Source organism: Micromys minutus (assembly GCF_963924665.1).
Source record: "Micromys minutus genome assembly, chromosome: 13".
Taxonomy (NCBI): Eukaryota; Metazoa; Chordata; class Mammalia; order Rodentia; family Muridae; genus Micromys; species Micromys minutus.
In genome coordinates, this window is record NC_137982.1 from 4872151 (window position 1) to 5003678 (window position 131528).

General features: G+C 47.9%; 4 protein-coding genes across 6 annotated transcripts; 3 read left to right on the plus strand and 1 right to left on the minus strand.

Moving 5' to 3' along the window:
• The first annotated feature begins 5790 nt into the window (after positions 1 to 5790).
• Positions 5791 to 52101, plus strand: TSC1 (TSC complex subunit 1). 3 transcript variants are annotated; one of them, XM_080928138.1, is made up of 23 exons: positions 5791 to 5864; positions 14500 to 14562; positions 20769 to 20954; positions 22566 to 22669; positions 23435 to 23587; positions 24482 to 24626; positions 25859 to 26013; positions 26401 to 26474; positions 33049 to 33224; positions 33980 to 34095; positions 34425 to 34536; positions 34821 to 34939; positions 37106 to 37175; positions 37613 to 37717; positions 37954 to 38512; positions 39885 to 39928; positions 40663 to 40829; positions 41740 to 41922; positions 42907 to 43017; positions 43578 to 43700; positions 46688 to 46875; positions 46950 to 47111; positions 47549 to 52101. In XM_080928138.1, the coding sequence occupies exons 3-23, from the start codon at positions 20849 to 20851 to the stop codon at positions 48060 to 48062; spliced, it is 3486 nt and encodes a 1161-aa protein (XP_080784264.1). In that variant the 5' UTR covers positions 5791 to 5864; positions 14500 to 14562; positions 20769 to 20848; the 3' UTR covers positions 48063 to 52101. The 3 variants fall into 3 exon arrangements, with proteins under 3 accessions (XP_080784264.1, XP_080784266.1, XP_080784265.1); XM_080928140.1 differs by having other exon boundaries at positions 40678 to 40829; XM_080928139.1 differs by having other exon boundaries at positions 5804 to 5835.
• Positions 52102 to 53514: 1413 nt separating this feature from the next.
• On the minus strand, positions 53515 to 56852 carry SPACA9 (sperm acrosome associated 9; the record flags this gene model as incomplete). Its single annotated transcript, XM_080927870.1, has 3 exons — positions 53515 to 53851; positions 54409 to 54611; positions 56709 to 56852. The coding sequence occupies 3 exons, from the start codon at positions 56850 to 56852 to the stop codon at positions 53515 to 53517; spliced, it is 684 nt and encodes a 227-aa protein (XP_080783996.1).
• A 5064-nt stretch (positions 56853 to 61916) lies between these two features.
• AK8 (adenylate kinase 8) lies at positions 61917 to 119543 on the plus strand (the record flags this gene model as incomplete). The annotated part of the gene is made up of 11 exons (XM_080928260.1): positions 61917 to 62000; positions 64392 to 64476; positions 70802 to 70851; positions 73578 to 73691; positions 76657 to 76725; positions 93548 to 93629; positions 93963 to 94034; positions 95112 to 95312; positions 99100 to 99231; positions 102028 to 102117; positions 119398 to 119543. 11 exons carry the CDS (start codon positions 61917 to 61919, stop codon positions 119541 to 119543), a joined length of 1125 nt encoding a protein of 374 aa, XP_080784386.1.
• Positions 119544 to 127748: 8205 nt separating this feature from the next.
• LOC308428804 (serine/arginine-rich splicing factor 10-like) lies at positions 127749 to 130252 on the plus strand (the record flags this gene model as incomplete). Its single annotated transcript, XM_080927377.1, has 2 exons — positions 127749 to 127781; positions 129423 to 130252. The coding sequence occupies 2 exons, from the start codon at positions 127749 to 127751 to the stop codon at positions 130221 to 130223; spliced, it is 834 nt and encodes a 277-aa protein (XP_080783503.1). The 3' UTR covers positions 130224 to 130252.
• Between the last annotated feature and the right edge of the window lie 1276 nt (positions 130253 to 131528).

A 131528-nucleotide genomic window follows, 5' to 3' on the forward strand; every position in this document is an offset into this window, starting at 1 on the left:
TATAATTGATCATGAGATACCATGTGGCTGCTGGGAATTGAACTCAGGACCTCTGGAAGAGCAGCTAGTGCTCTTAACTGCTGAGCCATCTCTCCAGCCCCAGGGTTCTTTTCATCACACAATTGGGCCCCATGTCCCTGGATCTTATTTGTTTGTTTGTTTATCAAGACAAGTTTTTCCCTGTGCAACTCTGGCTGTCCTGGAACTCACTCTGTAGACCTAACTGGCCTTGAACTCAGACATCTGCCTGCCTTCACCTCGCAAGTGCTGGGACTAAAGGCACTACTAGTTTATTTTGTTTTGATTTAAATCAACTTGACAGAAGCTAGAAACGCCTGAGAGGAGGGGAACTTCAGTTGAGAAGTTGCATCCACAAATTGGGGTGTAGGCAAGCCTATGTGGGACTTCCTTGATTGATGATTGATGTGGGAGAGCCTAGCCCACTGTGGGTGGTGCCAACCCTTATGCAGGTATATAAGAAAGAAAGCTGAACGAGTCATGGAGAGCAAGCCAATAAGCAGTATTCTTCCAGGTTGCTGCCCTGAATTCTATTTAGTGATGGAGTGTGACCTAGAGATGTAAGATAAAATCAACTCATCCTCCCCAAGACCTTTTTGGTTATAGTGTTTCCTCACAGTGCACACTTGTGAGTGAAAGTGCTCAAGGATGGCAGAAGAGGGTGTTGGATCCCCTGGAGTTACAGACTGACTAGGGGCAATAGAAGAGTTAAATTTGGTGGGAGATGATTCTCATGAGTACAAAGCTGGGCTGAAGAAACAGAGGTGGCCATGGTCATGGAGCAGGCTTAGGGCATTGTGCTACCATGGAGGTCCTCATAGCCATCAACTTAGAGTTGAGTACTGGAGGTGGGATTCAGGATAAGACAAAGTTCATGGTCACAGTAGGCCCATGCTGCTTGTCCAAAGCCAGTGTTGGTAAAAAGTGATGTATTGAAAAACACAGTAGGGTTGGAGAGATGGCTCAGTGGTTAGAGCACTGACTTCTCTTCCAGAGGTTCTGAGTTCAATTCCCAGCAACTACATGGTGGTTCACAACCATCTGTAATGAGATCTGATGCCCTCTTCTGGTGTGTCTGAAGACAGCGACAGTGTACTCACATGCATAAAATAAATAAATAATTCTTTAAAAACCAAAAAGAAAAAAGAAAAACACAGTAATATTTTCCACCCTGAGGCAGGAGGCACAGTCATGTCACTGTAATAGACTATGTCTTACAAGATGTCCTTTGTCTTTAGGGCTTTGGGTTTCTTGTCATTAAATCTGCATTCCTCTGGGTCGGGGCTCTTGTCTTCTCCAGCAAGATGCTTAAGGACTTCTTCTCTGCTGCCAGGTATTGTGGTCAGCTCCCTCTCCGCAGGGACCAGGACTGTGGGGCTTTTCTACTCAACCCTCTTCTGACCCCCAAGGGATGAGAACAAAGGTGTGCCATCATGCCTGGCTTTGTTATGTGGGTTCTTGAGGTCAAATATAACCTGTTATGCCAACATGACAAAAGTGTAAGCCCTTATCTTTAACCTAAACCCAATATCTAGGCCCTTCAGGACTCTTTTTTTTCCCCCAAAATTTTTGTATAGCTTGCTGCATGGTACACAGAAAGGGAGAGGCCACACCTCCCTCTCCTGCTTAGTAAGCCCAGAAAAAAGGGGGAAACACCTTTTCCATGCTTATATTTAAATACCCAGGGAAGTACTTTTGTTGGTTAAGCACCTTTACAAATATTTTCTGCTTAGGGTGGGAGTAGGAGACAAAGCAATGCCTCTTTCTAGGGCCTCAACAACAAAAGTTAGGCTCCACCAAAGGTCACTTTGTGAGCCAGTGAGTTTATAAGGCTTTCTAGACCATGGCTTAGGAGTTATGGAAGAAGTGTGGGTAACCTTCGAACAGTCATGATGGAAAATGGAAGGTGGCTCCTCCCTGCCTGTGTAGATAAACCCTCTTCCCAGCTTATATTTTCTAGCCCGTCTCTGAGATCCCAAACGATGTGCAATTAGAGTAAGTTGCATATAACTGGCTGGAGGGAGTGGCTAGATGCTCAGGTGAGGACCCAGTGACCGTCTCTGCCCACTCCTATGAAGGAATGCCAGCCAGGTCAACAAGCCCATATGGGATGGTCTTTTATAAAGGGAAGAAGGCAGTTGTGCTGGTAGGATAGTTCCATACAGAAGTTCCAGTCACATGTTCAAACAGGGGCCTATCGGTATAGCTAGAACGTCGGAATCTTGCCTTGGTGAGGCCTGATCTATGTTTGGTGGTCTGTAACATGATGACCAGGGTCACTACCACTAGTAGAAAGGGGGAAGGGCATCCACCTCCTCTAAAGAGAGAAGATGTCGCATGGACTAAAGTGATAGATGCCCACAGTCTGCATTGAATCAACACCATCTGCCCACACTGGCCACGGTTAGGGAGCCCCTGCCACAGGGAGGCTCTAGGGTGCTGTGTGGAAGGAGATGGTCTGATGAACAACTTTTCAGAAATAAACATCAACCTGTAAAACAGCTACCGGCTAGCTAGGCTGTCAATCAGCCTGTATCCTTGGCCTTCCCTCCTGGGTCCCTGGTGGTCCATATCCTGGCAACAATTACCATTCTTCTTCCAGGTGCTGTATAAACAGTAACAATGTGGCTATGGCCTCTTTCCAGCATCCTTGAGTTCAGCACCTCACTGCTCCCATCTGCCTGTGAGAACATTCCATCCCCATGAGGTCAGCAAGCTGAGGGAAGCAGGGCAGGGAGGGGAACCCCCATTCCTAAAGCCCTCTGAGTCTTCCAGCCACTGGTGGTCTCAAATCTCTGTGCATACTTGAACCTACACTGGTGCGAATGTAAAGACAAGAATCTACTCTTGTGAAGTGGCTTATGGACTACTGAAGTTGAGAGGATAGCAAGCCCTCCCCCTTCCTTTCCCTGAACTTCCCCACCCAGGGAGGGGGAGCATGTGCTTGGGCAAAGTGTGGACCAGTTCTGGGGACTAATGGATGCTCCGTCCACAGTGAGCCTAACCAAATGAGGCTGTGCATTGTCTACATTTGAAGGGCATACTGGACTTGTCCCTACTCCTTAGCAACACTCCTTGTGTGGGGGGGAGACTAAGGCTTGCCCAGTTAGTGTGATGGGAAACCTGCATCCAACGTTTGTCTGGGATCTACAATGTCTCCCATCTGCTTCTATGACAATAGCAGACCCTGCATCTTTGCTACCTTTCTAGGAAGACCTCATGTTAAAAAAAATAGGCCATTTACTGCTCCGAGGACCCCCATGAGAGATGGAAATAAAGGAAAAAGCCAAGATATATGCTGGACTCTGTCCAGTGGGCCTAGAGAGAATGCGTTTTTCTAATTCTCTCAGGGACCCCTACCAGGAGTCGAACAGTAGCCTTAGCAAAACCCATTTAGGGCTTCAACATCCAGATAGCCCTAATCACTATATGGTTCCTCAGACACCTGCTGTCTTCTCCCAGGCCATATTGAATGATAAATAAAGTCTCCAAACTTATTTCCACAACTCGCCAAGAATTGCTGCAAGTGTCTTCTGGTTCCTTGTGTTAGCAGTTCCTCTAGGCTCCGCCCAACAGTTACCTAGCAACAGCTTGTGTCTCCACCTGCCAGGTACCAGCCGGGAGCCAGACGGATAAGAAGACTCTCATTACTTCTCCCTCTACTTCTCTCTCCATCCTCCCCTCCTCCCCATGTGTCCCTGGCCAGCCTCTTCCCCTCTTTCTCTCCTCTCTCTCCTTCTCTGTCCTCCTTTTTTTCTGTCACTATCCCCTTCTCATCCCACCAATAACCCTTTTTAATAGTAGGTCTGTCACATGGCTGGCTCTTCAGGAGAAACACCTTGGCAGGGCCTGCAGAGGCACTCCCTCCTGCCACACTATACCACTGTGCTTTATAAAACTCAGCACCCTGTGTCCGGAATGTTCTTCTCTTTGCAGCCTCCTTTCTTACTCTATTTCACAAAAATCAGCTTTTATGTAAAATACAGCCCGAGAGCAGGCAGTTGTTCCTGCTAGGTTGTTTATTTCTTCAGTTCAACAGAAACTGGGATCAGCTGAGAAAATGCGTAAATCACATCAACCTGTAACTGATGTTAGAGGGCTCCACCCACTCTGGGCAGTTTCTGGCTTGGGAAGGTGGTCCTGCGTTGTATTAAAGAGCAAGCAGAGGGCGCTATGAGGTCAAGCCAGTAAGCATTGTTCCTCCACAGTCCGGTCTGCAGTTCCTGCCAGGACTTCTCTTCATGATCGACTAGAAGCTGTGAGAAGAAATCAACGCTTCCCTCCCTAAGTTGTTTTTGGTCATGGTGTTCACCACACAGCCACAGAAAGCAAACTAGGACAGTAGTGCACTTCTGTAATCCGAGCTGTGGGAAAGGGCTGAATCAAGAGAATCTCTAGTTCAGAACCAGCTTGGGCTGCAGAGCCTCAGACCCTATCTCAGAAGTAGAGTTTCCACAGTGCTACCGAGTCTTGTGGTACTTTAAAGTCCTTTGAGCTTTATTTTTGTTTTTATTAAGAGGTCTCCTCACCCTCCTCGGCCTCCTTTCAATTAGCTTCTGTACATAAATATACGTATATATTCAGGCAAGCGGTCCTAGTTTCCAAGAAAGCCAGAAGAGGGCGTTAGATCTCCTTGAACTGGAGTTACAGTTGTTTGGGAGCTGCTGCAAGGTTCTGGAAACCTAATCCCGGTCTTCGCCAAGAGCAGCAAATACTCTTAACAGCAGAGCCATTTCTCCAGTACCTGATTATCATCTCTCACTAGGTCTTTTTATATAAGTTTAAATATAACAAAACCCAAAGACCAAACTCAACCCAAAAACCAACAAAATACAACAACAAACCAAAAAAAAAAAAAAAATCAGCAAACAGCAGCAAATAAAGATGAAATACATTCTGATATCCCTCTAAAAAGCTTTGCACTACAACTGGTAGTGCAAAGCTCTACTCTCCCGTCTCTTGTTTATCCTATCCTGCCAATAGGATATCCTCACGAGGCATGGGACCCAGTATCTTTACAAGCTGTAGCTCTTTGCTTCGTTAATACGTCATTTCAGAGGATGAAACCGAGGCTCGAAAAGACTTGACACCTTGTCACGGCATGCACGGAAATCAAGGTATTCTGACTTTACAACAGAAAATGCATCCTGTGACTAAGATTGGCCTCAACAAGTCACTCCACAGACTCACTTCTGCAAGGGAAAAAGTGGGAGGAAAAACATAAAAGCCCCATCCTTTTTGCTGTGATTGACAGGCCGTCCACCCAAGCGGACCCCAGAGGCTCCTTGGGAAATAGGAACGCCCACAGGGAGACCCCAAAGGTGGCAGGTGTGCCAAAGGCAGAGGCACCAGGCTCGGATGGGCCAGCGCTCCCCACTGCGCCTAGCCCTGCCAGCTTGTTTTTGATTCCGCCTGCTCCGAGCGCGCCTCCTGTCACCGTCACGTGGCCGCCCCTCCCCACCCCACCCCTCGGCCGCTCTTGTGGCTCCGCCCTCTGCGCCGGCACTTTTTTCGGCCTCCTTCAGAGTCACAAGATCTCTCAGCGGACCCCCACCTTCGCGATCCTTCCGCCATCGCCACATTAAAATCTCGGTTTTCTTTTTCTCGGCCAGCTTGTATCGTCGTAGGCGGTATATCCTGTCCCATCTGGAGAGGCTGAGACTCTTGCCATCTTGCATTAAGCTCGGGGCGCAGGAGAGAGCCAGGTAGGGACTCTTTTTCCGAGCGGAGGCCTCCGCCGTTCGGGGACGCTTCACGCCAGGGGGAGGTGCTGCGCGTCCAAGATGGCGGCGCCCTGTAGGCTGGAGGGACTGTGAGGTAAACAGCTGAGGGGGAGGAGACGGTGGGTGAGTACGGGGGTGTTTCCCCTTCTTTTCCTTGTGGGCTTTTCGGGGCAGCCCTGGCAGCGTGACCTCACGCTGCAGGGCGCTGCGGAGCGCGTTGGCCGAGTCGGGGGTCCGGGGAAAGGGGTTCAGGGAGCTTCTTCGCCCTCATCGCGCTGGCTCCGGCGGGGCTCCGCTAGTGCTGGCGGGGCCCCGGGGAACTGAGGCGGGCCTGGTCAGTCCGAAGGCATGGATGGCTGCAGCTCCGGGCCCGAGGTGCTCCCACTAACCCGCCCCCCTCGCTTGCTGCGGTGACAGGCTCCCGTGGGGGTGTGCGGCGCAGGTCAGAGCCCCCGGTCCGAGCACAGGCACCCGGGGGTGGGGTCGCGGCCCGAGACTCGACAGCAGCCGCTCGGGTTGGGGGTGGAGAATGAATGAAGGCCCACTGTGGGCACCCGAGGCTGCCCAGCTCCCGCTGTCTCGGTGAGAGTGTGCACGGCCGAATGCTTGGCTCCGGGTGTACTTGTGGGTGTTTAATTGATGCTGAAAGACAGTTACCTCCAAGTCAGCAGAGGTGCTCGTTAGAGACAGCTACCTACCCTGCCACTGCTGAACGCTCATTCATTCATTTGAGGAACTGGAGGACCCGCTGTCTCCCTTCCCAGACACCTTTTAAGAATCCGAGCACTTTCTTTGTGTTGTGGGTTAAAAGCGTTTTGAATTTGGGAAGGCAGCAACGTGAGGATGGCGGGGAATGTGGTACGCCAGTAACCGCAACTATCAGGGATTTTGTGTGTGTGGGGGGAGTAGGGGTTGTCTATGTGATCGGGCACTATTGGAAGTGCTTAGTAGCCATCCTGTCTTTGGTTCTGGACAAAGGAGAAGCAATCTGCAGTCTTCCTAGATGAAGAAACTGAGGCCTGGAGAGGTTGGGATAATTTGCCCAAGGTCACACCCCCCTAGTCTGAGACAGCACTGGAACTGAGGTCTGACTGGTTTCATTTGTCTGTTATTTGATTAAAGTTGACCTATTATTAAGTGAGTGTAGTTAATTATTTGGTCAAGGTAGGTGAGTGAGTGAGTGAGTGAGTGTGTGTGTGTGTGTGTGTGTGTGTGTGTGTAGGGGGGAGTGGGAGATTTTGAGCAGGGTGCATTTGGTTTGTATGTCTTATGCTTTTGTTTCTTACAGCACCATGTACTTGTTAATACAAATTAGATTACAAAGTATTTTGTAATTTTTCCATAAAATCGATGGTATTCGCTGCAAAAAAAAAAAAAAAAGCTGAAATCCTTACTTTAAAAAAACAGTATAGAATTAGCACCTCACTTTACATAATGTAAGCTGTGAAAGTGCTAAAATAGACTAATGCTCTTCTGAGATATTTTGATTTATAACTTTAGGATCAAGTTGGAGTTATCTGCATTGAAACAGGCTGGGAAAGCGCAGTGGTAAATTCCAAGAAGCATCACAGAGCCTAATCTTCTGGGAACCTTTGATTTACTGAGCAACCCACCTGTGATTCTTAAGTTGAGCATTGCCGAATAAACCTGGGATATGCAAATAGGAAACTGATGTAGAGTTTTGTAAGGAAATGCCCCTGTAACAGTCATATATCAGGCAAACGAGGTTGTTCAGACTTTTCTAACCACCTGGTGTAAATGTAAGGGGTATTTATAGAGGATGTGAACAGAAAATACTTTCTCACTAAAGTTAATATCTTCTCTAAAAACACCCTTACATCATGGGGCTAGAAGGGCATATGATGTAAGCTTCCTAGGCTTCATGCATCTCTTGTTGTCATGAACACTTGGTATGTCCCTAATTCCTAGGCAGAAGGGAGCAGGCTGCCAGTTTCGTGCATGTTTTCAAGAAGCTGAAGTGTCTGCAGTCTTGTGTCTCAGCAGCACTCTTCCTTATTGACTTAAAGCAGAGTTACCTGGTCCTGCTGCTGCTGTGGTGTGATGCTTTCTGTGCAGACTTCTGGGATAAAACAGTCTGACCAGGGCAGATATAACACAAACCTAAATATGTAATGTTTACAGGAGAACAGAATTGCCAGAAGCAAAGAATCCCAAATGCATTTATCTGACCTTCTGTGTACCTAATATCTGCCCCCATTGTAGGGATACCTATGTACTCTGTCCTTGACGATAGATACTCTGTGCATGTTTTTTTTGTTTGTTTTGTTTTTGTTTGTGAAGTCTGCTCTGTGTACCAAAGAGGTAGGTGATCATGGGCTTATAGTATCATTTTGGCCATTTGCTTCTTTCAATTTATAATTTATTGGAGAGGCCTTTCTTAAGCTATCTTCTAACCTATTTGTGAAGCTGTGGTGAATTTGAACTTTGCACACAGCTGGCTTGATGTATTCTGCCTTTCTTCAAAGTTTTCCAGGCTTTAATTCTGGTGTTGTACTAAGCCAGTATTTACTTCTGGAACTGACTGGATATCCTTAACACCAGATTTCTGTGATTCAGAGTCTTCCTGAGCTTTATGAAATACCCCGACCGATGTTAATTGGTCTTGATTTTATGTTAATAGTTCTATAATTGCAAAGAAAATGAATGACTCCTGGGCTGGACGGGACAGTGAGGTTGTTTACCTTTAAACAGTGTGTTCCTGTATGTTCTCTTTTAAATATCCTTTTAAAGACAATTCTTATTGGCTACAGGCATTAAAGAAAAGTATATGAAATAGTTGAGGATGTTGTTTTGAACATGTGTTTTAAAAATCTTAGGTTATCAGTTGATGACTGTGTAACAGTTTTGTGTGTGTACTCAATATTTTTGGTGTGCATACTCATTTAAATTTCACTGAGATTTCCCATAAAGTAATTTGAGCTTATTCTTTCCTTTTACTTCTTAGGTCTGTAGTTGCTGAAAATTACTAATGTAATGTCAATTTTAATTAGAATAAGAAGATATACATATTTACATACATATAAAAATATGTGACCTTAGGGCTTTGTCAGTTTCTTCTAGTTCCTCCTTTTGGGGGGGTATCCAAGGAAATAGAAAAAATAAAGTAAAAGGATATATTTTAATGCTGAATGAGTTTAGATTGACATCTAATGAATAAAGTGGCTTACATGTACAGCATTATTCCCAAACAAGACATGGTAGCTGCTGACCCGAATCTCATAGTTGATGATGTAAATAAATAGGGCTGTGGTCATTATCTTGATCTTGTCTTATGCTGGTGATACGATGGAGCAGAGCAGTGGTGGTGGACGAATGCAGTGTTCTCTGCCTCTCTTCTGGGGGTTAAACTTATGCTACATTTTGTCCCTCACAGAGAACAGTAGCAAATTTGAAGTGTATCAGTTTTAAGTTACAGAATGGTTTTATTATTGTTTCAAATACCTGCTAGTCAATGGCTGTGCTGCTAAACACTCTGTACTCTGCAATACCTTTTGTTTAGTGGTAACATTGTTATAAAGATTTGTTATGTGCCAAGCACAGCTGAGTGTTTTCATGTCTGATCTCCTTTTCTCTTCCTACAACCTTGAGGATATAGGATTCATAGGATTCTGAGACTTGCTGAGCTACAAGATGAACTTTTGATTGGCTTCAGAACCCAAGTATTTAATGTTGTGGTGAGATAAACTGCCCAATCTGTTAATCTCCTAAGCTAACCCATGGAACTAACCCATGGGTCAGTAGGATTTTTATATTATTTTACTTTTATTTATTTAGGCCAGTCCTGAATTACTGAGTAGGCAAGGCTTTCCTTGAGTTTCTAATCCTCCTGTCTCCATCTCCTGATTTTTTGAGATTGCTGTTATGCAGGGTCATATTTGGCTAGGTAGTGGTTTTAAAACTTTTTTTGTGGTGGGAGCAAATCTATTCTTTTAAGGTCTGTAAAAATCTGTGAGCCAATATCTGCATTTGATATCACACCACCCCAAAATGAATATGAATACACACACACATAAATGGGATTTTGTAACCAGTGTTATGGACCTTGCTTTAAAAGTAACTAAGAGCCTGGAGAAGAAGCTGCCTGCAAGCAGGAGTATCTCAGTTTGATCCCAGCATCTACATGAAACTAGGTGTAGTGACACACATACAGCCCAGTGCTAGGGTAGAGGGAGGCACCTAAGGCTCAGAGGTCAGCAAGTCTAGCTTGAATGGACAGATTCCAGGCCAGTGAGAGACCCTGTCTCTGAGATGGTGTTCCTGAGATGACATTTGAGGTTGTACTCTGGTGGTGGAGTGGGGTGGATGGACAGAGGAGGCTGACTCTTATTTACACTGGCTAAGCTGCAGCCTCAGCCCCGAGGGCTACCTTTTGAAGGTGAATATACATGCTGTTTGTGTTACAAGTCATTTTCTTAAACTTCTGTGTTGGATGAGTTTCTGTGCTTCACTAAGAATTCAGCCTTAGGTACCATACTTAAAGAAGCTGCCTGCAAGCTTTAAGTATTCTGGGGATGTTGGCACACATCTTTAGTCCCAGCACTCAGGAGGCAGAGGGAGGAGGATCTCTGTGAACTCTGGGCCTACATAGAGTGTTCCAGACCAGCCAGAGCTATGCAGTGAGACCTTGTCTCAAACAGACAAAACAATGTATAAAGACTTAGGTATGTGACATACTAATGCTTCTTGGGCTTGACATTCAGTCTGTGCTGGCACCTGGTGAGCCCCATTGTTTCCCCAAGATTTTTGCATTTAGGTTTTTCCCTTATTCTCTCTTGCCTTTACCACTTTCTTCTCCCTGGGTTTTCCTCACTATACCCCACACCCACAAAGATTTAGTTCAGTAATTTTTTTAAACTTGTGAACTTGTGTGTGTGTGCACGTGCGGGCAAGAGTGTGTATATTTTCATCAAATGTATCCAGTTGCCTAAGGAGGCTGGAAGATGGTCTTAGTAACCTTAAATTGGAATTACAGATAGTTGTGAGCTGCCATATGGGTACTGGGAACTGAACCTGGGTCCTGTGCAAGAACAGCCAGTGCACTTAACTGCTGAGGCATCTCTCCAGAAGCCCCCACCCCCATCCCTGGTTCTTGACCTTTCGTGGTGTTGGAATCACCTCAAAGGTTCATTGCCTAAGATTCATACGCAGATCTAGGTCGAGGCTCAAGAACTTGCCTGCCTTCCTGTTCCTTGTCTCCCTCCCCTTTTAAGAACAAGCATTTCTAGTCAGTTCCTGGGCACTGCTGGTGATGTGGGGACTGCACTTAGAGAAGCCCTGCCCTGTGCTGTCAAGCCCTGTGGTTTTCTACCCTAGGCGTTTTCCGTTTTGTTTGTTTTTGTTGTTTGATACAGGTTCTTGCTCTGTCCCACTGTAAAGCCTTCACTGGTCTGCACTCAGTAGTCCAGGCTAGCCTTGAAATGTTCAGAATCCTGCCTCAGCTTCCTGGTGCTGCAGTTGCATGCGTGACCTGCTGTACTCAGCTGCCTGGACTATTCCTGTTTAGGGAAGCTCTGTGTGTTGACTACTTGAAATATGCATGTGGTATCACTTATTTATTTTGTTTTTTTTTTGAGACAGTTTTGCTCTGCTGCCCAGGCAGACCTGAGATTGCTACAGTTTGACTGCCTCTGCCTGATCACAAGTGTACATCACAATGCCCAGCCTGTATGCATTTTCTTGGTATATAATTTTGTTCATGTTAATAGTCAAAATTAAACTATTATCTGAAGAAAAATATGCCTTGTGGAACCTAGCTGTGGCCCTGTGGACCTATGACTAGAGGGCTTATCACCTTTTTAGTTGAGTGAGCTTTGTGACCTGTCCATTATCCAAATGAGGACTTGCAGGACAGAAATTATAAGCAGACATGTTGGAGCTCTTTTGTGCTGACTTCTGTGCCCTCGAGAGAGTCTACAGTTGCTAAGACTGTAAATCACACCTTTATCAGCAGCTCTTTTACCTTTTCTTCGTTTTACATCCAGAGAGAGAATTAAATAAGTGTCTAATCTGTATGGGTGCATTAGTGCTGAGAGCATCTGGTTCAGTTGATAGGACAGTACTCGTAAGTCACCTTTGAGTTCCTGCACTAGACCAAATACAGCCATGTGACAGTTTTGCTTTGTCTCAAGTATACTAGATGATGCAGGAGTCTGTCTGGATTGCCTTTAGGTTTTTTATAGATAAAATCAAGACCAGTGGAGACAGGTTATGGTTGGAGAGGCCCTTATGGATACTGGAAGTTGCTTTTGTATATTTTGGACCAGTGGGTACAAAGCTTCCTGAGGTGATGCCATAAAGTTAATCTATTTTATCTGAGCCACTATCCTGTCAAAGGTAGTGAAAAGATGTATGCAGGTGCTGCTAATGACAGCCATTGCTCTGGAGTTCATGTGCACCCCCAGACATAAATAATTTGGCAATATCTAAAGCCTGAAATTAGTTCAGATAAATTTTGAAAACCAACCAGAGTTCTTTTTATTCTCACCATGCTGGCACACAAAGCCCTTGTCTACCTCATGTCTGCCTTTTATTTTTACCCAAAAAGACTGCTTATAGAAATGAAGTTACAGTTAGCATGGCTTTTACATCAAAACATCAAGGAAGGAAAACTCCAAAGATCTGGGACATTTTCCTTTTCTCCTCTTTTTCTGATGAGTGTTTCCATCCACACCCCTCACTTCCATGGACACTCATGCCGTACATCTCACTTTACTGACATTAATATTATGCCCAGGAGGATTTCCCTCCCACGTCAAGATGTGTAAGTATAAATGAATAAGTAAACACTTAAAAATAGAATACCGGTGGGTAGGCTCTAATGTGCCATGGAAAATGGACACCAGTCTAGTCCCATCGCTTTACTGTTAAGCATAATGATAAAGAAATGAAGTCTTAATGTTGAGACACAGCTGACTCGAGTTCCCATAGTAGTATTCTGTCGGGGAAAGTGGCCTTGGCTGGGCAGGCTGCAGGATCTCACCTTACTGTATCCTAATGTTCTCATCATCTTAAGCACTCTTTTCAGGTAGAAGATTTAAGTAGGATTAGCTTATTAGAGGAAGGTAGCGTGACCCACTGAGTGACAGATGACTTTTAGGGCTCTGAAGATGAGAGGCTCCCACACCAGCTCAGCTCTGGTACTTAGTGGGACGAAAGCCATTAGGTAGCATTTCTTACTTGCAGGGTCTGGCCAGACCTTTTGTAGGGCCAGTGGCCAGCAGCACTGCCCATAGACTTGCAGTGGCCACTGAGACAGTTGGCATGGCTCCCTGAATGTGTGCCATGTGGTACTGTGATTGCACTGTCAGTAGGGCAGAGACTGTGTTGGAGAGCTGTTCAGTCTTGTTGTTTGACTTTGACCAGCACTGTGTATTCCAGAGCTTGTCCTCTACCCAGTCTAAGTGTATGTCTGTGGTGTGGAGCCAGGACTGGCAGTCAGAGACATTAGTGGTGTCCTAGGGAACAGTCTGAATTGATATATTTCCTTTTGTGTGCTAGGTACCAAGATAGTCCTGGGTGTCTCAAACATGTGGCCTGTGTCCTCTTGGAGTTTATAGCCTTCCCATCAGATAATCCCTAAACTTGGGGCTAAGGACCCATATATTTTGAAAAATGATTTAAATTACACATTTATTTGTTATATATGTATGTATATATGTACACACACCACTGTTCATGTGGAGGTCAAAGGACAATTGGAAGGAGTTGGCTCTCTTTTACCAGTCATGTAGGTCTTTGGTGATCAAAGTGCCTGTACCCTCTGTGCCATCTCACCAGTTCTGAAGGGCTCATGGTTTAAAACCAAACCAGAATATAATCATGTATATTCTTTGTTGACATGGATGATGAATAGCACAGAGAAGTAGGGTAGAGGGGAAGGAAAGTAGAGAAGCTGCTGTTGAAATATTGTATCCCTGTCTTGTAGGATTAGACTTAGTTTGTGCTGCTGGAAGGCAGAATCAGGCTTTGTACGTTTACCAGCCCCAGTGGCAGCTGCTGGGGCCAAGTATGAAGTAGGCTGCCGTTGCTCTCCAGTGTGTTCACCAGTTCCTCACACTTACTTAATGGAGTTTTAGGAAGTCACCAGTACAGGATACTGGTGGATCAGGAGTCTGGCCTGATGGGGCGTGGCAGTGGGAGGGTAGAGAAGGCCTAGGAAGAATGAAGAGTTAGCTGAGGAGGGGGCAAGGTGGAGTTTTTTAGGTATGTGGCTGGATGTGCCTGGTACTCAAGTGGGTATCTGTAGCCTTATTGACTGAGGCGTTTAAATGCTCGGAAGGCAACATAGCAGGGCTGAGAGGGAGTGTGGCCTGTGAAAGGATAATGATGCAGGCCCACTAAGTGCTTTGATGACTCACCACTACACCCACACTTGTGAAGTCCTCACTGGAGCTCAACATCCTGTGTGGGTGAGGTTGAGGACATTTTCACTTCACAGAATGTAACTCAAGGCAAGACATAAGTGACATAGTGGACAACTCAAGGTTATAGAGCTAGTAAGAGGAGGAGTCTATTCTGGAGCCACCGTGTCCTCTTGCTGATAGTGCACAGGAGAGGAGGCTCTAGAGCTCTCTAGAGCAGTAGAGGAGGTCAGTGCACTGGGAAGCAGGTAACCACCTGCCAAGGATGACGTGGCAGAGTTGTACTAGAACAGTCTAAACTCCCTTCTGACAGGTCTCAGGCTTTTTTTCATTTTACAGTTAGTATAACTACATATGTCTGTATTTTTTCCCTCCAGAGACCATGAAAGATACCAGGCTGACAACACTGGAAACTGATGTACCATCTGTCCCCAGAATAGGTAAGGTAGACATTTAGCTTAGTGGCTGGGGAGGATATGAGGGAATGTCTCACCTTGCCTATGGGTGCCCCAGGGTGTAGATGTTTCTTTGGTTTTTTTTTTTTGGGGGGGGGGCTTAAGTGTTTATGGACTTAGCTCCCTGCCAACACAAGAGCATCTATGGCTTGAGGTAGTTAACCACACCACCAGTGACCTCATAAAATGCTGTTTGATGCCACTGATTGTCTAATACACAGTTTTTCCTAACCACACATGGTGTATTTCCATTTTACAGGACTCAAAGATGAAAATCAGTTCTGTGAATAGCAAACCCTAGTTTTAGCCACTAATTTTATTGAAGCCTAAAGCAAGTCATTTAACCAGTTTTTAACCCTGCCTGGGCCTCAGGAATCTACTTTGGATTCTGTAAACAAACTTAATGCCATCTCTAGGACTCAGCCTGTAAACTGTTGTGCAGTGTAGGGCCTGGGCCTTGTCATTTGTAGACTCTGCAGGTGATTCTGATTTGTGCCATGGATTGAGACCTCCTGAGTTAGCTTTTTAACATCTTGATGTATTTGTATCTGTGGTTTTAAGTCAGCTTTTTTGAGTAAAGTATTTCTTCTGTTGGTTTTTAAGAATTGATGGAGTCTCGGAGTCCTAGCATATGTCCTTTATAGTTACTGAGGCTCTGACAGGTGTGCAGGTGTGAGTTTAGTCTTAGTGATCTACCTGCCGTCCCGCTCCAATCTTCAGTTCATTAGCAAAGGTGTTATATTAGTTGCTGTGATAAATCCCCAACAGAATCAACTGGAGGAAAAGGAAGAGGGTCACAGTTTGAGGCTGTTGTCCTTCATGGTAGGGAAGTTAAATGGTGGTAGGAGCTTGAGGCATTTGGTCACATTTCCAATGCTAATTCTCAGCTCATTTGCTCAGTTCTATCCAGTTTGGGGCCTCAGCCTATAGAGTGGCACCACTCACACAGGGAAGTTTTCTGGGTTCTGTTAAACCTTAATAGCAGCATCCTCATGTGCCTATCCAGAAGTGTGTTTCCATGATGATTCTCAGTCTTGTCAAATTGGCAATGAAGATTAGCCATTGCAGGTATCAGTTGGCATGCTTGCATGCTGTGCAGGAATCCGGGAGATGGGCTGGCATTTGTTTTTACACACACACACACACACACACACACACACACACAAGTAATGTGACTTATTTCATGGTCAGTTGTAGCTGCTAAGTTCACCAGTGCTTCACTCTTGTCTGAGGGTCAGGAACTGTAGTCAGATTTCATAAACAGGGCTTAGCATAGATGATAGATGGCGTTCCATACAGAGTGAATGTGTCATCCTCTCAAGAATGAGAGCTCCTCAGGGTGACTTTTGTCTCTCAGTTTAGTCGTGTTCTTCATCTTGCCCCTTCTTATCTCACTGTGCAGTCCAGACTGACCTCCGTCCTCCTGTCTCAGCCAGCAGAGTCTGGGATTATGTGTGTTTGCTACCATACTGGACTGCATTGCCCTCTGTTATAGTTAGGGTTTCATTGCTGTGAATAAATACCATGACCAAGGCAACTCTAAAAGACATTATTTAATTGGGGCTGGCTTACAGGTTCAGAGGTTCAGTCCATTATCATCAAAGTGGGAGCATGGCAGTGTTCAGGCAGACATGGTACTGGAGGAACCAAGAGTTATTATACTAATCTAAAGGCAGCCAGGTGGAGGCTCTTTTTCCACACTGGGAGGAGCTTGAACATAGAGACCTCAAAGCCCGGACCCCACAGTAATACACTTTCTCTAGCACCTCCTCCAGTAATGCCACATCTCCTAATGGGCCAAGCATATTGAAACTACCACACCTTGTAGAAATTCACTGAATATGAACTCAGTCATGGGGTTGGGCATTTTTCATTACGACAATTTCATTATTGTAGCAGTCAGATTTAAAAAGTGTAAGATTTTTTTTATGGAGTCAAGGTGCTTTTTGAACACAGAGTGCCAGATTATCTTGTGATCACTGTGTTCTCTGAGAAGGCACACTGGGTCCTGTCATCAAGCCACACTCTGGAAGTTTCCAGTAGGTTGCTGTCTAGGGACTCATGGCTTATAAGGCCTCGGCCATCCTGCAGTTTCACTCCCTGGCTGCGAGGGGGCGCTGCAACCCTCAGTTCTCACTCTAGCAGCTTTCTGTTAATAGATAGGCACAAAACTTCAAGTGTTTTTTTTTTATAAAGAAGAGAGTCAAATTTGGCTAATAAATAAAAATAGTTTTCTATTTGTTTTTTCTCAGCATTCTTACCCTTCTTGTGTTTGTATGTGCTCTTTTGTTACTGTGTTGTTTTGTTTGTGGTTTTAAGATTGCTTAGGCAGCTTCTCTACCATTCAGGTATCCAAATCTTCTTCTGTCCTTCAGGTTTTATTATTAGTGGTGGTTATGGATTTTTTTGTAATTTTTTAATATAAGGTTGAGGTAAAAGGTTGATTTCTTTGTCTTTCATTCATCTTAAAATGGAAGATATGGTAGATATCGTCACCTACTTCTTCATCCTCTTTCGTTCTGCCCCTCCCTCTTCCTTTTCTTCTCCTCCCCTTCTCCCCTTGTCCTCCCCTCCCTCTTCCTTTTCTTCTCCTTTAGAAGGGTGGAAGGCAGAACGGCACAGTGTCTCTCTGTGTAGCCTTGTGTTCTGGAAGTTATTTGTAGACCAGGGTGGCCTTGAACTCACCTGTCTATGCCTCCCAAGTGCTGGGATTAAAGGTGTGTGCCACCACCACCCAACATAATTTTCTTCTTAAAAGACTATGAATTAAATGCAGTTTTTACAGGTTATTTTGTTTGTAATAAGGTTCAAAAGCAGTTCTGTGACATTTCTGGAGACATGCAAGGCTGAGGACAGCTCTGAAATTGTAGATGCTTGTCACCCAGCCTGAAGGCCTGAACATGATCCCTGGGATCCTTACTGTAGAAGAGAAGAACCAGCTCCTCAAAATGGTCTCTGGCCTTCATTTATGTGGCACACATGAGATACATGCACACAGAGAAGCAAATATAAGTGTTTAGAAAATGACTCTGTGAAATTAGAATAGAATTTAGTTTTTATGTGTTACTTAAATTTTTATAAGTTATTGGCTCAAACCATACACTATTATTTGTAAAGTTATATAAATAAATGACTCATTTAATATTTGTATTATTAATTAATATATCAAGTTATTTAAATGTTCTTGATTAGGGTTGTGGGTGGAGTTCAGTGGTAGAGTGTTAGCCTGCTGTGTTCAAGGACCTGGGCTAGATCTCCAGAACTGTTTTGGAAAAAAAAAAAAAAAAACAAAGCACATATTAACTCACTTTTTTGTTTTTGTAGCTCCATATTTTGTACTTAAAAATTGACAGAATTTTGACTTACAAACTGAGGTTTCATCTTGAATGTTTTATTTGAGTGAATATGTAGATGTGAACTGTTAAATAGTCTAAGTACACATCTTGTCCATGCCTGTAGTGTCCTGTAGTCAGGTGTGATGTGAAGTTCACCTGTAGCCTTTTCAAAGACTAGCACTTTGGCCTGCCATAAGTATGGAGACTGTAAGTCAGCTTTGCCAGGTCCTGCTTTTCCTGCTGTTGGGACTGGAATGTTCCATGTGATCAGAATTGACCAGTAGCTGTAGAGGGTCAGCTTGGTAGAGGGTTTCTCATGATTAGAAAGTTTCTCTTACTTCAAGTGGTGACAATAACCTCTGCTCCTTTAAATCAAGTGGTCAGGAGAGCTGCTCAGACATGGTCCTCTGAGCAGAGAACTGAAGAGACACAGCCACAGGGTGTGGAGCTAGGACTCTAGGAGTAGAGAGAAGACAAATTTTGTAGGTGTGGCTAGCATGCAGAGAGACACACAGTGGCTTAGTGGGAGGCAGAGGTGGGGACGAAGTCTCTGACTGCATGCCATGGGTAGTATAGGACACTGGTGAGTCTGGCTCTGATTCTCCGGGGGAAGTTGGCTGATGCTAAGTAGGAGCCATCCTGCTTTTCCTATTTCAAAGTTCCTGCACACTGCAGGCAGAGTTAGGGAGGCTGCTGCTCTTGTTTCCAAGAAGATGATGGTGGGGGCTGTGCTTGGGTATGTGGCAAAGGAGATACAAAATGAAAAGGTTTGCAGATGGGCACGTGTAGGGTTGCAGGGGTGGGGATCAGGGATGTCATTCAGAGTGTTTGCCTCTTACATATCCAGAAGACAAAGCATAGCAGCAGGTTCGAGAGTTGGGAGGAGGCATTGAAGGTCATGAGTTCTTTACATGAGCAGGGCCATCTGTGTGGTAATGTGCATTCAGCCACCAAGGTAATGACTACAAAGAAATGCTGCCTAGCCCTCAAGGATGCAGAAGTGGTCCCTTGGATTCTGTCTTCCACAATCTTTTTTGTAGTCTGTCATTTCCATAGCTGCATGAGGATGCCTCACCACGTCTGTGGTGCTGACTTTCCATAGGCTGAGGTGCATCTAACAGGTGTCCAAGTGGAGACACTTCTCCCTTTTGCACATGCACTGAGCCCTGTTTGTTTCTTTGGTGGAGTGCATAGGAATTCTCATTACCCCTACCACATCCATCTCAGCCCTTCAGGCTTGTATTCCTGAAATGTTCCTGTATGTGGGCTGATCTAAAGCTTGTGATTTAGCTTTCATGAGGGCTTTCTGTAGTGTTAAACAGGCTTGCACTGTGGTTACTCATGGAGACTCTCACTCACACAAAACCCAAAATTTATATTTTTCTTTGGAATTAAAAATTAGATTTTTAAAAAACTTTATTCTAGAACCATACAGAAAAATATTTGTTGCTAAAACTATTCTAATGTGCTTTAGAATAAAACTCATCTTTGATTTTCAGGAAGATGTAAGACTTTTAGGAAGAGAAGGTTCCACAAACCATTGTTTACCAAAATGCCATGTACAAGCTGAGTGAGAGCCTTGTTGTCCTAACACTGCCTAGGTGATCTGGGTCTGCTGCTGCGCTCTGTATGCTGCGCTCTGTACTGCCTCTTTTGCTCCTGCCTACACAGAAGGCAGAATCTTGCTAGCCTTACAGGAGATAAAGTAAAACCAAACTTGGGACAGAATATTTGGAATTTGTGTGTTACATTCTTCATCACTGGTTAGAAGAGTCTGTTGTGACTCACTGGCAGTAGTGCAGGATTAACCAGGTAAATGTATTCTTCTGAAGTTGTCCTAAAGGCCCAAAGCTGTCTCTGAACCTGTTGTGGTGGGGTCCAGTGAGGAGTGAACAAACCTTTGGTGAGTGCCCTGCTCCACACCTCATCCTGTCACTGAGCAGAAGTGGCTATGATGACACCGTCTTCATTTATGAGTTTAATTTAATTTTAAGGAAGATAAAGCTTATTTCTATTTTTAGTTATAAGCTTTAAAAAAGATTTATTTTATAGGCAAATGGGTATGCCTGAGTGTATATGTGTTGACCAATTTTGTGCAGGTGCCTGCAGAGGCTTGAAGAGGGCTTTGTGGCCAAAAGAAAAGATTTATTTGGTTTTCCTCTTTATAATGTAAGTGCATGTGCTCATGATGTGCTGGTCGTATTAGAAGCATATGCAGTAATGGTTGTTGAAAGTACACAGTGCCTCTGTGAGCTTTTTAAAGTGAAGCTGTAAGAATAGTCATAGCCTGTTTAGTAATGCTTTGGGAAGGAGCTGCTTTCTACATGGAAATGTAAAGATAAGTCAGTAGTTGCTCCACCTCCTAACGCTGAGTTTGGCAGGTGTAGTCCTACTGTGCAACCACTTGCCTATTACCAGCAGCTTTTTGGGTATGCAGTAGATGTGTCTGTCAGATGGATTTTAGGGTTCCTCAAAATCCAAAACAATGCCTGGCTCACCCCAGCTGTTGGACTGGGGCCCTTTCCAGCTCTTCCAACTTCAGATTTGGATAGTGTCATAAAGAGAGGAGCATGTGCAGCTTTCGGTGTGGAAACAGCTCTTCTCCTTAGTAGAGCAGGATTGAAGCAGTGTTAGCCAGGTGGACCCAGAAGCAGAGAGAACTACTGAGAAGCTGGTGACAGTCGCAGAGCTCCATTGGCTTCCTAAGTTTATTAAAGAACTCCCTGTCTTTGACCCACACCGTTCTGCCCAGCATAGGCTGCAGTGAATGGGTTCTCTGGCTTGCTTTCCTGCAGGTTTTGAGTTTTTGTGCTGTCATGTAAGAGTCACTTGTCAGTGTCCATATTCATTTTGCAGTGTGGTAGTGGCCCTAATGAAGAGCAGAGCAAGCCTTTAGCACATGTCCTGGAGCCCACACAGCAGAGTTGACTGAGAGGATGGCTCAGCTAGCCAACATTGGGGAGCTGCTCTCCATGCTGGACTCTCCCACACTCGGTGTGCGGGATGACGTGACAACTATTTTCAAGGAGTCCCTCAATTCTGGTAAGTAGAGAATTGTTCTCTCTTGACCTGGAGCCTGAAGGCAAATGCTAGTTTTCATCTTTCTTTCTTTCCCTTTTGAGATCTTGTTTCATTATACATTCCAAACTAGCCTGGAACTTGTAAAACCCTCCTACCTCAGCCTTCCAAATTCTGGGACTTCAGGTGGGTTCACCATGCCAGTCTTAAACTGCTGGGCCAGAGAGAGTATCCATTGGCGAGTTCACACTGCATATGTTCTAAACATTTAGTTAAGGCAGTCCTCAAATATACATGTACTGATACGAAGACTATACAATAAGCTCATGAACCCACCTTCAGGTTCAGCCACTTTGTCTTTAAAAAAAAATACACACACACACACACACACACACGTACACACATGTGTGTGTGTGTGTGTGCTCATGTGTATCTGTTTATGTAATGCGTGTGCATGTATGACTGTTTATATGTGTACAGGTCCCATATGTGCCCATGTGTTTATGTGTGTGTTTGCCTGTGCATTCAAACATTCATGCCTGAGTTTATGTGTACTGCACATGTGCATGTGCTTCTGAAGATCAGAGGATGTTGTAAAATTTCCTGGAACTGGAGCTATAGGTGGTAGAGAGCCATCGTGTGGGTGCTGGGAACTGAACCCAGGGTCCTTATAAGAGCAGAAAGAATTATTTTTGTTTGTGTACTTATTTAGTACATGTCAGTAAACCGTCACTGTCTTCAGACATGCCAGAAGAGGGCATCAGATCTTATTATAAATGTTACTTGAACTCAGGACCTCTGGAACAGCAGTCAGTGCCTTTAACTGCTGAGCCATCTCTCCAGCCCTAGAAAGTATTCTTAACTACTGAGTCATTTTTCTCAGTCTGTCTGTCTTGCCTTTCTCTCATGTTCTTTCTTTTCTTATTTATGTGTTAGTGCATTTATTTATTGATTGAGTGATCGATCGATTGTGTGTGTGTGTGCATGTGCTCAAGCACACGGGCACCCATTCACCTCAGGCCAGAGAAAGACATTTGGGCATCGGTCTTCTATAAGTCTTTGCCTTATTCTTTTGAAACAGCAACTGTCACTGAATCTGGAGTGAGGCTGGTGGGCAGCAAGTCCCAGTTATTTATCTTTCTGTCTCTACCTCCTGGGTTTATAGGCATTCATGACTGTCTGTGTCAAGCTTTTTGTTGTTGGTTTGGTTGGTTGGTTGGTTGTTTTGATTTGTTTTTCAAGACAGGGATTCTCTGTGTGTCCCTGGCTGTCCAGGAACTTGCTCTGTAGACCAGGCTGGTCTAGAACTCAAGCGATCCACCTGCCCGAGTGCTGGGATTAAAGTCATGTACTACCACCGCCTGGCTTTGTGCCGGCTTTTTACATGTGCTCTGGGCATTTGAATGCAGGTCCTCTTGCTTGTGCAGCAAGCATTCTACCCACTGTGCCATCTAACTGTGATAGCATTTTATATGCTTGTGTGGTTATTTAGGCCAGTTAGCTTGGAATTATCCAGTTGCTCTAATGAATTTTAAAAGGGTAAAAATCGTGCCTTTTTTTTTTTTTTTTTTTTTACTTTTATGGCAACCACTGAGGGAAAAGGAAGTAAGTTTGATGATTGCTCTTTTTGTTTAGAACGTGGGCCTATGCTTGTAAACACATTGGTGGATTATTACCTGGAAACCAATTCTCAGCCGGTATTGCACATCCTGACCACCTTGCAAGAGCCACATGATAAGGTGAGTGTTGCTGGGTTATCATTGCAGTCTGAATATCCTCAGTCAAGCAAGGGTGTCCGTGAACCACAGTAGCTCATCCACAGCTTAACCCACCGACGTATAAAACTGGAAAATTTACAAAATGGCATCAATTTTAGAGGCTTTTTACAGATTTTGCTCTTTAAAGAAATCTTATAATTCTAGTACTATAGTAGGTTAATGACAGTTGAAATAAAGATCTTTAAACCTGTGCTTTGAGTAGGGTTTTTGAACTTACCAATAAGGAAAAAAATCTGATTCTTGCATTTGCAGGTGAAGTTGCTTGCTCTAGGATTGCATGCTTTTTAATTGCCTGCTGTGGTCTTTACTCTGGGCCAGATTACAACACCACAACGGCTTGTTTGCTATCTAAGGCTAGAGCATATATGCTTGGCTGTTACAGTAGTGAGGGTCTTCCACAGCCTGCTATGGGCTTGTAACCCTGGGTTGTGTTAGGGTGGAGAGAGGCTCTTGTCCCTCTGCACCTCCTGTGTTAAGTGATCCTTTTTCATAAATTGCAGCTGTTCTCTCAGCCAAATGAAGACGACTTTGCTCACTAATGTAGTTTTGAAATCTGGGACTGGGCTCATGGAGCCCCAGCCTTTCCAGGGTGAGCCTATCTTCAGCTCATCTTCTGGTGCTCCTGTCAGAGGGAAGACGTGAGACCTTGGAGTTGATCAAGTTACCAGTTTATTGGTTAACTTCATATGCTTCCAGGAAATTTCTTTTCATGTTTTATATTTTCAGCACCTCTTGGACAAAATTAATGAGTATGTAGGCAAAGCTGCCACCCGTTTATCCATCCTCTCGCTGCTGGGGCATGTTGTGAGACTGCAACCATCTTGGAAGCATAAGCTCTCTCAAGCACCTCTTCTGCCTTCTTTATTGAAATGTCTCAAGGTAGGATATTTGTAAGGTTTTGAAGGAAATACCTCTGTAAATATTGTTTCTGAAAAATGACTTAACACAAGCTTGCGGGAGTAAGTTCTTCTGCCATGTGGGTCTCAGGTGTGGAACTCAGTTGTCAGGAACTTAGGAACCCCTGGCGATGAGTTCCTTGATCCATTGAGCCACCTCCCTTGCCTTGGATTGATTTGTTTATTTATATTTTATGTGTATGTGTGAGTCCTGACATGTATTCCTGGCTAATACATTATATTACTATGGAACCAGACTGGCTTTCAACTCAACTTCTGCCTTAGCCTCTCAGCTGTTAGAATTACGGGTATTAACCACCATGTTTGGTCTGTATTAGTTCTTTAAAAAATTGTGAATTGGACTGGGGATGTGGCTCAGTATTGGAGTTCTTGCCTAGCATGCAGAAGGCCCTGGGTTTGGTTCCCAGTACTAGTAAGATAATTAACTGGCTCTCAATGTGCAGCATTCTTTAATCAGTTAACAGAGAGTCAGCATCTTAGAGGTTAGCCAAATGGGTGGGGATAGTGCTGTCCTGTGTCCTGTTCCCTGTGCCCTTTGCCCTGTGTCCTATGTCAGCTGTCCCTTGCACTGTCATATCCACGCACTGGGATAGGGGTCTTGAGACTTTGGGATTTGGAAGTTTCAAGCCAAGTTAAACCATCTCTCAGATGAGATGGTATAACATGGGAAATGGTCCCTCAGTCTCACCACAATGGCAACAGGGCTCAGTGCTTCTTTTTGCTAAGTCTATTTCAGTGCTGTCCCTCAAATTCTTAGGGGTCAGGAAATGAGCACAAGAGGGGCTTCAGATCTGTGACCTCAGGATTTGGACCCTCATCCCAGTGCTGAGCCTGACGTCGCCCTTCCCTTCTGCAGATGGACACTGATGTTGTGGTCCTCACAACTGGTGTCTTGGTGTTGATCACCATGCTACCAATGATCCCGCAGTCAGGGAAGCAGCACCTTCTTGACTTCTTTGACATCTTTGGCCGTCTCTCATCGTGGTGCCTGAAGAAACCAGGTATAACTCCAGTGTCCTCATCAGACTTCTCAAGAGGATGCTGTTCTTAGAGTTAGCAGCCATGTGCTGTGTGGGAAGGGAGGATATGAGGTATTCACTACATAGAAAACGTTTGGGTGCACTCATTGCAGGGCACAAAGGAAGCAGGGCTGGTGAGACACTATCTTTATGCTGTTGGTCAGAAAGGATTGTCAGAAACTGGGGGACAGGATGTACAACTTCCTGAGTCTCATTAGTAAAACCAAGTCACAGCCTCTAACTCTGGGTGTTATACAGCTGAGCTTACAAAATGCTTGTGTCTTGTGCTGATGTTTATAGCAACAGTATCACAACTTCAGTTGTGAGACCCTATTGATTGTGCGTGGAGAAAGAGGAAGAGACCGATTCTAGTGTTCTCATTAGGACACCTATGTCCATTGTATGGGATTTTTCCCATAGTAGATCATATCAGCAGGCAGTATAACCCCATCAGAGTGATTCTGAAGCTCTCAGCCTGTGTGAACTGCAGGATTTTCTGGTAATCCTAGCATGAAGTATTCATATTAGAAGATGAAATATTCATGGTCTGTCAGGGGACTGCTGCTGCTTTCTGCACATGAGTCTTTGAGCATCAACCTGGTCATGCCTTCTTGGGAGAAAGGAAACTCCTAGAGAACTGGAGTTTTCATAGGATCTTGATATGACCAGATTAATTAATTAATTAATTAATTATCCAGGCAACTTAAACTTATTTCTGTATTGTAGTAGTTCCTCTTCAGTTATACATCGCTAAGCTCTTATCTTGGTTTTAAAAATCTCTTACATGCACATTCTACAAACCCTTACATATACACTTTGTCCCAAATACTATGTGTAACACTGGGGGAGAAGAAGAGCCACTTTTCAAGATACAAGCTGAATCAGACAAGAATTGTCACTACAGATTATAGGGAGAGTGACTGATGCAGAGGCAGCTCAGTGTTGGAAGACTGTTTGGAGTTGTTCTTGCAGGGATGCTTGGAGAAGAGGAGGAAGGCAGAGATGAATAAATGTCCTTTTAGGTCATTTGAAGCAGATTGCAGTGTACCCAAAGGATCCCCTGGTGTGTTTTGAACAAGGGCATGTGGTATATCCAAGTGTACATCTTGTCTTCCCTTTCTGGAACCCAGTAAGAGAGCTTCAGAGGAAAGCATGCTGCATCCTCAGGTTTGTGTCTGTACAGCAGGCCTACTGTCATTGGTTTTCTTTCTTAGGCCATGTGACAGAAGTCTACCTGGTCCATCTCCATGCCAGTGTTTATGCCCTCTTCCATCGCCTCTATGGGATGTACCCTTGTAACTTCGTCTCCTTCCTGCGCTCTCACTACAGTATGAAGGAAAATGTGGAGACTTTTGAAGAAGTGGTCAAGGTGAGTTCAAAACAATCAAAGGACCACAACCACAATCACGACTACCACTCTGCCCATTTATTTGATCCTTAGAGCTTTCAGAGAGGTGCTTTTGTAACTTTTGTATTATATGACAGACAGGGAAATTTTGAGAAGAAATCCTTGACATCTACACTTCAAACCTAGGTAGCCACTAATCGTCTTTCTGACTCCCTAGTCAGGAGTTGCTGGTTTGTGTACTTATGGGATCATGCAGTGTGTGGTCTCTTGTGATGGGCTGCTCACCTTATTTCAGGGTTCATCTGTGTTGTAACATACTGCATTCCTTTTTATTGTCAAATAATGTTCCATCATGTGGATTTGCCACACAACTTCACATCTATAATTTGTCAACCCAAACTCTTCTAGCCAATGATGGAGCATGTGCGAATTCACCCGGAATTAGTGACTGGATCCAAGGACCATGAACTGGACCCTCGAAGGTACAGAAACTAAATTAGTGACAGAATTTTTGAGTCTCTTAAGAGATTGAAAATGTGATCTACAGATACCTGTGGGAATACAGATATTCATTCCACTTGCATAATGGGCTGGAACTTTGCATCTAAAGCATTCTTCTCACAGAGAGCTACTGGTTCTGTGAGCACAGCAGAGGTGGTGGCAGCTACTGCCTGTCCCCTGAAACCCAGGAAGGCTTGCTTTGTGATATTTGAGTGGGTTGGGAGGTTAATTGAGAAGCAAAAAACTAGGAGATTACAGAAGCCAGATTTGGAGTTATGAGCCTCCTTGGGTCCCTTTCTCCATAAACATTGTCAGGTGTCTGATTCCTCCCTTCCCAACCACCATGGGCCCTGCAGGAATTTCCAGGTGTTTTCTGAGGAGCTACTGGACCTGCTGAGTTGCAAAAAGCACAACTCCTTCTGCCTGTGAGGCAGATTTACAATTCCCAGTGAGGGGATGGAAGCTTTTGGGGGGAAAACTGAGTTAGGGGTATCAGTCTCTGCAATTTTAAAGACTGGCTTATGCCTGAGAACCCTTATAAAGTTGTGCCTCTACAATCTACTGCTATGGTGCAGCCTCAGTCAGCTTAAAGCAAGCTGTAAGAACACATAGACATGTTAGTTCTACCTAAAAGCTCTTTTTTTCTGCTCCTTGTCTACCTCAGAGACAGTTGCTGCCTTGCTTTTATTTCACCGTTCTTTCTGTAGGTTGCCTTGTGTGGCTTGTTTGGAGAGCTGACTGCTGTTAGAGCAGGATGGATTGCAGAGGATGAGGACAGGAGCATTGTCAGCCTTGAGGGGGGTCATTGTGAGAGGTCACAAATGAGGTCTGGGAAGCATAGGCTATTCTTGTGTGTGTCTCCCAAAACTGCTTATGAGGGCTGCTCTTCAGATGTGCTGTTTTGGCTGTTTTAGTATTAGGGAGGTCTGTGCAGAATCCTTCTGTGGAGTAAAGCAAATGCTGACGTAGGGCGTGAGCTTCCTCAGTGTGTAGTAAGGCAAGTTTTCTCAGATCACTTGATGCTGTCCCTTGGCTAAAAGAAGATATACTGTAATATGCTTGTCTTTTGGTAGGTCTGTTCTGGGCTAAACTGGTTGCAACCTAGCTTTTGGCTTGTTCTTCTGAGCTATTGCTTGGCCTCTTTCCTGGGCATCATCTCCCATTTCTTGTATTTTCTATCTTTCTTTTGTTTGTATGTGTTGGCAGTTGAACACACACATATGTGCATGTGAAGACCAGAGGTGGGTGTCTGTCTTCCTCAATCAATTCTCCATCTTATTTTTGAATCATGGTCTTTCACCGAATCTGGAATTCACCATAGCAAAGCACCCCACTGTGTTTTATGGGGGGGGGGTCCCTCCCAGTGGTAGATGTGGGTTCTGGGGATTGTACAAGCACTTTTACTTTTCTGACTGGGTCATTTCCCAGCTCCTCACTTAGATTGTGCTATACTCTGTCTTCTAGCCATTAAGTTTGCTGAGCTGAGTCAGTCTCTTTTAGAGATGGGAGGCACAACCCATTGCCATTTTGCTGATGGTTTTTAATGTACGTTTTCCTCCACGGGGGCTGGCAGAATATATCTCTGTTGGCATGATAGTCTGAGGTTTCCTTGTGATACCCCTTGGTATGGATCTGTTGTCATTGTTCAGCATACAAGCTTTTAAGTCTTTGGAGATTCTCTTTACTGTTTCGGGAGCAGCTTTCTCACTCTGGTTGTCTGTCCTTTCTGCACTCCCAGTGGTGACATCAGAACCTGTTTTTCCTTTCTGTTTTTAGTCTACTCCCTATAGGCTTCCTTGACATTAATATGCAGCTTTCCTCCTTTAGTTACTCCCACTGTTGGTGCCCTTCACCTGAGTGCTCTCTTTAACTTGCAGAGTACTTGTCTTTAGTCTCCTATCTTTTTCTCTTGGATACAGTATCTTTTTTATTTTCTCTTCATAGTCTATTTCAGCCCCCTCCCTTCATTTGCTTGTTTTTGATTTGTCCTTTTTAAGTCTTTGAGGCTTTTCATAAAGCTTTGGTGATTCTCCTGTGCTTGGGTGGGAAGATAGGAACTCTGCTTGTGAGGTTGGGTGTCTTGATCTAGAGTATTTCTGTGTGGATCTAAGCATCTAGGGTTGGATACCAACACTGGGATTGTGTTGTAAGCTGTAGAACTCCTAAAGGTTGTTCAGTATATGGTAGCAGACTAGCAGCTTCAAACAGTTGTTGTTTTTTTTTCCCTTAAGCTCTGACTTACAACTTTGCTTCTGAGATTGGATGTATCAGTTACCACCTGTTTGCTGCTCTCCAGACCTAGACAATGTGCTCTCTGTCTTTTTTTCCTCCCTGTGCTTTGTATTTGAACATAGGTCTTTATTATAGATGGTGGAACGTCAGGAGATTGTACAGTGGGGTAAAAGTGTTCAGTCAGCCATATTAGCTTGCGTCCTTCCCTCTCAGTAGTAACACTCAACACCCCAGAGCTCGGGAGACATAATTGACAGCAAAGCCATAGAGCAGCCAAGTGTGCGTGGTTCTGGGGGGCAGGGTGACACCGTAAAAGGCATTCTAACATAGTAGAAATCTCTTGAAATTAAAAATGAACTCCCAAATACATATTTCAGCTAAGGAACTGGAATAGAGCTGAGACTGGCTCAGTTGGACAGAGGACAGAGGCAGGTGACAGAACAGATTTAGAATGTTGGGTGGAGCCCAGTAGCCAGTAAAACACCTGTAAAAGGAGAAGAGGACACTTCGATAGGAGAACTTGTGAAAGACATTTCCTAAAGTTGAAGCTTCTAGATTGAAGGTGTGTTGGTCAAGTGCACATACAGCTCCATCAGTGTGAAGAAATGCTGCCCAGCCTCAACTTTGTGAGATTTCAAAACACTTGACCTTTCAGAGAGTGGAAAGATAAAAATACCCAGACAGTAGAACTAGAAGTCAGGATAGTGTTAGCTTCTCAGCTCCTTCAAGAAGGTCCCAGGTTAGAATTCAGTGGTATGGAGCTCTTTTGGATAGGCCAAGACTCAGTTTTCAGTTACCCCATTGCATCCCTAGCTGGCTGTGGGAGAGTGTTATATCAAATAAGCCCAAGAAGGGTGGGGCTGAATGTAGGCTGGTCAAAGAAGTATCAGAACACTGAGCCAGAGACTGGCACAGCTCTCGAGAGAAGCTCAGTGGGGAGAGGGGACTAACTCTGGTAGATTCTTCATTTCATTATGTGAGAGAAGCAATAGGCATCAGTCCAGAGTGGCCAGGGTAGTCCAGTTAGCATTGGACACCTCACAAACTGGAAGAAGGAAACAACGCCAGGTCACACCACATGAGAAACTGTCAGAGCCCTCCAGCTCTGCCAGGATTGGTGCTTATATAGTCTTAATAATAGTTCAACTCAGTTTTGGAAGAAAAGAGAAAAAGGAAAGGAAAGAGTTAACTCGAGGAGGAGGGAAAGGCTGCATGGCAGTGGTCCTGGCCCTCAGAGCAAGTTAATAAATGAGAAGCATAGAGTGCATTTGCTGAGCCTTGAAGAGTTGGGAAGCGGTTCAGCTAGCAGAGCTGGAGGCAGTAGGCAGAGTAATCACAGAGAACAGTGCGAGACACCTGTAGCATTGCACTGACTTGTGTCTGGGTTTTCAGACAAGGTCTCCCCATGTAGTCCAGGTCGGCCTCGCCTGCTCAGTCTCCATCCTCCCTGGCACTGGGATCATAGGCTGTTGGGACTATAAGCTGCCATATTTCAGTGACTCTGAGATGTCATCAAATGCACAACACACATATTTTATGTGGATCTGAAGGAAGGGATACCAGCTAAATAAATGTACATCTGTTAAGATTGTAGTTTTCAATTTTAGAGACATTAAAATATAAATAGTCTAATTAAGTCAGAGATGGTGGCACACACCTTAACTCCCAGTACTCAGGTGGCAGAGGGAGGTGGATTTCTGAGTTTGAGGCCAGCCTGATCTACAGAGTGAGTTCCAGGACAATTCGGGTTTCACAGAGAAACCCTGTCTCACGAAAACTAAATGTAAACATTTTTAATAAGTTTATTTACGTATCAAGAAAATATGGTGCATGTTTTACTTGACTTTTAAATAAAGCATTTAGAGCCAGTGAGATAGCTCAGTGGCTGAAAGCATCAGTTGCCAAGCCTGAGGACCTGAAGCTACATGGTGGAAGGAGACAGCCAACTCCCACAAGTCATCCTCTGACCTCTTCAGGTGCACTCTATTACACACAAGAGAGTGGTAAAATATTTAACTAGATGCTTCTCTAGCATGTGTAATACTCAGTTCAATCCCCAGCGCAGCAAACATAAATAAAATATCTAATGTAATCCTCTTTTATGATTATTAACTTACTCTGTGTGTGTGTGTGTGTGTGTGTGCTTGTGTGTGCATGCATGAGTCATGTTTGTGGAGGTCAGAGCATAGCCTATTGGGATCATTTTCTGTTTCTGTCATGTAGGTGGGTTCCCAGGTTTAAAGTTGGGCAGTCAGGATTGGCAGCAGGTGTCTACCTGCTAAGTCTTATTGCCAGCAATGTAGTTTTTGTTTTTCATAAATAAGGGTTCTTACTTTCTTTACTGAAATTAATCTTGTGCATATATGTGTCCTGACTTGCTCCTCACTTAATCACTGGTGATGCTGAGGGTGTGGGAAGTGGAGCCCTCCCCACTTTACCACCGTACACATATCTTTAGCAGCCAGAAGAACCCAAGGGACTTGGGCAATGGATTGAACACTTGTCACTTAGGGAAGCTGCCCTGGGCTGTGGTGGTGCCCCATGCACTCTCCCTAGGTGTGTGTAGGTCACAAGCGTGTGAGGAGAACCCACACGGTGCTCCTAGTGCCATTGTGCTCCTCCCTGTGGATATAGACAGAGGACAAGAGTCCTCAGAATGGCCATGAACTCAGAGCCACAGACAGTACAGCTTTGTGCTCTACAAGCAAGTTTGTGCTTGGGCAGTGTGCACTGTCTAAGTGTTCTTCTGGTTTGGGGAGAACATTTGGCAGACTCAGAAGAGGTAAAAGAAGAAAGCAAGAGAACCCATGTTGCTGTAACTGCAGACTTTTGTAGTGTTGGAGATTAAGCACAGGCCTTGCAGATGCTGGGCAAGTATCTGCAACAGAGTCACAGTCTAGCCTCTAGTTTATGTGGGTTTTTTTGGGTGGGGGTATGTGAGTGGGGGTCAGTTTTCTTACTGTGTTTTGAGGCAGGGTCTTTGCAGGTTTTTGTCACTGTTGTACACTTGTCCTGAGCTTCTGGCTGAGTCTCCTGTCTCTCTCTCCCATCTTGCTGTAGAACTACTGGGATTAGAGTTGAATGCTACCACATCTTGCTTTTTATGTGGGCACCAGGGGTCAAACTCAGGTCTACCAGGCTTCCTTGTGGGGTAAATGCTTTATGTGCCACACTATCAGTGTGTATGTGGGCACATATCAGAGCAGTTTTGTATTTTCTCATTTAAGATGCTCATTTAAGAGTAATGAGACAGCTCATTGGTTTTTAAGGAACCTGCTGCTAAGTCTGATGACCTATTCAGGGATTCCATGATGGAAGGAGAGAACTAAACTAATTCCCATGAGTTATCCTCTAATCTCCACATGTCTTACTGTAGCATTGCCCCCAAATAAGTAAATAAAATGAAAAAGAAATCTTTTAAAAAGAGATTATATTCTAGGCAGGTGAATCTTAGCACTTGGGATTGTCTGTCATAAATTCAAGGACAGTCTGGGATACAGAGTGAGTTTCAGGGGAGCCAGAACCAGAGTGAGACCTTGTCTCAAAAAACATAAGACAAAAACCTCAAATGAACAAAAAGATGGTGAAAGTTCTTAAGTATTTGAAGGCATGCTTTTATAAATTGCCTTCAGTGAGACGTATGATTTACACACAATAGTTTTGTTAAGTTTTGACAACAGCTGTGACCATATAGTAAAGATTTCCAAGGCCTGCTGCTCACAGTGTTGTGCTGGCCGCCCTGCTGAAGAACAGCTCCCTTTGACTGGCCTTGTTTCTGCTAAAGCCATGCTGGGTGCAGCACTGTCTCTTGTGGTTCTCTAGGATTAATTGGAGGTAGGCCTGAGGCTTACATGGAGGAACCCTTAACAGCACTTTACGTGTCCTGTAGTCTTAATTGGTTACACAGTGTGACCAGTAAGTCTAGGGATGTGTGAGAAGAACCCCTAGGCTTTGGTTGGAGACCTTCAGTCAGCCTAGTTCCTTGGTGTGTTCCAGCTCCTCCATTTCCAGATTACCTTTGTTTTAAAGCAGATATTCCCGAGAGCCATCTGTGTAGTTGAAGAGGCTATTTGTCTCTGTTGGTGATGTTTTCTCTCAAATTAGTTTCTTTTAACATCATGAAACCATGTTAACTAGGGGAAGTGGCTTGTTAACTGATGGCTAATTTTTATTTTAGTGCTGTCTCCTGCCTGGGTTGGCATGGCTGTGCCTCATTCTTTGCTAGTCACAGTCCAGTGGCTGCCACTGAGCTGGCCTCTTGAATTAACTGATGTTCTTAGATGGATTATGCATGCTTTTCTTGACTTGTGTTGCCTTTTCTAGGTGGAAGACATTAGAAACTCATGATGTTGTAATAGAGTGTGCCAAAATCTCTCTGGACCCTACAGAAGCCTCGTATGAAGATGGCTATTCTGTGTCTCACCAGCTCTCTGCCTGCTTCCCTCACCGTTCGGCTGATGTCTCCACCGGCCCTTATGTGGACACACAGAGTAGCTATGGTAAAAAGCAGCTTTGGTCTTCTTTGCAACTTCATCTCTTACTATCTAGGGACTTCTGCTGCAATGCATCAGAGTGTCGTCTTTGTTTGAATTATTTTCTATCCTTTAAGCCTAACTGTTCTCACTGTCTTATCTAATAACATAGCAGACCCTTGGACCAGTCCACAGCACATAACATAGCCAGAGTCCAAATGCTTACAGGTGGTTCCTGTGTCATAAGAGACTCAATCTCGGCTTCCAGTGAGGTGCCACAGGCTCTAGATTGACATGGCCTGAGAATCTGGATGCACAGCACTTCTCAGCTTTAGCTGGAGTGGAGGCTGCATGCACATCAGACTGCCAGACATGGTGTGCCCTTTAAATTATCCTGATACACAAGTAGAGACATGCCTACTGAACGTTTAACTTCCAAAGGCTATTTAAAGAATCTTTAAAGGCTAGAAGTGGTCATGTACACATTTAATCTGAACACTCAGAAGGCAGAGGCAGTGGATCTCTGAGTACAGGCCAGCCTGGTCTTTGTAGCCAGTTTTAGGGTAATCAGGGATATACAGTGAAACCCTGTCTCCAAAACGAAAACAAAACCAGAAAAATCCACAAGAATCTCTAAATGTTACTTTGTTCCTAGGGATGCCTAAGCACCAAGGGTTTAAATAGAGAATTGAACGTTATCAGATGGTCTAGAGGATTATAATTGTTTACCAGAGTGACCCGGCACCCTGTGCTCACCCCTGCCTCCTTCCCTTTCATTTCAGGGGGCGCTACTTCCACCCCTTCCTCCACCTCTCGGCTGATGTTGTTCAGTCCACCTGGGCAGCTACCTCAGAGTTTGAGTTCCCTATCATCACGGCTGTTACCTGAGCCGCTGCAAGTATGGTGCCACTCAGCATGCCTTCTCCTCCTCTGCCTCTTGGTGAAGTTGGGCCATTGGTCAGGATTTAGTATGTAATGGGGAAATTTTACATGCAGTGTGAGTTTGGGAGGGCCCTTTAAGGGCCCTTGATATGAGCAGACACAGCCACTGTTGCCACATGGCACCCTGGAGTCCAGACATTTGGAATGCATCTTGTCTCGTGGTAAAGATTTCACAACATGCTACTTGTAGTTGAAAATGCTGCATCTAAACCGAACATTGACTGGAAACCTTGTGCAGGACTCAATGCTCCCTTGCTGATGCTGATATTCTGATTTGGCTTGTAGGCTAGTCTTTGGAGCCCATCTGCGGTCTGTGGTATGACCACTCCTCCTACGTCTCCTGGAAATGTCCCAGCTGATTTGTCACATCCGTATAGTAAAGCCTTTGGTACCACTGGTATGTGGGTCTTAGATGGGACTTGATTGACTTGTTTGGGCCTGTGTTGTTTGCTACGTTGGGAGCCATGTGGCAGTAATAAACTTATTTTTGAATTTTAGTATAAGTTTTTGGGCTTTTCAGAATGAGTAACAAACAGTCAAACACTTGAGGCAGGTCTGAATTCTGAGAAGTTACCTGGGACACTGTATTTGTAGTGACAGCAGTTTAATTAAACAGCAGCTTTTTTTAATTTTTATTTTTTTGGCTCAGCCTTTCTATGTATTGTCCTTGTCTCTGAGCAGGTGGAAAAGGAACTCCTTCAGGAACCCCAGCGACCTCTCCTCCTCCAGCCCTGCCTTGTCCCCAAGATGACTGTGTGCACGGTTCAGCCTCCCAGGCCTCAGCCACACCCCCCAGGAAGGTGAGTGGCAGGCCCAAGATGCCAGTTCACCAACATCTCACTTTGTGAAGCCTAATTACTTCCAGGTACAGTCTTGGCCTGGATGGATGGAATTGAATCATAATAACAGAAAATAGATGCCACCAGTTCTTACAATATGGCTGCCAACCCCGGGATCCTCAGTGGATTAGACCAGCTTTCAAGTCAGCATGGACTGCTAGGTGCCTTCTCATGTGTGCCCTTCTCATGGCCTTGACAGTTCAGACAGTAGTAAGATACCGAGCCCTAGGCATAGATCAGTCAAGACGTGTCCTCCCTACATGTGTTTTAGCTTAGAAATAGAAGAGGGAGGAGAGAAGCATGGTTCTACAGGAAGAAGCAGAAATGATGAGTTTTCATTAAACCTGAATGTTGAAATTATGTGCACACCCATAGGGAATGCAGCTGGGTATTGTGGACATGTAGCCTCCAGAGGCTAAGGCAAGAGGAAGCAGTTAGACCCTGTCTCAAAAGAACAAACAAATGAACAGAATAAACTCACTCAAACATGATTTATCTCACACCGTAGGATGGGGGTCCTGCCTTGTAGCTGTTGGAGTGGCAGTTGAACTGACTGCTTTTCCATGGAACACAATTTATCTGAAAGACGACTGACTGGCATGGGTTTTTCAGGCCTCAATATTTAGCAGGAACTTTCTTTTTAATAGATTTTTCTCAGATTCAGTACAAGCTAATGGGTTTCATTATAACACTTTCATTCTTGTGTACTTTGCTTATGTTTTCTTTTCCTACCTGTGACAGTTTCTTAAAGGATAAAACCAAGTCTGTCACTTCAAGGCGAACATATCTACAGTCAGTTTTAAAATACAACCTTGCAAGTAAAAATAGGTCATTAAAAATCTTGTGCCTATTTGAAGCCAGCTTGGTCTACAGAGTGAGTTCCGGGACAGCCAGAGTCACACAGAGAAGCCCTGTCACAAACAGACAAACAAGCAAACTAAACCACCACCACCAACGTTGTGCTTGCCATTAGAGCTAATTGTGTGAGCACTGAAGAGAGCTGAGCTTGGGCTCCAGGACCCATGGGAAAGCCAGGTGTTGCTGAGCAGGCCTGTGTCTGCCAGCCAGCCCTGCTGTTGGAGGTAGGGGATCACTGGGGCTTGCTGGTGACCATTTAAGCTCCAGGTTAAGTGAGAGAGGCCCAGGCTCAAGAAGGCGGCAGAGAGCGATAATTCGGGACACTGACGTCCTCTGAACTCTGTGCACAACCATACAAAGAATAAGCACACAGTAGGAAGAGTTTGTGTTTTAGGTTTCACACCATAGCTGTGGTTAGAAACCATGAGATGTAGTATTCATTTTACTGTTAGATATCTGCAAAGACCCTGATTTTCTTACATTTCAGCCAAAGTAATACACAAAAGTATATTGAGAGTAAAATGTAGGCACATTCAACTGGTTTTCATTAATCAAAATTATTAAAACTGTAAAAATTTGGCAAATTTAAGTGTTATTTTAGAAAAATGCTTTTTTTCATAAAAGTATGCTATATGCATTAACATACTTGTATTTTTAAGTTAATAAGTCTTCTTTGTGTTTCAATTTCATATAAAACATTTTTGGTAAATTTAACCATACAAATAGAAGAGTATATGTATATATATATTATATGTGTATGTATATATATATGTATATATATATATATATACATATACACACACACACACACACACACATATATATATATACACATACACACACATTGTATTTACTTTATGTGTATATGAGTGTTTGTGTGCCTGGTGTCTATAGAAGCCAGAGGGAAGCATCAGATGCTTTCAGATACTTCAGATACTTCTGTGTAACTCAGGTTACACAGTTATAGATGGTTGCGAGCTGCCATGTGGGTCCTGGGAGTCAAACCTGAGTCCTCGGGAAGAATAGCCAGCACTCTTAACACTAAGCTGTTTTCAGCATGGACCTGATACACCAAAGCCCTTACTCCCATAGACCCACCTTCTGGCAATGTTGATGCCAGTCCCGCTGGGGACAGGGATCACCAAGGATCTTTTTTAAGATTCTGAAGGAATCCTGGAGGCCAGCAGTTCACTAATAAACTAACCTTTAAAATTCCATTACTGTGTGCCATAGAACATGCCCAGCATTTTCACTATGCTTCCATTTCAGGAAGAAAGAGCAGATTCCTCAAGGCCTTACCTTCACAGACAGCAGTATCTTCTGAACGACCGAGGATTAGGTAAACTCTCTGGGTAATGACAGACCTTGCTTGCCTCTTTGCATTGAACTCTGTAGTTTGAAAGCTAAGCTAGATGGAAGAAGGGTTGTCTGGGGTAGCACCAATGCTGACTCCCAGGGATAGGAGACACCAGTATCAGAAGGTCAAGTTACTGCCTGAAGCACATCTTCTCTGAGCAGGTCAAACTAGGTCATTTTATCTATCATCAGAGACATTATGGCCTGAGAACTGTGCTTTTTATGGAGTTGGGTTTGGAACCTTTGCAAATGATATGTAAGTTCTCCATCTTTTGTAGTGGTTCCAACTTTCTCTGCTCATCTGGAAGAACTGTTGTAGATGTGTATGCAGTGTTGTGGCTTTGTGCTTCCAGGGTTAATCAGTGTGACCTAAGTGCTCTCTCTCTCTCCCTCTCCCTCTTTCTCTCCGTCTCTCTGCAGAGGATCTATCTAGAAGCAAAGGTTCTGTTACTCTGAGGAATCTACCGGATTTCCTAGGTGACCTGGCTTCTGAGGAAGACAGTATAGAGAAAGATAAGGAAGAAGGTAACATTCCTGGGTGGCTACAAGGTGATGAAGTGTCTGTCCTTCTGTTTCAAACCTGGGCTCTAGGTTCATAACTCAGGCTTGCTTGACTTTTCTGCGTTGGGTGAAAGGTGGTGTTGGTCCAGCATGTGCAGGGAAAGGATTGTCAACGTCCATTCCCTGTAGTGCACAAACCCAAGCCCACTTGCCTGGCTGAGTGTTCACGGGGTTCCCTTGTTTCCCCACCCTCCTTTCAGCTGCGATATCTAAAGAGCTTTCTGAGATCACCACTGCAGAGGCGGATCCTGTAGTTCCTCGAGGGGGCTTTGACTCTCCCTTCTACCGAGACAGTCTCTCTGGTTCTCAGCGGAAGACTCATTCAGCAGCCTCTGGGACTCAGGGCTCCAGCGTGAACCCTGAGCCTTTGCACTCCTCCCTGGACAAACATGGGCCTGACACACCAAAGCAAGCCTTTACTCCCATAGACCCACCCTCTGGCAGTGCTGATGCCAGTCCCGCTGGGGACAGGGATCGCCAGACTTCTCTGGAGACCAGTATCCTCACTCCCAGCCCTTGCAAAATTCCACCTCAGAGGGGAGTGAGCTTTGGAAGTGGGCAGCTTCCCCCATATGATCATCTCTTTGAGGTGGCCTTGCCAAAGACTGCCTGTCACTTTGTCAGCAAGAAGACTGAGGAGCTGTTGAAGAAAGTGAAAGGAAACCCTGAGGAAGACTGTGTGCCCTCTACCTCCCCTATGGAAGTACTGGACAGACTGATAGAGCAGGGAGCAGGTGCGCACAGCAAGGAGCTGAGCAGGTAAGCCAGGCTGTGCTGTTGGCTTTAACTGTTTTAGACAGCAAGGACTGCAAGGACAGAGTGGAGCTACCCTTGTCCACCTGTACCCAAGGCAGCTTGTTCTCTTGTGTTTTCTTAGTCAGCCTTCTTTTCTGTTTCTTTTGCATGTGTAGAGAGCTTGGGATAATCTGTGAGGAAGATGGTGTCCATTTGTAAATAAGTCTTCAGTGCAGGTCATTCTGTGCCTCTGTTCTGTGAGGATGCCCCAGTGAGTGTTAGCACGTTTGCTCTCTGGAAAGCAGACATAAATAGCTCAGAGTTGAGTAATACTGATGTCTGTATCCTCTGGTTACAGCTTCCTGTTTTCTCTTGTGCTACTGCTACTGGTGAAAGATGAGATTACATCATTCTCATCTTCAGCAACTGAAACTTCAGCAAATAGCTTTCAGTCTTTTTTTTTTTTTTAAATCCTGTCACCTGTTAGAGGATTCCAGGGAAAGAAAAGAATTACCTGGCTAAGTTGAATTTGACCCTTTTGCCACTGGTTCATGAGAAATGTTAGTTTTGTTTCTTTGTTTTGAGACCTGGTCTCACCATGTAGCCAAGGCTAGTCTGGAACTCTGGATCTTCCTACTGTGGTCTCCCAAAAGCTGAGATTGCAAGGATGTATCAATATCCCTGGCTAGTTTTTACCTTTTTTTCTGTATAATACCCTAAGATGAAATTTGACAAGAATTGTAATATTTAAAACTCTACTTACAAAATGAAGTTTGATGTATTAGAGTCAGGTAAATGAACTGCATTTATCTTAAGAGGCTGACATGTCAGTAGCTTGTCCAAGGAGAGTGACTCTGTCCATAAGGAGAGGGATGGGGGGAAGACTCTGTTTTCCTGCAGAGGTTGAAGAGATTCTGTGCACAGCCACCAAGCCTGGGATCTCAGTGCTAGGGACTTAGTTATACACAATGAATTGCTTGCCTGTTCCCAGCTACCAAGACTCCCTGCAGCTCTGTGTAATTGGAATTTGAAAGTTTTCCTAAGCCACTGCCGATCCTGACTACAAGAATATGAGCTAGCCTTTCCAGTTGAAAGTCCATTTGTTTTGGCTGGGGGTGTGGCTCAGTTGGTCAAGTGCTTGCATGGTATCCATAAAGCCCTTCATTTGATCCCCAGCACCATATAAAATGGAGCACAGTGGCCGATGCCTGCAGCCCCAGCACTTGGCAGATAGAGGCTGGAGGATTAGAAGTTCAGCATCATCCTTGACTGCATAGCAAGTTCAGAGCCACCTTGGGCTGCATGAGACTTTTTCAAAACACTACCACCAAAAACAGAAAGCCCAGGATCTGTTTTCAGGAGCAGATCAGTAACTTCCTGTGAAATTTTTCCCTAGGTTGTCCTTGCCCAGCAAGTCTGTTGACTGGACCCACTTTGGAGGTAATGTTGCTTCAGCACACATACAGACTCACTCATCCCTTTTCTGTCTTGAGGGTACCCTCAGGAAGGGACTTCCTTTGGCTCCTTCCCTGTCAGCTTTTCTGCTTGCTGAGAAAATCCCAAGTGTTGCAGTCAGCATTGGGTGCTTTTAGGGAGTGACAGGTAGTGAGCTTGGGAGCTTAGTGAAACAGTGAGCGCCAGGTTATCCTAGAGAAGATGGACTTAGTGGGAATGTGCTAGGAAGTGTCTCCCTGGGAAGCACAGCATGAGGGACACAGTGGTAGAGAGAAAGGAGATCAGACATACCTCTGTGTTCAGGCTCCCACCTCAGACTCCTTCTGGTACCACTTTTGGATGCTGTAATGGGAAGGGAAGTAGAAGATTCTTCTATCTCTCATGAATGGGGGTGCTAGGAACTAGCACACTGATTGGGAAGTGTTGGAATTGTGTGTACATGTGTGTGGAAACAGGGTCTCTCTCTCACTGACCTGGTCTCTCACTGGCCTGGAGCTTGCTAATGTAGCAAGAGCGGCTGGCTAGCAAGCCCTTAGGGTGCTGTCTCTTTTTATATGGGTTTTGGATGTCAAACTAGGCCCCATGCTTACACAGCACCTCATGGACTGAGCTGTTTCCAAGACCTCAAGAATTGTTTCTTAAGTGAGGCACATGGGAGGGCCTTGATGGAACCATGTGTAAAAGGCCTTTCTGCCACCTTCCCTCTGCTTTAAAATCAGGCTCTCCTCCCTCAGATGAGATTCGGACCCTCCGAGACCAGTTGCTTTTACTGCACAACCAGCTGCTGTATGAGCGATTCAAGCGGCAGCAGCATGCACTCAGGAACAGAAGGCTCCTGCGCAAGGTGATCCGAGCAGCGGCTCTGGAGGAGCACAATGCAGCAATGGTGAGCAATCAGGGCGAATCCATCCACACACTGCTTTGTAGAGAGCAGCTGCTGAGTGGGGGTTCCAGCTCTGCCCTGAGTGGCCGAGGGTGGGCCACTTAGCCTGTGAGATACAGGTGTGCATGGTTAAATCTCATAACTTCTCCCACACACTCAAGAACCACAAGAACAAATGCCTTTGTGACTGCTTGGTATTCATATAAAGGGCCAAAGGAGTTTATTTCTCCTGCTGGTAAGCAGTTTGTTTCATGGCACAGAACTGAAGGTGTTTGTTGCTGTGGATATAAAGCCAATCACATATGGACTTTGAATGCTGGTTTTTACCTTAAGCCCTTGGGGTTTTTTGTTGGGGGTTGTTGTTTGTTTGTTTGTTTGTTTGAGACAGGCTCTCTCCATATAGCCTTGGAACAGGACCTCACTATGTAGACCAGACTGGCCTCAAATTCACATAGACATACCTGCCCCTGCCCCTGTTCCTGCCCTGGAATTAAAGGTGTGCACCATAACAGGTGACTCACACTAAGCCTTTTGATGCCTCTTTCCCATTCTGTAGATAATAAGTGACAGTGGCAGTCTGTGTGTAGCCTGTGGTGTGAACTCATACCAACAGCATTTGCTGTACCTGGTACACTGAGTGAGGGCTCAGCATTTCAGAGGACTACCACACTATGTATTCAAGGTCCTCCTCATAGGCACCTAGGACTTCAGAAAGTATCAGAAGTTCCTTGAGGAAAATTTCATGTGTTGATGTGGAGTTTAGAAAACTTTTGACAGTAGAGAGGCACCAGACCCATAAGTGTATGGTTAGAATTCCAGAGCAGTGTATGGCTGTCAATGTTGGCGACCTGTGTTGAGTGTCACTGCCCATGTTGGGTGGCAGCTAAAATGATAGTGTCCCTGCCTTTCCTAGAAAGATCAGTTGAAGTTACAAGAGAAGGACATCCAGATGTGGAAGGTGAGTCTGCAGAAAGAACAAGAACGATACAGTCAGCTTCAGGATCAACGTGACACCATGGTGACCCAACTGCATAGCCAGATCAGACAGCTGCAGCATGACCGGGAAGAGTTCTACAACCAGAGTCAGGAGCTACAGGTACCGGCTACTGTACCAGGCGGGTGGCAGAAGGCATGGTTTCAGCTGTTTCCCCTCATCCTACTCTGAATGCTTTGCTCTGAAGTGACAGGTGTCTTGCATATGGAATGGATTTAACTGAGGACAGAAGTCCCCAACTTTCCTAGTTCAGTGTTCCCTTAGTGTTCCCAGCATCCTAGCTTAAAGAAGCAACTTCATGTCCTCTAAGCCAGCAGTTCTCGACCTGTGGTCATGGCCATAGGAGAAGCACATATGTCTTGTGGTCTTAGGACTGACATGCCACTCAGTAGAAAATGACAGCCGTGGAATAACAGTGAAAACAAACTTATGGCTGGGTTTCCTAAGACACTGGGAATAGGTCAGGACCACGCTGAACTGCTGCCCTGAGCAGATGCTCAGTGGGCTTGATTTTCTCTTGGCATAGTGGCTATTCAGAAACAACACACCTACATTAAAAGTATTTTAGACTTCACTTTTAAATAGCCATGATTGCGAAGTTAAGTGATCCTTTGTCACCACACAGTGCTTTGGCTTTAGAATCAGTAGACAGTGACACCTTCTCCACTGTTTTCTCATTTTGCCTTTTTTAACACATAAATCATTAAAAGCCCAGCTTTGCCTAGATATGGCATTATCCACACAAGTGTAGCACCATCTCTACCAATTAATCAGTAGTTCCCCCAATGTCCCACAGATGTCGCTGTAGTCCCCCCAAAAGAGTGAAAAGTCTGGGCCAATCTGTGTAGTCACATGGTCTAGGATGTGCAGTTTTGGAACTGTAGGGATCAGGTCTTTGGGACGCCCCCACCCCTGGCCCCCTTATTTTAAGTCATAAGAGACTCAGAATCTCTCCTTTAAAATTGAAAATTCTGATACTGGTGGACAAGAGAACAGTTGAGCAGAGCATCCCCGCTCTGCCTCTGCTTCTGCCTGTGGCTATGCCTGTTGGTGCTCTTGTAACCTCACAGCCAACTGTCTTTGTAGACAAAGCTGGAGGACTGCAGAAATATGATTGCAGAGCTTCGGGTGGAGCTGAAGAAGGCCAACAACAAGGTGTGCCACACCGAGCTGCTGCTCAGCCAGGTCTCTCAAAAGGTAAGATCAGACCCTACCTGCTGACTCCTGGATCCATCTAGACTTGTATGTCCGTATTGGTGATCCAACAGTGAGTGATTCTATCCAAAAACATGTAGCAACATCTAGAGATGGGGAGTGGGAAGAGCCCATGGGTGCTGGCCTCCCTCCAGTACAGACAGACCTCACAGCAAAAGTACCTGCTGAGCTAAGGCCAGGTGAATTCCATGGAACATTTAAAACCTTGCTTTTGGAATCTGTTACGGCTTTTGAGCCGTAGTTATTCCATGAGATCTGTCATGTATTCAGACATAGGTTAGTTCACTGGGGCTGTACATAGCTGCCTCTGCTCCAGCGTTGTTGGGCTAGCTATATTGAAGTATGTCCATGTTGCTTCTGTGCAGAGAACAACCCAAGTGTGTTTCTGCTGCCCTTGGGTGCCTTCTTCTCCATTAGCCATGGACTCAGTGGGAATGGCTTATTCTGGCCTGCAGTGCACTGTGCTCCTCAGTAGTTACTCTCACTGTCCATTGCCTAGTTTTGCTCTGCTGACCTGGCACTTTCTCACTTCCTCCTGGCAGCTCTCCAATAGTGAGTCAGTACAGCAGCAGATGGAGTTCCTGAATAGGCAGCTCCTGGTGCTCGGGGAGGTGAATGAGCTGTACCTGGAGCAGCTACAGAGCAAACATCCTGACACCACCAAGGTATGTGGCCAGGGTACTGAGGACACAAAACTGCACCGCCCGGCCTCGTGTTCTGCAGAGCAGCCAGGCCCAGCCACAAATCAGTGCCCAGGCATGAGAAGACCGCAGCAGGCATGTGCTCTCCTGGGGCTGCTTTGCAGGGATCCAGGCTACATGTATGTTAGTTACTGATCTCCTACCTGGGACAAAATTGACAAAAGTAACTGAAACAAGGAGAAGTTTATTGGTTCACAGTTTGAGGGGACAAGGTGATGGGAGTGTGAACACAGGCTCACACTGACACAGTCAGGAAGCAGGGAGAGACTAGTGTGCAGCTCACTTTCTCTTTATTTATTCTGGGACCCCAGCCTATGGGATGGTGCTACCTATATTTAGGATCGGTCCTGTCACTTCAGTTGACTAGTCTGGATAATCTCTTACAGACAGATCCAGAGCTTTGCTTCCGTAGTGATTCTGTATCCCATAAGTTGGTAAGATTGGCCATCACACAGTGAAAGCATGAGATGTGAGTGCTGCCAAGCAGGTGTGTGGGGAAAGATAGGGTAGCCAGGCTGCCTACTACTCCTTCAAGACCCATAGTGTGTACGGCTGCTCTTTGTTTCCTTCTCTTGAGACTGCTTCCGCTGATGTTCATTCAGTGCTGATGTCAGCATCAAAACCAGTTAGTATTTGCCAGTGTGCTGAGACATTCATGTCACTGTCCAGACAGCCTCAGGCAGTGAGAGAGGAGCTTGGTTGGAATTTCAGTGGTCTGCTCTGGTGCTCTGACACTGCTGCTCCATCAAGTGCCTTTAGCATTTTGGGTCAAGCTTATCAAAGGTCATCTGATGTCTCCAAAGCAGTGTTGTCTCAGAACTGAAGAGATAACTTTATGGGAGAGATGCTTCTTAATTCTCAGCCTCCAATTCAGACTCTGGATGTCAAAAGTGGAAACTACCTAGAACCCAACTATTAATTACCATGGAGGCAGAATAGTTTTGAGAGAATGTAGGTAACAGACCCAAGGACTCACCCCTAAAGAGCTTGCTGAGCCATATTGTTTTTCAAGATAGGATCTCCCTCTGTGTGTTGGCTGCCCTGAAACTCAGACCAGGCTACCCTTGAACTCACAGAGATGCACTTGTCTCAGTCTCCCATGTACTGGGATTAAATGCGTTGCTGCCATGGCTGTCTGCTGTTGGAACAACTTTTTGAAGTCTCCAGAGGGATGACGCATAGCTGGACTTGCTTCTGTTACTTGGAACCCTGAGACTGGCAGTAGGCATGTTTCCTCTTGGGAGTTGTTTCATAGTTATTAGTTGCAAAGTCCACTCATGTTAGCTGGGATACCTTTTGTTCAACATCATAAAACAAAAAAATCAAAAAATCTTGTTTAATAATACAGAGCTTTATTGCTTTATTTGCAGAAAGTCCTGAAGCAGGCGAATTCCAAGTTGATCAAGGTGGCAGTTTGGGGTCAGCATGAGGAAGCCAGGCTCTTTGAATCCTTCCCCCTGCCATCTTACCCTGTTAGCCTTGTTCTCCAGCTAGCCACACTAATATGCCAAGTGCCTCACACAGGCCAACCCATTGTGTTTCCCTCCTATGGGTGGGTGTCTCTCAGCAAGATAAACCCTTCCAAAACCTTTCTGCATGCTTCCTATCCCATTTCTTTTTTGTTAGGTTTGAATGGTGCTTGTTACTAGCCTGTGAGGGCCAGAGTAGACCAAGAGCTGCCTCTGGGTGGGGAGCTGGGTTGCTGTTCTTCAGACCCATGGAGGAGGGGTGGGCATCTCACAGGCTATCCGGGTAACTGAGATGCCTGTCCAGGGCTTGCTGTTTTAATTCCTTGTGTGAGTATCCATAAGTCAGTACAGGTGTCACTGTTGCTGTGTAGGTTTAGGTCTAGGGTCCTGCAAGTTTCCAGATAGTTCCTCTTACAATGGTTCAATGTTGGCCCAAAATCCTTGCACATCCTCACGTGTACTGTAACCATCTCTAGGTCACATGTAAATGCCAAACATATGGTAAACACTATATAAGCAGCTGTCGGCTGTATTATCGAAGAATACTGACAAGAACCCAGCATGGCACACATTGAAGTGCTGTAGTTATGGCTGCTGGGGTCCATAGCTGTGGAGGATGCCTGTGCTACCTTGTTATAGAAGTCAGCTGGGTTCTTACCTGCAACTGCTCACCACAGCTGGGAAGGCAATGTTTCCAGCCATTTCCGCCTTCCACACTCTGGAAACATCTGATTTCCTGGTCAGCACTGAGGCTCAATGCCTTCTGGGAAGGTCACCTCCTTGTAACTTGCAATTTAGGCTCTTCTTGAGAACGTTGTATGGTGGTGGTGAGGGGTGGTGCCGAACATAGAGTAACAGTTGTTAGGAAGGCCTCTTTTCTACCTTTTGGGGCACATCAGTCTTCAGTTACTGTGGATTTCTTAAGGAGACAGGCCACCTGTGTGACCTGTGTCGACAAACTTTGGCAGGTACCCAGCCTAAAAATGCTGCTTCTCCTGAGCAAACGAGTCTCTTTGTCACCATCTCAGGTGCTATAGAAGAGGGAGATGAGTAAAAGAAGGCAAATGGCCACAGTGCCATTCATCTGAAGCTACAGCTACAAAAACTGCTTATTCTATTGTAAATGCTTTATCCAGGGTATTGTGATAGGCATGATCCTGTAGGCTAGTAGGGTCCATGTTTTATCTTTTTTATTGATACTGTATGCAGCCTATAAACAGTAAATATAGGTTTCTCTAACAGAGTCCTGTCGTGTCTAAGGGTGCTTACAGTAATCTGCTTTTGTACACATGCTGTGGTGGTGTCTTTTGATATCCGAGATGGTTTCCGTAGGGAGAGACCCACAAAACCTAGCCAGCCTACTTGCCAGGATGTCCTCCTCACTCAGTTGGGTCATGGCACTAAGTGCCTCTCAGTGTTGAGGACACTGTAGAGTTACCCTGTGTACTTGTCTTTAAGTACTGACTCCAGACCTTTTTATAGGAAGTAGAAATGATGAAAACTGCATATCGGAAAGAACTAGAGAAAAACAGAAGCCACCTTCTCCAGCAGAACCAGAGGCTGGATGCCTCACAGAGGCGAGTTTTGGAACTGGAATCTCTTCTGGCCAAGAAAGACCACCTTCTTCTAGAGCAGAAGAAATATCTTGAGGATGTCAAGAGCCAGGCGAGGTGACTCACTGGAAAGGTATTGGTGTGGGTAGGGCCCCTTTCATATTCTGAACCATGCCCTCCCTGTCTTTCAGTGGACAGCTACTGGCTGCAGAGAGCAGGTATGAGGCTCAGAGAAAGATCACCCGGGTGTTGGAACTGGAGATCCTAGACTTGTATGGCAGACTGGAGAAAGATGGCCGCCTAGGGAAGCTAGAAGAGGACAGAGCAGAGGCAGCAGAGGCAGCAGAAGAGAGGTGAGTACAGCCATGGCGGGCTCTGCACGACAGCTGGGTGGCCTGGCGTCCTCTGCTCCTCCTTGTTGTTTGCTGGCTCTACTCAGTCTGCCCTTAGTTTTGCAGATTGTCATCCAGTATAACCCCAGGTGTCACCTGTGCTTCAGTGAGACTCTTGCTTGTAGCAGCTATTACAGAAGAGGGGTGGGGCGGGGCAGGGATGGAGGGATGGCGTGGTGGTTAAGGGCACTGCTCTGCAGAGGACCTTGGTTTGGTTCCCGGACCTAGAGAATCTGACACTTGTCTTCTGGCCTCCTCAGGTATCACACTCACACATACACACACTCATACACATGAACTCTAAAGAAGGAGCACGCAGGATCAGGAGACAAGTGTAATGCTGCATTTCCTCTACAGAGCTGAGGTTACCAACTGCCTTCTCTCTGCGTCTCTTACAGACTTGACTGTTGTACCGATGGATGCTCGGATTCCTTGGTAGGACATAATGAAGAGGCTTCTGGGTACAACGGTGAAACCAGGACCTCCAGACCTGCCGGCACTCGGGCCAGCTGTGGAGGAAGAGTCACTGGAGGCAGCAGCAGCAGCAGCAGTGAGCTTTCCACTCCAGAGAAACCCCCGAGCCAGAGGTTCAGCAGCCGGTGGGAACCTGCTGTGGGCGAGCCCTCCAGCAGCATCCCCACCACGGTTGGCTCACTTCCCAGTTCCAAAAGCTTCTTGGGCATGAAGACCCGGGAGCTGTTCCGTAATAAGAGTGAGAGCCAGTGTGATGAGGATGGTGCGACCATGAGTAGCTTTTCCGAGACCCTGAAGACAGAACTGGGCAAAGATTCGGGCATGGAAAACAAGACTCCCCTGAGTCTAGACGCCCCACACCCGTCTTCCCCAAACTCAGACAGTGTGGGGCAGCTCCATATCATGGACTACAATGAGACTCATCATGAGCACAGCTGAAGAGGGTCTGTCAGTGTTAATTTGCGTCTTTGTCGGCACAGAACACAAGGTGTGAATGCACGGTCTAGGCTTCTCTGTTTCCAGGGTCTGAGCAGCTGCTTGTGTGGTGGGAATGGGACAGAGGGCGGAATGTGGGGGGATGGTTTTTGGGTCTGGCATTGAGACGCTTCCTTCACCTCACCCCAGCCCCCTTCATTTACCCAGCAGTATGTACTAATTGAGGGCCTGTGCTTTATTTTTTTCCTCCCACCAAATGGTTATGTCATTTGAACCTGTGCAATATGAGGCCAAATTTCATCTTTGGTCCAACATACCACTCTGCTTCCTGAGGTTCAGACAACTGGGTGACTCTTGGGTAGACCAAGCAGTTAGTGGCACTGAAGGTAAGTCCAGTTTTGTTCCTTCCAGGAAGATGGCACCTACAAAGTTGTCTTTACAGGAGCATTCCCACTGCTTTTTGGTTCTGAAGTTTAGCATCTAAACCACAGATCTAGAGAAACTGGCTCACTCACCTCTGCCTTTTCTTGGCAGCTCTGATAAGCTTCCTAGAAGGTTCTGTGAGAATACCAGTTTGCTTTGACGTGGTTGGCACTGTGGAGCTGCACTGCCTTATCTCTCTAGAAAGCCCTCACCCCTCCACCCCACTACCTCTTGTTGAGTTGGTATTTGCTTGAATGCTGGCACCATGCTGCCTGTGGGTGGGTGTATAGGTGGCCGCCCTGCAGTCTGCAGACCATGGAGAGTGGTCACTAGGAGGGGCACCTAATCTGCCTGTGCTCATGTGGAAGTGTGCCTCTGGCTGGCCACGGTTCTACCCTTTAGCCTGTTTGCCTCCCCTTGGGTCCAGCTGCCTTGTGGTGATGCAGCAGACAGGCTGGGATGAAGTCAGCTTCTTGGAGCTTATATAATGATGGCTCTTGGCTGAGAGATCGCCTCACCATGCTAGGTTCTCACAGCTTTTACACCAGTTCCAACTTCACAGGAAAGACTCTGGAGCTTCATATCAAACACTTCTGTTAGGAACAGCAGAGAAACTCAAAGTCTGATAAAGGCTGTGACCTATACCATTGCCTGCCCTCATGCTCACAAGATGTGACCATCGGTCACAGTCAGAATATAGTGATGGCAGAGAGCCCAAACTCAGCCAATGGTCCTGAAATAAATGCTGGAAGTATAAGAGTTGTTGCCTGATATTCTAGCCAAGGCAGGGAGAGACATGGGAAGGAGCCATGTGCTTGGGTTTCTTGTTTCTATTTTGTCTGAGGTATAAAAAGGGTTTAGCTATGACAAAGCTGAAACTAAACTAAACAAGTGGTACGAGTCTTACTGCAGATGAAAGTCTTTAAGTGTGGCAGTAAGATATCCTAGCATCCCTACGTTAGGCAAGACTTCACGTCACCATGCCAGTGCTGTCTGGAGACTTGTCAGGGCCATATCTCTGCTACAGCTGACTGACAGCCAGCCTACAGAAGGCATGCCATTGGCCACTCTCAGACCAGCAGAGGGCAGCCATTGCCCCTGGACTCTTGGAGTGTGGGTGTCAGTGATGGCATGCTTTTCATGGAGCTCTGCCCAAAGCAAAGCTTAAAACCCAGTATTCTCTCACCCAGTTTATTGTAGAAATGGGCAGATCAACAGATCTCACAGGTTAATAGTAGACACTTTCCAGGAGTTACCAACTTCATCACCAAGATCTGCCAGAGAATAAAATATTGAGAAAGAAAACCTAGACTGTACAGGTGATGAAGTTCAGGGAGAAGAGGCGGCTGCAGGGTCAGTAATGTGTAGGCTGCCGTCTCCACAGACTACACTTGGACCCTCACACTTTCCTCCAGCCTGTTCCCATACCCAACAACAGAACCTAAACATCCTTGAGTTCTAGAAGGCTGTTAAGACTTTTTTCACTTATGGCTGGAGGACTGTGACCCCGAGTCATCCTTAAGGTACCCAAGCTAAACATTGGCTCCTTTCATAGGACTCCAGGATCAGTAGGTGGTTGTGTGGCTTGTTTCAGAGAGCAGTGACAGATGATCTGGGAGTCAGTGGGTCGCCCAGTATTACCATCAGTCTGAACAAAGTTTCTGAGAAGCAGCCGAGTCCTCGGCCAAGGTATTAGAACAGTAGGTGTCATGGGCAGCCCAGTGTGTGAGTGTTGGGTGGACCTTCATCCTCTAGTCACTTGGAATGTGTGCTGTGGTTGCCGATGGGCCCCAAGGAGACTGGAAGCTGTGTCTCATGCAGTCCAAAATCTGTTAGAAGCAACCCTGCAGTGCCACAGCAGTGGAGGGGCTATGTACAGTATCTCTGTGTGATGTCCCTACCCAGCGTCTCAATGTGCTTTGGGAGCAAGAGCAATATGGCAGTGAGTATAAGGAGTTAGGCTCTAGGTGGCATCTCTAGAGTTTGTAGTACCAGGGGTGAGTGCTGACCTTGACAACTTTTCTGACCCTCTGAGGAGAGAAGGCCTGATCTTCTGGACTAAGTTGCAGAAGGCTCAAGCTGTGACAGGGCTAGCAGGGAGTCACTCTTAGAAGGCAAACTGTCATGGCCCAGGGAAAGTCTGGTAGCTACTGGTGGTTTAAGAAGCAGACAAAAATCTCCCTGCCCCATGCTGCTGTAGCCAGTGATCAAGCACCTCCCAGGGTGGGGGCAGCACCATAGGTGACAAGCCGTAGACTCAGGGCCACTTGCAGAGTCTGTGAGCTCTAGTGCTCAAAGAGTGAGAAAAGGTTAGCCATCAGGGATAAGAGAGCTGAGCACAGAGCTCAGACTGGCAGTTAGCATAGGAAGCAAGGCAGTGTAACAACTCAAGTGCAGTGTGACCAGCCAGCAGGGACCTACCACCCGAAGCCAGAGAGAGCTAAGCAGACAGCCATACTATATAGGAAGGTGGGGAACTTACTGAGCCACTGGTGGGGGTGGGAGACACTGGACAAGCTGGTAGAGGTGTGAGCATTGTATGGGCTCAGTTTGCGCTGCAGCATTTGGAGTCTGCCTCAGCCAGAGGCCATTGGCCCTGCAGACCAGGACTGAATCTGCAGCACCTTTGCCCCAAGCCCGTGCTATAAATCCACTGCTATGTGCACTGGAAAACAAATCCAGTGTGAGGATGTTTGCGTCCCTGTACATCCAGAGGTCTGTGGTGTATGCCTCCATCCTCTCCCCAAATTGGCTGCAGTCATTCGTTGCCCTGGATTTAGCCTGTGTAGGTTTAAAAAAAGGGGGTGGGAGGAGACAGATCCCTGGGCTGCTGCTTCTCTCCTTGTTCACATTCAGCTTCCCAGTTTGTGAGTCCCTGGTATGTTCAGGAGAGCAGCGCTTCTGTCTCTGGTATTACCCCGAGTTTTTAAGTGCTGTATAGAAAATCAGTAGCAGCCACAACAAACTGCACTCTGACCACTTTTGGTCTTAGAATGAAATTAATGGGGGCCAAGAAGTGTCCTCTCCTTCCTGGGGCTCCAGTATTATCCAGCCCTGGATAAGTAGGCAAGCCTGAGCCCCTGGAGTTCAAGGGCTCCAGATTGATCCTCTGCCTGTGTCCTCTCACAGTGTTGGGAGAGGAAGACAGGATGCAGTTAAACTCCCTGGCAAATCAGAGGCAGGCAGGCCTGGTGGGTATTTTTTGCACTAGGAAGATTCAGTGGTCACCCTTCATGAGACTGGACCACAAACAAATGGAGGAGCAGGTTTTGCTAAGACATAGCTTAGTTTTGTAATCAATCATGGATGAACCATATATGGCTAACTTGGAGTCGAAGGGGGAGGGGGGACGTTCCCATCAGTGAAAACAAACCAGATTTTTAAAAAACGTTTTGGTTCAAAGGAAGTCACTTCTCAAAAGGTTTAAACTTTCCCACTATGATCTTAAAAGCATGTCAAACAATCCAAATCAGATGCCATAAATATGGGCTGCAGGAGAACATGGTACAGTCGCGGTGAATAGAATCAAAGGTTTGCTGTCCTGAGAATGTTCTAAAATGTCAAGGCAGTTGCTTGTGTTTAACTGTGAACAAATAAAGATTTATTGTTTTGCACTCCGCAGTGTTGAGATGGAGTGACTTTGTACTGGCCTCGGGGGCTTGTGGGTGAAAAGAGATGTCCAAGGCACTGCAGTCAGTTTGCATGGTGGGATGGACAGGGGCGGATGATTAGTGACAGCTACTGGACTTGGGCTGGAGAACAGATGATTCATCTGTCTTAAACTCATGGACCTATGTAAAAGCAATGTGTGGAAGAGGGTCACCTCCAACCGCATGGCCACCCTAGTCTGCATCCCAAGTCATTCTGATGGAACCCAGCAGAAGCTTACCCTGGTCCCGGCCAGCTGTTTGTGATATGCCATCACCACCACCTGCCTGCCTGGTGCCCTGCCCTTCAGGTATTGGGCAGAGGTAAGAGATAACCTTTACATCATTTTGAGATTACTCCATCACCTGGTCTCTACCACTCAGCAAAGGCCTTAGCGGGCTGAAGTAGTACAAACTGCATGGCAGTGCCTCAAGAGGGACATGTCTGGAATTACTGCACTGCCCATCTGAACAGCAGGAGACAGTGGTGGCAGGTTTTTTTTTTTTTTTTTTTTTTTTTGCTTGTCTGAATAGGTCTCTTGCTAGATAGATAGTTCACTCTTGAAGAAGCCTGCAGGCTGGCCTCAGTGGCCTGTGCCTCCCAGAAGCAGCCCACTCTGAAGGGAAGTGCTTAGCTTGGCTGCAGAGGCCTTTGGTGCTGATCAGGAGGGCCTTTTGCCTGTGTGGCCACTCCCCAATGTCCTCTGATGTCTTACAAGTACAGGGTCTTTGTTGGGTAAATCCCAGGAAACCAAGCCAGGCGGAGATGTGGTAGAACACTTTATTCTTGAATGACTCCCCCCGAGGAAGCAACAGTACAGAAGCTAAGTCGTCCCCTGTGAAGGGAAAAATCAACAGTCAGACCTCACATCTGTCAAGCTGAGATGCCAGGAGTATACATCTTATAGTGTGGGTAGACTAGTCTGCCATCAAGACCAGGCTGCTTGTCTTGCTCAAGAGATACAAAACAGAATTCTGACTTCTGCCATGATCTCCCTCTCTCAACTAAAAGAGAACATACCTCCCTTATTTTGGTCCAGAGAACTGAACACAGCTGAGCTCAGCCTTCTGATCCCCACACACCTGTTCATGACAGACTTTCCATCTCATCTTCAGTTTGCCCTTGTAGAGACAGAGCCAAGCGGGCTCCCTCCAGCTGGTGCTTTACAGAGCCAGAGGCCATGTGGGCACATTGTCCTTTCTCTGGGACTCACTCTGCCAACACCAAGCTGTTTGGGCAGCTCCATGAGTGGGGAATCCTTTCATCAACACGGAGGTGAAGAGGCGGAAATTTTAGAAGTGAAGAGCAAGAGAGAGATTCTCAATAGTGTATTGGGCCCCAGTGAGAATGGATGACCAGTGGAAGCCAAGTACAGTGACATCAGTTACAGTTTCCCACCAGGTGGCCTCCAGGGAGGTTTCAGGGTGTCTTTGTCTTTCCCCCTAGGGTTGAGGCTCTTTCTTGCAAGCTGCCTATACTTGTGTTTCCCTAACCACTTCTGGGTAACTGTGGTCTGGGCAGGTCTGGTAGTGGCTGGTGCTTCGGTTGCCAGGTTACCCAGGATCTCACTCACATGCTGCAGCACTTTGCGAGGCAGCTTCTCGGAATGAGCAATCCACTCTTTCATTAAGTCCAGGACTATAGGGATGAGGCTGACCACGCCTCCATAGTGGTTCCTGGCCTCATCGCAGCTGAGGTGGTTCACCACATCGTGAGGGTACCTGCAGGATAGTGAGCAGGTGGTGAGACCTACTGAGGGGACTTGACCTCATGGACTAGAGGTGTAAGAACTACACACGTAAACCCAGGCTCAGTCCTTATGTGTTCTGATTCAAAAAGTTCAAGGCCAAGAGCTCCAAGTACTTGTGGTATGAATGGAGAGATCTGTCAACCACCAGGACCAGGTGCTGGAGAACCCCCTGTCACGTTTGTGAAATACTGGCTACTACCTTAAACCCTCCCACCCTAACATCTTAAGAGCCCATGGAAATGGACTCACTGTACTCCAGATTCCTCGGCGTCACAATGGAATCCCAGGGGATATAACTCCAGTGTCCCTTCTGTGGTCACCTTCTCCCTAGTCTAGTTCTAAGTCCTGGGAGACAATTTTTTCCTCCTGTGTCTGCAACCGTTTTAGGTCAGTCTGATTAAGTCAGTAATTCCAGTAGGTAGTTGGGGTAGTTGTATGAACTAGAGACTGTGACCTGGGCCAGCAGGGTAGAGCCGGCTCATAGGTCTCTGTCCTCTCAGCAGAGACTCTGCCCTGTGACGGACTTACTTTGCTCTGAGGCTGCTTAAGTCATTGCTCTGGCTAACCAGGGTTTTGCATTTCTCGAGAAGGCTGTTGGTGACAGGGGTGCCGGAGTGCAGGGCCTCAAAGTGCTGGCAGAGCTTGTTGAGTTCCAAGCAGATGTCCATGAACATGAGCAGAATCCGCCGGTCGGTGGAGTTATTGCAGTAGTGTTCCATGTAGCTCTGCACCTGCAGAGGCCAGCGTGTCAGGAGCTGGACAGACAGAGGACACTGTCCCAGGCTTCCCGTGATCATGGGCTTGATGCTGACACAAAGCATTTGAATGTGCAGGTCATGACATACAGCTAATGTTTGTGTTCCAAGCACCATTACAAAACCATATGTCCCTAAGTCTAACCTCCCTTACTCATCACCTAAGTCCTCCACACTAGGTAGGGACCTTTTCTGATTCTTCATTTTACATACTCCCTAAATGCTAGCGGTTCAGATGAGTGTAAAGGACCTGCTTGGGTGCCATCAGAAGTAGCCGACTGACTTACCTCCTCACACAGTCCCTGGGCTCCATCACCCTGCTTACCCAAACCACTGAGGAGGAGGAGAAACAAGAAACTTTTGGGTTGGTTGCATTACTATGTTCTAGAGTTAGAAAAGGTCTGCTACAGGCCTGACTGGGGAGATACTATCCACAGGCCAATGTGGTATGCTCTCTACCCCAACCCAGATTCAGAGACCAACTAACTACTATGTGTTTGCGTGTTTGTGTGTGTGTGTGTGTGTGTGTGTGTGTGTGTGTACACAATTGGTGGAGAGTACAGGCTCACACCATACCTCATATAGCAAGTATACTTGAAGACCCCATGTGGCTGTGCAGGTAGCATGGGGTCCCTGTCAAAAGGGGCCACACAGCCTGCTGAGAACACTAATTCTCTGATCTGCTTTCCCACTTGCTTCCTTGGTTGGCAGTAGGGACCCCTTTATGGGTCTTTTGCCAGTTACTTGGAACCACCCAGGAACTTTGCGTCTCAGAGAAGGCCAGGTGAGGTGAGTGGTCTCATCTTAAGGAAGAGCTGCCTCAGCTACAGGACTGAGCAATAGATCCAATCACTCCAGCTGTACTCTCTGGAGCAAGGGGCCCAGCCACTTCCTCCATACCCCAAACTGTCTGTCTAGACAGGCCGCTGTTTCTTAGTGATTTGAAGGGATCCCTCCCAAGCTTGAAAGGGGCAGAGGTTTCCAAAAGCTCACTTGTCCAGGCACCTGGGGTGGGGCTGCTTCAAAGTGTGACCACAACACAGTGGCCTTCTTGGCTTCCCTGGGTGTTCAAGGGCCATCCTTTCTGAGCCTGAGGTGGGATGCCTCACCACACAGGTGCTTAGGTAAATGGGACCTGGGCCACTATTAGAGACTGAAAACCTGTTCCGTGCCTTTGGAAGGCTGAGCTGCTGGGGGAATGTAAGCCACTGTCCTTAGTAGTTCCGGGGCATGGAGCAGTAAGGCCACTGTGGATGCTGGTGGCAGGGATGGATTTTCTTCTTAGCAGCATTTTTCAAGTAAAATGAGAAACTTTTTACAAACTTTAGAAAAATGTTGAAGAGTGCCTTTGGCAAAGGTCGCTTGTTTCCTTGGTCTCCTTTCTCCTGAGTACTTAAGAGTCTGTACTACACCCATCCCCAGCCCCTTTTAAGTTCTTCAGGGGAGTTTGACTCCTTCATAGTCGCCTCAATATTTTAGTTCTAGGTTCTAACCTGTGTATAGCTGCCCTGTGAGCTGGGGGTCCTAACAGCCAGGAAGGCCTCCATCCCACTGAGTAAACTTGAACTTAAAGAACTGGGTTTTTAAAAAGTACCAACAAAGCCTCCATCACTGAGCTGGACCAGTTGCCAATTCATGGTAGAATCTGTTGAGAAGGACCACTACCTACTCATCAACAAATCCACACTGTTCAGCCCAGGTTTAGCACGTGACAGCAGACACTTGAGTGCTTAGTATGGACCATGGATGCTTTCATTAGATATGCCTTACAGGTGGGGAAACTGAGGCTTAGTGAGATATGGCCACTGGCTCAAGGCTCAGGGTGTCTGACACCCAAGCCGTACTTTAATCACTGTTATGTGCCTGGTAGGTGGGAATAACCAAGGGACTCTCTCCATCAGTTAGAATCTGAGTCCACATTCCAAATCACACACACCTGTCTTCTCTGGGGCTCCACTGTTCGTGTTCTGGGTGAGGAGCAGGGCTGGGAAGAACACACGTGGGCACGCACACACACACACACACACACACACACACACACACACACACACTCACGCACAAGCCAGGCATCACCTGCTCGATACTGGAGATGGGCCGGATTTTGTCGTGGGCATTCTCCCGGCAGTGCTCCAAGGCTGCAATGAAGGTGAACTGTTGCTGCTGGAATAGCTTATACTTCTGCTCTATGCTGCGGAGGGACTCTTTCACCTCATTCATTGCTGCTCTGAGGTCTCACAGGACAAGAAAGGTCTATGGGAGGAAGAGGAGAGCCTTGAAGCCCCAGAGGCCAGAATCTCAATGCAGCTTTGGACAGAAGCATCTTCCCAAAGCAATGGGTCCCTACTTTGTGGGAAAGGAAACAGGGCCTGGAAGCCACATGCTTGTTCTAGGTCCTTCAAGTTGTCCACCGCTGTGCCAAGTCTGACCCTTGTCTCTTTACCAACCCCAGGACTCAGTTTGCCATGAGTCGTGGCTTCCTTCACCTGAAGACAGCTTATGTGGTCCTCAGTGTCTCCAGATCACAGGGTATACCCACATACACACGCACACTGTCTTGAGTGTGTGTGCACACAGCATCCAGAACCTCTCTGTGGTAGAACCAGAGAATCAAGGACAAGGACATGCCACAAGACCCCAAACCAGCAAACCTATCAGTTTTTAAAAAGTGTCTACCACAGTGAAGTTGATGAAAATCTGGGATTCTTCCTGTGAGAAAACCAGGGTAAAGAAAGAGTCAGTGCTTGGTCATTATGAGTGACTCTCTGTCTTTCTGTCTGTCTGTCTGTCTCTCTCTGTGGGCTTGGGGCAGGAGCCCCGGCCTCAGGTTTGCAGGTTTCCAGGGTAAGTATGGGTGTAGACTATGTCACATGATCCAAGGCCATTTCAAGATGCTGGAAGTAGAAGGGGGCAGCCACGCAAGGCGAAGTGTAAGGAATGCCCACTAAAGAAGGTACATTGGTGGCTTCCTAGTGAGGACACTGAAGCAGGGAATCCACCTCTGTGACAAAATAAATGGCAGCCAGAGAACGTAGGAACTGAGACCAGACCAGACATGGCCTCTGTGGATGCTGGCCTGCACACGAGAGAGCTTAAAGACCATTAGAGATCTTTTAGAGACTCGGGGTTGTTCCAGACAATATTCCATTAACCCAAGCGAGGGCCTTATATATTTATTTAACAGAACATGCTCCGTGTCTGCCAACAGCTGGGGGAGCTGCAGTCCTGATTGGCCTGGTGCAGGTCAGTCCTCTGGAGCCAGGGCAGGCCACCCCTCCCTCCTGCCTCTCCAGCCTTCCTGTACTTAGCCTTCTGCCTACTTTAGACACAGGGTGAGAATGGGGCTGAGATTCTTGTTATTGGGTATCTACCATGTTCTTGGCCTTTTCCTCATGGGGCAGAATTGCTCACGTGGACCCAGTGGTTTTCTCTTGTTCCTCCCCTGAATGCTGACACACCAGAGAAGGGTTGAGGGTGAAGGAATAAGGAAAACAAAATTTAAGGGTTGGATGCCAAAAACCTTAGTGTCCATTCAAGAGAGTAAAGAAACTTTAAAAAAAAAGTCCACAAGAATACAATAACAATTTTAGAGAAATACTGTACTTTTCCCCTACCAGAGCCTGTGGCAAAAATCTGAATAAGAAAAATCTGTAATAATAAGCTCATCTTTATTAAGTGTTGATAGCTCATTCTAAATGGATTTTTTGCCATTCATTTAGAATTTTGAAGAATAGCTCATTAGCATCTCTGTTTTGGCTGTTGGGATTCAGGGCCCCTTGCAGTTCCATTCAGAGACCAGTGTCTTGCTCCAGTTTGAAGCTTACGAATGACTCAAGCTGTAACCTAGGGAAGTCTGAGAGGCCCAGTGGTGTGTGTCCAGGAAGAATCAGCTGGCCCAGCCTCTGATGCTGCTCAGTGCTGTGGTTGGTACCTCTAATCATGGCCGTTCTACAACCACCAGGTTCAGATCCTCTTATCCTGCTCAACCCTGACTACTGACCTCAGATGACAATAGTCTGAGCATGTTCCCTAACACACAGGAAGAAGCAGTAGCAGCCACCTCCATCATGGGTGGACATGTCCCGAGAGGACAGCTGTAAAGAAGGTGGGGACCTCAGAGCCTAAAGTGCAGGGCGAATTCACAACAGACCCCAGAGCTGTTAACCCAGGCAATGGGGGGATTGCCACAAAGGTGTGCTGAGTGCCTCAAGAGGAACAGGGGCTGCTCAGAGCATATCCTTCTTGTTGGATGGAGTAAACTCCAAGCTTGAAAAGAAGGGGACCAGGAGGGTGTTGTACTCAGCTTGGGGGCAGGGATATAAGACAGAGCCAGGACAAGACAACTGCTAAAGGCATCTAAGGCAGGGGGCGGGCATGACAGCATTCATCCTTCCTGCCCTGTGCTAGACTCCGAAGCAATGGACAAGCACTGGACAGGCCCTGCCCTGGACAGGGCCTGCCCTGGATGAACTCTACTGGAATGGGAGGCAGTCAGGGCAGAGCCCAGAGAAGGCAGGGGTGGATACACAAAAACCAGGGCAGTCAACCAGAGGAGCATCTACAGGGTAGATGTTTGCAGATGTCTGCAAGATACTGGTTTGACGATGGTATTGGCGTAGCCTTTCACTCTATGGTATTCGAGGGAAGACCTGGGCATGCATCATCTCAATCCCTGGCCACAGCTCAGGACAAGGGACCACAATAACCACAGAGGATGATCTGAGGCTGAAGCTAAAACCACACAGGAAGTGGGCAAGCTGGGATCTGTCACATGTCTGCTGGATTCAGGTGGCTCTTTGATTAGATCCTCCCTCATATTCCTTAGAGACAAGATGACAGACATCAGGTCAGCTGTGGCTCCTGGGGAACAGGTGGGTGGTGTAGTAGGGATCGGAATAGTTGCCCAACCACTTCTAGGGCCCTCACTAGCTGGACCCCGGGCCTCACTTCCGTTTCTACCCCAGAGCAACGAGAACCTGCGCTCATGGGGCTCACTCCGGTGTGCTCAGCTCCCTGCCTGTCCTCTGGACTTCCAGGTTCTCCAAGGAAGCCGTGCTAACTGGCTCACCGTGCCCCGTGAGCTCCCTAGAGCAAACCTTACTCAGTTCTTGATCCTGGCAACGTGTGACATGAACACGTCAGGGATGTCACAGAAGGGGATGTAACTAGCTATCCAAAGTGATTGGCCCCTGACCACAGGCCTCTTGCAGCCAAATTAGAGTAGATGAAAGGTCTGGATGCTGGCGCTGTTCTCTCTGGGGGAGAGGGGGAGGGAAAGGTGATTACCCCATAGGTTTAGGCTTTAATTGATTTGTATTTTTCCAGGCTGCTAAAGAAGATTAGATCATGGTATGAAAAACGCCTAGGGCTTAAAATAAATGAGGAGAGACGAAAGCCACTTCAGAAATGTCCAGGAATCACACCGAACCCCCCAGCGCAAGCTGCAGCTTTCTTTGTTGAGGAGGCCTCATCTTTACTTCCCAAACTGACAAGTCTACCAAGGCCTGAGGCCTTTGAGTAAGCAGGTCATGGGGATGGAGGGCTGCACGCTGCCAGCTCATATGGGCAGGTGTCATCATCCCAGGGTTAGGACTCCAGCTCCCAGCCTTGGGGCTCCCTCTGATTTCATTCTCAGCCCCTAGGCAAGACTTTCCCCTTTGCTGGGCCTCAGTCGCTGTTTGTGTAAAAGGAGGGAGTTTGGATGGAAACTCTTCAAGCTCTTGAAACTTCCTCTCTCTGGCCAGCAGCTGGTGAGGAAAGAAATCCAGAAAGAGGAAATGACTTGCCCAAAGTCACCCTGCCTGTCTTATTCTGCAGTGTCTTGTCTGTATTCTGAGTAGAAAGGTTTTCGTGCGACTGACACTGCTTGCTGCTGAGGCCCCAGGAGCTCCTGAAAGCAGGTCCACCTTGGTTCTTGACTCATGCAAACAGATGGAACCATAGGAGCCGCAGGGACTCAGTTCCGAGCACTTGCTGCTCTTCCAGAAGACCTGGGCTTAGTTCTCGGCACCTACATCTATTGCTCTCTGCCTGCAACTCCGGCTTCAGAGTTCCAAGCTCCCTTTCCAGCCTCGGCTCTTCCTCTGTCCCACCCATACACACAAAAATGAATAAAAACCAAACTTGTGACACAGAGGCTACTGTTGTCCGAAGTTTTTGAGGTGAGATTGAGATTAGTCTAAAGATTAAATGAGGTATCACTGTGTACCCACACTGTCCACTCCCTATAGGTCAGTCACTGTCACTACTTGAGGGTAGTCACGGGAGGAAGGCTTAGCTCCTCCTGCTCAGGGTAGAAACTTAGGCCCGCCCACGCAAATCTGTCCAATTCACAACAACCAGACAGAATTGGACTTGTGGCTGTCCCTGTAGCTGTGCACACCTCCCTCTGGGTTAGTACACAGAGCCCTTCCCCCACGCCGCCACCCTTGCCCCTTCCACAGCAGCGGGCAGCTCTCCCCCCTCTAGGCTACAGACAGCTCCACCTCTTGCTCTTACTCTAGTGTTTTCGACCCAGCTCGTGGACGGCGCCCCAGCCCCCTTTACCCTGGTTTAACTTGGACTGGCCTTCGCCTCACAGAGTGTCCAGAAGCTTGCGGTGCCTCCGTGGGTGTGTGGGCCCCGGAGGGCGGGGAGGCCCTCGTAAGGACTCAGGAAATGGGTGTGGCAGGGTCGAGGCCATAGAGACCAGGCGTGCTGGGCCGATTGTGACCACAGGTGCTATGGCAATCCGGTCACATGGCTCCGATGGTCGCCCAAACCAGGAGATCCGCCTAGTTTCCTCTCCACCCCACCCCCCGGACCTGGGCACATAGGACTTTTGCTCCTTTAGACACCTGTCCCACGTCTGCCCTAGTGTCTTTCGTTTAAAGATGGGGAAACTGAGATCCAGGGAGCAGGGTCAGCTTCCAGCGCCCAGATCCACACAGTTGCTACACCAGAAGCAGGGCTTGTTTCCGCGATCTCTCTCAGGTCCCTCTCCAACCCCTTTGCCCCCGGAGACATCCACACATGGCGGCCCCTCGGGGCGTCCATGAATCCTTGCTCTGTGCCCCCTTCCGGCCTCCTAGAACCATTGCGCTGTGGCCCCACAGGCGTTCTGGGGTTTTGCGCTGTGGCCCGTCTGGAACTCCTCTGCCCTGGGGAGGGAGAGCCTGCTGCGACTCAGAACCACAGTAGTTGGAACCCGGGACCAGGACTAGCCCCAGCTGAGGCGCTCATCGATGACGCACAGCTTGGCGTCCTAGCAACGCTGTTACTAAGGAGTTGCAAGCTGTCCGAAACATGGACGCAACCACGGCCCCGCACCGCATTCCCCCGGAAATGCCTCAGTACGGGGAAGACTACCACATCTTTGAGATGATGCAGGTGACCAAACGCCGGAGGATAGGGTGTAAGGCTACGGGGCCGGGCCGGCAGAACGGTGTGGGGGAAATCTCTTTCCTCAGTTTCCCTACCTGTGAAATCCCGCAGTAGTCTCCAGGGCCTCCTCTGGAATTGTGTGAGAAACCTCCTCCGAGTCTTACCTAAGATGGGCCTTGGAAGCCCTAACAGGCTAGGCCCACCCACCTCACCCCAAGACCAGTTAGAGATAATGGTTTGAAAAAAAAAAAAAAAAAAACTCAGAAAAATTTATTTCTTGTGACCACAATGGGAGGAGGAAGACATACCAGAAATCCAGCGATCTGTCTTCCAGAGTGAGGAGTAGATTTAGAGGTGCATAACTAAACAAGCTTTGTCAATAGTGTGCCCACACATCACCGACCTGTATTTGTCTCCTCTCCCTCCAGCAAGGGGGTCTGACAAGTTGTAGGAACTCTGTGGAGTCTCTTCCCAGGAGACCAGCTCCTTCCTCCTCTGGCTGGCACCAGCCTTTTCCTTCTCCCAGCATGAGATTCTTGGAAAATTCTAGTTCTCAGGAACGATCGTCTCAGCTGTCAGCAAAAGGGACACATATGTTTTGTCTCACGAGGGTGTCTTTGACCCTGTTAAGACAAGTAGGGGACTGTGTAAGCTTTAGATGACATCCCTATCCAGGTGGTCCCCTATAGGATACAGTATTTTCTACATAGCTTCCATCCTCAGAACTGGCCTTCTGAAAGGTCTCATCCCTCATCCCTTACTTATATTGGCTCCCAGCCTGTCCTGGTCCCCAGCCAACTGTGACCTTCGGCCAAACCATATCTCTTCCTATATGTGGTTCAGCTTTCAACTTGTGCTCTCCAATGGCAAAATTGGCTTTTAGGGGCTGGACTGGTGAGCTCTCTACCACTCAATGATTCTGGGGTCCACGGGGAACCTAGAGCTCAGTTTTTAGTACCCTATTCTGCAATTTGAGGTTTTACACACATGAGAGCGTGTGTGCCTGTGGGGGGGGCATGGTGGCACATGAACCCAGACTGAGGAACCTGAGCCTCTACCAAGTACGCTTCCTTTGGAAAGCGTTAATGCAGGGGGAGACAGAGAATGGCCAGCCACAAATAAAGCAGCAAGTCTTGGGGGAGGGGGCGGGGACGAGAGGAGAGATTCCTGATCCTGGCCTGTTTTCTAGTTGGGTAGGTGGAACAATAACCAAGAATACTTTATCTTATTATCATTTTATTTTCAAAGAATCTTAGACTTGGGAAGTTATAAAATGGCGTTCATCTCTTGTCTACCCTTGGGTAATGTAATCTGGGTCTTCTCAAAGCCATGAAGCAGAAGTGGGTGCAGTACTTGGGCCTGCACTGCAGGCTTCTCCTGGATCTCATCCACTTTCACGTGCTCTTGGGTTTCTGTGGTGGTCTGTACAGCTCTGTGGAATGCTACCAGATGTCTGTGGCTCTGAAGGGATTCACAGAACCACTGCTGCTCACCGTCTGAGCACAGTCCTCGGGATTCACTTCACTGTCTTAGACTCAGATTCTTTTTGTCTTGTCCTGAGAAATACTCTCGGCCTTACCAGTTTGGAGCATGCAGATGTGTTATCTGCACAACCTCTAGTGAACACCAACATATCTAAGCAGAGAGTTGGGCCAGCAGTACCACTGAACAAAGGGTCGGGGGCTGCGGAAGAAGAGCTGAGACCCCAAGAAGGGGAGGAGCTTGTCTTTGAGATCCAGCTTCTGAACAGGACTCTCCATTGGTTCTATTGATAACCCCGCACCTCTAGGACCCCCCTATTTCCCCTGTAGCCTCGTTCCTGTCAGCATTCCAGTTCCCTAGTGTGTCACTCTGAAAATTGCTTCCTCTGATGTGTTTGCTCAGTTGGGTTAAATGGCCAGAATATCCAGGACTATTTAAATATTTGGCTGGTAAGTATTCTGCCCCACTGTGGAGAGACTCGGCTTTGTTTCCTGGCTAACATCTGCATTGGGCACCTACTGTAATTGTGCAGACAGGGAGGACCACAGAACCCATTGAGCAGGGTGGTTGAGCAGGAGTGAGGTGAGGCAGAGAACACAGGCACACGTGGCAGGCCTGTGCAGGAGCAGAGGGCAGCAGGGGTTTACCTGGTGCACAGGGATCTGATGACCAAGAAGCCAGGTCAGGGAGCAAGAGGTGTTCTAGACAGGTCAGCATTCTCTGAGGCGCTGCAACAGGACAGCGGTGCAGGACCTCAGGAAGGCTGTGTGGTAAACACAAAGGGAGAAGAAGTGGGGACCTGGCTGCTTGGGCTTCCTCAGGCCTCTGATACCAGCAGATGTCCCAACAGGTGGTCCCCATGGCAACCAGGAGCCCTGCAGGTGTTAATCTCTTGATACCTGTTTGTACCCACAGAACATGCTGGAGCAGCTCTTGATCCACCAGCCGGAGGACCCCATTGACTTCATGATAAATCACCTGCGCAGGAACAATGACAATGGTGAGCTGTCACTCCAGTGAGGAGCAGCTGCTGCCCCCTCCAGTGACCCTACCCCATCCTGACCATGTCCCAGAGCCCTCTGTCCTGTCTGTGTCTGAATGGGGATCAGAACAGGACAGGGAGGGGAGGTACTTTGACAAGTTGCAGTAGTTAATTGGAGAATGCCTTCTTTTTCTTTTTGAGCCTAGCTAATAAAAATTCTCTTGCCAGGCTATTAAAATGCAAACCCCAGAATGGCCCATGTAATCAATTATTAATGCTTCCGCCTGCCCTCACTGATGTCGCCTGTTGGGTTTAAACTCTCTGATCACTCCGCTTGTCAGGTGAAGTTTGGTTTCTGGTCTACCTAGACAAGCGAACACTTGGACTTTTCCAAGGGTCTCATTATTAGCACCTGCTAATGAGTTGCCGAGCTCCCCAAACCTCAGCCAAAGGCAGGTTGGCTAGACCCCGGGCTCAAGTGTAGAACTGGAAAGAGGAAGGCCGTCCAATAATCAGGGCCCCTTCCCGCATCCCAGGGTTTAGATTTGCCAAGCCAAGAGAGGACCCTTCTGCCCTGGGTGAGCCACTGAGGGATCTGGTGTCTTGGTTGGTTGGTTCAATTTCTCACAGGTCCATTAGCAGTTCTGAGGGAACTTTATCTTACCAGTGAAGTTAGCATTCAGGGCCTGAGGTGCCCTGTGGTGACTGGGCTGCCTATGGTCAGAAATGATGCTAAATTGTCTAAGAAAAACTAGGTTTGGGTTTAAGCTGGGTGTGGTAACACACACCTTTAATCCCAGCGCACTAGAGACAGAGGCAGGTAGATCCCTGAGTTTGAAGCCAGTCTGTTCTACCAGGACAGCCAGGGCTATACAGAGCCTATAAATAGGTTTATTTTAGAAAATCAAAACAAACAAAAAAGGTAGGGATAACAAACTGGGTATCCCACAAATGCCTGAACCTTTAGCTCGGGGGGTGGGGGAGGGGTCCAATGTCCTCTTCTGGTCTCTGCATGAGCCACCATCACAGACACCCGCCCTTCACAGGTAGAATAAATCCTGTGATGCTTAAGATATAATTGTCAGCCTGACCAACCCACTGTGGGTAAAAAATAGAGAAATTCAGCTCTAGAGCACAAGCAAGTTCTCCCTGCTCTTGACCGTGAATGCAATGTGACTGGCTCTGTGAGGTTCCTGCCTCGACTTCCCTTCAATGATTAACTGTAGCCTGGAATTGTAAGCTGCATTTTACTATAGTAATGTGTGATTTAGCAACACAAATGAAACTAGGAGAAATCTTTAATTTTTTAAAAAGAAAGTTAGAGAGAGCAGGCTCTATGCCTGCAGATGCAACCAGCTCGCCAGCCTTTCCCACACACCGTGTGGTCATCAGAATGAGGGTCTTCTCTTACCCCAAGTCCAGCATGTGGACCTCAGCAGAGGGTTCTAAGGGAGCCCCAAGGCTCCTCCAGGACACAGATGGTTGAGTCTGGGTGTCCCAGCACTCAGCTGAGGTTGAGACCACAGACTGAGTGGAAACGGAGCTGTGGCAGAGGGAGTTTCTGCACTGGCCCTGTCTGCTGTTGGCATGAATGTCCTGCCTGGGTGGGTGTGCCTCTCAGGTGAAGTGGAAACTTGAGGTTCTTTGGAGAGAGTCAGTTGCGTTGGATGGAAATCAGCAGTTTTGTTTATAGGTTAGCAGGCAACAGCAGCTCGATCTACTTGTAAACACCTCACGGATGCACCAACAGTCCTGTTCGGTAGAGTCGGGTTAGCAACAGCGGTGACGCGACCTAGCCGAGACAGCCAGGCCTCAGCCTAGACAGCAGGAGGGACACCAAGAGAAGTTCTCAGCTGTGCCTCTCTCAGGGAAGATGTGAGACCACAGCATTGCACAGCGAGCCGCACCAGCAAGCCACGCTCCGTGGTTCCATGGAGTCCTACTTACAACCTCAAACAGCCCGTGTTGTCCACGTGCTGTGCCTCGGCACGCGTATCCAACCAGCTGGAGTCCACGCAGTTCCAAAAAATGCAGCTCAACCACAGAGCGTAAGGCAGGCCAATTCCTGAGCGTGAGCAAAGACTCCCCCATCACGTGTCCTTTCACGTGCTTGCTTTCACCCGTGTCTGCTCCAGCCAAACACCATCCAACCGACCTTCCAAACAACCCTTACGTTTCCACTTCACACGGGATTTTTTCTTTAGGATTTATTTATTTTCATTATTTGTGTAGGAATGTTTTGCCTACATGTATGAGTTCACCGTTTACATGCAGTACCCATGTAGGTGCACATGGTTGTGAGCCACCATGTGGGTGTTAGAAACTGAGCCCAGGTCCTCAGCAACGGCAGCCAGGGCCCTTAATTGAGCCCTCACTCCATACTCCCACTGTGTGTGGGGGGGGGGCTTTGGAGCCAATAGCCCGAGGCTTCTGTAAACCTCGGTCTGGAGTAAGAGGCTGGAACTTGAGGCTGCTTCTGCCTTCTCTTCCTGTCTCAGTACCTCCCCGCTGGCTGCACCTCAGCACTTCAGCACCAAATGCCCTGCAATCTCTCGCTCTGCATTCTGGGTTGTGGATGCCTGCTGTACAGCCACCTCCTTCCTCCCTGTATGACAATCTGATTGTGGCTGCCTACTGTGTTTCTAGGGCTGCGACTTTGCAGACTGCTCGTCATGAGCCTTTCTTTTTACTCCACACAGCACCCTCTGTTGCAGGCCTGCGTTAGGGGACGGTGTCACTTTCCAGCCTAGATGCATGCATTCTTAGGTCCCATAACCATGGATTTAGCGGCTTAACCATCTCCAAGTTCTCCATCTTACTCTTAGGCTTGGTGAGCCTGAGACATCTGTGTCCGGTTAGGGACATTCACAGACTTTCACCCCCAAAACAGCGAGCATAAGGGGGGCAGAGGAGAAGCAAAGGGGCCACCTTGCTGTTGCAACTTTTTCTGAGGTGACTCAGATAAGACCCGTGACATCAGCTTGAGCCACACCTCTCTGAAGCTTAGTGGGGGTCCCAAGATATCCAGCATGCATTTCCCTCTCTGCTGGGCAGGCTGCAGTAAGGGTAGCTTGCCCCCTCACCAGAGCACAACACTCCTGCTTCCTAGAAGTGGGGCAAACTTGGGCACATGTACCACTGGCCAGCGACTGACATAGGAGGCAGAAGTCATGGGCCCGTGAGCACAGGCAGGAGGGAAGGAGCCCCACACTCGGGCTAGCAGCCCCTTTGCCTCGAGAAAAGCATTTAGTACAAAGTGAGCATTTACGGTGGCCCTGGGCAATATTAGCACAGGCGGTGGAGGGTATAATGGATCATTTCGCTTCTTATCAAACGCTTGTCCAGGAAAGCCTTGTATTAGAGTTCCGATACCTGAGGGGTTCCTTGTGAATTTTAAATCATGTTCCTAGTTAAGCCTCCAAAGGCTTCATGGATGGAAAGGTTCTTTGATTTCCTTTGAAGTGGTTGCTGGAATTTGATTACTCTTGGCAGTCAAGCCGCCTTTCATAACACTGTTTATAAATAATTACTCATGAGCTAGGCTGGAGTTTCAAGGTGTTAGATTTTAAGAAACCAAAATTAGTCACATAAGTGAGTACGAGGAGTTGGGAGGGGAGAAGGGCCACAATGTTCCTCTTTAAAGGGTTTTCTTAGGCGTGTACAATTTGGGTGCCACTTACAGGAGCCAGGAAGAACATGGCCCCCACCCCCAGAGCCCCAGCCCAGGGCTTACACCAAGATAAACACACCAGCCAGGTGTGGGACTTAGTCCCAGGATGCCCTGGTTACATCCTCGATGGGAGATGTGTCTCTCTTTTTCCCCAGCGCCAGCACCCCTGAGCCCTGATGTGCTGAAGCCAGTGCTCAGAGCAGCGGGTGCCCAGTAGGCTCACACAGCAGCCCCCCATCCTCCTGGCTTTGTCTGAGCAGGCATTCTCACAGCATGGCGACTTTTCTGAGTTCTAGCAGGAAACCTCTCTCTCTCTCTCTCTCTCTCTCTCTCTCTCTCTGCTTTTAATCACTCCCCTGCTGTTCTGCAAACCCTAGACTGAATTTTGGCTTCAACCTTTCACTGGACTGAGTGTCCACAAACCCACCTCATTTCCACACTTGGTTTGCAAATGGCATTTCCTACCTGCTTTGGCGTCTCTCACTCAGGTGGAGGCTCTGGGAAGCCTTGTCCTGGCCTGTGACTCTAGAGTAGGAATGGGCTTCTTGCTTCTAGACCCGAGCCTTGCCCTGACGTCTTAGATGATGGGAAATGTCCCCAGTTTCTATGATGATCTATGGCATGTGCTGCCCCTCTTTGCCAGTGGCTCTGCGAGGCCTAGTTCCTGGATGGCAGTGGCTGGTGGCAGCCCCTGGGGACCACAGAGCATCAAGGACAAAGGCTGTGGTGTAGGTGCCTAGAACAGCTGTGTTCTTTCCCCAGACCATTTTGAAGCCTTGCTTGGGGTGTCCTTCCTGGGAGGTAGCCCTGGCATAGCTCCTAGCTGTGTGGGATTCTATGAGCCTCTTCCCTTCTACTAAATCATGTCTTGACTTGGCCACCTGAGGATTCTTAGCCATTTCCTACAATGCTGACCAGCGAAGGGAGCCCTTTGTAGGTAGCAGCAATGGTGACTCTCAGTGATTACATTCAGAGCTTGGGGTGGCCAAGATGGCCATTGCAGGTGCTGCTGTGTTTGTGACCACACACCACTGACGTGTGGATGAGGCTTTGTACCTGCCCCCAGGGGACTGGCCATTTGCTGAGGACAGCTGTGCCAGTTTTTTAGGCCTTGTAATGGAGCTCTCCATAGTGGAAGGGAAGCTGATATCAGCAGCTTGACCAAGCCCTTCACAGTCTGAGGAGGAAGAAGCAATGAGACCCTGGGTATCTCCTGGGTATCTCCTGGGTATCTCCTGGGTATCTCCTGGGTATCTCCTGGGTGCATGGAGGCAAGGACATTCACCAGGAACCTGACAAGCGAAAAGTATTTGGATCATTGGGGAAAACCAGGGCTGCCTCTGGCCTCTCAGCTCAAAGGAGAGGATCACTTGGGATTCCAGAGGGATTCTCTGAGCCTCAGAGCTTTATTAGGAAAAGCAGAGCCTATCCCAGCCTTTTGGAAGCAATGCTCCTTCAGGGTCCAAGGGAACCTGCAGTATCAGGGGGCTCGGGCCAGCAGAGCACTGTGGTACCCGAACTGTATGGCTCACTGTGCCTAGTCTGCCCACTGTGGAGACACGTGGAACCTCTGCCATGTCCTCTGGTCCTGCGCCACTGTGAGACTTTCAGAGGTGGAAGGGGTAGCAGGAAGAGGTTGTCTCACACTCAAGATCTCCCACCTTCTCCTTGGAAGTGAGAAGATGCTGGGAATTTGGGCAGAGATCTATTTAAATGCAAGAAGTCTAGAAGGGTGTTCGTGTGCTTGTCCATTAAACTACTGGTCTAAGGATGCTCTGGATCCATCTCTGTGTCTGTCCCCAGAGGGGACAGTCATCCATGCCTCACCGCCACATGGTGAAGAGTCCTTCCAGCTCCATGTGCACAGTGTTCATATGTCTGTGTCCTAAGGGTAAGGGGAGTCACTCTAGACAGGAGGATGAAGGAGACAGCAGGGCACTTCCTTCACTGGTGGTCACCCCCAGGCCTATGTGTCCATTTGATCTTGTTTGTGCCCACACCCTTTGAACTGTCGTACCCATGCCAGCAACTCCATGGTTTCTTAGGTGACCTGCTAAGGCTTCTGCAGAAACCAAATGTGTCTCAGAGCCAGGACTTACAGCCACAAAGGAGCTGCCAGGGTTTTTAAAATTTTGCATAGAAATGCCTGTATTTGAAACAAAGACTTGCCCACCTTGGGTTTTATAAATCTGGCCTAGACACCGCAGGTTTCTTTCCATTATTTTCTTCTGTAAAATGATGAGGTGGGAGGATACAATTTGCTAAATAAGAAGGCATAAATATATATATATATATAAAAGCATCAAAGGTCGATTTACATAAAATACAACTTTATTTGAAAGAGTGTCCCCAAGACAAAGTCCCTGCTTAAAATGCTTTATGGCACTTGAAAAAACCAATTGTTTTTGATATTCATTAGTTTGGCAAACAAGTTACTGTGTCTGTGTCCCTGCGGAGATAGAAAAATAACCCACCTTGGTGATCGCTTACCTCTCTAAACACAGAGGATGCGTTTGGGGCTCGAGCATCTCCCAGCCCCCGCGTTATGAATGGCCATGTCACTGGCAGAGATGAAATCTGGGGAGGAAGAAAGAAATAGACCCAGAGCAGCCCAGGCGTGGGAGGCCACTTTGTCATGCCCGGAGCTGACATTCAAATCTTTTTCTTCCACAGTGCCGAAGGTTGTGATATTAGGTCCGCCTGCCTCAGGGAAAACCACCATCGTAAGTGCATTATATTAAATGTCGCTGTAGAACGTGTCATTCATGCTCCAGTGAACAGGAGACTGTGCACTGGCGACTTGTCCGCGCGCCTGCACTTCCCCTCCTGCCCGCTTTCTCGTTACAAATGGCTGCACGTACTTCTAGTTAGGGTTTTACTTAGCTGTCTTCGTCAGGGTTTCTATCGCTGCGAAGAGACACCAAGACCACGGCAACGCTTCTGAGGAAAACATTTAACTGGGGCTGGCTTACTTACAGTCCTGAAGTTTAGTCTATTACCATCATGGTGGGGAGCGTGGCAGCATGCAGGCAGACGTGGTGCTGGAGAGGTAGCTGAACTGTCTACATCTGAATCAGCAGGCAGCAGGGAGAGAGAGTGAGCCTGAACCTCAAAGTCCACCCCCAGTGATACCCTTACTCCAACAGGGCCACACCTCCTAATAGTGCGACTCCCTGTGGGCCTGTGGGGGCCATTTTCATTCAAACCCCACAGCTGGGAACTGCTGGGCATTCCCTCAGCTGTAGCTATAGAATGTATTTCTAGAAGGACTTCTCCAGCAAGCAGCCTGCATCCCTTGGAGACTTCGGTTATGGAGTCAGTTAGTGCTGACGGTGACTCCAGGCTGTCCCCAAACTCAGTTACCCCCCCTCAGCCTCAGTAGCTGTGATACAGGCGTGGGTCACCACGTCCAGCTGCAGGTCCAGGTTTTCTTTTTTTTAATTTTTATTTCATTCTATTTATTTTGCATGTGTTTATGTGTACACATGTGCAGTGGGTGGTTAGAGGTGGGAACATACATGGGCCATCGTTCACACACATCAAGGTCAGTGAGTAACTGCTAGGAGTTGGTGCTCTATTATGTGGGTCCCAGGGATCGAACTCAAGTCATGATTAGCACCAGGCACCCCAGCCCACCAAGCCAGCCCCTAGTTGTAGTTGCTAAATGCCACAGAAGGATTAGGTTATGACAGTCAGAGGTGGGACTCTTCTACCTTCTAAGCTCATGTCATGGTGATTGTCATGTCGTGGGTGATTTTTGCATAAACACCTAGCACATGCTGTGCTGTAATGGTCAGCACAGCTTTTACCATCTGTCTGTGTGTTGTTTTGTCCTGTGTCTCCTCCTGTTAGCCAGCCTCCTCTAACCCAGCCCCAACCATTACGTCACTTTTAGAGACAGGGGTTCCCCAAACTTCAGAGTCCCGGACTCTGCTACAGATGGGTGTGGCCACAGCTGGGGCCAGGCCTAGACCGCCATGATGGGTTGCATTTAGACAGCTGCTGGGCCCTCTACTGAGTTGAGCTCTCCACAGGAGTGGAACACGCTGGGCTGAGCACCTCCTTTAGGTAAAGGCCTCCTCTCTGATCACTAGGGGGAGTCGCTGGGCAGGGCAGGTATGGAACACAGGCCAGTCTCCACCTCTCCTACACCTCTTGCTTATGGTCTACAGAGTTCAGAAAGGCAACCATTTAAATGGTCCATGGGTGGATGGCCACACAGAGCCAAAATGGTAGGCAAGACAGGCAGACAGTGAAGATGAGAGAGAGGCTGGGAAGCACCTCATATGTCCACCTCTTGGGGGGCCTCTCCAGTTACCCACAAATGACTCCATCTCCCTGGACCAGCCTTCTCTTCTTTTTCCAGGTTCATGAAAATGCCAGGCAAGTTCCATGCTAAGCTAAGGTCCCATCTCTGGTTCCTCAGCCATCTTTTTTTCTAATAGAATTTGGCAGACTTAATTTTATTGTGGTTTGTCTTGTTTGTTTTTAGACAAGGTCCCTTTATTTGATCAGGTCCCTTTATTTGATCATTTCTCTTTATTTAATCAGGTTGGCCTCCACAGTTCTCCTGCCTCAGCTTCCTGAATGCTAACATTACAGCCGTGTACGGCCATACCCAGCCTTGAGTGTGTGTTTGAGTGTGTGTGTGTTTAAGTGTGTAAGTGTGTGTATGTGTGAGAGTGTGACTGTGCATGGATTCGAGTGTGTGGGTGTGAGTATGTGTGTGAGTGTGTGTATAAGCATGATTGTGTGTGTGTGTGTGAGTATGTGAGAGTGTATGTGTGTATGTTGTGAGTATGTGTGTGAGTGTGTGTATAAGCATGATTGTGTGTGTCTGTGTGTGTGAGTATGTGAGAGTGTATGTGTGTATGTTGTGAGCATATGTGTGAGTGTGTGTGAGTATATGAGTACATGAGTGCGTTTGAGAGAGTGTGTGTGCGTGTGTTAGTGTGAGTGTTTATGTGTTTGAGTGTGTGTGTGAGTGTATGTTTAAGTGTGTGTATGTGTGAGTGTGTGTATGTTGTGTGCATGTGTGTGTGTGTATGTGTGTGTGCATGTGTGCGAGTGTGTGTGTTAGAGAGAGAGAGAGACAGAGAGAGAGAGAGACAGAGAGAGAGAGAGACAGAGAGAGAATGTGTGTACTAGAAGACAATACTTGAGCATTGTACACAGCACCATCTACTTTCTTTGAGACAGGGTCTCTCATTGGCTTGGAACTCACTACTAGCTTAGACTGCCCAGCTAGGGATCCCTGTCCCTACCTTCACAGCACTGGGTTGCAAGGGTCACAGCATCAGGAGTTGTCACATGGTTCTGGAGGCTGGATACAAGTCTTTTTTCTTGTGAGGGGAACACTTTACAGACTGAGCCATCTCCCCAGCCCAGCAGAGCTGTATCTCTAAAGAGTGTGGTGTGATCTCTGTCTTTCCTGCTTCCCTCTCTTCAGGCCATGTGGCTCTGCAAACATCTAAATAGCAACCTCATCACCAAGGAGAACTTATTAGAAAGAGAGTTTTCCCGTCTGTCTCTGGAAGCCAAGAGATACTACCAGGTTTACAAGGTAAGCTTGGCCCTGGGCTAAGGGGTGAGGACAGAGGACAGAGCAGTAATGGCTTTGGATCTCCATTTCCCGCTTGCTTGGATAGTTTCCATTCTTTTAAAACTGTTTTATAAGAGTTCTTCTTATCTGTGTGTGTGTGTGTGTGTGTGTGTGTGTGTGTGGTCAATCACATGTTTCATTGGACCAGAGCTTAGAAGGCTAGGCTCGGAGGCCTTCCTTAAGCTGGGCTCTTCCTAATTCAGTTCTCCACACTGTTCTCTGCCCCTCCCCCATCCCAGACAGTGTAGCTGAGGATGACGGCCAACTTAGGATGCTCTGGCCTGCACATCCCTAGTGTTAGCATTGCGGGCACGTGCCACCATGCGCGGCTTTGTTTCTATGAATCTCAAATCTCGGGGGATACAGCCCATGTTGATGACTTTTGAGCTAGCTTGGCAGCCTCCCCCAGATTCCAGGGCCCAACACTGCCCATCTCTCCCTGGGTGTCACTGGCTGGAGTATGCCCCTCTCACTCCCTCCTTTCTCTTGTCCCCTGTCCCCAACTGCTGCCTCTTCCTCCAAAATCTAAGGGTGGTTCCTGCCATTCCTTAATCTGCTAACTTGCAGCAGCTGAGCTTTGAGGGTCTGCAAGAGTCTGGAAAATGTTCTTTAAAAAAACAAAACAAAACAAAACCCAATAACAACAAAAAACCCTTTTTACTTTTAAATTATACTTACATACATGTGCACTCAGGCACCAGGACACTTGTGGAGGTCGGAGAACAACTTGGAAGTGTAGATTCTCGTTCTACCCAGTGGATCTCAGGACTTGTGCCATCCTGGTTGGCGGCACGTGCCTTCACCCCCACTCAGCCACCTCTCCGGATCTGGAAAAGGTTCTTAACCATCCTGGCAGAGCTGCTGTCTGTGTGGAAAACATACCAGGGCCTCTCAGCTCCTCCCTTTCTGATGCGCTGCGGGAGCCTGTACTGTGTGTTAAAGTGTCCACTTACGTGACCTAGGCACATTAGGGTCGCTTATAATGGAACCTGCTGATGACCCCAATTCATACCATTCCTGTGTGAAATGAAGTCCAATTCTAGGAGTTAAGTGGTTCTGGAGGCAGAACCAGGCACAGACGGCACTCAGGCACCTCTGGGCAGCCAGTAAGCATGCCCCTCAAGAGAGTAAGGCATACTGGGGTGTCAAGCCAGTCGGTCTACCACTGGGCCCCACAAGGAATACTAGACACTGCCAGGGAGAAAAGGAAACCCATGCCGGCTAAATATGTAGCCAATGCTGTCTCTGAGCAGCCAAGAAGCAGATTGCCCAAGGTGAGTCTAGGCACCCACACCTGTGCTGGGATGGGCCACCCTGGGCTCCATGGACTTGTCCGTGCCTCTCCGCTAAAGCCAGGCCTGGGGGCTGGAGGGATGCACTACCAGGTTCTGGAAAGAAGAGGCCTGACTCCTGCAAAGACAGTTTGGCAGGGCTTTGAGAAGCAGCCCAGAAGCCCTTGTGATATGACACATCAAAGCTACCATCCAGACAGCACAGTGGCAGGGAACTGCAGGGGGCACTTGGGATGGGCCCTGCTCAAAGCCACTACCTAGCTCCCACTGGGAGGGCTTCTGGAGGCAGGTACCCCACCCTGGCCTGCGATCTTTCAACCAAGTGTTCTGACTGCGTGGATTCCCTGCAGATGCCTCCTGTGTTCCTATGCCTATGTGAATACCGCATTGGTGAATGGCGGCGGGGAGGGGAACCCTGGGAACTGCACTTAGGGTGGGTTCCGGGAAAACCACTGGTGGGGTTGAAATGTGGCTTGGTTGGCTTGCCTAGCACGCATGCGTGCGTGTTGGACCCCCAGTAAGCCGAGAATGCTGACACTTGCCTATATTCTCAGCACATGCAAAGTAGAGGCAGAAGGATTGGTTGTTCAAGGTCATTCTTGGCTACCTTGGAGTTGGAGGAGAGCCTGGGCAAGATAAAACCTTCTCTCAAAAGAGCAGCGGCAGGCATAGTGTCACATGCTTTTAGTCCTAGCACTCAAGAGCAGAGGCAGGAGGATCTCTGAGTTTGCCAGCCTGGTCAGGGCAACCAGGTATACCCAAAAAAACCCTATCTCAAAACACAAACAAAGCAAAACAAACAAATAAGATGGGGACTGTGGGGCCCCTGTGGAGACGACTTGGTAAAGAGCCTCCTGTGTGAGCATAAAGACCCGAGTTCAGATCCCCAGCCCCCATGTTAAAAAGCTAGGCATGCAGCATTCATACCTATAAACCCAGGCCGAGGAGACAGAGACGCCTGACCTACCCAGAATGTTCTAGGCCTGTGAGAGACCCCGTCTCCAAAAGCAGAGTAGGTGGCACCTGGAATGGAGGCTCCCGCTCTGGCTGTTATGACTCCAGGACTTAGACATGTCACTGATTCATAAAAGCCAGGCTTCTGGTAATGTGTCCTTGGCACTAGTTTGGTGCCAGGGCAGGGATCTGTTGGTCAACATTCACACCCAGCTCTCTGGAGTAAGAACTTACATCATTTGCCCATTATTGTAGTGTGAACATTGCCACGAACGCCAGCTGTTAGTCAGCAGTGAGTCACTGAGTGTGCAGTTGGAGAGAGGTGGACATACACTCTTGAGCCTTGGCCAATGGCTCCCACTCCTGTTTTGTGTGGGGTACGAAAGCCAAAGGCGCAGTTCCTTTCCTGGGGATGACAGACACAACCTTGGACAGCTTGTGGGATGGAAACTTAGGTATCTGTACTCCTAGGGCATCTGCAGTTCGAGATGCACATCAGGAGGCAAAGAGACTTGGAGGGAGGCAGGGCATTGGGAGGTTAAAAAGACAGAAAATGTGGAAGCGCTGACGTGGACATGCCTTCTACAGGGAGAATGCTCAGGGGTCAGTCAAGGGCACTGCCCATGTCTGTCCTCCTGAGCTCCGGGCTGGGGCCCTTATACCACGTCTTTTTCTTTCAGAAGGTTCCCAATTCGCTTCTTGTCTCCCTGGTCCAGGAGCGTCTGAACGAAGATGACTGCCTCAGAAGGGTAAGGCTGCATGGCCCTGCAGGGCTGCCCAGGAGACCTTGGGTGACATCAAACCCTTCATTTCTCAGCACATTCCTTGAAGTACTTGTTGGGGAGGGCATGGTGGCAAGGGTGTGAGATCAGTCACGCTGTGTCCACAGACAGGACGCAGAGAGAGATGGATGCTGGTGCTCAGCTCACTGAGGGTCCAGCCCATGGGAAGATGCCATTTCTGTGCAGGGTGGGTTTTCTCTGCTCCATTAATCCTTTAGAAATGCTCTCCTGGGGCTGCTTCCTATGCTCCTTCCCCACTCACTTCCTGTTTCGGGGCTGCTTCCTAGGCCCCTTCCCCATTCACTTCCTGTTCCGGGGTTGCTTCCTAGACCCCTTCTTTGCTTACTCCCTATTGTACTCAGGATTTTACTTTGGGGACTCTCCCTCCTGTTTCCTGCAGACCACCCTCATACCAGGACCACATACTAGGATAGTAGAGAAAGAGAGAGTCAGCAGGACATGTGCTCTAGTCTCTTGGGACCCTATTCCTGAGTAGTTACTAATTCTGTAGACCAGACAAGCCTCAACATTAGAGAGATCCACCTGCCTCTGTCTCTCAGAGCCGGGCCAGGGCTCTTCTGACAAGCTTTGCCATGATGAGATCCTTCGGGCTTGCTGGCTCCGTGTCTGTGTGGCAGCTCCTCAGCTCTGATGCAGCGTAAAAGCAGCTAAATACAGGCGCAGCTGCATTCCAATGAAACTTCACAAAAGCATCTAGGATTGGCCAGGTACATATACTGGCCTGTGTTGCTAGAGTAACCCTGGAGAGGCCTGGTAGTCACGGTGGAGAGGACATGTCTGTGGGCCTCCTCTCTATCCTCTAGCCATAATTATAGGGAAACACAGAAGGTGGGAGGAAGGCAAGGAGGCAAAGAGAGAGGGGGAGGGGAAGGTCTCCTTGGTGTCATGTGACAGGACAAACTGGCTAGTGTGGAAACTGAGGCATCTGGAGTCAGCTGAGCAGTCACGGGCCTCTCCAGCCTCAGAGTAGACACAACAGTACTGATTGGTGTTTTCTCTCAGGCCACTGGTCCCAGGGACAGGATTTCTGGCGCGGAAGCCTAGCCTGTAGTGCAGAGCTGCAAATGCCTCAGGCTGAGCTAAAGTGGTCTTATGTGTCCTGGCAGCAAGATGCATTCACATGAACTCAGCTGCCCTTCTGTGTTTTACTTTTTAACACATTAGAAATGCAATATGAAGAGCTAGAGATGGCTAAGCAATTTAGAGTGCTTACAGCTGTTGCAGGGGACCAGCCTTTGGTTCCCAGCATGCAACTGCCCATCAACTCTAGCTCCAGGGGACCTACTCCCTTCTTCTGGCCTCCATGGGTAGCAGCATACATATTTGCATACATAACATGCATGCATACACATATACACATAAATCTTTAAAACCGTACATGAAATAAACACAAATCCAACTGCCCTGTCTCTACCAGACATCGTGGGCTAGTGGCTTCGAGGAAACTGTGATTCTTCTGCGATTTTAGTTGAACATCTCAAGCTTGCCCTCCAGGATCCAGAAGAGTCACCCTGGTATTGCATCTCTGAGCTGGGGTTACAGATGTGGTCTGTGCAGAGCGGGCAATGGTGAGCCTGGGACTTTGCATATGGCAGGCTAACAAAGTCTGAGGTCTCAAAATCCTTCTAGAGCTTATTTACGAGCTTGATCTACACAACCTCCTTTCGCAGGACACCTGCAGTATAGACCAAGTTCAAAGCCAGGCTTCCAGGTCCTTGCCAAGAGTTCCCACCTCCACCAGAGTGCTGGCGTTTCCTGTTGTCTGTATGTTATCTGTATATCATAATTGCTGCCTTGGTTACATCTTACTCCCTGGAACTACATTGTGTTGTGAATGACAGTGTTGACCACACAGATATTTATAATACTTATTGCCATGGTGACCGAGGACGAGAACAGCTTCATCTGCCATGTCTCATTGCAGGCACATTTTTACTATTTAGAAAACCCGGGACCTGTTGGTGGCCGACCTGATCAGCACACAGAGCCAGGCCGAGTGCTCCATCTCTCTCAGGGTGGTTGCTGTTTTCCTTCCTCTCTCTCTCTCTCTCTCTCTCTCTCTCTCTCTGTGTGTGTGTGTGTGTGTGTGTGTGTGTGCCTGTGTGTGTGTAGGCCTGAGTTTGACATCAGTATCGCCCTGAGGAGCACCTCCTGTCACGGATGGGATGTCTCCTGAGGCTGGCCATTATTCATCTGTGTTTCATGCCTCCCACTTCCCCACCTGTCCATGACCGCACTGGCCTTGAGGAGACGCCTCTCTGACCTACATGTCTGTGATTTCGGTTGTGCCCCAGCCATTGTTACCTGGAGGGGAAGAACCTCCTTCAATTTGTTTTAAGATTTCTTTTAACCTTCAAGGGGCATCCGGAGCCTTTTTTTCATCTCTTCCCGACGGAGACAGATTTCCAGGGTGAGGCGAGGCTTCTAATTATGAGCTTTGGTTGTTCAAAAGCAAAACAAACCCTCACCCAAAACAAGTAGGCTCTCTTGCTTTTCGGGAGAAAAATGACATATATGCATATTCATTTATATGGTAATTATTATTATTTAGCTACACAGGGACTAGAATTGGTAATTTAGAGCACAGAAAGATCGCAGGGAAGAGCGTTCAGGGAAACGTAACCCATCAGGAGTCTGTAGTTAATGCCCTGTTTTCTTTTCTTTTCTCTGCTTTTTTCTTCTTTTGCAATCTCTTTGAAGAATTTTATTTGAAGTGACCATCAAATGCATTAGAGAAAGAGAAATTAGCAATTTGTTTCAGAACTATGAAAAGGTGGCAGCTCAATCTGCCAGAGACATAGAAGGTGCTCCTTGGGGACGGTCATGTCCCGGAGGTCAGCGTGCCAGCACCAGCTCTTGTGGAAAGAGTGAACTAAGGGAGGGATGAGCTTGTGAGGCACACGGAAAGAAAGGGTGAGAAGCAGACTCTGTGCTGCCCTGGCCAGTGTGTGGGTGTTCGGCTTGGCATGGGTGATTGACTCTCTTTCCTGGTCCAGATTTCTACAACTGTCCAGGTTTTTTCCCAGAGCTTCCTTCATGTGGCTTCCCAGCCCCTAGAATGCAGGAGGCCCTGGGTTCAATTCCCAGCATTGCATCGGAAAAAAAAAAAAACTGATGTGGCAGAAGGAAAAAAAAGTGAATATATTTTTGGGCACAGAACATCCATTCAAATAGCTCAGAGCTCAAAACATACAGGAGGCCCTTCTGGCCACTGTAAGCCACCACTACCACATGGTTCCTCCCCTTAAAACAGCTATGGGGAAACGTGCCTTGGATGCTCACCCTTCAGAAGATGCTGTTATACACAGAGAAAATGGCTGTTTCTTTAAAACAAATATGAATCTGGGTATGGCACAGATCTGTAACCCAGCTGGGGGACAGAGACAAGCAGATCCCTGGCTATTATTAGCTTTCGAGTCTAGCAGAATCAGCCCCCACATGCACACACATACATGTGCAGCCCCCACATGCACACACACACCTGTACATAATCTGCATGCACACACACCTGTGCAGCCTCCACATGTGCACATACACACACACCTGTACAGCCCCTACATGTACACACACACACACACACACACACACACCTGTGCAGCCTCCACATGTGCACATACACACACACCTGTGCAGCCTCCACATGTGCACATACACACACCTGTGGAGCTCCCACAGGCACACATACACACACACACACCTGTACAGCCCCTACATGTACACACACACACATACACACACACACACACACACACACACACACACACACCCCTGTGTACTTATACTTTTCCAGGCAATGTCCTTAGTGTCCCACAACCCTCCTACATTTGGCATCCCACTCCCAGTGGATACCCAGGCCTTTGGGTTCTCCTCTGGACTGACCCCACTCAGGAGGTGCTCTCTCTGAGGTGCCTGCCTTGGTTTTCTACTTCCTGGTGCCCACATCTGTGTAGTCCCTTCCTCTGGAGCAGGCAATGTACCTCAGCAGACTGGAGAGGGAGGCTTTCCTTATTGTCACCGTACAGAGAGCCACCACATTGGAGGAGGCCCCATGGTGGCCTCTGGGCATAGCCAACCCCAATCAGCCTCCGTCAGCAGCACCGGGAGCCCCCAGTCACACAGCAGGAACAAACGGTGCTATCCTAATCTCAATGACACAAGAGGGGTTTTCTTCCTCTCTCAAGTCTCCAGTGTGTGTGTGTGTGTGTGTGTGTGTGTGTGTGTGAGAGAGAGAGAGAGAGAGAGAGAGAGAGAGAGAGAGAGAGAGAGAGAGAGACTCTGAGAGACAATGTATCTGTCAGCAGACACAAGTGTTTCCCATGCCTCATCAGAAGAAAGACCGGCATCCTTGCACAAAATCATTTCTCATCCCAATATTTCCCAGACTTTTACTGTCCTCCCAGATCTATTCTGGCACAAGTGTGTAAAGCCACAGTGACAGCACCTGACCTAAAGAGCTTTGTTGTGGTCGTCTGGAAAACACCCTCAGTTCTGGCCCACTGACCCATAGACCACAGTCAAGTTTCCAAGCACCTCAGTTCCTCCCCTCTAGTTTTTTATGTGTACTGTGTGTACGAGTATGGGGTTTGTGCATGCATGCATGTGTGTGCACATGCGTGTGGAGGCTAGAGGTCATGCTTCAATGTCTCCCTCAGTAATTCCCACATAATTCATCATCGTTATTATTTTAGGTGTGTGTATATGCACATGTAGGTGCCAGTGGACTCCAGGAGAGGACTTTAGGTCTCCTGGAGCTGGAGTTGTAGGCAGTTGTGAGCCACCTGATATGGGGGCTGGAAACCAATCTAGAGTCCCCTGGAAGAGCAGCAGGTGCTTAACTGAGCCATCTCTCACCCCTTCCAGCTTCTGAGATAGGGGCTTTCACTTTTACCCAGTTTGCCTGTCTCTGCCTTCCTGGCATTTGAGCGGCAGGTGCTCCACTGATAGACCACCTCACCAGCCCTGGTCTCCCCTCCTGTTAAAGGTTTTAGGTAGATAATTTCCAAGAAGAGAAACTATAAGAGTATATATTGAAACAGGAAATTCGGTGTCTTAGGGTTTTGTTGCTGAGAAGAGACACCATGACTGTGACAACTCTTCTTAAGAAAGCATTTAATTGGGCTGGCTTACAGTTACAGAAGTTTCATTCATTATCGTCATCATGGGAAACATGCCAGTGTGCAGGCAGACATGGTGCTGGAAGAGTTTTACATCTTGATCCACAGGAAGCAGAAGGTGACATGTCACTAGATGTAGCTAGAGCATGGGAGACCGCAAAGCTCTGTTTCCACAGCGACATACTTCATCCAGCAAGGCCACACCCACTCCAACAAGACCACACTTCCTAATAGTGCCACTCCCTATGGCCAAGCATCAAACACACGAGTCTTTGCAGAAGCTGAGGCAGGAGGATTGCTGGGAGAGGCCAGACTGGGCTACATTATGAGATCCTTTCTTAAATAAACAGAAAGGATACTAAGAAAATAAGTTGGAATTCATCCACGTGGCTTTGTGGCTTAACATCTGTCTTAGTCAGGGTTTCTATTCCTGCACAAACATCACGACCAAGAAGCAAGTTGGGGAGGAAAGGGTTAATCAGCTTACACTTCCACATTGCTGTTCATCACCAAAGGAAGTCAGGACTGGAACTCAAGCAGGTCAGGAAGCAGGAGCTGATGCAGAGGCCATGGAGGGATGTCACTTACTGGCTTGCTTCCCCTGGCTTGTTCAGCCTGCTTCCTTATAGAACCCAGGTCTACCAGCCCAGGGATGGCTCCACCCACAGTGGGCTGGGCCCTCCCCTCTAGATCACTAGTTGAGAAAATGTCTTACAGCTGGATCTCATGGAGGCATTTCCTCAGCTGAGGCTCCTTTCTCTGTAATAACTCCAGCTTGGGTCAAGTTGACACAAAACCAGCCAGTACAGCATCAGACATGTTGGCTGAATCTTATTTCTATTGATAGAAGGAATAAAGAAAAACATTGAAAAACCACACAATAGAGGGTACCACATAGACACGAAAGACAGGCACTGAAGAGCTTGAACCCCAGGTCTCAGGATGTACTGCCAGCTTCGGATGTGATCAGGGTGTGGGAGAACAAGAGACTTGGAAACACTAATGGAGGGAACCTTCATTTGGGTGTCACCAGGGAGCCCTCCACCATCCATCTAAAGCACCCAGGGCAACAGCTGCATAAACATGTCCACAGTGCTGACACCTCCTCTTAAACTTTCCACCCTCACTACGTACCTCTGCTGGATTTTAACCACCATCCCCACTGTGCCGGCCAGTAGCCATTTGGAGAGGGTTTTATTTCCATGGTAAGGCAGGACCTGGGACAGATCCAGTGGCATCCCTTCCTTCCTTCCATCAATATTTACAGGGTCTGCAGGCTTCTTCACTTCCCAGAGCCTGGGCGCTTAGTGAACAGTGCATTCATTGGACATCAGCCCCCTCTCTCCGTGCACCCATGCAGTACGCCGAGCCTCAGCGAGTCGATCTCCTCTCAGCCTCCTGGATCCTTTTCTTTGGGGCTACAATCAAGAAACGGCTGGGCCTGAAGCTTGTGTCCACCTCTGCTGGGTCTGAGCCACCTCTCAGGATAGCTGGGCTGGGGCATCCAGGAATGAAGTGACCAGAGAGTCTCTCAAGCTTAGGCGGTGCAGGGCATGGTCCCTACAGGGACATTCTCTGGTTGAGAAGGTCCAGCTCAGTGCTCAGGGCCATGTGCTGTGCTGGTGTCCACTTGGACTGAGTTAAGAAATGACACTGTTGGAGGAACTAGGTGAGAACCATCTGAGTGCCTTAGGGGCGGAAGACTGTTCAGGCTCCTTCTGTGTTTTATACTAGGTGGGCATGGTGGTACAAACTCTAATCTCAGCACTTAGGAAGGTGGGTGGAAAGGGGGGGAGAAGGTGGGTAAGAGGAAAGGAGTGAGGAGGGGGAGGAGTAGGAAGGAAGGGGATGGAGAGTCTTGCATATTTTCAGTGTGGGCTTGTGGAAAACCTTAAAGAACCTTAAAGACCTTGTCAGGACCGTGATGTAGGTACAGTAACACTCCATGCCTAGGAGTGCAGTCTTTTACACAGGGGCCCTGAAGGGAGAACCAGCCATAGCCAGTCTCCTGGTCCTGAACAGTTGTTCCAGGCTGGAAATTGGGATGAGTTGAAAAGCAACAGGGCATAATTCAAGAAGCCAGGTGCCCAGGGTTCTGATCACGGGTTTCAGAATGAGGGGTCGGGTCGTAGGCAGACGAAGGCACACACAGTGAAGAAAACACCTGCCACATGGGAGCAAGTTCTCACAAACAGTGGAGAGCTGGTATTTGTCGGTGTACACACTGCCAGTGGTCCTGAACAACTGAGGCATAAGAGGCGAGAGAGGGTAGAGGGTCTGCAGTAAGGGAACTGGCTTGCCTGGCCTACCAGCTCACCCAGAGGTAGCATGACACCCCCTTCCTGGAAGAAGGGCAGGATGTGAGTGCATGAGGCTAGTCTGTGTGCCAGGGACAGAGCAGACATCAGGTTGGGGACCCAGCCCAGTTGGTAGAATGCTTGCCTAGCACGCAAGATGCTTACATTTGATCTCCCAATACTTTGTGAAACCATGTATGATGGTACACACCTGTAATCCCAACACTCAGGAGGTGGAGGCAGGAAGATCAGAAGTTCAAGGTCAAACTGGGATAGGTGAGATCCTGTCTCAAGAGAAAAAGAGATACCGGCTCTGGCTCTGGGCAGATTGGAAGCTGGGTTGTGTCTCCCACCCTCAGAGCCACGGAAATGTCTTGGATGTTGTCTTTACTCCGTGTAGAACCTAAAACTCCTCTTGGTACTCGCAGGTCAATTTCTTTTAGACCTTGTGTGCAATCATGACAATCCTGATTTCACAACGAAGTTGGAACACTGTGTTCCTGACCCCAAGTTTTAGGTTTACTCGGTGCGTTTCTAGAGATTCCACCCTCAGTTCTGGTCTTAAGTCATAAGTACATGATGGCAGAGATGTTACCCAGGCTGAGGAGCCCAAACCATTGCACGGAACCAGGGACTGCCGGCTTTTCCCTTCTGTGTTACTGGACTGACAATCAGAGGCTGTCAGTCCGAGGACATGGGCTGCTAAGCCACTGTGGAGGCTCCAGGGTTGATGGCTGTCACTGGCTTAGCCTCTGCTCCATGAGGCCTCTGTGCAGATGCAACTAGGATGGAAGGGGCTGGAAACAAAGCAGAGGCTTGAACTCTGATCAGAAAACAGGTAGACATAGCCACTGGGCAGAGCAAGGAATGTCACCACCACATTACCAGCTCTCCTTGGAGGTGCCCATGGAACCTCAGGCTGAGGCCATGGCGAATGTGATCTGGTACTCACTAGGCACATATGAGCAGATGTCTGTCAGCTGAGTAACAGGCACAGTGTGGCTAGAAGAGGAGGCCTCAATTCCCTCTCCAGCTGCTGGCTGACCTGGAGCTTCCTGGAGGAGTGATGGGGGTCCGGTCACAGTCATGAAAAGACAAAGGTCCAGGCTGACAGGGAAAGTAGCCGTGCCCTCGAGTTCAGGGGGTTGGGAGCTAGCGTGGTTCAGAGCAAATACTCAAAGGAAACCGGGGTTGGGAAAGGGTTGTTGTCTTCTGGGTGGGAATCAGGCAGTATTTGGAGTGCTGTACCAACAGAGGGAAGCAGACATGCTGGGGGCAGGCAGTGGGGAGGGTGGCTGGTGTGTGACCAGTGCCAGCGGAGGGATGAGCCATCATATTGTTGAATAAACCTGTGGCCGTCCCACTGCCAGGTCTGCTCTAGTGCCTGGGGGAACTTTGCTGTCTCTGAACTAGTTTAGGAAACAGGATTCTACCAGGGGAGTCGGGCTGTGTGAACAAAGCAAACTATGGGGGTTATTTTGTTGGGGGAGGGGTTGCTTTTAGATCTTCTCTCACTGGTTTTTCCCAGGTTGGCCCTGAAAGCGGAACAGTCCTGCCTTGTGCTCCCAGTCCCCGGGTTCTAGGGGTCCACTGCGCTGCCCCCATCCCCAAAGGAAATGACTGTTTTGCCATCCAAAGGTCCTTAGAGGCAGCTGATGATCCTATTGGCTCCCATTTCACATCATGAATAGCATAGCCACTCATTCACTATCAGCTGGACAGGCAGAACTGACATGCACTGGACACTTGGAGTCCCCCCTCCCCAAGCTGAGGGTATGGAATCACAATGCTGATAGCTGAACACCTAGGTGGGCATAAGGGGTGGGTGGGGTATAGTCAGGCGTGAGCTCACAACACTGAAAACCAACCCATGGTTCCCTTGGCAGACTGAAGTATATCCGGACCTGCTGGGGGTCAGGGGTCAGGGGTCAGAGAGAAGGCCAGCCTCTCCTCCCCATGAGCTATTTCTGTGCTGAGTTCTGCAGACTCAAGGAGGATTCCTTCCTCCAGGCAGATGGAGAAAAGAGCTGTCTACCCACCCTGGAGTAGATGTGAGCCTGGAGCTAAGTGATCAGGTGTGTGCATTAAGTTCACAGCCATTCTGAGCCATGCACAAAGAAGAGTTTACTTTTCTCAAAATTATGATGGCCATGGTAAAACTAGAGAAGTGTGCCCATCTTTACCCCCGAGCCCTCTTTTCCTCTTATGTGTAGCATTTTGTTTAGAAAAAAAAGGAGGGCAGTGGTGAGTTTCTGTTGCTTCTCACACTTGCCTTTGTAACTCAGACTCTGGACCAAGGGAATGTGATTGAAATCCAGGCCTCGGGCTTCTGCTGGCCTCCTGGGGGCCCTGGAGGAACCAGCCAGCAGCTCCCAGATGCCTCCAATGGAGCTTTCTCTAGTGATCCTCAACTGGAGCCTGGAGATGATCAGGGAACACCCACACTGTGGCTTCCTTTTGAGAAGCCAGGGAAGGAGGGAAGCACATCACAGAGCCGGCAGCCCAGAGGGTAAGCAAGCTTCCCACAGGCCTTGCTAATTGCGCTTTGATAAGTCAGGAGAACAGAAAGGACCAGTGGTGTGCACAATGCAGGCCGAGCCTTGCTATATCAAGACAACTTCCCTGGGCCGCCTGGCTTTTCTGCTTCCCTTTCTGGCAGCTGTGACATCTGCTCAGTGCCTGTCCCTCCTGTGATACCGTGCCCCTTGCAGCTGTGCAGGCCCCCAGCTCTATGCCGAGTGCCCTGAGCATACGGCCTTTTTGATGTGTGATAAAACGGAGCCGAGCCACGGGGGTATGGGGAGCTAAGGCATCGGAATATCAATTAACCTACCCGGAACAAAGCTGGGGCTCCAGTGTGGAGCAGACAACTCACTGAAGTGTCAAGAAGATGGATAATGAATCTAATTAGGGGTTGCCTGACACCTCTGCACCAGGCCGGTCCTGGTCACTGGACCGTCAACCCAGCAGAACACGGGTGGTGATCGTCTCAATGTCCCCGGCATGGCAGACATCACTTAGTGTTTCCTGATTAACTACTCCTTGCTTTATTGAACATGTTCTCAGCTCTGATTGCCATTTCCCCTGGAAAGTGCAGCCCATTTTAAAACTGTGGAACAAGCTGGTGTGTGTGTGTGTGTGTGTGTGTGTGTGTGTGTGTGCTCGAGTGAAGGCTTTATCTAGCCACTGTCCCTCCGAGGGCAACTGACGTAGGCCCACATGGTCAGCTCAGGGATGTGGATGTTCATGGCTACCTGCCCTATGTGACAAGTGACTGCCGTGTCATAGGAGCCCCCTCTTCAGTTTACCCTCCCCATCAGAGCAGACCTGAAGACTCCCTTCCTCTTCCTAAGGTCTCCAACCCACACAGGTTGCTACCATAAGCTCAGGAGTCAAGGAGGTACCCCTTGCTTTCCTGGTCATTGGGAACCCAGGTTTTGTTCGTACAGAGTGGGTGAGCGCTGTTCCTGTGACTTAGCTGTGAGAGCTTTCTGGACTCATGCACAGTGAGGTAATAGTAAAATCAGATATTTTTGGAAAGGCTTGCCTCTTCCACATTCCAGAAGTGACCCTGCAATCCTGAAACTTGGAAGGCAGAAGGATTGATACAGCAGGGATGAGGCCAGCCTACTTACACACCAAGACCCTGTCTTTAAAAAACAAAGGCTGGATACGGTGGTGCACACCTTTAGTCCCAGCACTCAGGAAGCAGAGGAAGGAGGATCTCTGAGTATGAGACCAGCCTGGTCTACAGAGAGAGTTCCAGGGGAGCCAGGGCGACACAGAAAAACCCTGTCTCAGAAAACCAGAAACCAAATGAAGAAAGAAAAAAGAAAGAAAGAATGAAAGAAAAAGATGAGAAGGGACTCAACGACCAGCTCTTTTACTAGAGATAACTGTAACTGGGCTCATGATTACTCCCCAGTGCCCATCATAGGAAGTGTGTGTGTGTGTGTGTGTGTGTGTGTGTGTGTGTGTGTGTGAATTTAACTGAAGTACCCGAGGACTCTGAAAAGGAGGGGCCGGCAGCAGCTTCACCTCAGTCCCTGTGGCTGCCCACCACTGTAGGAGCCCCTTCTGCCAGAACAAGATCAGTTGCCTATAACAAGTACTTGAGGGACCCAAAGGCTGTTAATTTTCTCTCTCTCTTGCTTGCTTCTTTAGTCCCGAAACCAAGGCTCTGTGGCAGTATTTCCCTCTATAAAGAATTAATGAAAACTTGCCTGGTTTTTCCAACATGCTTTAGGCAGGAAATTTGTTTAACTTCTTATGAAACCGCCCTCGGAGGCTTTGGCACCTAAATATTTCAAAGGTGAAGAATATGGGGGCATGATGGTGTGTGTGTGTGTGCACCTGTGTGTACACATGTATGAATGTGCATGTACGTGTGTGTGTGTAGAGGCCAGAGGTCAATATCTGATGTCAGCCATTTCTCTCCACCTTGGGTATTTTCTTGTTTGCTTGTTTGTTTTTGAGAAAGGGCTGACATTTATAGCCCCGGCTGAACCTGGAACTCACTATGTAGACCAGGCTATCCTCGGACTTAAAAGATCTGCCCGTCTCTGTCTCCTGAGAGCTGAGAGCTGGGATTACAGGCGTGTGCCACTTTGCTGGGCTCCACCTTATTTTTTGAGAGAGTCTGTCACGGAGCCTGGACCTTGTCATTTATTTCAGTTAGACTGTCTGGCCAGTGAGCCCCTGTCTCTAGTTATCAGAGTTGTGGTTTTAGGCACACCCTGACTTTTTATGTGTATCCTGGGGAATTCAAGCTTGGCCTCCATGTTTGTGCAGCAGAGTTTTGATTCTAAAGAAATATGCCATTTGCTCTAAATCTTGTAAGCCAGGATGTGGAGTGTAGGCTTGCCCTGTCAGTCCCTCTTCTGACCTCAGACACCTCAGGATGCCTGGGAGGGAGGGTTTCTGAGACTCAAGAGGGCTTCTTTTTCCTCCCTTCACTGTGAGGTGAACTTAAGGCCATTTGATTGCTTGCTTGCTTTCACTCTTACAAAGTTCTCTACTGCTTTATCTGAGTTTCAAATCTAAAGATGCAGTGCGTGTGTGCATGCATGTGTGTGTGTGTGTGTGTGTGTGTGTGTGTGTGTGTGGTCTAACTCTAGACTCTCTGGACTTGAAAGGATTCTAGCAACTGTTAAATACAAGACTTGCTGATGGGCAGAAGAGAACATAGAAAGACGAGTCATTGGCGTCTGCATAGAACATCAGCTGCTCATGAATTAATCTGCGAAATCAGTGTTGTCCCGAAAGCCTCAGAGCTTCTGGCTTGCAGGAAACCCAACAAAGAATGTTTTGATGCTCACTTGAAAGAGTAAATTTTTGAAAAAGGAGAGGAGGGAAGATGTTCTATTAAATATAAAACAATAAATCATAAAATTGTGATAACTTTAAAGGTTAAACAAAAATAGCGTAGTAATCTACAGGCAGGAAGAGGTGACAGCCAAGTTCCTGCCAGCCATTACAGCTTCAGAAGAAAGGCGTCCGGTGGGGAGAGCTGTTCCGAGTCAGGGTTGGGGCGGCTGGGAGCCTCAGGGCGGCAAAGAGGATCTTAGCTTCATGTGTTCACAAAAGAAAGCATCGTTTTATTAAATTTTCAGTTTGAAACCATGAGAGAGCATGTTTTGAATACAAGAGAATATTTACCTTCTTTTGTGGTAGGAAGGGCCTTTTATGTACCAACAAATACCATAGTCCAAAACAAGGATTCAGGCACCAACTTAACAAAAAAACAACAACAACAACAACAAAATCATCGTGTAACATGAAAAACAGCACACACTAGGCAGTCACAGGTAAACCTTGGCAAATTCGGCAATATTCTGCCTCAAGTGGCTGTGGTAGTGTCTGACAGTGTGGGTTTGCTTCTTAATACGGAAACTAAAGCCGTCTGGGGTATATTTTGTTGGACAGGTCTTCTCCCTGGGTGGTGTCCAGCATTGGTAACTATGCAGGGAAGGAGGCAGGTGCTCTGCCACCAGACAAACTGGTGTGATGGAGCTGGAGAGGTGGCCCAGCAGGTGAGCGCTGGCAGCTCCTCTGAAGATCTGAGTTCAAGTCCCTGCACCCACATCAGGTAGTTCACCACTCTGTAACTCCAGCCCCAAGGAATCTGAGGTCTCTTTCAGGTCTCTGAGGGCATCCACGCACTAAGACACACAACTACAAAAATAAAAAATCTTTAAAAAAAATTTAAATACACACACACACACACACACTCCTAGGTCACTTTTATTCCCCTCTCCCCTTCCCCCCAGATAGGGTTTCTCTCTGTAGCCTTCACTGTCTTAGAACTCATCTTGTAAGCCAAGCTGGTCTCAAATTCAAAGAAATCCACCTGCTTATGCCTCTGGAGTGCTAAAATTAAAGGCATGGGCCACCGCGCGCAGGAAAACTCACTTTTAATCTGGATTATTTGAGGTGGGATGATGCATCTTTAGTCTAAAATTTTTGAAGTAAAAAATTCAACCTTCAATCTTGAGCAGGCAGTCTGTATAAAGGGCGTGGAAGAGCTCGCTCCCTCTGCCTGCTGCCCTTGCTCTCCCTGACAAGTCCACTCCTCCCCTGGCATCGGAGCCTAAGCTTTGTATTCCAGTGTCTGCTGAAGACCATCTGGGACATCCAACCCCATGGACAAAACAACTCGTAGATTCCTGGACTCTTTGTTCATAGCCGGCCATGCTGAGCCACGAGGCTGTGCCACTTTAACAAATCCCATATGGATATGTACATGTAGTCTGTGTATATGATGACTATGCACTCTTACAGTTCTGTTCCTCTAGAGAGCCCTAATACATTGTGTGTTCATGTGTACATGCATGTGTACACATTTCCTGTAAAGGCAAGGGGAACCTCAGGTGCTCTTCCTTAGGAACAACATCCACCTTGTCATGGGAGATGGTTTGTCTCTCGCTGTCTGGGCTGTTTGTCCAGCCAGCCCTAGCAATGTCTTCACCGTCCAGGGTTGGGACTGGATTGTAAGCGTGCACTGCCATGCTTGGCTTTGGTCCTAGTGACTCCTTGTCCTAGTGATCCTGTATCCCAGGAAAAATCCAACATGTGAAAGGGTTGCGCACCCAAAGAGGTTCTCTGCAGTGACATTTATGATGCTGTAGTCAGGGTTCTCTAGAGTAACAAAACTTACAGAATGAATATATGTGTGTATATTCACCATATGTATATGGTGTCTATAATGTATATGTGTATATATATGTGTGTATATATAGGATGTCTATAATGCACATATGTGTGTATATAGGATGTCTATATATGTTGTCTATAATGTGTATGTATATATATGTGTGTGTATGGTGTCCATAATGTATATGTATATGTGTGTGTATGTGTGAGATGTCTATAATGTATATGTACATATGTATGTATATGTGGGATGTCTATAATGTATATATGTGTGTGCATATATAGGATGTCTATAATGTATATATATGTGTGTATATAGGATGTCTATATAGGTTGTCTTTAATGTATATGTATATATGTGTGTGTGTGGTGTCCATAATATATATGTATATGTGTGTGTATATGAGATGTCTATAATGTATATGTACATATGTATGTATATATAGGATGTCTATAATGTATATGTGTATATATAAATATGTCTATATATGATGTCTATAATGTATATGTATATGTGTGTGTATATGTGAGATGTCTATAATGTATATATGTGTGTGTATATAGGATGCCTATAATGTATATATGTATGTATATATGGGATGTCTATATTGTATATATGTGTGTATATGTGGGATGTCTATAAGGCATATATGTATATGTGTGTATATATGGGATGTCTATAATGTATATATGTGTGTATATATGGGATGTCTATAAGGCATATGTATGTGTGTGTATATGTAGGATGTCTATATTTGGGACTTATTAGAATTATTACAGTCTGGTTCAGCTAGTCCAACAGTGACTGTGAACAACAATCAGAGAATCTTGTAGTTTCGTTCATGAGCCTGGATGTCTCAGCTGGTCTTCAGCAGATGTCAGAATCCTGAAGGAGGCTCTGATGCCAGAGAAGGAAAGGACTTGCTAGCAGGATGGAGAGTTAAACAGGCAAAGAGAGAGAGAACTTCCTTCTTCCATGTACTTACATGGGCTTCCAGCCAGAGGCGTGGCTCAGACTAAAGGTGTGCCAAAATCCAGGTTAGAGGTGTGTCTTCCTTCCTCAGAGAAACCTGGATTAGAAGTGGCTCTTTCTACTTCAAATTTAGCAAAATCCCTCACTTGTGTGCCCCCATCTTTTAAAAATTGTAGTTAATTCTAGATGTAGGCAAGTTGGCAACCAAGAACAGCCATCACAGATGGTGAAGGATGTTTACAGATTCGTGGCGCGGTGGGCGAAGCTGGCAGCATGGTGCAGTCACTTAGGAGATGTGGTATAAACCTTCAAAAGCAGAGGCAGTAGCGGCCCATGCTGGCTCGGACACATGCTGGTGGTAGCTGCGGCAGCTGTGGGAGCCAGGATGTCAGGTGCCTGCTATGAGTTTGCTCATGAGCAGCTGTAAAGGTGTCGCTGCTGTCAAGAATCCTTCTTTGGCTTCAAAGATTCCAGCACTCTTTAGACCTTCTAAAATATAATGTAAAATAGGGAGGGGCTACTCAGTGGGTAAAGGAGCTTGCTGTCAAACTCGATGGCCTGAGTTCAATCCCCAGGACTCAAGTGGGGTAGAAGGCAAGAACTTTTGAAAATTGTCTCCTGACCTCTGTATGTGTGCTATGGTTCTCACACAGCACACACACAAACACACACACATGCACACACTCACACATACATACACTCACACAGCACACACACAGCACATACACATGCACACACTCACACATACACTCACACAGCACACACACAAACACACACATTCATGCACACACTCACACATACACTCACACAGTACACACACAGCACACACACACATGCACACACTCACACATACATACACTCACACAGCACACACACAGCACATACACATGCACACACTCACACATACATACACTCACACAGCACACACACAGCACATACACATGCACACATTCACACATACATACACTCACACAGCATACACACAAACACACACATTCATGCACACACTCACACACTCACACAGCACACACACAGCACACACACACAGCACACACACAGCACATACACATGCACACACTCACACAGCACACACACAGCACACACACATGCACACACTCACACAGCACACACTTACACTTGCACACACACTACCCACCCACTCACATATACATGCACAAAATAAATAAAGGTAAAAACATACAGTGAGGAGCCTCTCCATACTGTTTTCCTAGGGCTGGATCCTGGATGGCATCCCTGAGAGGCGGGAGCAAGCTCTGATGATCCAGACTCTGGGGCTGGCACCCAAGCACGTCAGTGAGTAGAGCCCTGAGCAGGCACTGCTCTTTAGCGCTGGCCATCTCCCACAGGATAGTTTCTAGGGCCTGGGACCCAGCAAGGAAAAGACACATTAGGTGGTCTAGCCCCAGTCACAAGCTAAATGTGTTGAGGGCTTGTCAGTAAGAAAAGCAGAGCTCCTCATGTAAGGAATTCCCCTGCCGTGGGCCTCTTTAGGAAACCAAGGGAAGGAAGGGTCTGAATCACAAAGATCTCTACACTGGGAGATGGGAGATGGGTGAGGCGGTGGGGTCTCAGACATGTGGCTCCTGAGCTCAGTACACCTAGTTTGTTTCTTTCTTCTCTGCTCAGTCATACTTAATGCTCCAGACACCGTCCTGATCGAGAGAAATGTGGGGAAGCGGATCGACCCTGTTACTGGAGGTATGACCCCCTCATGACCTCCCCCAAGGGATTCAAAGACAGGGAATGTCCCTGTCCCACTGTCTGCTCTGGGCACCTAGGGAGCTACAGCTGAGAGCATCTGTCTCAGACCCAGAAGCCACTGGGAAGAGAAATATCAGCAGGCAGGGGAAGAGGTCATCTTGGGTAATGGTAGCCTTGTCCTTGGGAAACTAGACTCTGGGCATTGACTGTGTCCAGGAAGCTGGGTTCTGCAGAACTCGCCTCGGAGCTCCGGTTTGTGCACAGGGGGTGGGGGGGGTTGGTGTCCCTCTTCCTGGGAAGCCGTGTGCCCCACGTTGCTTTCTCTGAGGGTGGAGGAGTAGGGCATAGGAGTTTCCTAAAGAGCTGGTCTGTGCTGCGAATGAGATCTTAAGTGGCCACATCGACAGGGCTGGGGGACAATTGGAAGGTTCCTTTCCTGCGTTTGGTTTTTTCTGGACCTGGGGTGAAGGCTCAACTTGCTATGAGGATGAATTGAGTCTGCAGGGCCCATTGCAGGGCCCAGCACAAAGTGAGCACTCGGAGATCTATGGCTGCCCTTAGCTCCGGGCTGAGTGGCGCTGCTGTCTATGGAGTCTGAGTCATGGAGTCTTGATTGGCCTGTGCTTGCTGTATAGGTGACAGTGACTTTGAACTTCTGATCCTCCTGCCTCCGTTATAGAAGGCCTGAGAAGAGGAAGCCACTTGAGGGTCCCCAGCTTTGGAATGTTCTGGAGGGGGCGTGGTATATGAGCCTTAGGTTTGCGAGAGTCGCCATGACTCCATCAAACCTGTGTCACAGACCACGACGCCTGGTTTATGCGGTGCAGGGAATTGAACCCAGGGCTTTGTGGATTTGAGACAAATACTTTGCCAACTAAGCTACATCTATCCCCAGCCCCATCACTGTTGTTTCTATGAATAACAACTGATGTTATTTATGCATCGCTGTTGTTAGTGAGACACTTGTTGGCTGCAAATGGCCAGCCACATCCCTGGGCAGCAACAGGCAGGCAGGGCAGCAGAACCCGAAGCAACCCTGGGTGGTACTCTAACCCCATGCCTCTCCCTGTGCAGAGATCTATCACACCACCTTCGACTGGCCCCCTGAGCCTGAAATACAGAACCGGCTGATACAGCCAGAGGGCATCTCGGAGATAGAAACGGCAAAGAAGCTGCTAGAATACCACAGGCACATCATCAGGATTCTTCCTTCTTACCCTAAAATCCTAAAAACCATCAGCTCAGACCAGCCATGTGTGGATGTCTTCTACCAGGGTAAATACAGCAGGCTTCCCCACCTCAGACCCACACAAGGGCATAGGGCCTCTGACTACCGACTACCCTCCCTGTCCCAGTCAGTACCGCTCAGGCTGGCAAGAGCAGAGGCTGGGATAAGTGGACACCCTGGGAGGCGGGTCTGTGCAGGGACACTTGGAGACCCTTCCCCCCCGGGGGGGGGAGGGGGCTGATATCTGACACCGGGGTGTGATTATATCCCCAGCCCACAGAGGGGCTGACTGTGTGCTGGTGTAAATAATGGAAGAAAAAAATATATAATGACATTATGGTAGTAAAGATTTGAGGCCTGGTCTTGAAGAAGAAAGAGAAATAATTAAGGCAAAGACGTACTCACCAACCCAAAACAGGTAAGGAGACTCCAGGAGCGAGAATAAGCTGCCTGCCACCTACCGCCACACCTCATAGCTGTCCCCATACGTAACAGCTACTCAAGGGCAGCCTTGCAAAAGTGGCCTATTTATAAATATATTTTAAATATTTAAGTTTTGATGTCTCAAAATCCACTTATCTCCTTTTGTCTGATACCAGGGAGGAAAAGCATTTAAAACGTTTTGACAAAATAAAATGGCGGCAGACATTTGAGACGCTTGATGGCCCTTTTCTAACAGTCTCTTTCAAATCTCTTCAAGGAAAAGAACTGAGGTGATGGTGTAGCTCTCGGTTGGTTGGGTGCCTGAAGTGTTGGCTGCCACATAAAACCTGGCATACTGGCATACGCCTGTAATCCCAGGTCTTGGCAGTTATAGACAAAAAGCAGATGTTCAAGGTCATTTCTGTTATGTAGAGATTTTTGAGGCCACCCTGGGCTGCATGAAACTGTGTGTTTAAAAAAAAAAAAAGATCATTTAAGGCTGAGTGTGCCATTGCATCCCTGGGAAGCCAGCACTTTGAAGATTCTGGGGCAGGAAGGTCACCAAGCCAAGGCCAGCCTGGGACTCACCAACCGGTGAACTTGCTACAAACGTTATCGTTTGAAAACTCCACAGAGCTCCAGGTGTGGCGTCATTGGTAGAGTGCTTGCCTGGAGTGCCCAAGGCAGCCTCTGCACTTGGGAGGCAGAGACAGGAAAGTCAGAAATGCAAAGTCATTTTCAGCTGCGTGTCAAATGTGAGACCAATTAGGGCTATGTGAGACCCTGTCACAAGTAGTGTTTGCTTTTCGAGCAGGCGAGCCTAAGGTTAATCTCTAGCTCCCATGTGACAAAAGCCAGGTGTGACAGTGCATGCTTGTAACCCCAAGGCTGGGAGGTATAGACAGACAGAGGGACAGACGGACAGGTCTCAGCCTCACCTTCTGGGTTCTAGGCCAGTGAGACTTTATTTCAAAAAAACGAAGTGAATGGCTCTTGACTTCCACACAAACATGCTCATGTGTTCATGTGCACCTGTACAAGCAAACACACACACACACACACACACACACACACACATACACACACACACACCCCAAAATGAACTGTGTCGTTTTGATTGGGTGTGCATTTCAGACAGTCGGACTTCTGTGCCAAACCCTCGGCAGCCATCGGGGCTGGGGCCTCTCCGGAGGAAGACCAGGCTCTCCGCCAGCTGCATCATCAGTGGGCAGGCTTCTAGAAAGTACGCTGCCTGCCATGTCAGGTTGAGGCTGCCTAGAAACTTTCCAGAGCTCTGCATCTTGGAAAGATCTTTAGCAGCAAACTCGTACTCTTAAGCTAAACATCTACCACGTTTATCTAATACCACGGTTCCAAATTTACACATTAATTACTTCTAAATTACTTAATTAAATTGAAAAGTTCATATGATCATTCATAAAGAATTCATGCCCGGAATTGTAAATAAAAACGCGAGCATCTAAATATTAATTATTATTAATGACTAATGCGGAGAGATAAATTGGAAACCAGGCTGTAAGATTCCCTCTGTGTTGCTGGTTTAATCTCTTCTCAGTGCATCTAGCATCCGTCCCGTCTATTTCCAAAAAGAATAGCTGGATGTGGAGACTGTCTGGGGGATCGTTACTTCTAATTAACTCAGTTATTTACTGTAAATTAAGCATCATTTGTAAGCTGGCCGAGTGGCTGTGCTTTTCAGAGGGGCTGGCTTCTGGAAGGCGTGAGAGTGGAGAGCCACGTGTACCCTGCTCTGAGCTGCCCTCGTGGAGGCATGGTACCCCAGCCACAGCTTCGAGAGTTGCCATGACTGTCTGTCTGAGAGGACACAAATGGCAGCTCCCACACAGAATGGCATGAAGTATTTAATCAGCAGGTCACACATGTGGTTGTGGTATGGTGTGCCCACGGCAGAGGTGACCGCAGCGTTGGGGTGCTCAATTTTAACTCACGGCTGTGCTGCTAGTTCTGAGAAGAGGGAGCTTTAAACCTTAGTGACCAGTGAGATGGTCCTGTCATGATGCCAGGGTCCACGCCAGGGCCGACAGCTCAGCCGTAGAGTGTGTATGTAAACATGGGGCCTGAGCGTGGGTTCCCAGCACCCATATTTAAAACACACACAGATACACAGAGACACATGTAGACTCTTGTGTATACCATACATATAACCCCCCACCCCCAATGATTCCAAAGTCTGCATGTGAACTGCTGTGCAGTTGGGCTTTTTGCCTCACCATACAGTTCGCCCTTCTGGGGAAGACACTGAATCATGTCCAAACACATTTATTGGATATGGATAGAGGTCAGCGATGGCTTCAAATGCCCCTCGCACCAAGTTTGGAAAAATCCCATAATAGACACACCTACCCATGCCTTCCTGAAGGACACGTGTTGGCCCAACCTGTCCTCAGGGCTGGATCTCCCTGACAAAGGAAGGTTGGCACTCACAGCTGGCTCTGTACAGACAGCCTGGGGGCCTCTGCAGGAGGCGAGGCCTGAGGGAGGAGACCAGGTTTTGAAGGCTGTCAGAGATTGGCCCAAGTCTGCAGATTCTTTGGTGGGCAGCCTGTGTGTGTACCCAGCAGCCTCGCTGCCTCTCCTCACAGCTCCCCTCAGTCAGGTGGGTGCAGGAGGGGACATGCTTGGTGTGCAGTATGCCCCCCCCCCCGAACTTTCCAGAATCCTGTGCCTTCCCACAGAGAAGACTCCTCAGTGTTGATGTGCGCCCTGTCTTCCCACCTCTCTCTTCATCAAATGCCAGAGGTGCAGCCCGGTCAGGAGAGCCTGGCTGAGTCTGCCCGCTCCTGTGACCCATTTCATTACTGCCTTTTTGGAGACTTGCAACAAAGTTAGTGTCCCTGGAGTGTGGCTGCACAAATTATTCTCCACCGATTCCCGAGTCCTTTAGAAGTCCCTGCACACCAGGCTCCCTCTCAGCCCAATGCGCATATCAAAGCCTACGTGTGACATACAGCCCACACCTCCCCTAGGAGACCAGCCTGGTACTGTGGTTTCAGGTTAGATGCTTGGGCTGGATGAAGGCTGGAAACCACCTCACTGAACAGTAAATAAGAAATGCTTTCATGCCCGGGGTCAGCCTCCCACCTCCAACACACTCAGCCCCAATTCAAATTGGGGGCAAACAGCTGCCTGCCACCCACACGCTGTGGAGAGATGCCCAGGCAATGCTTAGAAATTGCATGACCCCTTGTGCACCTCGGTGCCTGGGCCCAGCTGTGCAGACCCTCCCCCTGACGATTCCTCTATTGTCTGAATGTCAGGCGCACAGAGGGGTCCAAGTGTGCTGCAAGTAGGCAGAGCCCAAGCAGAGGTGTAGGCTGGCTTCCTTTCCCATAGGACCCGGCTTGATAGTCTCCACTCCTCTCGTTCTAGCTCTGACTTACGTCCAATCTGGCCACCGATGCAATGCCCCGTTCACCCCCAAGGTGCTGCTGTGTGGGCCCATGGGCTGCGGGAAGAAACTGCAGGCTGCCCTTCTGGCCCAGAAATACGGCCTTGTGGACAGTAAGTATCTTCCCCAAAGTGCTACTTTCTGTCTTCTGCCCACCCAGGCTTTGTGTGTTCCTGGCTGATGGGGAAGAAGCAGGAACGGTGATCTTTCCTGTTCCTGGTCCTTAACCCTTCCCTTTAGCTCCCCCGTGTAGGGATAGGAGGTAAAGGGCGTTGCCATGAAGACATTAGATAATAAACACGGCCACGGCACCGTTTTCTTATTGTCCGTGTTCACGTCTCCTGGAGCACTCTTCTTCGTTGTCCTTTCCGGGACCGCCCCTCATCCCTCATTCCAGGTCAGTGTGACAACAGACAACACTTTCTGCACCAGAGGAAGGCATCTTACTCTGCACAGCTTCGATAAATATTTTACCAGGCAGAGAGAGAAATATTGAAATCAGCTCTCCAGGTCTTTGCCGAGGTGGTCCCAGGCGGCCTCGGCTGCTGGCCTGCCTTAGTAGGATCAAGGGCTGGGAAGGGAAGAGAGCTGCTGCAGGCCCATGGGATGGTGCTGGGGGCATGTGGAGGTGCTACCCCGTGTGCCACAGCCTACAGAAAATTACCTTCCTCCAAGTCCACAAATGTGCACAGACACTCCCAAAATAGCACACGCGTGCAAGTATATCTAGGACGAGATTACAAACATGGTTGCGTTTTGAATAAAATAAAGACCCTGCGTTTAACACTTTTGTCTACTTAAAAACGTGGAGCAATGAGGTGGAGAGGCGACTATGCTGTTACGCACACGTCTCCAGGCGTCATTTCTTGGTGAGATATGGGTTTCTACCTCCCATTTCCCCTCGGCCCGAAGAACGTCCTTTAACATCTCTTCTCCTTAAGATCTGCCAGCGAGCGACAACTTCTCTCTCCTTTCATATGTCTGAAAATATCATTTTCTTGCCTTCATTTCTGAAGAATGCTCGTTACGTATAGAAACGTGTGTTGACAGACTCGGTTGTGGGTTTTTCCCCCTCGGTGCTTTGAAAGTGTCATTCCGCTGTCTCCTGGCCTTCGAGGTCTGATGAGAACCGAGATTATTTTTTGTTCTGTCACCCTGCCTATAGCAGCGTCTTTTCTCCCCCTCTGGCGGCTTTTAGTGGTTCCTCTTTCTTGTTGGCTTTTAACAGTCATCGTTCGGTTGCATAGAGGAAAGATTACTTGGGTTCATTCTTGCTGGGACTCACAGATTTGCATGTATCTGTCACCAAAGTCTGAAGTTCTGCCACCTGGGTGTTTTGTGTCCCTCTTCTCCTCTCCCTGTTTGCTAGGACTCTAGTATGTTCATCTGCCTAGCGCCGCCCTGCTCTGTGTTCAGGTCTGGATTTATCCTCTCCACTTTGCTTGTCTTTTATCCACTGGATACGGCTGCATTTCTTATTTACTAAACTGTAGTGTCCGGGTCCAACGACTCTCACGTCTGTCCCATTTTTCCGGTCCCCATCTGTTTGTTCATTTTAACTATTTTCTTCTTTTAAGGTTGAAAATGCACTTTTGTGCCGCTGCTCCGAAGCCTTGGTGTGCTAATTCTGATGATTTGTTGTCTATTGCCCCGACCCTATGATCCATTTCTTTTCTTGCAGAGGTTTACATTTTTCTAACTTTTCCAGTAATTTTCATGTTCATACTTGGGCACTTTGGTGCTTGCGTTGGGAGTGGATTTTGTGCTTTTTGTATTGAGAATTTTAAGTTCGGGGTCAATAGGATGGCTCAGAGGGTAGCCACTGGCTCACAGGTCTGTGGCCTGAATTCTAGCTCCAGATCCAGCAAGATGGCAGAGGAAAGCGGACTCCCGAGAGCGTCTCTTTAACTTCCACACAGGTGCTAAGATGAGACCCTGACTCAAAGGAATAGGCAGAGGGTGATAAAGGAGGGTGCCTGGTGCTCTCTTCTGACCTTTGTACACAAGTGTGCATGCACACACACACACACACACACACACACACACACACACAGTGCTTAAGAGAATCTTATCTTACACTTACAGGATCTGAACTTGGTTCCCAGTGCCCAGGACTTGGAGGGCAGAGGCAGGAGGATCTCTGTGAATTTGAAGCCAGCCTGGTCTACAGAGCAAGTTCCAGGACAGCCTGGGCTACACAAAGAAACTCTGTCTTAAAACAAACAATTGTGGCTTTGGTTAGGGATGAGAGCTTCTGGGGTTTGGGGTGTTTGTTTATTCATTCAAAAGTCACTGACCAAGCTGTCCCATGTGCTGGCCATGGCTCGGAGCAGGAGGCACATTGGGACAAGACCCCGCTGCAGTGAGCATTCAGCCAGGGTAGAGGAGAGCATGGCGGCCAGCAGGCAGCTCTGGCAGAGGTTTAGTTATGAATTAATGTGTTTAGGATAGCCCTTGGTGAAATGCCCCCCACCCCGAACCCTGACAAACGAAGGGCTGGGTGGTCACCATGCTTCCCAGGTTCCTTGCATCAACACTCTGAATGTGTCCCCACCTGCAAGCTATTCCTCCATTGCAACCCAGAGAGCACCGAATTTGTGTGGCAGATGCAGGGACAGCCAGGGCTCTGCAGGAGCCTCCCTGTCAGCGACAGGCTCGTAACGATCTTCCCCAGTGGTCCATTCTTAATGCTCTTTGGCAAATGCATTCCTTTTCATTCGCCTTCTCCCTCTCTTCTCATTTCCAGGCTCCTTTTTTGATATTTACTTTCTCTTGGACACCCCCCACATCCCTTTTTTATTTTCAGCGACCTTTCCCACTCCAGCGGGCAGTGTGAGCTGGAGTGTCTTTTCTCTCGCCCTTCCTTCTATTTAAAATTTAACCAGAGTCTTCTCTCCCCTCTCCCCCAGTCAGCTGCGGGAAGTTGCTGAAGGAAGCTATAGCAGCCAAGTCAAGCTTCGGGGAGCTCATCCAGCCATTCTTAGAAAAGAGGATGACAGGTAGGTGGACCACTCTCTGCACTAACCCGCCTCAGCCTAGTGGCTCCGGGGCCTGCACTCTGTCCACCTGTGGGCACGGGGAGGGGTGCAGATGTACTGTGGCTGTGACTTGTGTTTTAGGGAAGAGCAAGTGGCATCCACACCTGCTCCCAGGGCAGGTCAGTCACAGATGTGGTGGCTTGCCACTGGCAGTTTAGAACATTTCATTTCTTCCTGGTTAGACGGTTTACTTTTCACAACTGATAGTGTGCTTGCAGAATGGGATACCCAGAGCAGCTGCTGGAGGCCAGAAGGCTCCTATGGTTTTACCATTTCCAAGATGAACCAGAGGAGGGCTTGATAGGGAAATGGTATCAAATAGTCTTTCCAAGTCCCCCGTGTTGTCTACACTCTGAAAGCATGCCTGGATCTGGCTCTCCAGACGAGCATCTCTGAGTTCTCAGGCCAGCTTCCTGAGGCAGTACCACATACACTGGGCATAGGGATGCACACCCGAAATCCCAGCGCTCAGGAAGTGAAGATCACTCTCAGTTACATTATGAGTTCAAGGTTAGCCTGAACTGTGTGGGACCCTGCTTTAAAATACTACTACTGCTAACAACAACAGCAGCAGCAACAACAACAGTCGGAACAAACAAGACTGCACCTGATGTGTGTCTGCGAGTCCTGTCCCCCACCCCTGCCCTAAGAGTGCCAAGTCCCATTCTGCAGATGTGGACTGCATGAATAAGCAGAATGCCCAAGGCACGTGGCTGGGCTGTGCTGTTGATGACTGTGTGAAGAACTAGCTCCCTGCCAGCACCTAGGAGATTAGACCCAAACAGAGTGACCAAGCCAAGGTCACAGGGACAACTGCAGCTGCGAATGTACAGCAAACCCTTGACCCTTTGTGTCTCATGTATCCCCCAAAATATGAAATTACAAAAGGAGCAAGCATTTGACTAGTTTCCAAGTTCACACCCTTGTGTTATCCTATGAAGTATGTTTTCTCGTTTACACAAGCTTTGCAGCATGCCCAGTTGTCCACTGATGGATGGTCACTGGGATATGGAACTGTGCTGGTGTGCACGCCTACCTCAGCATGTGGCTGCTTCCTCCGTCTCTTAGCTGCCTATGGCCGTCACCAGCACATTTGTCTGTTGTTGGTGATGTAATGGGCCTTGTAGTTCAAGATAACACACGTTTATTATGGAAGCCAGAAATCCTGAACTAAAGGGTTGCCCCAGCTCTGGCAAGAATGTACACCCAGATTCTAAAGGCTCCCTGTGTTCCTTGGCTGCTAGGCCCCCCTTCCTTTTAGAAGCAAAGAAATGTAGCATTTTCCTTCTCTCTGTCTCTGTCTTTCTATCTCTCTCTGTCTCTCCCTCTTTATCTATCTCTTGCTTCTCTGTGTAGGCACACCCAATACGTAGACCAGGCAGGCTTGAACTCACACAGATCTGCCTGCTTCTGCCTACTGAATGCTGTCCTGAAAGATGTGCGTGCCACACCCAGCTCTCCTTGACTTCGTATCCCAAGCACTGAACTAATGGCTCACACAGGTGTGCAGAAGTAGAAAGGAAACTTCGTCTAAAAGCAAAGCAACAGTTCAGATCAAAAGTACGCTGTCCAGACAGACAGCAGCCACGTGTGTGGCTATTGTTCAGGGCTTTCTTTTTGTAGGGGTTTAAGAGGAGCAGTTTGGTAAGGAGCGTAGGGAGGGCTGGGCTCTGTTTTGATGAATATATTTTGACTGTGTAAACTTTTGTTCACTGCACATGCTTCTTCCCATGATGCATCTGGCTTGAATCACACTCACTGAGGCATAAGGTGGTAATTAGGGTACTTGCCCTAAAAATGTTCAAGGACACAGTTTTTCTTAAGACACACACACCTAAAACCAGTGTGATCTGGCCCAACCCTCAACCTGTAAATACTGGATTGTGCCCAGGGTATGTTTGAGAAGAAATGGGGTATTTTCAAGGGACCACTAAGGGAAGTGTACATGTTAGTTTTCGTCAACTTGACACAAACCTAGACATCTCTGGAAAGAGAGACCCTCAGTTGAGAAGTTGCTTCTCTAAGATTGGCTTATGTGCAGGTCTGTGGGTTGGTTTATATGGGAGTCCACTATGGACTCCCTAGGCAGCTGGAACTGGGCTGTAGAAGAAAACAACCCACGGAGAGTAAGCCAGTAAGCAGCATTCCTCCAATACCCTCTGCTTCCGTTCCTGCCTCCAGATTTCTGCCCTGGCTTCCCTCTTCGATAGGCTAAAACCTGGAAGCTAAATAAACACTTTCCTCCCCAAGCTGCAGAAACCAAACCAGGACAGGGAGTAACTCATTTCCATCATCAAAAGCAGGCACAAGCTCAGCCTGCTGCAGGCGGGGTTCCTAGGTTGCTTAACAGGTTGCTAGGTGCGTTGTTTGGAGATGGGCAGGTGCATGGTCCAAGCCAAGCAGAGTCTGAGGATGCTAGACTCTGCAGCTGCAGTTGTCCCCGTGACCTTGTCTTGGTCACTCTGTTTGGGTCTAATCTCCTAGGTGCTGGCAGGGAGCTAGTTCTTCACACAGTCATCAAGCATAGTTCCTTGTGCTTGTTGCCCCAAAGGCATAGATGTCTACTGGGGTCTGGAGGAGTGCTATTCTGACTACCAGAAAAATAAGCTTTGCTCATCTATTAGGCCAGCAAGTAACCTGTTTTTGGTCGGGATCACCTTTTGATTATAAGTGAGGCTGGCAGGGTTGACTATGATTTGCTAAGATAATTGTTACATGTTTTTCCGTTTTTGTGAATTGCTGTGGCTTGTGCTTCTCTTTACCCAATCTTTATTTATTTATTACAGTGCTGGGGATGAAACCCAGGATCTAACACTAGGCCAGTGCACTGCCACTGCCCCACCCCACCCCCACCCCACCGTCAGTGAAGGTTTGGGCTGTTTGGTTGGTTGCCTTGACTGACAGCTTTCAAATGCTCTTAAGGGTTGTTACCGATTCTCCCACAAGGTCCTTATGCCTACTGTATACTTCAGGTCACAGACTACCATTGTTGCTGGGGAGTGTGGCGGCTTGGCCCAGCCCCTCTGTTCTCGGTGCCCTGGAGTATCACCATCACGGAGGAGGCTCCTAAAGTGCTGCTTTTTGCTTCTTTGTGGGGTCGTGAGGAACACAGCCCTTTGCTTTTCGTTCTCTCCCTTTTCTCACCAGGAGTGGGTACCGGGCTTTCCACTTACTCAGTTGGATGCTGTAGCTGGCAGCTGTGGGGAGCCACTTCCCCTCAGGAGACAAGCCGAGGAGCCCCTTTTGAGGGGCCCGCTGATGGGCACGGCTTTCATCCCAATCCTGGGTCTTGTGAGAATGAGACAGACATGTGTGTGTTCCTCTGGATGGCTTCTCTCCTTGGTGTTTGTGCTGGTTTTTTTTTTTTTTTTTTTAATCCCTTCGCTGCTCTGTGTTTGTTTAGACTGCACACCGCTCTGCATTCACGCATCCTACAAATTAATGACACAACAGCATCATACCTTCCCAACAGAAGCAATAAATCCTGCCCTCTTGTCTCACAGCCCAATCTCATCGGCATATCGAAACGTGCATTTACATAACGTCACCACTCAGGGCTTCATTAGTGGCTTCAGGAGTAGCTGCCAAGTCAGAGCTCTGGGCCTGAAGAGGGGACACAAACACAGCTCAAGCTGGAGAGAGCACTCCTCACAAGCTGGGGCAGGAAGGTGGGATGGGACAAGGGACTGCCTGACCATCCTCAGCCACACCTACTTCTGAGTCTCTGCTATTGGACAGCCTGGAGGAGGCTGTCCGAGCACAGTGACATCTGTAATATAAGAGGACCCCAGCCCACAGGTGTGTTAATGATCACGCTTGAGGAAAGAATGCTCCTGAATTCAGATCCCGTGGCTGCTAGCGTTGTCTGTCAACTTGATGTGGGGTCTGGTAGTACCCAGGAGACAAGCCTGGAGGCACACCTATGAGGGATTGCCTTAATTATGGTAATGAATGCAGGATGGCTCACCTTACAGTGAGCAGGAACATTCCCTGGCTGGGATCCCAGACTGTGTAAGCAGAAGAAGGGAGCTGAGCAGCACTGTGCATCCATCGCCCTCTGCTTCCTGAGTGTGGCTATGATGTCACCAGCTGTGTCTTAGTCACGGTCACTATCACTATGATGAGATACCATGACCAAAGCAACTTGGGGAGGAAAGGGTTTATTCAGTTTATGCTTCCACATTGCCATCCATCACTGAAGGAAGTCAGGACAGGAACTCAAACAGGGCAGGAACCTAGAGGCGGGAGCTGATGCAGAGGCCATGGAGGGTTCTGCTTACTGGCTGTTTCTCATTGCTTACACAGCCTGTTTCTTATGGAAGCCAGGACTGCCCATGGATAGCACCACTCACAGTGGCTAGGCCCTCTAGCACCAACCAGTAATCAAGAAAATGCTTACCACTGGTCTTTTGGAGGCATTTCTCAGTCGATACTCCCTCCTTTCAGCTGACTCTGGCTTGTGTCGAGGTGACACAAAAACAGCAACTTCAAGCTGTACCTTAACCTATGAGTCAGAATCAACCATTTCTTCTGTGAGGCAGATCCCATGAAAAGGTAGCTCTCAGAGCAACAGGGACCACAAAGTAGAGATGTGGTTGAGGTCTGAGGTCATAACCCTCTAGGCCTGAGGAAATACACTGAAAATGTCCACATTCTGATGGTGGGCCTGTGAGATGGGCTCTCAGAATGAGACCTCTGCTGAGAAGAGGCAGAAGGTGGCGATTCACAAGGCCCCTTCTGAAAGAGGCTCTGTCATGGTTTTTACACTGCCATGTCAGAAGGTCCTTCTCAAATGCTGAAGGACAGGCACACTCTGTGACACTTTAAATTCAGAAGAGGGAGATCACAGCTGCTCCTCCATCACTTATGGTGTGTATGTGTGTGTACATGTGTAAGTTTGTGTATGTATATGTGTATTCATAGGTGTATGCATGTGTATATGTGTGTATGCATGTGTATGTGGGTGTGTATGTATATCTCTGTGTGTGTATATGTGTATGTGTGCACTGTATATGTGTGTGTCTGCATATGTGTCTCTGTATGTGTGTATGTGTATATGTGTGCATGTTGTGTGTCTCTGTGTATGTGTGTATGTGTATGTATATGTGTGTATGTATGTGTCTCTGTGTATGTGAGTATGTGTGTATGTGTATATATGTGTGTATGTATGTGTCTCTGTGTATGTGCATATGTGTGTATGTGTATATATGTGTATATATGTGTGTATGTATGTGTCTCTGTGTATGTGCATATGTGTATATGTGTATATATGTGTATATGTATGTGTCTCTGTGTATGTGTATATGTGTATATATGTATGTGTGTCTCTGTGTATGTATATGTGTGTACTGTATATGTGTGTACACATATGTGTGCATGTGTGTATGTGTGCACAGGAGTCTATCCAGGCATCTCAGATGCCCCTCTTCAGATTCCTAGTCATATTCCAGTACCTTAGCCCCGAGTGCCAACATCAGTCCCAGGAATGTGGAAATGCTAAATTATGAATTTTTTCAAAGAAAATCAAGACCCACAAGGTACAGAGAGTTGAACTAACACACAACTCTAAGGCACAGAGGAATATAAAAACACAAAGATTGTCAAGAAATGTGTCACATGACTGTAATCACAGCACTTCCGCACATTGAGTAGGGTTGAGAATTCAAGGCCATTCTCAGCTATGTAGCTTAAATTTAGGGTTTGGTTTTGGTTTGGTTGGTGGTGGTTTCTCTGTGCAGTGCTGGCTGTCTTGAAACTCACATATAGACCAGGCTGACACTGAACTCAGAGATCCTCCTGCCTCTGCCTCCCTAGTGCTGGAACTAAAGGTGTGCGCCGCTGCTCCTAGGCCCACTACCGCTAGATTATAGTTTAAGCTTGAAGCCAGCCTGGAGCTACATGAGAACTCATAGCAAAAAAATAAAAATAAAAAAGTAAACAGACAGAGAGACGACACCGTGGCCCAGGTCGGGCAGCCCAGACTCTTCCGGAAGCTATGAACACCCTAAGCTCTCTGCTCACTCGCGCTCCAGTTCCCCGCCTCCTGGTCACCTTTCCTGTCCACAGGACCTCCTTGCTGTAGCACGCACAGGCCCTGGCATCTCTCTGTTCATCATGCACATGCCAGAGCCCCACAGCTCTGTGGTCCCTGCCACCCTCGTCCTGTCACTGGCTTAGCTGGGAGGATCCAGATGTCATCTGCCCTCCGTGGAACCTCTTCCCCAAGTCCCCCACTGGGCCTCACGCTGTTGTGTCCCAGCTGTGACCTCTGCGGACTTGGTGATGTTCTCTCTCTGTCCTTGCTGCCAACACCTCTTTCGTCTCGAATCAGCGGAAGATTAGTAAGTGTAGCATTCACTCTCCTAACTTTCCACATTCTCTGAGCAAAGGACTCCAGGGCCACATCTTGGTTTGTCATCAATCTCTTGATCCCAGCTCCAGGCGACAGTGTCACAGAGGGCTAGCAAGCTGCTTATCCTGGGCCCCAGACTTTGAAATATATAGGTCTGACCTCCCAAACTCTTTCCGACTTGACCTTCAGCACATGCAACACACACGGGTTGCACGTGAGTTGCTCTCCAGACAGTCTCCCCTGCTCCGGTCTGGTCCTCAGTCTCATTCTTGGATACTGTTTGGGTTCTCGATGGTGGCACACAGCATCGATCCCAGCTCTCAGGAAGCCGAGGCAGGCGAGAGCTCCAGGCCAGGCAGGACTCTGCACAGTGAGACTGTCTCAAAAGAAAATAAACACCCACAAAAATCAGCCAGAGGCCTAGCATACCCTGGGTTTAGACCTTGGCTTTAAATGTGTGTTGTATTTATCTCGAGCTGTCTGCCCACAGCAAACTTGGTCCCATCAGGACGCTGCAAGGTACGACATGGCTCTTCAGCGGGGCTCTATCTGTAGCACTGGATTCTAGCTTTCCCATCTCCTGGCTCTTCAGGAAGGGCGAGCCATCCACCACAGCTCTGCCTAGCTGGCTCTTGGCAGGCTTGCAGTGGGCTCCTCCTGACTCACCTACCCGAAAACCAGCAGTTAATGCAGGGTTCCTATAGGAAAAGCCCGCCTTCCTTGTCTCGTCCCAGACCTGTGCCTGTTTCCAGGAAAAACCACAGTTATTTAATTGGCATAATAAATATGGCAGTTCTGGTGTGTTTTGTTTGGAAAAAAAGATCATTACCTAGAGTTAGCAGCATTTTCTCCCACACAGCCTCTATTTCCTGAACATGTCTGCCTGGTAAGGTCCCTTGAGGTCTCATAGAATCCAAACAGAGGTGGGAGGTCTGACAGAGATTTGAGACCCTCACTTGAACAGCCACCCAGCAAAACTAGCTCAAGCACGCCATGCAAGCCCATGCCAGCCCAAACAGGGACGGCTACAGCTATTCTGAGAGCATTCTGCAAGTCCCGGGTCCCAGGAGGCAACCTGCATCAGAGCCTAGTTGTAAGGCCTCATTTTGTTAAAAACCTGGGAATTAATATTCTCACCGCTAAATGCACACGAAAGAGTCGACAATAGGTTGCTCTCCCCACTTTTGTTAAAAAAAACCCCGAAAAGAGCTGTGGAGTTGAAAGACCACGGAAAGCCCCCTTCTGAGGAGGTAAGAGGATGCCGAACCTTGTTTGGAGCTTGTGCTAGCTGCAAGCTGCCTTCCCGCCGGAGGGGAGACCCTGGGGGACCTCTGCCCGCTACCAGCAGCCTGGCAATGTGCTGTGTTTGTACTCGCTGAAGACAGCGCAGGCCTCTCTAAATAATTTACCAGATGATTAATAGACTCACAGGGGCATAATTAGTGGAGGAGAGACAGCGGGTACAGTAACCGGCACACGCTTGGGGGAACAGCCAGCCTTTATTTTTCTACAGAAATTTTCTAGGGTGCTGGGCGTTTGAAGCTAAGTTGGGAAGAGCTCAGCGCCTCTTCGCTTTTGAAGTGGAAATAGGACAGTTTGAATCCGTCTAGTTTAATTTTTCACAAGCTTTAGGGGCCCCGCAGAGTAACTTCCTTTTTATTATTGAAAAAAAAAACCATATTTTTTCTTTCATTTTTCTGTGTGTGCACACCCACCCACCCCTGTGCTCATGCACACTCGTGTGCACACACACATGGTCCGAACACTAAGTCCTAAACACATTAATTTGCCGTTCTATTCACATGGCTGTCCTAAAGCTGCTTCCCCTAGGTATGTCTGACCCAAGTCCCCCAGCCACCACCCCCCCAGCCGGAGGTTGAAGGGTGTCCTGAAGGTGGATAATGGACACCCCCACCCCACGTAATGTATGCATTCACCGGGATCCCTCACCTCTGCCTGACAATGTGTTTGAAGTAGCTCCCTTTTTCAAATCAAACTTTTGACTTTTCCACTGGGACTGCTACAAAGACTTCCTTATGGAAACTAGGCAATGCACTTCCTTTCAGCCCAATAGAGCACGGTGGCCAGGCTAGCCAAAAAGGCCCCTGGTATGAAAGTGCTGTTTGCATTTTGAGGGTCCAAGGGCCTGTTAATGAGGATGGGTCTAAAGGGGTCAGTATATGCGTGTGTGCTCAAACCCCCGCCCTGCTGTCAGCAGGTTTGTGCCTCTTGGAAACCTAGTCACCCATTTGTGGCTACTAGGCTTTCCTTGCAAACTGCACATTGTCTTTTCTATGTGATTAAAATGACATCCAGTGTCAGCAATGTCACCTTGACACCACAAGCCAAGAAATTTTCTGTTATGTGACTGGTCCAGAGGGGGAAACTGAGGTAGCTGGAGAGTCCCCATTCCTGAGTGTAAGCAGAGCAAGATGCCAGGCAGCTCGGCCATCTCTGTTGCTTGGCACCCATCCCAGTTTTTGCACGGACTCCAAGCTTGCTTGCTGTGTATCAGGAATCCAGGGGAATAACAAAACAAACCCAAACGTTTCTAGGCAGTCCACGGAGACCCCAGAAGTGCAAAGTGTCCGCCTCCTCTGCTCTGACCAGAGTTTCTGGAAGCATCTCCTCTCTGGGGGGCTAAAGAGACCTTAGAGAGAAATGAAACTGCGAGGCGCTCAGCTGTGAAATTGTCCTCGACAGGTTTTCCCTAGAAGCCCAGCCTGCTTCTCCAGGCAGGAGGTCCCGGTGTACCATCTGGGCAGCCTTTGGCATGGCTGGTGCTTCGATCAAGCCCTCTCAGTCTTCCCAAAGGCAGGGGTGGTTGGAAGCCCCCTTTTCTCTGGGAGTAACATTGCATCTTTCTCGAGTGGGACCCCGCTCAGCCAGAGCTGCAGTGAGGAAGCCGCCTCCTCGCCATGGCCTCTTGTGGCCTCTGCACCTATCAGCTCAGGGTTACAAGAGGACATCCAAGGAAGTCAGCATCCAGTCAGTTCTGGGGAGCCTGGTGCAGTCCTGTTGGATTCCACCTGCAACTCCACTCCTTTCTATGTCACTCTGAGTGCCATGGTGGCAGCAAGAGGGCAGTGGGTGGCAGAAATCACAGAGTGCAGAGGACCGGGGCAGACTGGGGCTGAGGGGCATGGACCCTGAGAACCGAGAGGTCACAGCCATGCTCAGGAATCCCGGGGCTGGTACTGAGAAGGGAGGACTTCATCCTCCTGACTCTCACACTGACCTTGACCTTTAGCTTCTGACTCCTCCCAGCCTGTTGAGCAGGACTGGGATACTGGGAGGTAAAAAGAACCTCCCACACCTAAGCATTGACCTGTGTCTGCTTGTGCGCTGCTCTCGGTGGGTGGGGTGGGGTAGGCTAGTCCTCAGTGCCCGGCACCAGTATCAGCATGCTCACTAGGACAGATCAGCTAATCTCTGTGCTGTGGACAGAACCTGACCCCTGACCCCTGGCACCCAGATGTTGCCCTCTGTCCTCTGCTACCTCTTTCTCAACGAGAAAGAACAAAAAGGTGACGGTACACTATAACAGGATGCAAGGCATAGTGTGTACACAGGGCCCACTCCCCTGTGTGTGGTGACAGGAGTCATTGCTGTTGTAGTGATTGCTGGTGATAGGAATACAGAGCATGTGATGCGTACCTCGCATGTGTGCATGTGATGCGTACCTCGCATGTGTGCATGTGATGCGTACCTCGCATGTGTGCATGTGATGCGTACCTCGCATGTGTGTTTTTATGTGCCTGCACCTTTGGAGGACAGAGGTCAACCTGAGTGTCTTCCTTACTCTCTAGCTGATTTTTTTTTTTTTTTTTTGAGGCAGGGTCTCTCACTGAACCTGACCCTTATTGGTTAGGCTGGACTGGCTGGCCAGCGAGCTTCGGGGACCCTTCATGTCTGCGCCTCCACGGAGCTGGGCTTACAGATGTGCCACAGATGTGCACCGTCACTCCCACTTTTCTGTGGATGCTGGGGATGTGAACTTAGGTCCTCATGCTTTAGAAGCAAGCACCTTACCCACCAAGCCATCTGGTCACCCCTCGTGGACGAATCTTGGATATCTTGTTCTTTTCATGTGACAGCCACCTGTTTTGGATACCTGGTCTCTATAGCAACCAGGAGCAGCCTTAATTCTGGTGGCTTCATGGTCTGTTACCATGTGATAAGCTGGCCCACAATGGCCTAAAACGGAGGCTAGTTTATCACCATCTTGATTTGGCATGAGGATTTGGAATAGGGCCACATGGAGGGCTGGCCTCCGCTCTGTCCTGACTTGGGGTTGGCTGACATGTGACTTCCAGAGTCTTGCGCCTGGCTCTTCTCCTGCTGGGTCTCTCCCACATGTCTCTGCTGGGGCTCTCATGACCAACTCAGATCCTTCAGCTGTGTGCTTTGGGCGATAAGTGTGCGACACGCGGGACTGGCCAGGCATCCCTCCCTGTAGTCCTCATGTGGTTGGCTCTGTTTTCTCACACATGTGCTCACTTCAGGATCCTTCCGCCTTCTTATCCTGTGGTCGGCTTCCCCTGGCACAGTGTAGATGTGGGCACGGCACAGGCTTCCTGGTCTCACCCTGTAGGGTTTTCCCTAAGGCGTTGACAGAACATAGAGCTACATGGGGTGCTGAGTGCTCACGCCGGCTGTAGTACCCACGCTCCGCCACCGCCTGTTATCTCTGCAGCTGCAGGCAAGTGGTTTCCTCCTCTTATGCTTCGGATCACAGCCCCGGACACTGCTGTCACTGTGCACATAGGACCATTCCCTCAGTGATGAAGTCAATGACTACTTGCTTAAAATGAACATACATGTTCACAGCAGAGCTTGGCTTAGGGAAGGAACTGGAGCACATTTCCTTTTACAGATACCACTGCGGCCCCTTCTCTTTCCAGACCATAGGGCTCACCACATGGGTTTCTGCTCCCTCACCAGAGCTGTCTGTCTTCATCACCAGGGTAATGACACCCGAGACGCCTGTGGAATAAAAGAGGAATAAGCTGCTTCGGAGCTGCATGCTTGTGGTAGAAGGGATTGAGTTCTCCAACTCTGGTCTTTCCCAGTTGGCATATCACACTTTCAATCAGCTCATTCACACATACACACACACACACACACACACACACACACACGCACACACTCACACATACATACACACACACTTACACACACACACTCACACATATTCTCACACACACACACTTACACATTCTCACACACACACTCACACACACTCACACACACACACTCACACACACACACTCACACACTCACATACACTCACACACACTCACACACACACTCACACACATTCTCACACACACACTCACACACACTCACACACACACACACTCACACTGGTCAACCTGATCTCAGATCCTCAGATCATCTCAGGGCCCATTAGAAATGTAAAGTGGGGGCTGGAGGGATGGTTCAGCGGTTAAGAGCACTGACTACTCTTCCAGAGGTTCTGAGTTCAATTCCCTGCAACCACATGGTAGCTCACAACCGTCTATAAAGGGATTCGAAGCCCTCTTCTGGTGTGTGTCTGAAGACAGTGATAATGTACAGTGATCATATGCATAAAATAAATAAATCTTTAAAATAGAGACAGAGACAGATGGGGTGGGAAAATGGGGTGAGACTAGCCACTGAGTTGTAGTGCATGTTCACAAGTCTGATGTTGTGATATAGGAAGTTATAGAAGACAGAGACAAACTGAGATGCCCCCAGCTATGGGTGTGTCAGCACCACCGTGCTGTGCCATATAAGCAGGCATCACAGAGGAGTGGTAAAGGTGAGTGGTCAGGCTTTGAGGACTGAGAACCAAAGTAGACTCCAGCATCCACAGAGCTCAAGCCTAACACACTTTTCTGGACAGGAACGCACTGGAGTCCCCTGGAGCCGTTGTCTTCCAAGCAGATTGGTTCATTGTTAGGGAACATGGATGTGGGGGTGGAGGCCTCTGGCAGAAGAAAATGTACCATTTTCTGGAAAACAGAGAGCTGACAATTTTTGTGGTAGATAAGCCAGACCCGGAAAGGTAAATATAGGCTCCTCCTCTCTCATATGTTGACTCTAGATTCCTTTGTGAAAGTAGAATCAGTCAGACTGTTTGGGGGGGGGGCAGAAGAAGGTAAACAGATGGGTGTGGATAAACCACTGTGCAATGATGAAGGCATATTAAAACCCACAGTTTTGTGAAATTGGTTTGCACTAATATTTTTTTTCCCAAAAGAAAAAGGCTTTAGAATCTAAAAAAAACCGTACAAAACATTAGTTTGATCTTGCACCTGGGGTCCAAGGCCTGGCAAGACAGGCTGGTCTGGGGAATGTGAGTTCAGTTTACTAAAGAACCACAGAGACCTAAAGGTTTTGTCTCTGCGCAACCGCAGGGAGCCGCAGGTGGAACAACCCAGGTCTCTCCTGAGTAACCTCCCTTGCAGTTTAGGAAACCACGGCGTTGTAGGCTCACCCAGGTGCAGTACCCATAATTGGCCAGTAGGTGGCAGTGCATAATAAACAAACAGCATCTTTACCAGAAACACTGGGCCCCAAGTCGGTATTTCAGGCCCACCACAGATACCTTCGGGCTCACATGCCAATCTTGATTCCAGTGACATTGTGGGGAGGATTCGCAGGTCATCAGTGCCAGAGGCAGCACCATCAGGAAAGTGGCTCCTGGAAATGGTTGCTTTTCTTTCGTTTACGTAAGATTTAGAGATTCCCAAGACCCAGACATCTAGCACTTACCTTCTCTGCAGCATTTGGGTATTGGAATGAAAGTCAAACCAAAACCAGCCCTCTCCTCTCCTTGGTGCAGCTGTTGTTGTTGTCTCTCCCCATCTGACTACAGGGGGTGGGGGTGTCTTGGTGACTTAGGAGGGACAGAGTGGAGACCCAGGGAGTAGAGTACAGGAGGAATGGCTTTCTGGAACCTGGACACTGGCATCTACGGGGTTCCAAGAAAAGATAGGGAGGGAAAAATTACAGGAGCAGCTTGAAACTACTGGGGGCATGTGGAGCACAGGAGCCGGTGCGGGGGCGGGGGGACGTGTGGAGGGACAGGTACCTGGATATAGGTGGAGAGAGGGTTGTAAGGGAGTGTGGAAGGAAAGTGTGACTAGACCTTTGAAGTAAGTCTGCTAAAGCTCTTTTGGAGGCCCAGAAGGATCAAGAGAGTCAGAAACCTTGGTGGCTTTCTGGTAGGATGGGCTGCAGGGGGCACTGCGGTCTAACACCCTGGATAGTGTCAGTGGCTTGCACCTCCTCTTGAATAGGCTGAAGATGACATGTCGGAGCCATAGCCAGAGAGGGACCAACCCTGTCCTGGTCCATCCCACACATGGTCACTTCAGGATGGTACATTGTCCTATCTGGAGCCTGAAATTGATGCTTTCAGGAAGCTGGATGTGGGTAGAGTTTAACCACAAGCCCTAACAAAAGACCAGAGGCTGACCAGGGTTCCTGGGTCTTGGTAGCTGCTCTTCTGGGCCTGGGAGCACCCAGTAGCCCCATGTCAAGTACACCCAGCCCCCAAATCAGTGAACTGGGAGTTTAATAACCTTAAGAAAAGAAGAAGAAATAACTAACAAATAAACCCCAAGTAACCAACACCGCCCTGGAGTAACAGACCACTCATGTCTCGCATTCCACTAACCTCGGCTGACAGGACGTTCTGGGGAACTAGCCCTTGGCAGTGGCTGCTGTGAAAGGTAATATGTTAACTGTCAAGCCTGGAAATCAAGCCTGAGGCATCTAACTTAATGGTGAACGACTTTAGACAGAGAAAAATCTCTGGGAGCAGAGGATAAAGGATAAATGTGCCTGGTATCAGGGGGATTTTAAACTTGCAGCAGAGCAACTTGGTGGAGTCTGGTCCAGAGAGCCTGTGGCTGCTGAACCAACTGGTCAGAACATGCGGGCTTGGGCCAGCCTGCCAGTAGCCTGCAGGTAACAAGACAGTTGTGAAGCAGAGACACACAGAGGTACCTACAGGTCTTCTACAGACTCCTGGGCCACATTTAGGGGTTCAAGGTTCTCCCCTCCACACCCAGGCTGTACCCCTCTGCTGGCTGTCTGGGGGTGGGGCAGTGGCCCAGAGGCAATGTCCTGAAAGGTCTGCCTCTTGTCCTCTGCCAGCAGTCTTTCTGGCTCCCTTCCCCTCAGTCCACATGAGACAGCACAGCCTGTGCCCCAGAGGAGACCCTCATGAGCTACACTAAGGATGAAGCATGGGAAAGGATGGCCGCATGCCTTGGCTCCGTAGCCCCTTGGAGACTCTGGATTTACCGATGTTCCTTGTTGTACAGGGATGCTAGACTTTGCTAGGATAACCCAAGATGGGTAAGTCTGGGCAAACCCCCAGCGTGCCAGCCTCCTGGCAGACCTCTCCAGGCTGGTAAAATAGCACCCACCCGTGGAGTTCCTCCTTGTGCGGGAGCCACCTGATGGACCTAAGGATAGCCTTCTGGGATAGTCTGTCCCATGGGACAAGTCACAGTGGCCAGAGCAAGCTCCTGCAGACAGAAGCTTCCTCTTGTAAAGAAATAGCACATGGGGCTAGGGACATGGCTTATTCCATGTGTCGTGTTTGCCTAGCATACATGAAGCGGACATGAGGCCATGGATCCATCCCCAGCGCCATGTAAACCAGGCGTGATGATGTCAGCCTGGCGTTTAGGAGGTGAAGGCAGGAAGACAAGAAGCTTGTGGATGTTTCTTAGTGACATAGTGAGATCCTGACTCCAGAAGGAACGGAGGGATGGCAGGAATTCTTTGGGGACGGTCTCCAGTGTTCCGAGCCCATGCAAACAGTACAAACAGTGAAGAAAAAATCCTGTCTCAAAGTAGAAAGCCAGGCCCCCATTCGTGGTGACATCCTTGCACTCACATGAATGTGTACACTCTGAGACCCCTTGATGGTGGGTGTGCTGTGACCGGCTACTTCAGGTTCCTGCCTTGACTCCCCTGGTCTAACGGACTGACTGCCCCCTGGAATTGTAAACTAAAAACACAAGCCAAGCCAAACCAACCAACCAGTTAAACAAACAAACCCCAAACCTTTATCCTTTAAGTGGATTTCTGTCAAGCCCTGTCAAACCTTGAGAGAGATCACTGCAGGACAAGCTGCGGCCCTGTTAACTGCCCTGAATGGACAGCCAAGGGCTTCTGTGTGTTGGTTTGAGACAGGGTCTCCCTACATATGACGGGCTCGAACTCTCAGAGATCCACCTGCCTCTGCCTCCCAAGTGCAGGGAATAAAGGTGTGAGCCACTGTACTGGCTGGAAAGCCCCGAGTGGAAGGAGATGCACACCCCTTGGAGTACAGTTTGAGGGTGTTTTGAGACAGGGCAGCACCCAGCAAATGATCGTGTGCATCAAAGTGTCACTCACTGTCATCCTGTGGGGCCTCGCAGGGCTTCAGAATATGCTCTAGGGCCACTTGCTGGACCCACAGATGTTTGGTGAGAGGGGAACCTTGCAGGAGCTCCTAGAGAAACATCCAAGCATCCCCCCGCTTGGGGCCCACATCCATGGCAAACAGCAGTAATATTTACCGAGTATTTCTGGGAAACGAGTGCAAAGCGCAGGCAATGCCGTGCAAATTGCCAGGACGCAGAACATTAGCAACATGGAACATTTAATGAGTCTAGGAAGAGAGGTATGAGTTTCAGGAAAATGTCACTTGCAGCAATGTAAACAGGCTTCTCATATCTCCCTGTGCTGGGGACTTGTTTCAGTCTCCAGGTTTAAGCACAGCGGTGATTCTGGAGAGAGATTAGGTTCGCCCAGAGAAGGGGAGGCTCTTCGTGAGCTCAGAGGGGAGGCTGGTGAATTCTAATCCACTGAGGCCAATGGGATGGAACCTCGATGCTTGGGTGGAAATTTAAACACCGGGCCTGGAGTGCTTCCACGAGAATCATTTTCGGTGGTCCCAACCCTGTGTCCCCTGCTCCAAATGTCTATGCTGACTACAGTGGGGGTGGGAGGAGATGAGACCTGAAGGGATGATTGCATCATAGGACTTGAGCCCTTCTGCTGGGGACCAGTAGCTAATAAATTCAACCCCCAGGACCTGCACAAAGGTATAAGGAGAGCTATGGCTCCATATAGTTCTGCTCTGACCTCCACTTTCGTCCCTTGAATAAGAGACCCAGGGCTGGAAAGATGTCAGCTGCGGAGGGCACTGGCTGCTCTTGCACGGGATCCAGCTTTGGTTCCCAGCACCCACACTTGGCTCACAACCATCTGCAGTTCTGGACAGCCTCTTCTGGCTCTGAGGGAAGCAGGCATGCATGTGGTGCACCAAAGGCATCGCAGACAAAACACCCATACACACAAAATGAATTATAGAGAAATAATAAATAAGAGATGATCCCCAGTAACACTCCACCCAGAAGGCCACACCCACCAAACTTGTCTGTTTGTCCTGACTTCAGATTCTCTGAGAAGCCCAAAGGCATACTCTCAGTGGTCTTTCTTCTAAACATCTCTCTTAGTCTTGATCCTCAGACTTAAGCTTGTGCTAAAAATACCTCAACCAACATCCCCCAGAGTGTCCATTATTCAAGAACCAGCAGAAAGTGCCCTCCGTAGACAGCAGTCTGCCCTAAGCTTTGCAAGTTAGTCTCCAGAACGAACAGCCAAATTCTCCACTCTGCTAATGTTTCTCAGTCCCTGGGATCTTGTTTTAACTGCCACAACAGACCAAGATGGATCCATGGATGGGGTCTTGTTAAGGTCTGAAAGGTGAACTCTTGTTGCTGGACCACAGAGGTTCCAGGTGGTTCCCAGAGGGCTCTGCCTAAAGCTAGCCCGGTGTGTGGCCCAGGAAGGTTAGAAAACGACAGGATGCTCTTATCTGTCTTCCTCTGCAGTTCCAGACAGTATCATCACCAAGATTCTGACTAATCGTCTGGAGCAACAGGATTGCGTCCAGAAAGGATGGGTTCTGCACGGCTTCCCAAGAGACCTGGACCAGGCCCGGATGCTGAACTCTATGGGCTACAATCCCAACAGGTGAGCTTCCGTGGAGGCTCTGGAGATGGTGCATTGTTTCTAGAGCGCTGTAGCAGGCTGGACCGTCCCATCTCGTTCTTTCCACTCCCTTTGCCCTGTGAACACTGACAGGCTAAGGTTCAGATCCTGATTGATTTGCCCCCTTGTTTCCGGGTTGAATATTTGAATTTTATTTAATGTGTGCCCTGGCTCCATCCACATGCATGACCCTGGCCTTTGTGAGTTCATCTAGTGTGGTTAAAGAATCAGTAAAATCTAACAAAACTTGGCTTAAAACTTAAAATGAAAGGCTTATACTTAAAATCTATACATAGGTAATTTCAGATTGCTACTGATAAATTATTTCTTCACTGCTGAAATGGCCAAGGACCAAACCCAGGGAAGTCACCATGGAAAGGGGGTGGGGAGGAGGAAGAGGAGGAGAAGGAAGGGGGAGGGGTAGGGATGGAAGGAGGGAGGGAGGGAAGAGACAAAAAGGATTATATAGGAAAGAACCTCTTGGGGGAAGGGCAGCCCAGCTCCTAGGCTGGAAAGTTGGGGTTGGGCGCAGGGCTGCCGGGTAGGGACTGAGGGATGCTGGGCGAATCTGGAGGCCAGGTCTACTTTGTTATGCAAAATACGCACCTCAATCTCTTTTCCCAGGGTCTGAATCCAAACAGCTACAAACATACTACATATGGGATTCAACTCTGGTTTAGTATATACTGTATAAGTGACTTGGATTCAATTCTTGTTTAAGAAATAGATCTACTAGGAAAGTAAGTTTTAAACAGCAACCATGTAACTTGCCTCCATCCGGTCTGATGACCTCATCAAGATGGAAACAACCTTGTGTCTGGCAGCCATTTTTCCTGAGGTTAAAGGGTTTATGCCATGTGACTTCACCATCTTAATATGGGGCATTAAGGAACAACTGTAAAACTTCCCAGTCCCTGAGGTTACCATTGGTCTCTTTTTAGACTAAGGAAGCAACAGCTAATCTCCAGAATACTTTGGATGGGGATGGATTCTTATCCAATGATAAAAATTTAAGGTTATAAAGGTCTACTCAGATTAACAGCAGCTGGTTTAGAGATTTACACCTAACTGCTTACATCTTTGCTAACTGTTCAACAACAGAGGAAATAAATAGATGAATATAAAGGGAAGACAAGACTGTTCCCTGGTACAGTGGTGGAAAATGTTTGTTGTGGATGGAAGAGGAAACACAGTCAGAGGCAGACACCTGGGAGAGTCCAGAGTGGTCATGACCCTGAGCCAGGTGGTGTGAGGAGAGGGGAAGGGGGAGGGGACAGAGGGGACAGAGGGCAGCCAGGAGACCCAGAAGAGAGTAGACCAAAAGCCCAGGTAACAAAAGTTGTTGGATATATGGCAGGGCAGTTGGGGGAAGGGAAGCCCAGATCCTGAGCTAGAGAAGTTTAGAGTAAGGGGGTGGGGTTTGCCAGCCATACTAGTAACAGGTAGGGACTGAAGGATGCTGGGAGAACCTGGCGTCCAGGTCCACTTTGATATGTAAATAGGCACCTCAGACTTTTGTTCAGGGCTTGAGATCTAATGCTTGACTTTCTTAGGTCTACCTTGGTGCTTTCTGATCCCATGTCTGTTTTCTACCACTATCACACCATTGAGCGTGCACACTCGAGTGCGTGCGTGCGTGCGTGCGTGTGTGTGTGTGTGTGTGTGTGTGTGGTGTGTGTGTATGTGTGTGTGTGTGGTGTGTGTGTGTGTGTATGTGTGTGTGTGTGTGGTGTGTGTGTATGTGTGTGTGTGTGTGTGTGGTATGTGTGTGTATGTGTATGTGTGTGTGTGTGTGTGTGTATATGTGTGTGTGTGGTATGTGTGGTGTACCGTAGTTATGTGACATTCTCAACACCACGCAGCGCATGGCCCTCTCTTTATATTGCCAGGGGGCATGGATTTGTTTTCTGTGGACAGAGGGATGGCTGCCATGGGAATTGCCTTGGCTTATCAACTGCTCCGCAGGACCCCAGCCTGCTAGAGACAGGGCCAGTGCTCTCCTGGGGCACACACTTTGAATTCTGAGCCCATCTCTAGATGTGATGTTGTCTGTTCTTGTTGCTGTAGAGATATCAGGTGGAGGTGATGAACCTTTGCCTCGCTTCCTTTTCTGTCTTGGTGTTGCCCCCTGTGGGCCAGCAGAAGAACTGGTATTGGTTGAACAGATTAAAAAAACCAACAAATTGGTAAATCTCATAATTCAGAATGACAGGCATTTTAATAAGGTCCTGACCAGGTTTCTGTTAAGAAGCATGTGACCGAGGCACCCCACTAAGAGGACCATGACAACTGGTCATGTAGGGGAGAGCCCAGAGTTCTCCATGCTCATGAGGGATTGAGATGGGCCGCCTGAGGTTTAGCCGACGAGCTTCCCTTCCTGGACATCCCTCCCTGCAAAGGGTATTCAGTCTCTAGTCCACCCTGAGAAAATTGTATCGTCATCTGCCATGAATAAACTGTTTGGACAACCAAGGACTGTCTTCTTCATCAAGGACTGCCGCAGGGGGGAGGCCCCCATCACACAGAGCTGCTTCCAAGACTCCTGTAGAAGGCCTCCTGCCTCTCCTACCCCCTGCCTCATTTGGCCTTGCCTCCACAGCCCCCTCCTCACTGTCCTGTCACTCACTGCCCTGTCATGTGCGCTCCCAATCCACATAGGCACGCACTCGTGAGCATGGACCCCAGATCTGGGCGAGAACGTGCCTTTTATCCCTCTGAGTCTGCGCCACTCACTCACGAGTTCATCCGCTTTCCTGAGAATTTCATAATCTCGTTTCCTCTGATCGGCTGTGTCTGTGTCTGCCTTCTTATTGCACACTTGTCAGCCGGTGGACATCCATCTGGTCTCATTGCCATTGTGCAGACAGCAAGATAGACAAGGATGACCACGCATCTCCATGGTCAGAAAACGAGTGCTTTGGGTATTTGCCTAGTACCGGTGTAACTGGGTCACATGGAAGATGTATTTATGATTTTTTTGAGAGACCTCTGTATTGGTTTCCAAAATGGCTTCACTACATTACAGTCTCTCCAGCAGTGAGTAAGCATTCCTTCCTTCCTACACGGAATTAAAATCTTCTACACAGGCTGGGCATGGTGGTATACATCTTTATTCCTTGCACACAGGAAGCAGAAACAGTGACACATCTGTGAGTTTGAAGCTAGCCTGGTCTACATAGTGAGTTCTGGGCCAACTAAGGCAATGTAGTGAGACCATGTCACAAACAAACAAACAAACAAACAAACAAACAAAGTTTCTGCATAGCAACGCTAACAAACAACGACAGACAAAGCAGAAAACATTGCCAGCTATGCTTTAGATAGGACTACACACACACACACACACACACACACACACACACACACATACACAGACACACACACAGACACACACACACAGACACACACACACACACATACACAGAGAGACACACACACACAGACACACACACAGACACAGACACACACACAGACACACACAGACACAGACACACACACAGACACACACAGACACACACACAGACACACAGACACACACACAGACACAGACAGACAGACACACAGACACACACACAGACACACACAGACACACACACACAGACACACACACACACACATACACAGAGAGACACACACACACAGACACACACACAGACACAGACACACACACAGACACACACAGACACACACACAGACACACACACAGACACAGACAGACAGACACACACACAGACACACACAGACACACACACAGACACACACAGACATACACACAGACACACATACACACAGACACAGACACACACACACAGACACACACAGACATACACACAGACACACACACAGACACACACACAGACACACACACACAGACACACAGACACAGACACATACACACACAGACACACACAGACATACAGACACACAGATACACACACAGACACACCACATTTAAAAATCAAATTAAGGAAAAAGCAGGGTTAGCAGTCAGGGTTGTTAGGGTAGCAACAGTATAAAACCCTGGCTTGTGTGCCTCTGGGGATAGAACCAGGGCTTTATACATGCTAGGCAAGCATGCTAGCAGGTGTGCAACATCCCTAGCCCACCAGTCTTATAGCTGTGTGGAACCAGCGTGCTGTGTTCTGGTCAAAGAGTTACAAATAGTTAATCGGGAAAGAGAGCTGACTTAACCAGAGCACTTAGCTCTTTGTTCGTTTTTCCTTTCTTTCCTTACTTTTGTTTTCCTCTGAGCTAATTATTATGCCCAGTGCTTTAAGGCAGAAGCCCCAGTAGTTGAGGCTCAACCCCTGTCCTCTGGTTTCTTCACTGTGATAAACTCAGAACCCAACAGGATTTAGGGAGGAGAGTGTTTTGCTTACACGTCCTGATCGTAGTAGATCATCTGTGATTGAGGGGAGTAAAGGCAGGAACTTAAGCAAGGCTGTGGAGGAGGGCTGCTTACTGGCTTACTCAGCCTGCTTTCTTAGAGAACCCAGGACGACCTGCTCAGGGGATGCGCCACCCACATCACTCAACAATCGAGCAAATGTCACATAGACACAGTCACCAATAAATCAGAGGGAGACATTTCCTCAGTCGAGGTTCCCTTCTTTCAAGTGACTGTAGCTTGTGTCACATTGACGAGCAGTAACCTGTCCAGCTTTTCTCCCGTGTCCAGTAAAACACAGGCATAATGGTGCAGGACAGAGAAAGGAAGCAAAATAACAGTAGAGCTGGGAGGTCCAGTCACCTCCCGTCCACCTCGGGATGCTGACAGGAGCTCTGAGGTTTTAATGGAGGAGGACCAGGAGCACAGGAGTTAAGCGGCCTTGGCAGAGGTATGCACCTGCCTGTCGCTGTGTCAGCTCAGGTCCCACAGTGTGGTCAGTAAACTCAACCTGATTCCTTGGGATGATCTGCCCTGGGTGCAGCCTCTTGCAGACAGTTGTCCTTGTGGGGCCTGGTCAGCCCCTTGAAGCTTTGCTGTTTCTGCAGTCCAAGGGTAACTGGAGCTTTAGGACAGCGGCTGGAGACCTGTAGGACCTGGGACAGAACACCGTAAAAGCTGACAGCAAACTGCTTTAGTTACTAGTGTCTCGGCCTCTTGTGCCTTGAAGGAGATGAGACGGTTGCGGCAGATCGACGCTCCTCGTGACTAAAACACAGAGCCAAGCCGCAGACTGGCCATTCATAGCAAAGGAGACAGACACAGAGCCAGGGCAGAGAGACCAGTGTCCCCATCACCTCTGGGCAGGTGTGCAGCTCCTGCTTCCCAATGGCCTCGATTTCCCACCGGCCAGTTTTCTTTGCACCTGTTGGTTGTTACACAAGGGTCAGCCCTCAGGGAAGCTCACAGAGTCCACAGAGGGATCTGTCCCTTTTTCTCTGGGTGACTCCCATTGTGGTCCTATGTGGACTGGCTTAGCTTTAGCTCTTGTGGCTGTCTGGAGCCTTTCTTTGCCAGCACTAAGGGAAGTCTGTTTTTCTTCTGAATTGGAGTTGCATCCTGAACACACCTTTCCCTCTCCCTTCATCCCTCCCTCCTCCATTCATGGACAACAGCCCCCTCCACCCTCTACTCCTGATACCTGATACCCTTCCTCTTCCAAAAATGGTCCCTGGCCCTTTCCCTGTCCTGCACTTTGAGTCAGAGACCAGTGCATCCTGGGATACCTGTGTGCCCATTTGTTATACAGACTGTTGTCTTGATCTTTGGCTCAGATTTACTTTCTAGCTCTATGACAATTTCCAATTCCCACTTTTCACCTCCCAACATCCTTCTCTGTGGAGTCAGATTCAGCATGGCCACCAGCTGTTTACCCAGTTTAGCCACCCCCCCCCCTGTTTATTAATTCTGACCCGTCTTTCGTCTGAATGGATTATATGGAGTCATTTTCGGTAGAGCATGTAAACAACCAGCTCTGCGTCCTTAAGCACGTCTCTGTGTGTCCTTCCTGAAAACACCACCTAGCAGAGTTCTGTCATGAACACAGCCTGCACATTCAGCAACATCCTGATTCATTTCTACCACATGGGGCTAAGGCCCTGAGGATGTTATGGCGCCCTTCCTTCCTTCCCCTTGCCCTCTCTCCCTCCCATCTTCCACCTTCCTGGCCCCTCTTCCTCTCTCCTGCTCTTCCACCTTCTCTCTCTCTCCTTCCCTTTTGCTCCCTTCTTGCTCCATCAGCAGCTTCCCCCTCAGTCCAGAGGTGCTAGGAATGCATCCCACGCTGGTGCAGTGGTGCCTCCCTGGCCCTTAGCTTAGTTTCCCTGACCGTGCTGCCGACCACCGGTTGCCTGGCTTGGCTTCCCAGGCTGGACTTTGCTGCTTCCTGCCTCTGTCCTTTTCTTCTCTATTCCTTTTCTCCTTTTCTCCCCCTGCTGGGTTTGCTCCCTCTCATGTCCTTGGTTCTAAAAGTCTCTGGGTTTCCAGTGAGGCTTCTCTCTGAACTGTGTCGGCTTCTCATCTTTTTGAAAACTTCACCATCCTTAACTTCTTCCTTCCATGGAGCCTGTCCTCTTTAAAGTACTCTGAGCATCTCCATAAAGTTTCATCTAAAATGCCCTTAGGTTTTTAGGAGCGATTTTTTTTTTTGTCTTAAGTGTATCTGTTGTCTTCTTTTTATTATTATTACTAACTTTTATCACTTTCCTTCCATTTCTGAGAAGCTCCCATATCCAAGATAGATTGATTTTGTAAGTCATCTGCCTTTGGTGAGGTCCACGCATGTCTCACAGCAGTGGGTGTTAGGTCTGACAGACTCAGTCATAAATTACTACGAGCTTGGCTGCTCCAAACCGCACAGATTCAGTTGGTCCACCTTCTTCTGAGGCTGGGAGAAGAGCAGTCACCCTCACCTTCATCCAGGCCAGCACCTGACCTCTCCGCACCCACAGACCCTCAAGTAGATCTAAGGAACTATCCAGAAGCCAAGGATGACAGACACACCGAGGTCCCCAATGTGCTTCATTGCATATCCTTATGTCCTCTGTGGACTCTGGGCATTGACATACTGCCACCCCAGCCGGGGTCACATGACTGTGTGGCTTATGAAAAATGGGGCAACAGTAAAAGGCTTTTGAACACATAACAAAACATGAATCTGTAATGAAACACATTATGAACCCAACATGCCTCTGACAGCGCTCGCCCATGCTGCAAGGTATGAACTCACACAAGTTTGGTTCTGAACACACATGTGCACCTTGCTTTGTGTACACCGTTATGCCATACAGTGCCGAAGAACACTTCCTAAAACATCCGTGGCTCAGATCTGAGACTATGGGGGTGTTATGAACTGCAGGGTTTCTGAGGCACCAACAGATTTCTGCTCTATGGAAACAGTGGCTTAATTACAGAAAACAAAGGTGCCGTTCTTCAGCGTGTGCGTAGCAGGTTATTCTGGTGATGTTAGAACATTTGGATTTAAAACTTGCTTTTTGTTTTGCTGACTTGGGTTTCATTTTTGAAGTGTTAAATCAGGGCTGGTGGCGTTGCTCAGTGGATACAGTGCTTATCTAAGAGGCATCAGGTGTCAGGTTCAATCCCCAGAGTGGTGTAAAAACTGGGTATGGTGGAACACACGTGTTCTCCCAGTACTGGGAACTAGAGGCAGGAGGATCAGAAGTTCCAGGTCATCCTCAGCTAAATAGGGCTTTATTGGCCACCCTGGGCTCCCTAACAGCCTGTTTGTCGGGGAAAAAATTCATTCAATGAGGCTGGAAAGATGGCTCTAGAACTCTGCTGCTCTTTCAAAGTTCATAGGCTCAGTTCCAGCATCTACACCAGGTGGCTCACAACCCCTCGCAACTGATCACAGAGCTGAGCAGTGGTGGTGTGTGCTCTTATCCCAGCACTCACGATGCAGAGGCAGGCAGGTCTCTGAGTTCGAAGCCAGCCAGGTCTCCAGGACAGCCAGGGCTACATAGAGAAACCCTGTCCAGCAGAAAGATAAACAAATAAAGCCACTCGAACTATGTTAGCTTGAGATGAGGAAGCATGAATCCAAGTGGCCAGTCTCACTCTGCCCAGTGACTGTCCTCAAGGAAACACATGGGCAGTGTTGGCGAGGGCGTGGGAAAGAGCAGCCTTAGTCACCGTTGGTGGAAGTGGGAACAGACGCCACGGGGGTTTATAGAAAGCTAAAACTAGAGTGACTTTGTGACCTAGCTGTTGTGGTAAATATTAAAGATGGAGTACATCACCGCTCCACGATGGTCCCGGGTACTCTCTGACCCAGGTGGTCACTCCTTGGCATTAGTTCTGGTCATATGGAACTATCATTAATTCATCTCAGTGGCAGTGGCGGGCCATAAAGAACTACTGATGTATTTATTTCAGCGGCGGCCTCTCCCACATTAGTTCCCACACCGTCAGGCTATGCAGAACTAACGACATATTTTATCTTATTGGAGGCTGCCCCTTTTTAATCTCTCTCTCCCAACTACCTCTCTATTAGCTGGGAACTCCGCTCACACTCTCTGCAACGACCCAGTGGTGGTTTCCCTCTCACATTTCCCTTGGTAAGTCCCTACCACACCAGGCCCACACATCCCAATTCCACGGCAGGTTTGGCACGACTCACCACTGCGTTTTCTCTTGAACACCCAGTTATCTTACTCCTGAGTCCCACAATATTCCATATCCTGCCACAGAGACACTCGCTTATCCTTGTTCATTTCAGCTCTATTAAAACTCACTAGAGGTTGGAACTAGCCCAGATGTGTATCCACTGATGGATACATAATGTGAACTTAGTACTGGATTAAGGCAGCGTCCTCTTAAATAACAGAACTTACAGAATAAATCTCTTTGTATATAGAAAGGGGATTTGTTAGAACGATTTACAGACTGTGGTCCAGCTAATCCAACAATGTCTGGCTGTGAATAGAAAGGCCAAGAATCCAGTAGTTTTTCAGTCCGTGCAGCTGAGGGTCTCGGTGGGTCTTCAGGACACTTCTGAATCCTGAAGAAGTGGGACTTGCTGGCAAGGCGAGGGCAAACTGGCAAAGAGCAGAAGCTTCCGTCTTCCTGTCAGTAGAGGAAGTGGCCCAGACTAGAGGTGGGTTTTCCCAGCTAAGAAGATCTGGATTAAAGACTTTTTGTCTTCCTACCACAGGGATCCAGACTAGGAGTAGGTCTTCCCACTTCAAATGAAACAAAAATCACCCAGGGGTGCTCTCCATTTTTGGGTTCTAGTTAATTCCAGATGTAGTCAAGTTGGCAACCAAGAACAGCCACCATAAGTACTACCACACACAGTGGAGTTTTACTCCGCTTTAAAGAAAAGTGAAATTGTTCAATTCACAGAAAAGGGGGTAGAAGTGGAAATACAGTTTTTAAATGTTTTATTTTTAATCTTGTGTCTGTGTGGGTCTATGCATTTGAGTGCAGGTGCTCACGGAGAGCAGATCCCCGCTGAGGACGTGGTTGCTGCCAGATGTGGGTGCTGGGAACTGAGCGTGGGTTCGTTATAAGAGTTAATGCCGAATCTCTCTCCATCCTCCAGAAACTGTCTGGTTAGATGAGGTAATTCCGAAAGGCCCAGTGTACCAAGCAATCACCCTCTGCTCACCTGAGCCCCCGTCTTTATAAATATCCACCTATGTGGCAGTGGCATCAGGGAACCCATGAGAGCACAGAGGGTTAAAAGGGAGTGTGGGGAACAGAACACCAGAGACGGGCAGAGAGCTTGCGTGGGAACCAGAGGTGGGAAGATTCAGGGGTGTGGAGAGAATCAGCCAAAACCTAGTAGGTATTAAAAATGCCACAGGGGCCTCTGGGTCTGTGCGTGTGTGTGAGTGGATGTGAGCCGCCGCCGGAGCTGTGGACGGTTTGCCGAGCCTGTTAGGGCTGCTGGCCTAGAGTCCCGACGCCGTCCTGTCCCGATACCTGCGCCCCCCCAACACCTCTCTGTTTGTCAGAAACATGGCGAATGACACCAGGTCTGAAGATTTACGTCGGGAATTTGGTCGTTATGGTCCAATAGTAGATGTTTATGTTCCACTTGATTTCTACACACCGCGTCCAAGAGGATTTGCATATGTTCAATTTGAGGATGTTCGTGATGCTGAAGATGCTTTACATAATTTGGACAGAAAATGGATTTGTGGGCGTCAAATTGAAATACAGTTCGCACAGGGGGATCGAAAGACACCAAATCAAATGAAAGCCAAGGAAGGGAGGAATGTATACAGCTCTTCACGATATGACGATTATGACCGATATAGACGTTCTCGAAGCCGAAGTTATGAAAGAAGGAGATCAAGGAGTCGCTCCTTTGATTATAACTATAGGAGATCTTACAGTCCTAGAAATAGACCGACTGGAAGACCACGGCGTAGCAGAAGCTATTCCGACAACGATAAATTCAAACACCGAAATCGATCTTTTTCAAGATCTAAATCCAATTCAAGATCACGGTCCAAGTCCCAGCCCAAGAAAAAAATGAAGGCTAAATCACGTTCTAGGTCTGCATCTCACACCAAAACTAGAGGCACCTCTAAAACAGATTCCAAAACACATTATAAGTCTGGCTCAAGATATGAAAAGGAATCAAGGAAAAAAGAACCACCTAGATCCAAATCTCAGTCAAGATCACAGTCTAGGTCTAGGTCAAAATCTAGATCAAGGTCTTGGACTAGTCCCAAGTCCAGTTGCCACTGATAATATAAATCACGATACTTCTAGGCATGTATCATTCATTTACTCATAGTTTGGTATACTTAAATTATCAGGAATACAATGTTGCAATGATGCTTTTAAAAACAAACAAACTTAACTTGTTAGTTTTTCCCTGTATTGGGCAATGGTTATAATTAAAATGATACGCTGTTGAGAAGCCACTCTTAAGAGTCCAGTTTGTTTAATGTTATGGGCAGCTACCAATTTGTGGTGTCTCTGTATATTTTTGTAAAGATTCTCGTTTTTTATGCTTGAAGTATTTGGTGAAAAGATGTTGGTGACCATAATTTGCAACATTGTCTTATTAAATAAATTTTCATATTCATATTTGGTAGAACTGTTAACCTAGAAATGTAGCTTGCTAATAAGATAGAATGATACAGAAGTGAAGTAGTAGCCACATTACAACACTGACTGCTCAGACACTTAGGTTCAGGGTGGACCTTTATGTCTCGTCAAGATGTCTAAGCCCATGATGATTATTTATGATGCCATGTGGAATAGTTCTTTTGTTAACTCCACTGTCTGGGGATTGATGCCAACTGGGTTACATAGTGTTTTCAGGGAGACTGACCTTTTCACTGAAACATGGAGCCCTCACTGCTTTCCCCACCTCAATCCCTGCTGGTTTCTAAGATTTGAAACATTAAAGCATAAGGGAAACACCTTCCCCTTAAGTTTTGAGTGTGTCGATGATCCCAGAAATCATTTTAAGGGGAAAAGACTGTTCTTAGCATAGTTTCTCTAAAATTTAACTATTGTTGGTCCTTGTTATTTAGGGGTTTTGTTGTTTGTTTTTTGTTAGAAACAAGTAAACTGTTCGAAAATACATTGTTTGTTTATATGCATAGTGTAAAACAAACGGAATTTTGATGCTCACAGCACTTGACGTGCATTTGTATCAAAATCTGCCTGTTCTTCATAGGGGAGGCTTGCCCTTCACACCTCAGTTTATTCATGTGAGACAAGTTAAGATGACACTCCTAGGTGAATCTGTGGTGCCGAGAAGTTTTTGGGAAAAGTTAAGTTTTAAGCAGAAGCCACATCAGTCTTTGGTAATGTAGGACATAACTAAAAAAATAACGAAATGATACCCTTAAATATTTATAATTTCTAGTACTTCCAGTTGTTTTGGCGGCAATAAAGTGACTTGAAATGTCCGGTGTCATTTCAGAATACAAAGCTAGCATCTCTGAGATCTTAGACTCCTTGCTTACAGATGTGAGTGAAGATACTGTGGGGGGTGATCCTCCTAGAGGATTACCTTATTTTTTTTTCTTTCAGTTT

Bases quoted from the DNA above. Each gene is read 5' to 3' on its own strand.
- TSC1 (XM_080928138.1), top strand. From the start codon at position 20,849: ATGGCTCAGCTAGCCAACATTGGGGAGCTGCTCTCCATGCTGGACTCT. The intron at 34,096-34,424 runs GTATGGTGCCAC...TTTGGCTTGTAG, and splicing joins TGTTACCTGAGCCGCTGCAA to GCTAGTCTTTGGAGCCCATC. The intron at 39,929-40,662 runs GTAATGTTGCTT...CTTTAAAATCAG, and splicing joins TGACTGGACCCACTTTGGAG to GCTCTCCTCCCTCAGATGAG.